Source organism: Somniosus microcephalus, chromosome 13 (assembly GCF_052327205.1).
Source record: "Somniosus microcephalus isolate GS21.2 chromosome 13, FLI_Smic_1.0, whole genome shotgun sequence".
Classification (NCBI taxonomy): Eukaryota; Metazoa; Chordata; class Chondrichthyes; order Squaliformes; family Somniosidae; genus Somniosus; species Somniosus microcephalus.
In genome coordinates, this window is record NC_140999.1 from 36,491,375 (window position 1) to 36,635,553 (window position 144,179).

Genomic DNA, 144,179 nt, shown 5'->3' on the forward strand with positions numbered 1-144,179 from the left:
CCCAAAGCGCTTTACAGCCAACAATACTATTGAAGTGTAGTCACTGTTATAATTTAGGGAAACACGGCATTCAATTTGTGCACAGCAAGGTCCCACAAACAACAAGTAAATAAATGACCAGATCATCTGTTTCAGATGTTGGTTAAGGGATAAATGTTGGCCAGGACACTGGGAGAACTTCCTGCTCGTCATTGAATAGTTGCGTAGTGATTTTTTACATCCATCTGAGAGGGCAGATGAGGCTTTGGTTTATTGTCTCATCTGAAAGGTAGCACCTCCAACAATGCAGCACTCCTTCAGTACTGCACCGAAGTGTGAATAAAAGGTAAAGTAATAGAATTGATTATCGGGTACAAACTTATGGGGAAATTGGATAACTATTTGAAGCAGAGGAAGATACGGGGCTATGGGGAAAGAAGGATTAGTTGTGGATTGCTCCAGCATAGAGCTGGCACAGGTCTGATGGGCCAAATGGCCTTCTTCTGTGCTGTAAATGTCTATGGTTCATGTACAATAATAAGAGTATATGGTGCCCAACTTTGCTTTTGAATGGGAATCCTGTCTGAACAACATCCTTAACTTTTTTTGAGAAAGTAAGTTCCCAAATGAACATGGTTTACCTGACTTCCTTTGAAAAGTTCCATATGAAAGGCTGCGACATAAGTTTCAGGTGACGTGAATCCAAATTAAAACCTAGAAATTGTTTTTAAAAATTGCATGAAGTAACGGAAGCAATGGGTACTGAATGGAATGGACATACTGTTTTGAATTTACATCAATGGCAAGCATTTGGGAACTCAGTTTCAAATTTGTAGATTATAATGAACCACGGGCCGGGCTGAAGGCAAAACCTGATGAGGCATTCAAGAACTTACAAAAAGATTTGGATATATTGTAAGTAGGTGGTTGAATTTCAGTATAGGTGAGTATAAGATATTGCATATTGGAAGAAGAAAATGGATGACGCGCACATACTGTGAATGGTGTTGAACCGGCTAAGAGTGAAGTTGAAAGAGATCTGGGGCGTTGGCAGACTTGGCATTTAACATATCCAGTTAGTGTGCAACAGCAGTCAACACAGCAAATAGAATACTGAATATACTGCTAAATTAGTAGATTGCAAGTCATAGGATATCATACTGAAACTGTACAGTGGTCGAGTCAGATTGCACCATACATATTGTTCTCGGAGTTGGTCTTCAAGACATTCAAATCCTGGAGGTGATGCAAAGATCCACAAGGCTGAGCCCTAGTGTCAGATGATAAAAGACTAGAGATATGTTGTGTTACATTTTTAGTTTTTTTAAACATTCTCTACCTGGGTTAGTATGAGAGCAAAATACTGCAGATGCTGGAAATCCGAAATAACAACAGAAAATGCTGGAAAAACTCAGCAGGCCAGGCAACATCCGTGGAGAGAAAATAGAGTCGATGTTTCGGGACTAACCCTTTTTCAAAACTGGAAAGGAAATGAAATAGATCGAAAGGCAGGGCTGGGAGAGAACAAAAGAAGTGAGGAGACATTAAGAGGTATTCAAAACGAGATGAGATGGTGATAGGACTAGTAAAGAGACAAAAGACGGCTCTAGATTAGGTGTGAACTGTTCTGGCAGAATGAGAGACAGCTGCCATGTGGGAGAGAGGAAAAAAAAGGGGGGGGGAAAGGGCCAAAACAAAGATGTGGATAAAATATAAGCAAAAATGTAATGGGGGCCGAGGTTATGATCTGAAATTGTTGAACTCGATGTTGAGTCCGGAAGGCTGTAAAGTGCCTAATCGAAAGATGAGGTGCTGTTCCTCGAGTTTACGTTGAGCTTCCGTGGAACAATGCAAGAGGCCGAGGACGGTGAGGTCTGAGTGGGAGTGGAGCGGAGAATTAAAGTGACAGGCCACCGGAAGCTCGGGGTCCCCCTTACAGACTGAACGGAGGTGTTCTGCAAAGCGGTCACCCAATCTACCTGGATTACTTCACCTCTCGGGGTGAATGTCAATCTCCCAAGAGTTGAGATCTAGGTAAACTTTCTGAAATGTGCCCAGGATAAACGCTCGCTTGGTAATTGCTTTTAGCTCACGAATGTATCTAATTCCTCCATCGTTTCGCACTTCAGTCTTCGAAAACAGTAGACCATTACATAAACTTAATTGATTTTTGAAAATTAAAATGAGATTTGATTTTTACAAAAGATAAACAAGCGTGTAACTAACAATTATATAATATCGTTATATAGTTACAGTAGGCCTAACTCCTCGAGTGGACAAAATAATAAAACAACGATGGTCCTCAGTTTCCATCGGGTTCTTCACATCGCCCATCGCAACTTTAGGAGATCACCAGAAACCCCAGGCAAGTGGTGTAAATCGCGAATTGTAACCATTTTCACCAATTCCTTGGGGACTCCACGTTAGAAATGCCCGATGCACAACTCTTAAGAACTAAGCTAACTCTTTGTAAACGCTTCTTTGCAGTGGACTTCTTACTACTGTGGGAGTCTAATTAATCTACACTTTTTTTTTAAAGAAGTTCAAACTCTCAGGGTGCCAACCTGATTGTTTCTTTTCCAGCGGACTCCACAAACAGGCACGTTTGAGTTAAACCGAGCAGTTCCTTTTTTATACCCTGGAAAAATAGTTGTTGGAATTTCCTAGATTTTGAATATTCCGCCACTCAGATTTAAAAACCGAGCAGTTCCTTTTTTATACCCTGGAAAAATAGTTGTTGGAATTTCCTAGATTTTGAATATTCCGCCACTCAGATTTAAAAACCGAGCAGTTCCTTTTTTATACCCTGGAAAAATAGTTGTTGGAATTTCCTAGATTTTGAATATTCCGCCACTCAGATTAAAAAAATTTAAGAGTCTTGTTAAAAGGTTCTTCAACCAAAGAGTGGCCAACACACAGAATGAACTTCCAGGTAAGGGAGTGGAGTCAAACTTTTGGAAGCCTTTCAGGGATAATTTGATTGTGGGTGGCGGGCAGGTAGAACTGTGTCTTACCAGTGGGAATTGTAGGTTTTTCTCGATGAATGAACTAAAGGGAGCGAATGACCTTCTTCATCCGCATTGATCTTATGATCACCCAACAATGATGTGAAGCCCATTGGCAGAAACAGCTCAAAAACGAACTCAGTGGAATACATAAAACTGAAGCCAGACTGATAAAAAACCACGGACTGTCTCCAAGGCAGTAATCCAATCTGGATTCAGGCGGCAGTGCCCTCGCAGCTCAGTTTCGCTCTGGTGGTTTCGAACTTTATCTAAAGCCCCTCGGTGAGATCGCTGCTTTCCAATCACTCACAGGTACGGGCAGTCACAGAACTATCAGATGACACTGCCGTTGTCCATGTATTATTAAAGAAGGGCAGGAACAATGGGACCACCGGGGGATCACTGTGTTTTTGCAACTCAGTTACTATACAGCCAGGTGACCGAGTTGTGCCACCTTTAGCCTGCTCTCTGTTTTAATTTCCCGTTTTGTAATTTCCCCGGCTGTTCCTCTCCATTCAGTATTTGGAAGGCGGAAGGCAGTGCTTGCTGCTCGTCTGACAGCTGTCGTGAATGTATTAAACGGTTATTAGTAACCTGACACTTATTTCCGCAGGGAGGAGCCTGCTTCAAACTCAGCCCCTAAAAGCCTGTCCACAGCCCGAGCTTGTACGGAGGAGCCAGGGGAGGTTCAACCCAGTTTTTCTTGTTGGGGGGGTGGGTGGGGGGATTCAAGGAGAGGGCAGAGCAACAGCAGCCAGGCACACACACACCTCGGAGCAGGAGTGGAGACCCAGCACCAAGGGCAAGACAGCTCAATCCACATCACCCCGGCAAAGTGCCCGGGGAGGCAAGAGTGCAGAGAACCGGGAAGCAGAGGAAACTTGTAGGGTTTGGCTCCCCGCTGATAGCCAGGTGGATCTGGCCAGGGTCAGCCAGCCAGCCAGCGGTGGGCTCTCCCGCTTGTAGCCGGGGGGTGTTGGCAGGACACTGATACTCTGGGACAGAGCTGCAACCCCGCTGTCCAACACTTCGTGAGCAACACACACACACACACACACACACATATATATATATAGTGTGGCGGAGAGGAGCCAGAACTGGGAAGAAGAAGCGGACACGGAGCCGAGCAGGGCTGAGCTGGAAGGCTGGGCAGCTCACTGTCCTCCCCACCGAGTGCCCCGATACACTGAAGGGTCGGCGATGGCAGCTCGCTGGCAGCCCGGCTTTAAGTTTGATGCCCGTGGTCTCTGCGAGATGGACGGGCTGCACAGGAGGCCGGCCTGGGAGTGAAGGGTCCCAGGGTGTTTCTTAATGTCTTGGGGAAGAATTTCAGCATCCGGAGCCTGAGACATTCCGAGCCGGACTACAACATCGGTGCAAGAGCAGGGCTGGCTAAACCGGGCTAAAGGTAAGTGCCCAGAACAGGAGACAACTTTTGAGGCATTCGCAATTCTACCCTGAATGTATTTAAAAAAAAAAAATCCGCTGTAAAATGAATTGGGCAGAAGATCCGCACTCTCAGAGAAATGTCACCAACAGTTGCTGGGATTCTGTGGGATCATTGAATCATGACGGGTTAGCTGGAGGTTAGAGTAGGAACCAGAGGCGGACGGAGGTAGCGAGAGCTTCCCCTCCAGATCCCAGCTCACCAGCTCCCCTCTCCCATTCCCGAGATCCCCGGCTCTCCCCCCTGATCCCCGCTTCTCCCAGCTGGGTCTGAACTCCAAAAGAGAAATGTCAGAATCTCCAATGCCAAGATGCACTTATCCCCAAGGTTGGACAGCTGATGTACATTAATAATTGATACGTTTTAATACATGGTCGAGGTTAATTCATTCTGATTAGGTTCCCGGGTTACTGGCTGGCCCGCTGTGAGGTTCCACTTTCTGAATTGTAGCAGAGAATTGTAAGAGGTGAGCAGTTTCAGCAAGTCTCCAAGTTGCTTCCTCTCCACACCTCTCTCTGCCCCTCTCTGTCTGTCTTTCTCCTCCTATACCCAGCCTTTCTCTCTGACCCAGTCCCTCTATCTGTGACTCTTTCTCTCTCTGACCAAGTCTCTCTCTTCTTCCTGGCCCAATCTCTCTGTCAGACCCAGTCTCTCTCTCTCCCTGACTATCCCTGTCTCTCTTCCCTTGACCGTGTCTCTCCCTCCCTGTCACACATTCTCTCCCTTTCCCTCTCTAACAGTCTTCCTTTCTCTTCCCCCCGCGCCCCCAGCACTTGGCACTGTGAAGGAGCTGTACGCGGAACAGTAATACAAAACAGATACCACTACATTAGGTACGTAATAATTATTCTCCATATCTGGGAGCTGTTTGCAGGCACTGACAGCGGGGCGGGTCAGAGATCCTGCTCATTCTCAATCGGAGCCCGTTTATCGCTGTTGTCGGTGAGAATCAGCGGACACTTTGCCGTGTTAGATATACCCTGCACTCAATGGAAATATTTCACCTTTTATCTGTCACTGGGAGCTGTATTAAGGAGCTGGGACCGAGCAGAGCGAGTAGCAGACGGGCGCTGGGCTATTAATGAGGGTAAGTTACCCCCACATCCATCCAATGTTGGAATGTTCTGACAGCTCCAGGATTGGGGGCCCGATTGCATGCTTAGGGGAAAGCCCCCACTCATTACCCCTTAGGGGAAAGCCCCCACTCTCATTACCCCTTAGGGGAAAGCCCCCACTCTCATTACCCCTTAGGTGAAAGCCCCCACTCTCCTGACCCCTTAGGGGAAAGCCCCCACTCTCATTATCCCTTAGGGGAAAGCCTCCACTCTCCTTACCCCTTAGGGGAAAGCCTCCACTCTCATTACCCCTTCGGGGAAAGCCCCCACTCTCATTACCCCTTAGGGGAAAGCCTCCACTCTCATTACCCCTTCGGGGAAAGCCCCCACTCTCATTACCCCTTAGGGGAAAGCCCCCACTCTCATTACCCCTTAGGGGAAAGACCCCACTCTCATTACCCCTTAGGGGAAAACCCCCACTCTCCTTACCCCTTAGGGGAAAGCCCCCATTCTTCTTATCTCTTAGGGGAAAGCCCCCACTCTCATTACCCCTTAGGGGAAAGCCCCCACTCTCCTTCCCCCTTAGGGGAAAGCTCCCACTCTCCTTACCTCATAGGGGAAAGCCCCCACTCTCATTACCCCTTAGGGGAAAGCCCCCACTCATTACCCCTTAGGGAAATCCCCCTCTCATTTCCCTCAGGGGAATCCCCCCACTTCCATTACCCCGTTGGGAAAATCCCCCACTTCCATTACCCCGTTGGGGAAATCCCCCACTTCTATTACCCGTTGGGGAAATCCCCCACTTCTATTACCCCGTTGGGGAAATCCCCCACTTCCATTACCCCATTGGGGAAATCCACCACTTCTATTACCCCATTGGGGAAATCCCCCACTACTATTACCCGTTGGGGAAATTACCCTCTTCCATTACCCTTTGGGGGAATGTCCCCACTTTCATTATCACTTGGGGAATCCCCCACTCTCTACACTCTTTGGGGGAATCCCCCACTTTCCATACCCTTTGATGCCCGACTCTGCACCCTTTGGGACAATCATCCCCCACCCCCACACATACACTTTCTGCACCCTCTGAGGCCCCCACTCTTCTCTTCCATGTGCTCCCTAATCCATTGGTGCTGGGTTTCTCTGGTACCTCAGTTGAAGGAGGCTTTTGTTGGGCTTATCCCAAGTGCTCGGGGCTTTCTCATTTTTCTGCACTGTAAACGTAACCTCATAGCTCTGAACAGCTGGATTGGAATCTGAGGAATTGGTTTTACCTGAATTTGGGTTAGTTATATTTGGCATTTAGTTCCCAGGCTGTTTTGTAGTTCGAGTGTCAGAGCCGTGGACATCAGAATACTGTAGAGGATGGCACTGTGACCAGCGATTCTGGTACAAATTGCAAACTCCTTGATTTTTATTTTAAAAATAACAAAAAGTTACTTTTTTGAACCAAAGTGAGTAGCTGTCAATCCCGACGAGGCTTTCTGATCCAGACTCACCAAATCTTCCCCATGCTACCAGGCAGAGAACAAACTGTTTATAATGGGTGGACCAGCGGGATGCTTCATTCCCAAATCCATCCCCAAGAACTGGTTCATTCTTAATAGCTGCTCTCAATTGGCTCTGGCAAGTTTAATGATTGGTTTCAGCTGCCTAGGCCCTAAGCTCTGGAATACCCTCCCGAAACCTCATACTCTCTCTCCTTTTAAGACGCCCCTTAAAATCTACCTCTTTGACCAATCATTTGGTCACCTGTTGTAATATCTCCTTATGTGGCTCAGTGTCAAATTGTGTCTGATAATGCTCCTGTGAAGCGCCTTGGGACGTTTTATGATGTTAATGGTGCTTTATAAATGCAAGTAGTTGTTGCTGACTTTGAGGTAGCATCCGGCCTCTGAGTCAATAGCTCATGGGTTCAAGGCCCATGGCAAGACCTGAATACATAATTAGTGCAGTACTGAGGGGGTGCTGCATTATTGGAGGTGCCGTCTTTCAGATGTGACGTTAAACTGAGGCTGTACCTGTCGGTTTAGGTGAGTGTAAAAACTCACATGGCACCACCAGCAGAACGAATTAACTTGTATTTTATCTCCTTACTGCTTTTTGGGACCTTGCTGTGTGCAAATTGGTTGCCACATTTGCTTACATAACAAGAGTGACTGCGCTTTAAAAAGTCACTTAGTGGTTGTGTGGCATTTTGGGACATTCTGAAACCATCTCAATGCAAATACTTTTATTGAATTACCTTTCCACCCGTTGGGGGATTATAGTGACACTGATTGAACTAAAACTTAGGTGGAACAGCAGGCGCACAACAAATGGCACCGGCATTTAGCAATCACAGTACAAACTTACAGAAGGTCACTTATGTATCATGCTGCTATGTATGACGAGGGTTTGGGCAACAAATTGACAGGAAATATATTTAGTAATCCACTTGGATAGTCAGCAAATAATATGGACAACACATTGGTGAACTGCAACTGTAGCAGTGGGTGTCTGGATGGGGGGAGCTCCTGTGGGTTGCATTTAGAAATTTCCCTTTACAGTGAAACAGTTGTGCTACAATGACTCCCCCTGCCACCTTCAAGCATTTGACTCCTGCTCTCTCTGTAAAGTCCTTGTCAGGATTTGGGAACTGTTTCCCCTTATTTTTCCTTTTACCTCTACCTGAGTTTATTCAGTGAGAGGGTTTTTAACTATATTCACATTTAAAGATAGCTTTGCTGGTAGTGGGATGAGACAGGAGATGCCTGGTCCCCTTTTCACATGCTCTGCTGTCAGGGGATGTGACATTAAGTGGGCCAGATGAAAAATAATGAAGCTTAGCTACACTATGACAGACTGCCTTGAGAGTCTTGCCCATAACCCTCTGGTTAAGACAAACAATTAAGCCTTGGCAATTTTCTTTATTTTTCTTTCTTGATTGAACCAGTTTTATTCTAATTTTGTCCAGCAGTTTAACAAAACAAGCTATATTTTTCCCAATGATTGCAATTTACAAAGATGCATAGGAGTGCAGGTCTAGTGAAGCTTGTCATATTCATTCTATCCAAAAGAACAAGATATGCTACTGATCCAGTAGTTATTCAAGAAGAAAGGTGACATTATATTAGATCTGGTTAAATATACCAAGGAAGGGCATCTAGCATCCTGAAATACTCCCATTCTACCCCTTACTATGTAATAACCCTTTATTTGTACCAACCTTTCGCCTCTCGTCCTATGCTTGGCCTCCCAATATTAGATCGACCATCAGAGTTTTTCATCCTGTATTGTGAGTAAGCTTGGAGACTTCCATCATTGAGAAAACAGGATAATGGAATCTTCACATTCTTTGCCGAGAACTGCTGAATCCCCCAGAATTTCCGAATATGGGTGTCAGACTAAGTTTGATCAATAATTTCAGTTGAAGACATTTGTAGATTGTTGTAGGATGAAATACTCCCAGAGAGAAATAACACAAGTGCACATTGGTAAAATGTGTTGTGCAGAAACAGGCTTCCTGCTCTGGTGCTCCCACCACAAGGTAGGAACGCCCAACGCAGGCACAGCCTGTGATGCCTAATTACTGGATGGCAAATCGCAGCTGGGGCTGTGCAATTTCCCGGTCGGCGCTACTGGAGTCGCAGTGGAAAATCCCCCGTACAAATCCACAGGACAAATGGCCAGGGGAAATAGGCTGGCGGAGCATGGCGGCCTACAGCCGGAAACAGGCGGGCGTTCTAGAAGGCCACTGTTAAAATGGTGGGGGCCAGAGCATCGGGTTAACGGGTGGTAAGCCTACCGACCGCATTTTGAGGCCGTTAAAATCAGCCAGTCCTTCCGTAACTTTGGTGGAAGATTAGAAAAAACATGGGAGAAATGGCGGAAATGGCTGTTTACGGCATTTCGCTGAGGTTCCCGCTTATCTTCCCGCCAAGCTACGGCAAGAGATTGGGAGAATACCCATGGAAATTCCAGGCGCCAGTGTATTGTTTTATCATTAAGTTTTGTCTGTTTGCTCGGGAACCCATCCACAAACATCCTAAAGCAATCTCCTCTCTTAGTTGGATAATCGTGAGTCACTATTTTGTCTGGGAAAGATAGCAATTGCAAATTCCCAGGACAGATGGCGCTGGTGCTGAACAAATTAAAATCAGGATGTTGAGAAAGAGCAGGGACCTTCCCAACGTTAAGGGTCAGATGGAGTAGTTCTCAATAACAAACATGCACCAGAGAGTGGAGGAGATTGCTGTTGCAGTTTATTAGAAGGACTTTAGTTTAAAAATGGAAAAAACCATTATTAATTCTTAGGAGTTGTCACAAAGCTTACATGAACTTCTGTGAATCAATTGAGAGAACCTGAAATTAATTCAGATATTTGGAAAAGGAGCAAAACATGAAACAAAGATCAATTAACCTACTATCTGTAATAGGAAACACTTGTAAGCATTATATGGGAGGCTTTCAGTGCTCATCAATCATTACAGAGGTAACAATGCTCATGTCTCATTAATCTGTTTGAGTTCTTTGAAGAGCCAACTAAACTATGGGTTCAATTTATTTGAATTTCCAGAAGACATTTGAGAAAAATCCACGTGTGAAGTTTTTCAAAGAGCTCACAGAATAAATGTTGAAACTAATCAGCTGGATTGAAAAGCTTGCTTGTCAAATAGGAAGGGAAGGTAGTGACAAATGGAAAAAAAAACTGTATCTGGGGATAGCGACGAGTTCAGTTTTGCAGGGATCTGGTTTGAGACCTCTGCTGTTACCAGTACTTGTTACAATATAATATAAAGAAAGAACTTTCATTTATGTAGCTCCACTAACATCCTCAGGATGTCCCAAAGTACTTTACAGCCAATGAATTATGCTTGACCTTTAGACTCTGTTCTTTTGTAGGCAAACATGGCAATCAATTTGCACACAAGGTAGTATTGATTGAGGGATAAGTGGATATTTGATGATACTATAGAAAGAAAGAACTTACATTTTTAATGCAACTTTCACATCCTCAGAACATCCCAAAGTTGTTAACAGCAAATGTTTACTTTGAAGTGTAATCACAGTTGTAGGCAAATATGGTAGGCATGTACACATGGAAAGGTCCCACAAACAGCAAATGAGATAGATGGGAGGAACATGATCTAGATTTTTTAAATGCCAAAAGGCAAGGATAAAATAAATAAGGCTATTTTAGATAGATTGTGAGCACAGAACTAGAGAGCATATGTGTAAATTTAACAAACCTCAGGCAAGGCTCGAGATTAGAGAAAATACAGTCATGGATCTGTGGAGTGGGTACGCAACAAATGTAAAGGCTGAGTCAGTGAGCTTATTCAAAAAAAAACTGGACCAGCTTCTCGCTGCCTGTGTCACACCACCAGCACATTGCATTGCCAGTCACGTTTTTATGGAACCAGAATGGGATCTGCGCATCCAGTATATTATTTCCCATCTGCAAGTGTCTGGCCCCACCAAGCTGCATCTTCTCATCCATGGTAGATGCTCTAAGCAGGGGACAAACTACTTCCAGTTTTGAACTCAGGTTAGCAGGCTCGTATAGATCTTTTGTGGGGTTTTTTTGCTTTTTCCTACTATCTCCCATTTTGCCTAAGTCAGGAACATATGAAAATACAGGATTGGAAAGGACAGAAAGAAAGCTAGTCCCAGAAATGATCATCCCTCAATCACCTGTTCTCTCAAATATCTATCCCTTCAATTTTTCAACACTGTCCATCTCCACTGCCTTCCTGGACAGTCCATTCACACAACCATCACCCTCTGCATGAAGTGGTTAAATCTAAACTATCTGCCCACCTTCCCTTTCCTATACTTGAGCCCATGAGCCCAGTGCTCCAGTTTGTGGCAATCTCAAACTTATTATTGAAGTTCATTTTATCTATTCCCTTAATAATCTTGAACATCTCCCCCAAGGGTTCTCTTCTCCAGAGTAAACAATCCCAGGCTCTTCAACCTCTTCTCATTGCTAAGCTTACACTTGGTATCAGTTTGACTGTCCTTTTCCGCACTGCCTCCAATGCCTGGATATCCCTTGCCCTATTATGGTTACCAGGATTGTACACAGTACTCCAGGGGATAATGATTATCTTCAACACCGAGGTGGTAATCTGGCAAAATGAATCGCCTGAATGTTGTAGACCATCCCAATTTTCATCCCAGTCAAGACAAATAAAAAGGGAAGAGAGCAAAACTGAAGTGTATTTCAAAATTCAAAATGAATGTGATACGTTGCAGTTAGTGATGACCATTCTAGATTTGCTGTACAAAGTGATTTATCCATTTGGTACAGGTAGGATCACTGCAGAATGGAGATTCTACACCAGGTAGGCCCACTCTGTTCTATCAAATTCCTTCTCTATCTGGAGGTAGTCACTGATGCTTCACAAAGAGGCAGGTCTAAAAATAAATTAAACCAACCTGCTCTGATCAGTAACCGAGCCCAATCCTATTTGGCCCCACAGCAAGCATTCATTACAATCTTGGTGTCTGCAGTAAAGAGGGAGGTCAACTGTAGTGAAAATAAAGTTTCACGTTGGTTTCAGAAGCATTTAACATAAAGTCATAATATCATCGAATATGTTGTGAAAGGCCCATGGTATGTACTCTACAGCATCTAAGTATCTTTTCCTGACTGATTAACCCCTATAGGAAATGCGATTCTATAATTTTGGACAGTTTTATGCCAGTTTGAAAGTACTTACTTTAATATTTGGTGAATGGTGTTCTGGAGAAGGAAAATTCAAATGCCGTGAGTTTGCTCTTTAGTGAGTCAATGTGTTATAATATCTTCAGATCATATATCCCTCAGTTAGTGTACATTTCAGTTAACAAGTATTTGCTTCAGTGGTTATGATGCTCACCTGCATACATTTCTTTTGCATTACTCTTCATTCACTGTACCTTTCAGTTATTCCACCCTTTATTTATGTACGTCTCAGGGAGGGTAACTGTTCCAAATTTGGGTTTGCCACAGATACCTTCTTGGGTTCAGTGGCATCATTGTTCTGTAAGCGCTCCGAGTGTCTTTCTTTTACGGGAGTTGACTCACATACTATATCTACTTCTGGGATGTAGCAATAGTACCTCATGTGACTTGAACTGGATAATCTTTTTCACACATACACTGCTTCAATCTCTCTGCAGGCTCATTCAGCAATCACTTGGTGTGACGAGGCCTGATACAAATTGATAAGTTGCTTTATTTCACAATCAGGTCAACATACAGATTGGCAGTTATGACTAGGCTCACTCAATTCAAAAAGTATGACTTATATTTGCATAATAATAACAAAACATGCGATGCTTCCCATCTTACCTGACTGAACAAGTTCATTTCTGACCATTCCCTCCATGCATTCCACCCTTCTTAAGGTCTTTTGCTGCCTGGCTGCAACACAGCATTTTTATTTCAAAACCCCTTTGCTTACTGCCTGTGGGTTCTGTCTCTCGTTCTTTCACAGCTAAAAAAGCGGTCTGCCAGAACTTCTGTCAAGCGCCCAACACAATGGGAGTGTGGTGTTTATCAATTACTGAGACAAGCTAACAAATTGCTTATTATTTACAATCTACGAGGAAACAACTTAAAGCTAGCTAATTTGCATCTTAAATGCATATCATCTCGGACCCCTTTTTTAACTTACATGAATACACGAATACATTAAATTGTAAAACATCTTACTCAATTCTTGCACCTATCAATAATTGCAGCCATCAGACACTAAAACCTTCATTACTGTCAGTACTGAGACAGTCAGCACAGGAGAGACATTACTGTTATTATTGAGACAGCCAGCATGAAGACAGTCATTACTATCGGCATCAGGACAGACAGTACTTGGAGAGGCAGTACTGTCAGCACCCAGAGAGGCAGCAGGAGAGACACAACTATCAGTTCTGAGCCTGCCAGTATCTGGAGAGGTACTACGCACTGTCAGCACTGGTGTGAAAACCATTAAGACTCAGTAGTTTTATATCACACAATGATTAGAAACACACAGAGGAAATGGGGCAAATGCCAGCTGTATAATTACAGCAACCGGAAAATATTGAATCCAACCTTTGTTTGAGTGAATGGGAAAGAGTTTGCGGAACAGCAGTTATTGCATTATCACTTCCCTTACACACCACATTGCTTTATTGTAAACAGAAGTAAATTATTATGTTAACTGTGATCTCTGCAATGACTGTGCTGGTGATGGAATCAAATTGGATTCAGTTTTTTGAGGCTAAGTGTGACAAATCCTGCATGCAAAACTCTGAGTGGCCGGAGGGAGGGGAGTGGAGGGGTGGTGGTGGTGGTTGGGGTGCGTGGGGCAGTGTTGGTGGGGCAGTAGTTGGAGGGATTTATGATCATAAGAAATTTGTAAGGGTTCATGAAACAGCAGGCTGGGTATATGGCACATATGCAGTTCCAGACCATCAGAGAAAAAGACTTGTATTTCCTCCTACTTTCTTTCTTTAGCTATCATTGATATACTTGGCAATCCTTTTCCTGCCCCCCCCCCCCCCCCCCCACCGGCAGCCGTTAGACCACTACTAATTCACTGGTGACTGTCAGCCCATACCCACCACTGAGCCACCTTGAAACGTGACACCCACTCACCACAAATAAAAGACAGCAAAGAGACACCAGCTAGATATTCAAGAGTCATTCCCAACTGCCTAGAACCAACTTGGCACAGTATTTGAGATAGCCAGAGGGACACATAGCAGAACGTGAGTTTCTGCACATGTGTGCTGGCAGTTTCTTTTCAAAGGGACAAGGCTGTTCAGAATCAGGCTTCAAGCCATCCTGTTCAAAATTGCTGCCCATGATTGTGGTTGTGAAACTGTTTTGAAAAATATGAGCTGTTAATACGAGGCCTGGGGGACACAGTGCTCCTCTATCCAGCCACAGCGCAGTGTTTCTCCAAAGAATAGACTCCCAACTGTAGATTTGCTTCTATTACGCTCCAAGTATTTTGCGTCTCTGGTTCTTTGCCTGTATAAACTGTTCTCTCTGGGAATGGCAAAAGAGAGAAGTAAACATGCACTTAGTGAAGCTGTAGCATTTCAATCCTCTGTTACTAAATCCAAGTTTTGTTTAAAAGAGTTTATGCTGGGTTATTAAACATGGGCCTTGAAGTAAATATAAAAGCAATGTAGTACAGCTTGTTTACATATATGCACAAGGGTCTGAGTTCAATCTCTTGAGTTAGCAAAGCTGCAACTTACTGAGAATCAACAAAGTATTTTTTCACATTCTGGGAGCCAGATGGACAATTATAACTTTGTAATTGTATCCCTGCTGAAATAAATATTGTCCTTTTGACTGGATATCTGCTGGTCTGTGGGCACTGATTGAACCTCTGCTGGTATAAACACTGCCTTTTTGACTGGCTATCTACTGGTCTGTGGATACTGATGGAATTGCTCTGGTTTGAATTAATGTCTGATTGGATGCCTGTTGGTGTAACTGCACTGAGGGGGCCTGATTGATTATTTGTAAGGTTCGATACTGCTCTGGTGCACAGGTGTGGTCCAAGATCTGAAGGTTTCCCAGTTTTCTCAGCATCACAAAACAAATCTTAACTCTCTATAAAGGCTAAGCCATTCCAAGCCTGCAGTATTGCATATATATCTATAGAGGCTCTTCTAACTTGAAATCCTGAATGGGATAAAATAAAAATCTTGTCATTTGCTGGGCAATTCCTCTCCCAGCTCCAACTTCCAAACTCACCTTGCTACACACTCTTCCTCTCCCCTGCATCCTCACTGTATTGAAATTGAGCCCCATCGCAATAAATGCCAACTTTCAGTGTTTCATGTTGGCAGTCAATGCTGGCAGTCAGCGTTTCTTAAGGCTTGTCAGCAGCAGGCCTCACAAATAAGGCCGTGTCTATAATGGGCAGACAATCTGCAAAGCAAGTCTTGTGTCCGGGCAGCAAGTTGAAAATTTACCCCATTGACTTCCTTGGCCTCATCATCTTAATTGGAGCTCCATTCCTGAGGCTGTCTTCAAAAAGCTTACAATCTTTTGTACCGAGCTTTTAACCCTCATCAGCTCTTAACTCTGTGAAATAATGCTCTCAGGTCTGGGAAGCTCACTTACACTCTTGCATATAATAAAACGCTGGTCATTTGATATATGATTGACCTCCAACCTCTCTTTGTTTACATCGCAATCTTATTTGTGTCTCTGTCTTATCATATTGCTATGGTTAGAGTTGCTCTGAAATTTCTTCGGTTGTTCCTCCAATGCGCCAAACACACTTCCCTACATGTTGTTCCTCTGCCCTGAATTCTTACTGCATTGAAATTAAGATTCAGTGTGTTGACACCCACTCTAACACATTCTTTACCAAAACCTCAAACCCCTGCAACTCTTTACCTCGCTGTCCTCTTTTCCCCCAAGAATATGTAGGCTTTTAAAATCCAAGCTTGACTTCATCTCATAACCATTTCTTCAATAACCTTGTCTTCTATTCTACTTTTCCCAACCTTGTTGGTGTCTTGTACTCTGGGCCTTGGCCCTTCACTTAGTTTCTCTACAAAAACTACACGTGGTATAACACACACCTTAAATAACACACAGCTTTCCTTCTGCTTGCTGTCTATACCTGCACCTTGTATTTGATCGTGCTTCCTTTCCCCTCTCTCCAGCTCAATCAAGCTGCACTATGCATTTCCATCTTCAGTTTGCTGGTTTTAGGAGCACTTTTTTTGTCAACATTGAACAGATCCTAGTTGTGAGTCTTTCAGCTGCCAGTAGGTCACTTTCCTCAGGTCTTGCCTGCTACCTGAAAGATAAAGGTGGTTAGGAGCAGTGAGATGCCTCATTACTGGACCATGGTTTAATTTGAGTCCATTGTGTTGTTAATGCTTTTGCAGCTACTTCACGTTGCTGACTTTTTTCAGTTATCATTAAAGCTGCCGAGTCATGTCTCATGGTAACTATGGGAACAAAATCCTTTGGTTTCAGCTTGTCACTGATCAGAAATCACTTGGAAAAGGTGTTCTCACACCGGTTGTAGTGTAAAAGCAGCTGGTGCAAATCCCTGCCATAAAAGGTAAGCTTTTAGAAGTGTAACGAGTGTATGTTCACATCTTACTGATGGAAAAGAGCTGACTCTTTCTTTAAGTATCTCGCCGGGAGCCAGTGAGCAGGTGCTTTGTGCACGTGTTTAAGTACCACTCGTGAATCTCCACCTTCCACAATTTCACAAGCATGTGCGCAGACAGTGAAAATGCCTCATTGTGAAAATAGAGCGTACTGCATTCTTCAGTGCAATATAAAAGTGATATTAAAATATTTCTCCCTTTCATCCTTATTTCTCTCTCCTCCCTTTCTTCCTCTTTTCTCTTGTTAATTTTCTCTCCTCCTATCCTCATCCAAGCAGTAATTCTTTAGTGTGAGCCTTGACGGTGAGTGTCAGCATGCAGTACCTTCGTGGGAGGCATCATAGCCTGATCCTGATTGTGTCTCGAACTGATGTCCACACATGTGCGTTTCTAGCGGGGGTTGCTGCATAGGAGCAGGAACCCAGGGTGATTTTTCTGTCCTTAACTCAGGAGCGTTGGGGCTCATTGTGGCATCTCCGTTTGTTGCTCTGGCTGAGAGCAGTTAGCTGAACACTGACTGTCGATCAAACTTGGGGCTTTTTCCTGGTCTGTATGCCTCAACTACTTACCAGATGAACTCGCTGTACGATCGGGCAGCTCTTTTCTTTCCTCCGAGAGTAATGTATCCAAATCCAACGATACAAAGCTAGGTGGGAAAGTAAGCTGTGAGGAGAATGCAAAGAGGTTGCAAAGGGATATAGGCACGTTGAGTGATTGGACAAGAAGGTGGCAGATGGAGCATAATGTGGGGAATATGAAATTAGCCACTTTGGAAGGAAGAATAGAAAATCAGAATATTTTTTAATATGTGAGACTAGTAAATGTTAGTATTCAGAGGGATTTGGGGGTCCTCGTACACGAATCACAGAACATTAACATGCAGGTACAACAAGCAATTAGGAAGGGGGTTGCAGTATAAGAGTAAGGACGTCTTGCTGCAATTATATAGGGCTTTGGTGAGACCACACCTGGAGTACAGTGTACAGTTTTGGTCGTCTTACCAAAGAAAGGATATAATTGCCTCAGAGGGAGTGCAACGGTGGTTCACTAAATTGATTCCTGGGATGAGAGGGATGTCTTATGAGGAGAGATTGAGTAGAATGGGCCTTTATTCTCTGGAGTTCAGAAGAATGAGAGATGATCTCATTGATACATATAAAATTCTTAGAGGGCTTGATAGGTAGATGCTGAGAGGCTGTTTCCCTTGGCTGGAGAGTCTAGAACTAGGGGTCATAGTCTCAGGATAAGGGGTCAACCATTTAGGACTGAGATGAGGAGAAATTTCTTCACTCCAAGGATTGTGAATCTTTGGAATTCTCTACCCCAGAGGGCTGTGGATGCTCAGTCGTTGAGTATATTCAAGACTGAGTTAGATATATTTTTGGACACTCAGGGAATCAACGGATATGGGGATAGGGCGGGAAAGTAGCGTTGAGGTAGAAGATCAGCTATGATCTTATTGAATGGCTGAGCAAGCTTTAGGGACTGTATTGCCTACTCCTGCTCCTATTTCTTATGTTCTTATATTTTACTCTTCATGACCCACCTGGCGGTGGGATATCCAGGTACAGCTGTCATGTTTTCTTTGGCTATGGTTTTAATATTGCACATTCGATATTGGGATAGTCCCTGATCTGTAGTGTTCCTTTTCTCACTTTCATAGAGACATAGAAGATAGGAGCAGGAGTAGGCCATTCGGCCCCTCGAGCCTGCTCCGCCATTCAATGCGATCATGGCTGATCATCCAAATTCAGTACCCTGTCCCTGCTTTCTCCCCATATCCCTTGATCCCTTTAGCCTTAAGAAATATATCCAACTCCTTCTTGAATATATTTAATGAATTGGCCTCTACTGCCTTCTGTGGTAGAGAATTCCACAGGTTCACCACTCTCTGGGTGAAGAAATTCCTCCTCATCTCTGTCCTAAATGGCTTACCCCTTATCCTTAGACTGTGACCACTGGTTCTGGACTCCCCGACCATCGGGAACATCCTTCCTGCATCTAGTCTGTCAAGTCCTGTTAGAATTTTATAAGTTTCAATGAGATCCCCTCTCATTCTTCTAAACTCCAGCGAGTACAAGCCCAATCGACCCAATTTCTCCTCATACGTCATTCCTGCCATCCCAGGTATCAGCCTGGTGAATCTTCGCTGCACTCCCTCCATGGCAAGAACATCCTTCCTCAGATAAGGCGACCAAAACTGCACACAATACTCAAGATGTGGTCTCAACAAGGCCCTGTACAACTGCAGCAAGACATCCTTGTTCCTGTACTCAAACCCTCTCGCTACGAAGGCCAACATACCATTTGCCTTCTTAACCGCCTGCTGCACCTGCACGCTTACCTTCAGCGACTGGTGCACAAGGACGCACTTCCCCTTCTCCCAATCTATTGCCATTCAGATAATAATCTGCCTTCTTGTTTTTGACACCAAAGTGGATAACCTCGCATTTATCCACATTATATTGCATCTGCCATGCTTCTGCCCAATCACCCAACCTGTCCAAATCATACTGGAGTTTCTCAGCATCCTCCTCACAGCACACACGCCCACCCAGCTTTGTGTCGTCTGCAAACTTGGAGATATTACATCTAGTTCCCTCGTCCAGATCATTAATATATATTGTGAATAGCTGGGGTCCAAGGACCGATCCCTGCGGTACCCCACTAGTCACTGCCTGCCACTCGGAAATAGAACCGTTTATTCCAACTCTTTGCTTTCTGTCTGCCAACCAGTTCTCTATCCAAGTCAATACCTTGCCCCCAATCCCATGTGCCTTAACTTTACATGCTAATCTCTTATGTGGGACCTTATCGAAAGCCTTTTGAAAGTCCAAATACACCACATCTACTGGTTCTCCCTTATCTATTTTACCAGTTACATCCTCAAAAAATTCCAGTAGATTAGTCAAGCACAATTTACCTTTTGTAAATCCATGTTGTCTTTGTCCGATCCAGTCACTGTTTTCTAAGTGCTCTGCTATTACATCTTTTATGGACTGTAGCATTTTCCCCACTACCGATGTCAGGCTTACCGGTCTGTAATTCCCCGTTTTCTCTCTACCACCTTTTTTGAACAGTGGGGTAACAATGGCTACCTGCCAATCCATGGGTACTGTTCCAGAGTCTATAGAATTTTGGAAGATGACCAGCAATGCATCTACTATTTCTAGGGCCACTTCCTTAAGTACCCTAGGATGTAGATTATCAGGCCCTGGGGATTTATCGGCCTTCAATCCTGTCAATTTCTCTAACACCATTTCCTTACAAATACTGATTTCTATCAGTTCCCCCCTTTCATTAGACCCTATGTTCCCTGACATCTCTGGGAGGTTATTTGTGTCCTCCTTTGTGAAGACAGAACCAAAGTATGTATTTAATTGGTCTGCCATTTCTTTGTTCCCCATTATAAATTCCCCTGATTCTGACTGCAAGGGACCTACGCTTGACTTCACCAATCTTTTTCTCTTCACATATCTATAAAAGCTTTTACAGTCAGTTTTTATGTTCCCTGCAAGCTTACTCTCATACTCTATTTTCCCCCTCTTAATTAATCCCTTTGTCCTCCTTTGTTGGATCCTAAACTGCTCCCAATCCTCAGGTTTACTGCTTTTTCTGGCCAATTTATATGTCCTCTCCTTGGATCTTATGCTTTCTCTAATTTCCCTTGTTAGCCACTGTTGAGTCACTTTTTTTGTTTTATTTTTATGCCAAACTGGGATGAGCAAATCCTATAGTTCATCCATGCGATCTTTGAATGTTTGCCATTGCCTATCCACCGTCAACCCTTTGAGTGACATTCCCCAATCAATCCTACCCAACTTGCGCCTCATACACTCATAGTTTCCTTTATTTAAATTCAGGACCCTAGTCTCTGAGTCAATTACTTCACTCTCCATCTTAATGAAGAATTCGATCATATTATGATCGCTCCGACCCAAGGGGCCTCGCACAAGATTGCTAATTAATCCTTTCTCATTACATAATACCCATTCTAAGATGGCCTGATCTCTAGTTGGTTCCTCGACATATTGGTCCAGGAAACCATCCCGTATACACTCCAGGAATTCCTCCTCCACAGTATTGGAGAGCAAGAGAAACTTTGGACGCAAAGCCAAGGATTACCAACACAGTCTACACAGACCCCTAATTTGCATCAGATTACATCACTGAGGCGGGAGGTGGGAGATTGTGACCACACAGGGTGAAGTTTCTGAATAGCTCTTCATTACCTCTGAGGGGGATTTGAGCGAGAAAGGATTGGAAACTTTGGTGGCTTTCACTTCTCCCTAATTACTGGTTAATTTGCAGTGCGATGCTTCTGGAAGATTTATGCCCTTTGAAAATTCAGCCATGCTCCTTTTGAGTTGAAGCCTAATTATGCATACATGCAGCTAATGAAGCCATAAAATTAATTATAATTGAGTGGAAGCACCACCGAGGGGTCCTGCCATCCATTACAATCTGGTGTTTGAGGGAAATAGCTAGTTAAAGTCCTGATTTAAGGAAAAAAATTTGTGTACTATTTTTTTCAGGTTTTGTGTTCTCAGCTGACGTTTGGAGTATTGCTGCTGTTTGTTGTGTGTTTCCAATGTTTTCTGGATCAGATCATGGAAAGAAAATGTATGTAATGAGAGAAGCAGCAGAATCATTGTTACCAATATCACCGCGAGACTCACTGGAGAGAAATTCTTTCCAAGAGTTCAGCAGAACAGAAAGGTCCTTGGAGATTTGTAAAGTGTCTCCCACAATATTAATGTTAATACCATCTCTGTATGGTGTTAATACCGCAACTCACTAGAAGCTACACCAAGTGCTCTTTGACACGTCATTGTTACCTTACTGCTCGGTGGAGAGGTGGGAGTGTGGGGTGCGTGGTGAGGGGGGGGGCGGGGGGAAGGGGTGGCTTGAAAATCTCCCCAGTCGTAGTATTTCAAGTTTTAAGTTACACAAGATGATAAAAGAAACTTGACAGGGATTTAGAAAACATCACGGTGGGATTGGCGTTTTAGCCATGATTTCCCCAACCATATCTGCAGTTCCCTGGCACACCTACCTGGCAATGATTGTGCAGCTGCGGGTCAGCAGGCTTCCAGTTGTTGAGTTGTGCCATCTACAGCAAAGATATTTGGAGTCAACCTGCACTATAGAATTGTCACTGTCAGTGGCTGGCAAAGTTACATGCACACTCACCTGTCTGGCTCTGCCGCCTTCCAATCTAGCACACATGTCATTTGCACTATCAGCCAATGTGCTGCCCAGAAATGTGTGAAACAACTGGCTGATACAGTTGGTTAGCATTGCTACCTATTTCATCATCTTTCCTACAGGTTAGCAACATGCACATGACACGACTGCAGCGTAAAGAATTTCCATGTCACATATGGCATAAGATAGAAGCTGAATAAAATGTAATTTATTCTATCATGTACCTAACCCCTCCCCCCAACCCAACCAGCATGATATTCTAAAGCAAAAGCAAAATACTGCAGATGCTGGCAATCTGAAATAAAAACAGAAAATGCTGGAATTACTCAGCAGGTCAGGCAGCATCTGTGGAGAGAGAAACAGAATTAACCTTTCAGGTTGATGACCTTTCATTGGAACTCTTCTGAAAGGTCATCGACCTGAAACGTTAACTCTGTTTCACTCTCCACAGATGCTGCCTGACCTGCTGAGTTTCTAGCATTTTCTATTTTTATTTCAGTGTGTCATTCTATTTATCCAATCAGGCTAGTTGGTGCGTCTCTGTGTGAAACTGCTGAGCTGGTACAAATTGCTGAGCTGTTCTACATAGGATGACATAGGATATACAGCACAGAAACAGGCCATTCGGCCCAACCAGTCCATGCCGGCGTTTATGCTCCACACGAGCCTCCTCCCGTCTTTCCTCATCTAACTCTATCAGCATAACCCACTATTCCCTTCTGCCTCGTATGCTTATCTGGCCTCCCCTTAAATGCATCCATACTATTCACTTCAACCACTCCCTGTGGTAGTGAGTTCCACATTCTCACCACTCTTTGGGTAAAAAAGTTTCTTCTGAATTCCCTATTGGATTTCTTGCTGACTATCTTATATTGATGGCCTCTAGTTATGCTCTTCCCCACAAGTGGAAACATTCTCTCTGTATCCGCTCTACCAAACCTTTCATAATTTTAAAGACCTCCATTAGGTCACCCCTCAGCCTTCTCTTTTCAAGAGAAAAGAGACCCAGCCTATTCATCTTTTCCTGATAGGTATAACCTGTGTTCTGAGCACCTTTTTTGCTGCGGACTCGTGTCCACAAGGAATGGATTTGAAACTCTTTTGATCCTTAGCATCCTCACAACAGTGGGAAACAGGAAACTTTTCATCCCATCAGTCTGGCTGGATTTGAAACCAGGCTCCAGAGGTGAAGGGGCAGGTTCTCTCACTCACTGTCACACAAATCCCCTCAGGCAATCGAAGATGGAAGTTTTCTGGGGTCAGCAGCAATCCCATCTGGCCGCTTTTTATCATTGTAGACAATTTGTCACAATCACTTTGACATCAAAGTCCAGAGACTGCAAGGTGCTCACATTACTTAGACTGAAAATCTGTGTATGAATAAAAGGGTTTACAAGGAGGGTGCATGATACTCCAAACTCTTCTGAACATTGTTTGAAGGGCTAATGGAATGAAAGAAGTACAATGTTATTTTCTGTCTGTCAAGAAAGAAAGGACTTGTATTTATACCAAGATACCATTTTGTCTCTGGACTCCTTACCCCCACCCCCCCAATCAGGCTAGTTGGTGCGTCTCTGTGTGAAACTGCTGAGCTGGTACAAATTGCTGAGCTGTTCTACATAGGATGACATAGGATATACAGCACAGAAACAGGCCATTCGGCCCAACCAGTCCATGCCGGCGTTTATGCTCCACACGAGCCTCCTCCCGTCTTTCCTCATCTAACTCTATCTGCAGATAGTTACGAGATTTGGAATAAATGGTGTAATTGCTAATGGTTTCCATAATTTGAGTTTAGAATGATGATAATTGCTGATTTGTTGATCTGCACAAGCTCTTTTATTGGCTGCAGTGGGCAGGAAGCTGCCTGGGGACTTATCAAGACCAGCACAGTTTTGTTTTATATCTCTTCCTCTTACCCCTGCTGTCCTGACACACCTGGGGTATGATTTCATAGCTAGCTATTCCTCAGTGTGTGACCCTAGGCAGCCTGTTACAGCCATCACAGCTTTGCCAAATCCTATCCCAGTCTCAGGATGCTGACACACACTTCAGTTGGGACACCTTGGGCTCGAATTTCCAAGCCCCGTGGAGGCAGGTTTGGAGGCAGGAGTGGTGGGAAAATTGCAGAATCGGGGGACAGGAACCCAATGGCACCTCCAACCCGCCTCCATGCCAATGTCCCAGGAGGCGGGTATCCGACCTGTGCTGGGAGCCGCCTCCCCGAGGCGGGAAGGGGATTAGTGCCAATTAACTGCCTGTTAACAGTTTTTTTGCCTAATCCCTAATTTTAGCCCTGAAGTGTGGGCTTTCCGACGGCTCCGAACCACGCCAAGTTAGTGAGGTGGACCATCGGTCTGAAGGGGTTGGAGGGGTCGAGTTGTCCGTTGTGCAGGTGAGTGATGGGTGCATGTGTGCAGAGGTAAGTGTGTGAGGTAAGTGTAAATCGTTTTAATAAGTTTTACTTACCTTTACTTTCTCCCTGCAGATTTCCTTCCTTCAGTTCTCGGGAGTCCCTCAGTTCACCGGCACAGAAAGCAGAATGGCCGCTGAACTGTCAAAAGCTGCAGCATTCTGCTTTCTGGTCTGGAGCGATCTCTAACTGAGTCTGATTAGAAGGACTCAAGTTAGAAGACAGATTGTCAGTGTTTGACAGCTTCACAGAGCTGTCAAACACCGATTTTTCATCTGTCAAAAGCTCCTGACAGATGAAATGTTAATCACTGACGTCACCAGTAACCAGGTGTCCCTTAATTGGCCTGCTGAGCCCGCTGGGCGGGCTTAACAAGGTCAATCAAGGGAAAATAGTGTGGGTTGACCACAAGTCGATGGAGGCGGGACTACAACCCAAAAAGTGGGAGTCTCGCCTCCATCACGTTCCCATTGACAAAATCCAGCCCCTTATCTCAACCCTCCTTGGATATGGGGGTGGTGCCAGAGGAATGCAAATGTTACAACCCCATTTACAAAAGGGGAGAGGGATAAACCAGAAACTACAGCCTGGTCAGCCTAACGTCGGTGGTGGGGAAACTTTTAGAGACAACCCAGAACAAAATTAATTGGCATTTGGAAAAGTATGGGCTAATAAATGAAAGCCAGCACGAATTTGTTAAAGGCAAATCGTGCTTGACTAACTTGATTCAGTTCTTTGATGAAGTAACAGCGAGGGTTGATGAGGGTAGTGTGGTTGATGTTGTGATTTCCCTCTTCCCCCCCCCCAGTCCAAGGGCACTGAGGCCAATTGTAGTACCTAAACTGCTGCTTCAGCTAAGATCAAGACCAAGGAGTAAACCTATATGACGTAGTACCACACCACCCATTGCATTTACCCACTCCTCTAAACTATGTTGTTGCTTGCAAAAAGTAAAGCAAGAAACCGGCTGTTTCCTTTACTTGATGCTGAAGAAGGCTTGTGCTATGTTGAGTCTCACAATAAGAACTGCCATGCCGACACTAATTTATTGGACATTAACCATTGCGGTTTTACCTTTAACAATCACCGCAGTCATCCATCATAGTCGTGGCCACTGGTTTACAGTGAGTGAATAAATGAAATTCTATGGAATTCCATAATTTTAACAGGAATTAATTGTATCTGGAGGTTTTGAATGTGATTGAAGTCTTGGGTTTAAAATCTGTGAGATGATCTACATGCTTCAGATTAGGTTTGAAGGCTTTTAGATGGGATTAGCTTCAAATGAATTTACTAAAACTAAGGGCATCAGACCCATCAGTGCTCATTCTATCCATTATAGTGCAACTTCATGGACTGCCCTTCTGAAAATCTTCGGTTGAGTCGGAAGTGGAACCTGAGGAAATACCTAACTTTGATCCGAAGGCTTTGAGTTGAATCTTCAGTCCTGGGTTGATACTGGAGAACTTTGATTGGCTTTGTAGCATTTTCTCAAGTCTAGATGCTTTGGGTTGGTACTAAAACCTTTTTGTAGAAATCTGTATCGGTTTAAAAGTGCCCAGGATGCTGTGGAAAGTTTAACCGTAATAAAGACAATGCAAGAGATTTGAAAATTAATTTACTTTGCTGGAAGATTATTTTTGAAAAAGGTGATGATTTTACATTTCCACAGCACTTACACAGTACTCCAAACAAATCCAGGTTTGAAATACTTGAAGAATGTGACAATTTGTTCAAATCATTCAAAGAAATTACCTTTCAGTTCATGTCTCATTATATTTGAAATAGGGACACAGGTATAAAATGAATAATTGTCATTCTGCCGATGGTTCACCACGTTTATTCAGTGGGTTTCTGAGTCATACAGACCACAATAGGGCTGGATTGGATCCTGGATCTATACTGAGTTAGCCACTGTCAGCTAGGTACGGGTGCAATAATTGGTATCTGTACCCATGGGTTAGTGAAGTGAAAACCATCCAGGTTCCTTGCTCATGATTGCTCTCCAGTGACTCTTGCTGGAACTCACTACCACAGGGAGTGGTTGAAGTGAATAGTATAGATGCATTTAAGGGGAGGCTAGACAAGCATATGAGGGAGAAGGGAATAGAGGGTTATGCTGATAGAGTTAGATGAGGAAAGACGGGAGGAGGCTCGAGTGGAGGATAAACGCCATCTTGGACTGGTTGAGCCGAATGGCCTGTTTCTGTGCCATATATCCTATGAAGTGTGTAAGTGGGGACATCGGGTAAGCACTGGATCTGACTCAGCTGTAATGCTCCCCTGCTGTCGAATAGCTTGCTATCAGGGCTCACACATGAATAAGTGTTACTTCGGTGAAGTACCAAAGGGCACCCAACAGCCAACACGGCGAATATGGAGTGAAAGTGCACTGGCGGGGAAGAGAGGAGAGAGAATTGATGAGGAAAAAAAAAGATTATCTTGATGAGAAATACGGAGCAGGCCAATATTCAGAATGCTGGGAATTTTTGCAGTGGTTTATCACCATGTAGTAAATGACTATTAAAGCTAGTTTAGGTAGTTCACGCACAGGTTATTAAACAAGGCAGTAAATATTTTACACCAGTGAATGTAAAAACTCGAATCGACCCAATTCCTGGGGGAGGTGCATCTCCTCTGCGGAAGTTAGGCACAGTATTTTAACTGGTATAGTGGCATACTTTCCATTGTTGTGTCACACTTGGACCCAAGCTTTACTACCACTGGCAGACTAAAACCAAACAATATAAAATTGCGTCTGCAAACATATTAAAGTCCAGTGTTTATGTGGAGGAGATAATTTGTTGCAACTGGCACACATCAGTCCTCCTTCTGCAGGGATATATTAATACCAGCAATTCTTACAGAATAAAAGAGCATTATATGTGGCAGAACATTCCAGAGACTGGAACTTCCAGGATGATGAACAGCATTATGACAGCTTCCAACATATGTCTGAAATGGGGAATGGAGATCTAGCACAGAGGGAGATAGAAGAGTCTGGATGCAGAAGTGCTTCTTTATTTCAAGAAGCAACAACATATTCTTAATAAAAAACAATTTCCTTTGCACTTTAAAATCCAAACGTACAGCAGTAATATTTGTGAGTACATTTCTGTGCACGGTTTGCAAATCCATTCACTAGAAAGTTTGGGCCAACATGAAGCTGCTGTTAAAAAAGCTGACCAAGTGCCAGGATCCATCTCAAGAGCATTTAGCCGTAAGTCAAAAGATGCTAAACTAACTGTTTTATATGAGGCCAGATATTCTGATTTTCCTCCTGGCTCCCATGTCAATGTAACTTTGGCAGGGTGTGACATTGGCCTGCTTCAAGCCTGTGCTGTTGACCCCGACTGAGTTTTCAGGGGTTGGGAACTTTGAATATTGTGTCCAGGCTCCTGCCTTCATTGGGGACTTTGTCTGGGGAAGGAAGGACAAAGGCTGCAGTTGGCCTTGGCCGTCTGCTGTAGCACAGCATGGAGGGTGGCCTCTGGGCACTAAAGATAGATTGTACTCCCATCGGGCCTATAGATTTGAACCGCCCCCGTCCCCCACAGAAAGAAAGACTTGCATTTATATAACGCCTTTCATGACCAACGGACATCTCAAAGCGCTTTACAGCCAATTAAGTACTTTTTTTGGAGTGTAGTCACTGTTGTAATGTGGGAAACGCAGCAACCAATTTGCGCTCAGCAAGCTCCCACAAACAGCAATGTGATAATGGCCAGATAATCTGTTTTTGTTATGTTGATTGAGGGATAAATATTGGCCAGGACACTGGGTATGACTCCCCTGATCTTCAAAATAGTGCAATGAGATCTTTTACATCCACCTGAGGGAGCAGACGGGACCTCGGTTTAACGTCTCATCCGAAAGACGGCACCTCCGACAGTGCAGCACTCCCTCAGTACTGCACTGGAGTGTCAGCCTAGATTTGTGCGCTCACACCATAATAATGGTGTACACCATGAATTCACCAGTGTTTCTAGCATCCAATGTTCCTATGGTGTAAGTAGCAGGAAATATATAATTATTCCTGTCACTTAATCCATATTTTGGCATAAATATTAGATGCCTGCCCTCACTTCATGTGGGATAACCCCTCGTTACTGGGTTCCTCACTCTCGTGCCTCGACGTTATCCTCCAAAATGGTTATGTACTGTATAATGAATGGATGCAAAAGTTAATGAAGATTAGTTCTTTGAGGAGATCAGAGTCATTCTGCAATTTATGGTATGAAAAATCACATCAACATAGACATGCACTGGATATGATGACTACTGCGAATGCCACGCAGGCAGGGTGCGTATCAAGATAAGTGTTGCTGTGGAACATTTACAAAAGATTTTCTGTGTGTGCATTGGAGATTTTACAAACTGTTCTGGGTACCCGTACACAATGCTTCCCAGCTACTTTAACTGTACAGAGGAAAATGCCTAGAAGAGCTTAATGGAACTCTGGGGTGAGATTAATCCCTCTAGAGCTAACTAGAAATACCTTGGCAATGGTTTCCTCTGGCTGCCTCAGTGCACTTTTGATGTTTCTGCACTGAATATGATTTCCTTCTCTCCAATTCCTTTGAGTGTGTTAATGCATCTTCTGCAGTACTCTGGGATTAAGCCAAATTTTAGTTACATGACTGCTTTTTCCGCAATCATGCGCCATGGATATGTTTCCTTATCTAACATAGATTGTGTTCCAAAAAAAACCCTCGAGATTTTATCATCTGTTTGACTAAAAATATGAACATTGTGAAACACTTCCGTCTCCTTCTTGACTTCGTTTTCAGCCTTCATCACTTCTACTATCAACGCCTTATGATGCCACGCTTATCAGATTTTGCTAGTGTGTTTTAGCATTCATATCCATTGGACTGGTAGATTTGCATAATGTTATAACTGGTTGAACGTCTTAATTTGCCAACCAGTGGTAAATGAAATTGCTGCATTTTGCAATGTTTCCTTATTACAATTTGGGCAGTATGTGAGGATATTATTGTCTTTGAAGGGGTTCAGGATGAGCAACAAAGATGATTCGCAGCAGCAGGAAATGATGCTTAAGCTCAACAAAGTTGGTTTTGTATACTTTGGAAAAGATTTCAAGTTTTTAAGAGGATGCAGGAAATTGATAAAACTGATCCAAGCAAAATGTTCATTATGGTGAAGGGTTCAAATACTGAGGGACACATGTTAAAAATTGGGACCTTAGGAGTAAGAAGGAATGTCATATGGAATTTTTACACCCAAAGAGTAATAAATTGTGGAATTAGCTATTGGGGAATATAATTGAAGTGGACAGTATAAATGAGTGTGAGAGATCAGTGTGTATTCTCTTTTTGTGAATAAATATTTAATATCCCATATTTCAGCAATTTTAACTAATTCCCAAATCAAACAGTTTTGTTGTGAACAAATTCCACAATTTCATATGTACAGCAGTAAATGCCAGCAGTTCACTAGTAAATGATTTAATGGCGTCGAGCTGATAGAAAACAGGTGTTACCAGGAAATAGATTACAGCAGTAAATTAAATATGGCAAAGTGATCGTTCCAATTCAAAATTAAATCAGATTATGGTAAGAAAATGTTTTCAATGTAAGTTAGAATGTCAGAGATAAATGCTAATAAACAAATAACCTATTTATGAAACTATCTGAATGTATCTATCTTACAATAATAATAATGGTATGATAGCATGCACATCCTATCTGTCAAGTCACATTTAGCATCGCAGTCTTTGATTGGCTGACATTTTGTATTCCTAATACAGAATTTAGTAAGTAAGAAATGTATCAATCAAATGTTAGCAAAGTAGTTAGAAACCTACTAATTTAGGAAGTACTAATGTATGAAACTAATGAATCGAGTAAGAACAGTCTGCACAATGTATCAATAAGAGAAAGGGGAAGAGGAGCCAATTAAATTGCTCTGAATTTTTTTTGAAAATCCTTTTGGCCACCATCTTTGTTTTCCCTGAAACAAATATTTAATCTTGAAAATAAGGTTTGTGACATGAAGACAAAACAATTGCACACTTCACAATGACATGATTAAACTTGCCTGTTAAATTATCTCTTGCATCTGAATACCTTTGTTAACATTTTACTTAAAGGCTACAGCCTCTCTGAAAAGCTTAAGTTTTGAGCTGATATTCTACCCACAGCTAACACTGTCAGCTGAAGAGACTTAAGGGGGAATTTTAACTCCCTCCACTCAATGGAAACCGGGTGAAGCGGGAGTTAAAATCCAAGCAATAACTTACCGCTCTTTCAACGCCCCCCACGGCCATTTTAACACCGCTGTTTGCTTGAGCCGTTGAGCTGCCGTGGACATTCCGACCAGTAGAAGCTGCCGGACACCCACCAGAGGCTCTATTGGCTAAGCTTAAAACTTCTTATTGTGGGGCTAAGAGGAGCAGGAGAGTTTCTCCCGTCCCAACAAAAAGAGTTTGGGCCACTGCTCTCCCGGGCTCCACCATTTTCGCCCCATGAAACTCTCCCAACCCCCCATGCCCTGGTCCACGTTTCGGGTGGGCAGCTGGTCGGCGGAATTCAAGTTAAAATGGACCGGGCCTCCCTCTGAAACTCCTGGGCGGTAGCCCTATCCATCCTACCAGTTCTCCACCTAGAGTTAAAATTCCCTCTTTAACAACTGTACTTCCCAGCATTCGGCAATATAAGCATGTGCAGTCTCTCAGCATCATCAGTATGATTCTCTCCGGTAACTGTGCACAGCAAATCAAAGTGTATCTTTCCTGAGACACTGAAGCTGTGATATCAGTCATATGTGCCTATGCTCAGACAGTGGATTCCTTACTGAATGTCAGGAGTGGCTACACATTGCGGTTATTAATATTCTGTTGAAATATTTGAATTGAGAACCACTTGGTTTGTAAAATATACCTAATGTTAATGATGGATCTTATTACAGAACACCTTAAATTCTGTTTTGGGGAAATACTACAAAGTTTAATATAGTATTACATAGTATATGATGTAATAAAACTCACTACGCACTTGTTTGAGTATAAAGCAAGGCTTTAATCAACTTGTTTCAGAACATGGAGGTCTAGTTGTACTTCACTAGTTCCTGTCTTACAAAATGTCCCTGGGCAAGCTGGGCCCACGCCCGAGTATTTATACTCCTTGGACGGCGCCACCAGCTGGCCGTCCAGCGTTATTTCATGAGTAGTTTCTTTATGATGATGAGATTTATAACATTCTTCCTGCCTAAAAGATTTGGAAGTCCGACGACTTCCTCTTAATGGATTAGGTGGACCACGAATAGCCGCAGTCTTTTAGATCTTTGTTTATGGCTAGAAGGCACGTCTCCCCGAACTGTGTCTTGGTCCCTGGGCCGCTTGATCCGTACCGGTGGATCGACAGGGCCCGTGTTGCCCTGATCGACCCGAGGGAGGCTGGGGAGATCGTGACTCCGGGTGTGGGTCCCCACAGGCAAAGAGCTAGCTTCATCCTGTTTGATAACCGGGGATTGACCGGCGTCCTGGCCTCGGGTGGCCATCCCATGGGGAGCGCTCGGCTCCCCGAGTGGATCCGGTGGGGCAGCCGGCAGATCTCTCGATGTCCCAGGTAGGGCGTCATCTTCGGGGGAGTGCAGAGTGTTGGCATCATCACCGTGGGTCCCTCTATCAGTTAGGTCCGTGGAACCGGCTGGACAGTGTGCCAGGTCTCGGAGTGAAACGGTGGACTCCCGGCCATCAGGGTACCGCACGTGCGCGTATGTGGGATGGACATCTGTGAGTTCTACCTCGTCGACGAGAGGATTGTTTTTAGACGATCGGACGAATCTTCAGAGCAGCACGGGGGCGGGAGCTGCCAACCATGACAGTAGGAACGTCCCATGGGCGGAGTGACGCTGGAAGCTGATGAATCGCTCGTGAGGTGTGACATTGGTGGACGTAGAAAGAAGAGACCTGATGGAATGCAACATGTCAGGGAGCATAGTTTCCCACTGCTGGTCTGGTAGGTTGCGTGACCTCAGCGCAAGACGAACAGCGTTCCAAATGATAGCGTTGTATCTCTCAACCTGTCCGTTACCGATGGGATGGTACGGTGTTGTTTTACTTGTGGCGATTCCCCGTTGGGAGAGAGAACTTTTGAGTTCGCTTGACATGAAGGAGGGACCCCGATCAGAGTGGATGAAATTGGCCGTACTGCAAAGGGAAAAGATTTGATCAAGGCATTTGATCACTGTGGAAGTAAGCATTTTGGGACACGGGAAAGCAAAGGGAAAGCGTGAACATTCGTCCACCATAGTAAGTAAGTAGGTATTTTGTGTTGAGGAAGGCAATGGCCCTTTAAAGTCAATGCCGAGTCGCTGCATAGGCTGCATAGCATGTATGAGCGAGCCATTGGATGGACGGAAGAATTGCGGTTTTAATTCTACACAAATTCTACACAAATTCTACAGGAGGAGCATGTTCTTTTCACATCTTCCGTAGAAAATGGGAGATTTTTAGATCGCACAAAGTGCAACATACGGGTAATGCCAGGATGGCATAAGTCAGTATGAAGATCCGCAAGAGTCGAAGTTGACATAGAAGAGCAGAATGCCCACGTAAGGGTATCCGGGGCCACATTCTCTTTGCCGGGTCGATAATGTATGGTGTATCCAAAGGCAGCCAATTCCATCCTCCAGAGTTGTATTTTGTTATTCTTGATCTTAGTGCGTTTCCGGTTATCCAGCATAAAGGCCACGGAGCGCTGATCGGTTATAAGCGTGAAATGGCGACGAGCGAGAAAATGATTCCATTTATGTACAGCTTCGATGACGGCCGTAGCCTCCTTCTCGACAGGAGGTTAATGGAACTCGCTACCCTGCAAAGTTCTGGACAGAAATGCAACAGGTCGACCACCTTGATTCAAGGTAGCAGAGATCGCCACATCCGATGCATCGCACTCGACCACGAAGTGAAGATTTTCATCAATGGAACAAAGCGTGGCTTTTTCCAGTTGTCACTTGAGGAGGTTGAAAGCTGAAATAGCCGTTGCCTCCAATGGAAATGACTTTGCGTGAAGCAGGGGCTGGATCTTGTCGGAGAAGTGGGGTATCCACTTCGCATAATAGGCGAACATGCCGAGTGCCCGATGAAGAGAGCCGAGATTCGTAGGGGGAGGGAGCTCCTGAAGCGGACGAAGTCACTCCGGATCCGGTTTGATGACACCGTTGCCCACCCAGTAGCCGAGGATGTTGACTGATGGTACTGATTTCACAGATTTGGACTCATTTAAGGTTAAGTTGCGATGACGGAGAACGTCAAAAAATTTCTGGAGATTGGCATCATGCTCCTTCTGGTCATGACTAGCAATGGTGATATTATCCAGATATGGAAAAGTGTCCGTTAAGTTCTCCTGTTTGACTAGGCTATCCATTGCCCGTTGAAAGATGGCCACCCCATTGGTGACCCCAAATGGAAGGCGACAAAACTGATAAAGCCGACCATTGGCCTCAAAGGCCGTATACTTTTTGTCAGAGTCCTTTAATGGTACTTGATGATATGCGCTCTTTAAATCAAAAGTTGAAAATACCTTGTAGTTGGCAAGGTTATTGACCATGTCATCAATGCGTGGTAATGGGTAGGCATCCAGGTCGGTATACTGGTTAATAGTTTGCGAGTAATCGATGCAAAGACGTTTCTTGTGTTGCTTCAGAGGATTTTTAACAACGACGACTTGAGCCCACCAGGAAGATGAACATGGCTCAATGATACCGTCAGCTAGAAGGCAAGAAATTTCTGCCTCGATAAAGGATCGATCATCTTGGCTGAAACATCGTGATTTAGTGACTATGGGCTTACATCGGGGGGAAAGATTGGCAAACAAGGAGGGCTCGTCGAGCGAAGCTGCCGAAAGTGCACAAAACGGTACTTTGGAAATAGTAAGCTCCGGCTTTGACCCTCCCAACTCGAAAGTGAGTCTTTTGTGTTGTTTCTGGAAATCCTGTCCCAGGAGCACATCACTGCATAGGTTTTTGAGCACCCCGAGCCGGGTGGAGAAATAAGTGCGGCCATTGAGAATAAGGTCAACAAGACAAAAGCCGGAAGAGTTGGTGGTCAGCGTCGTCAGAGCCATTACAATTTCCCTGTCTGAGGGGTAAATACGCAGTTTTAACTTACTGACCGCCCGCTCACTAATGAAGCTGTCAGAGCTGCATGAGTTGATTAGTGCACTCAAAATGTGTCCATTTACCAAAACCTTCGTGGCTGCACGAGACAGACTTTGGTGAAAAACAGCTGTGATGGGAGGAAGGGCAGTTTTACCCTTGACAGCTGTAACCTTAGTAGTGGTTCTTGGGCGAGGAGCAGTTTCATAGATAGCAGCTGTAACCTTAGTAGTGGCTCTTGGGGGAGGAGCAGTTTTATAGATAGTAGCTGCAAAACTAACAGGCGCTCTCGACTGGTATACCTTAGAAAGGGGGCCTTTCTTACTAACAGCAGCTCTTGACTGGCATACCTTAGAAAAGTGACCTTTCTTGCTGCAATGATTGCAGGTTGCATTACGAGCAGGACAAAATTTCCTATAATGGAACACACCTCCACAGAAGAAACACTTCCTTCCAGATTGCCAAGATGCCGCTAGGGCGCGGTCGTCATCAGTGAAGGTTTCTAGGGTAGGGTTGTCATCAGCCAGGTTGGAGTCGTCATCCGTGAGGGCTTCCGCCCGAGGTCTATCGAAGGAGTCACTAAAAGTGATAGCAGCAGCCCGTGCACGTGGTGAAAGATAGGTATCTGCATTCCTCTTTGCTAAGTCCAGAGAACATGCCTGGTCATAGGCAGCCTGTAACTTGAGGGTTTTATTCTCCAACAGGCGCTGACGTATGAAGGGAGACGCAATCCCATTAATAAAGGAATCACAAATTAACTCCTCCTGGTACTGCTCAGCTGTAACAGCTTTAAGATTACAATCCTTGCTGAGCCTGCGAAGTTTCTGAAGGAATTCGTCAAGTGATTCCCTGGGTTGTTGTCGAGTTGTGGCCAGTAGATGCCGAGCAAAAATATCGTTTGGGGACTTGACATATAGCTGCTGTAGTATTTGGATAGCGGCATCATAGTCTACACAGTCTTTGATATAATCAAACACATGAGGGGATACGTAATTAGCAAGCATTCGTAACTTATTAGGAACATTCTCACCACACTCCTCAAGGAAGTTGCTAAAGGTATGATACCAGTGTTTCCATACCTTAGCAGCTGTAAGTGAATTCGGGTCCAGGTCGAGACGGGCGGGTCTGAGTAGTTTCTCCATGATGGATCGATTACTTGTCTGAGTTCCCTTCTACGGTTCGAATCATAGCTGGCTGTTTCCCGAAATCACCCAAAGCGTGGAGTCGATATCAAGTTGATTAAATTGACGTAATAAAACTCACTACGCACTTGATTTGAGTATAAAGCAAGGCTTTAATCAACTTGTTTCAGAACATGGAGGTCTAGTTGTACTTCACTAGTTCCTGTCTTACAAAATGTCCCTGGGCAAGCTGGGCCCACGCCCGAGTATTTATACTCCTTGGACAGCGCCACCAGCTGGCCATCCAGCGTTATTTCATGAGTAGTTTCTTTATGAGGATGAGATTTATAACAGTATATACGGCACAGAAACAGGCCATTCGGCCCAACAGGTCTATGTCATGTGTTTATGCTCCACACGAGCCTCCTCCCACCTTACTTCATCTCATCCTATCCACATATCCTTCTATTCCATTCTCCCTCATGTACTTATCTAGCTTCTTCTTAAAATGTTTTATTCAAATATTTAATTTATTTTCAAAAAGTAGGTCACGGAAGGTAGGTACTGCAGGGAATTCAGGGCCAGAGTAATCTCCTGGACAAGTTTCGATTGCTTAGATGGGTCAGAGAGGAATTTCCCAGATTTTCTTTCCCAAATTGGCCTGGGTTTTTATCTTTTTTTTGCCTCTCCCAGGAGAGCACATGGTTTTGGGTGGGTGGAGTGTATACGTTGTGATACACAAGGTATCGCAATTGTGTGGGACAGGCTCGATGGACCAGATGGTATTTACCTGTCCGCCATTGTTCGTATGCTCGTATTTATTTCAGCGTTTCTTTTTTAATTGTAATCAGATTCTTTCTTCATATAACAGACTCATAGATCCACTGGGAAATAGTAACTCATTCTAACCCACCCGCACGTAATTCAGCTAGAGTTTCTCATGCTTGGCTTTAACTGTCCTTAACAAGCAATTTGTGGTTTAAAGCTAATTTTTGTAAAGACGTTTTAGCACGAGAGCAGTAACGTCCACCACGCACACCACTGGTTTTGCTCTGCCATATATTCATGTCTACATTTTTGTAAAACTTTACACAGTGGAAAATGTGACCCTTAGGGATAGAGGAATGTGCACAAAAATGGAACGGAACCACTTTTATAGTATAATAGTAAGGTGTGTCTGTTCAATGTGAGAGACATTTAAGTTCTTCTGAATCAATTCTCCAACATTGCAGCACAGAGCGGATTCAGATTGAATGGGGCAGGCCAGAGCAGACAGAGAGTAAGGTAAAAATGCATTTATAGAGCAGAAACACATGAAAGTATTTTACGTGAGGTTACTTATTTTGAAGTGCACAGACTGTTCCCGTGTAGCAGCCATTTTACGTGCAGATCTCACAAATAGCAATGAGGCGATTCACCAGTCAAATTGTTTTTGGTGATTTTGGGCAGGAAATGGGCGGAACTCTGCTTATTTTAAATAGTCTCAGAGTGTCTGTAATGTTCACTAGAACTGACAGATCGAGCCTTGCTATTAAATCTTCTCCAAATGACAGCGCAGTACTCCCTCAGTACTAACCAGCAGTGTCAACTTAGATTAGGTGCTCCAATCCTAAAGTGGGGCTTAAAGCCATAACCTTCTGATTTAGAGGCAAGAGTGGTACCAACTGAACCATGCTGGCACAGTGTAACTGATATAAAGTCACATGGAAATGGTAAGAGCACTGAGTCTATTTAAAATTGATTTGTAACATTATCTTATTAAATCAACTTTATACTTGTGTTGCCAACATGAATTTGGCAATATGAAGAGATGCGAAGTCTGCTATGCTATTCACTTCTGTCAGTGCTGCAAAGAAACGTTGAAATTCTGCCCTTCCTTCCAACAATTAGCTCACAGTCTGATTTTGAATTGTCACCCCATTTATTTTTTCTGAGCGTGTCCTGCACAAATCTGCATGAGCTTTTCTTGATTGGCCTGTAACAAAGCCTTGACAGTCCCCAACATGCGCATTTTGTTGGGCTAATAACAGGGTAGCAAGACTTAGCGATATGACTATAGAAGATTAAGGGGTGATCTAATTGAAGTGTTTAAGATGATTAAAAGGAGTTGATAGGGTAGCCAGAGAAAAACGAATTCTTCTGGTGGGGGAGTCCAGAACAAGGGGGCATAACCTTAAAATTAGAGCAAGGCCGTTCAGGGCTTTGTCAGGAAGCACTTCTTCACACAAAAGGCAGTGGAAATCTGGAACTCTCTCCCTTAAAAAGCTGTTAAATCTAGGTCAATTGAAAATTTCAAAACGGAGATTGATAGATTTTTGTTAGGCAAGGATAATACTGGTTACAGAACCAAGGCGGGTAGATGGAGTTAAGATCTAATCAGCCATGATCTAATTGAATCAGAACAGGCTTGAGGGGCTGAATGGCCTACTCCTGTTCCTATTTTCCTATGCTTCTATGAATAACAGATGAAAAGTACTTACTTGCTTTCTACCAGAATTCTTCACCTGTTTATTCATGTCTACTTTTTCTTAAAAGTAATCAGTTAACAAAAATATGGTCCAAGATGTGCTGAGAAATAACTAACATGGATTTAGAAGGAACAGTCCATGACTCACAAAACTACCAGAATTATTTTATGAAGTAATTCAATTAATAGACAAGGGATGTCCAGTGAAGAAGGCTTTTGCTAAAGATCAACATGTAATATTTTTAAGGAATTTATGAATTATGGAAGTGATGGCAAATTAACCAATTAATTAAAAACTCAAATGACAATAGAAAGTAGAAGGTGATGAAAAATGGGATGACTCTGGGTGGGGTCAGTTACCAGTGGAGTTTCACAGGGATCAGGTTTAGCTTCTCTGATGTTTATAGTATTTATAATAAATGATCTGGGGGGACAGTTTTCCAAGTTATATTACAACATTTGCTGGTCTCTGTGATGGATAGGGACTTTTAGGCCACACTTGGTTATGGGTATCGGTGGCAGTAAACCTGCCAAATATCACTCATGCCGCCTTCGAGTGAAAGGCTGTGGTGGTACTCAAGGGCATCGTGACAAGACAAGGTGGCATAACTCACTGGTGAGACCACATTTAGAATATTTTGTGTTATTTTCTGCACTGTACCTTCAAAAGGACATTGAGGTTTTAGAATAGAACAACTAGGATGGCATCAGGAATTTGAGTACTCTGTTAGGAAGAGAGACCCTTACACTACGGACCAAATGCTGGAAAATGGGATTAGATTAGACAGGGCTTGATGGCCGGTGCGGACGCGATGGGCCGAAGGGCCTCTTTCTGTGCTGTATGACTCTATGACTCTCTATGACTCTACAACTAATAGAACTTTGTATTGGCAAAATAATTCAGGCAGATGTTGCTCAGGTCTTTAAACTGACAAAAGGCTTGGATAATGTGGATGTAAGCCATGTATTGAGCTTAATTGCAGTTGGAATTACTGAGCTAAAGGATATGATTGCAACGGTAACAAACCTTAAGCAAGACTAAAATTGACAATGATTTTCCATCTCTCAGAGCAGTGGATATTTGGAACAGCCCTCACCAAAACACTTAATGCTGTTTCAATTAACTTTTTAACATGGGCTGCGGAAATCTCTATTGGGTTGAAGATGTAAAGGTACAGACAGACTCCGATGGCCAAATCATGAGTGGAACATGATGGCTCATGGCATAGATTATACTGATTGGCGCTACTTAAATGCTGGTGGTAACCCATTTATGTAAAATATATTAACACTTAATGATGGAAAATGATCAGAGATGAGTCAACTGCTGAACACAATACACTTGAATACAGGATGCTGAAAGATTGGATTAGCTCATTTAATTACTCTTAGTTAGCAATTACAGTTAGCAATTTCCCAGCACTTGCACATTTTGCCTTTTGTTCCCTCTGGATGGGGTAAATTGGGTTCTTCCACAATAGGGCAGATTACACATGGGCTGTAGAGGAAACTGGCTTGAGAGGCCAAATCAGTTTATCGTGCTTTATTCTTGTTTTTCTTTGTTCTGTGTATCCAGTTATATGCTTATTGCTGATCTCAGCCTCCCGTAGAGTGTTTAATCTGTTCATAGCAGGAAATACGAGGTGCAGGCCAACACGGACCACAGCGGTTCAAGAAGGCAGCTCACCACCACCTTCTCAAGGGCAATTAGGGATGGGCAATAAATGCTGGCCTTGCCAGCGATGCCAGTGTCCCAGGAACGATTAAAATAAAGAAAAAAAAGCATTTGGTACAAGTGATGGACTCATAGATCTGTCAACATTGGAGATTCTCAGTCCTCTTATTTCTAATTTATGTAAATAACCTGAATACCGAAACCAACTTGTAAAATTTGCTGATAGCACTAAAATAGGGAGAAAACAGAGACAGTGGATGTATCAAAAGATTTGGGGAAGGATTTGGATTGGTTATGGAATTGGACAGATACACCACATGGAATCTAATACTGATAAATGTAAAATATTGGATACTGGTTGAAAAATGGTGCAGTTTAAAATGAATGGGTTTGAATTAGTGGAGAGTGAGGGACCAGGGAATAATGGAAGACATGCCACTTTCAGTTTTTTTAATTAGTTCTCTGGATGTGGGCAGTGCTGGCAAAGCCAAATTTATTGCCCATCCCTAGTTGCCCTGAGAAATGGTGCTGGGCCTTCTCCTTGAACTGCGGCAGGCGGCATTGTGTTCTGTAGCAATTGCTTTACAACGGAGGGTGGTAATGGATTGAAAATGGTGTTGGGTCACTCACCGCCACATTTATACCCGCACTTTGCCCTCAACAATCTTGGGTAGGGTCCTGGGATTGGCAGCCAGACGAATACCGCTTTCAGGAAGGAGGCCACTTGTAATATGCAAATTGGGGTTCTAAAGCATGCACCGGACCACTACTGCTATTTTGAGATACAAACGGGCAGTGTGTGTGCTGTGTACACTCTGCCCAATTGTCCTTAAAAGGACCGGTGAAGGCCGTCCAGGAAGCAGCTGAAGTTTCTTTTTAACTTTAATTTTTGCGGGGCCCAGAGGAGCAGGTGTTCTCCTACTTGGCCCACAAAAGGAAAGGCTACTTTCCTTTATTAGCTGAGGCATAGAATATAAGAGCACGTAGGTTATGCTTGAACTGTATAAAACACTAGTTAGGCCACAGCTAGAGTATTGCATACAGTTCTCGTCACTACATTACAGGAAAGATGTGATTGCACTGGAGAGCGTACAGAGGAGATTTACGAGGAATGGAGAATTTTAGCTACGAGGAAAGTTTGTATAGGCTGGGTTTGTTTTCTTTGGAATAGAGGGGAGACTTAATTGAGGTGTATAAAATTATGAGGAGCCTAGATAGAATGGATAGGATGGACCTATTTCCCTTAGCAGAGAGGTCAATAACCAGGGGGCATAGATTTAAAGTAATTGGTAGAAGGATTAGAGAGGAGTTGCGGAGAACATTTTTCACTCAGAGGGTGGTGAGGGTCTGGAACTCACTGCCTGAAAGGGTGGTAGAGGCAGAAACCCTCATCACATTTAAAAAGTACCTGGATATGCACCTGAAGTGCTGTAACCTGCAAGGCTACGGATCAAGAGCTGGAAAGTGGGATTAGGCTGGATAGCTCTTTGTCGGCTGGCACAGACACAATGGGCCGAATGGCCTCCTTCTGTGCTGTAAATTTCTATGATTCTATGAAAAAAACTCTGGCTGGCTGCTGCCCCATGCAATGACCCCCCTCCAGGTATACTTCCCCCCCCACCGCCCCCCCCCGCCCCCCACCAAACCTCCAGGCTCTGACTGTTGGCTGGTTCAGTGTGGGAGGTGGCTGATTTCCTGCACTTGGCGAGTTGCCTTATCGTACCAATCTGCCACTCACATAGTGTTGCCAGCCCTCCTGGATTGTGCTGGATTCTCCAGGAATTAAAGAGGTAATCTCCCAGACATTGGCGTGAGCAACCTGGGAGAAAAATCATACGGAAATAATGTGTAAAGTTCTGTCTTTGATGGGCATCTCCTCTTCACCATCTCTTGCACGAAGTGCTCGGTCAGATTTGAGGACCCTACAGAATGTACCCAGACAGAGCATTCCATGCCCCTCGTACAAGGCCCAAACGGAGGAGTTATGATTTTCCTGGCATCCCTCACACAGGGAAAACATACTGCACAAGTGCAGCACCGCGTGTAGGCTGGAGATGTGGGGAAGTGGGAACACAAGGTGACGTCACGAGCAGTGGAGGACACATCATGTGATGAAACCCACCCAACCAATCCCATCGGTGTCTGTTTTCCTCTACTGCACTTCTTTCCAAATGGTATATAGTTACTTTGTATTAACAATACTGCATTCCTGAAAGTGTTCCACTTTTCCTCTGTACTGCTCCCTTCTAGAAGTCTAATTCAGTCTACACCCCTCAGCTCACTCCTCATTCTCTCAAAATCCATTTTCCAAAAATTGACATTTTCTGTGGCACACCTCTCCTTCTCTGGTGTAAGCCTGACACTAAACACCACTGTTCTCTCTCTTATTGCTCCCAGTAAAACCCTAGATGATCAGCCATGATCATATTGAATGGCGGAGCAGGCATGAGGGGCCGAATGGCCTACTCCTGCTCCTAGTTTTCTATGTTTCCAGTTAACCCTGATAACTTGCAGGCTCCCATAAAAATTGGGTTCAATGCCCCACATACTTCCCTTAATTGATCATAACATTTTAGATCTAAATTCTGTGAAATTTATTTAGGGTCAGATAGGGATAGGAGTGAGTGATGAGATACTCTCTAATCACTGGGCTGGATACAACAGCCACACTTTTTTAATAAAGTTTCCGAACCGGCATTACTGCAAAAGTACCGCCGTGAGTTTTTGTTCAATTATACAATGCTGGTTCTGGTTTTACATGGTTTGCTGACTTGGTTAATGATAAATAGATTTTACATCAAATATATCAATTCTGTAAAACAAACTTGCTTATTAAATAAGAGCAGTTTATAAATGAAGTATTGCAGCCATGTTAAACACTCAGCATTGGCTGGCAGCAGACAGCTGAAATGAAGTGTTACCTACATTCGGAATAAACATTTACATTCCCCACATGGGCTGCTCAGCACCTGGAGATTTTACAAACCAGTGTCCGGCCCGATCAGCAGAAGCCACTTATCATGTTTAGTGGAAATCCAAGAATCCATTTGGAAGCCATTGAAGTAACAAGTTAACGTTCACAGACAAAACTCTTTAATCTCCGGCCCTTGTGTACCACAGCTTGAAGAAATTAAACATGGCAGTGTTGGAATGTAAAGCGAGACGCAGGCAGAAGTGAGTCAAGGTCTGTGAATTCTGTGAGTCCATGAGGTTGAGTGAAGGGTAAAATGCCCAAGGTATCTGCAACCAAGAGTCAAGGCACAACTGATGCCAGAGAAAGATTTTAGGCAGTGAGTAATGAGCTTTCAGTCTCTGTACTTAATCAGTACAAAGGCATAGCGTTTGGGCGCCTCAGCATTACTCAGCAATGAACCCTCCAAAGGACCGTGAGCACTCTGCTGTGTTCGTACACAAAAGCCGCAGCTTCCTTGGTTGTTCGGATGCCTGACCCTGGTTTGCAAACGGTCCCACATGCTTCTGGTTGAATTCCATTTCCTACCATGTCTTGCTGCTCACCTTTGTGGCTTGATAGCACCTAGTGAGAAAGAACTTGCAGTTATATGACCTCAGGGCATCACAAAGCACTTCACAGACAGTGAATTACCTTTTGAAAAATAGTCACTGTCGCAATATAGGGAAATGCGGCAGCCAATTTGTGCACCACAAGGTCCCATAAACAACAATGAGATAAGTGACCAGATAATCTGTTTTTGGTGGTGCTGGTTGGAGATAAATGTTACCTAAGACACACCTAGTATAAACAGGAGCAGCCAGATCATAGAGAGGTCTGGTTGTGTGCAGAAACCAAAGTCGATGAGGCTTCAACAACGACTTGACTGAGTCATACCCAAAAATTGCGTTTACAGTGATACTGTGGCAAAGCCACCAACGGACTCCTGTATAAATGTATAACTGCCTTTAACAGAGTGCTACAGCACCTATGTTTGTTTACTGTATGTAAATAGCCGTTCTGGATAAGCCCCAGAATCAGTGCGATGACGTCATCACGTTGGTCACGTGACGCCCCGAACGGCGGGAAACGTGATGACGTCAGAGAGTGGGAGGTTCCCAACTCAGACCTCGTGAAACCAGCACCAGAAAAGACCTGTTGATTATTTCTCCTGCATGCAATTGTTTGTTCTCTAGTTTCTATTAAACTTCGTTTTATTATCGGACTGACTCGACCTCAGTGCTTCAGTTAGGGATCTGACGATTCCTACATTGGTGACCCCGAGACTTCGCGGACGATTTTCGCAGAGGACGCGCAGAACAAAACGATGGATGTTAATGCAGCGACTTTGAAGCTCCCTCAATTTTGGGAACAACAGGCAGCCTCCTGGTTCGTCCAAGCGGAGGCTCAGTTCCAGCTTCGGAACATCGTGCTGGATCAGACCCGTTATCTTTACGTGGTCTCCGCACTGGACAGCTCGACGGCTGCACGGATCATCAGTCTGTTGGAGACCCCGCCCATGGATAACAAGTATGATACGCTTAAGGCGCGACTTATGCAGGTTTTCGGCCTCACAAAAGCGGAGCGCGCGCGACGTTTACTCACACTGCCCGGGTTAGGCGACGCTAAGCCGTCTGAGTTGATGAGCCAGATGCTCACGCTCCTTGGGTCTGAGCCGCAGTGTTTTCTGTTTCGGGAACTGTTCCTGAGCCAGCTCCCCGAGCAGGTGCAAGCAGCCCTCGCCAGGTCGGAGGCTACGGACGGAGTAGCGCTTGCGGCCGAAGCCGACACCATTTATGTGGTGATGCAGCAATACTGTGCCACCTCGAAGCGTCCCGCCCCGAAGAATCCCACCTCGGCGCCTCCACCGACCGGCCTCTGCTACTACCACGCCCGTTTCGGTCCAAAAGCCATATGCTGCAGACACCCATGCAGTTTCGCGCCAACTGCACCGAGGAAGCAGCAGCACCGATTGCGTGAACGGAAGAACGACCCCGAGGTCGGTTTCGCGTCTACGATGGCAGTTGGCGATTCCGGGAATATCGGAGTCGTTCGGACAGGCTTGTCCGACCTCCTCTGCGATTGACTTTCGAGGTTAAAGACACTTCTGGGGGGAGGCGCATGTGGCAAAGCCACCAATGGACTCCTGTATAAATGTATAACTGCCTTTAACAGAGTGCTACAGCACCTATGTTTGTTTACTGTATGTAAATAGCCGTTCTGGATAAGCCCCAGAATCAGCGCGATGACGTCATCACGTTGGTCACGTGACACCCCGAACGGCGGGAAACGTGATGACGTCATGACATCAGGGAGTGGCAGGTTCCCAACTCAGACCTCGTGAATCCAGCACCAGAAAAGACCTGTTGATTATTTCTCCTGCATGCAATTGTTTGTTCTCTAGTTTCTATTAAACTTCGTTTTATTATCGGACTGACTCGACCTCAGTGCTTCAGTTAGGGATCTGACGATTCCTACAATACTGTAATAGACTGGGGTACAGACAGTCTAGCAATACTCTAGGAATACAAATACTGTTATACAATTATAGACTGCCTGTCAGTACTCCCTTCACACAGACACTATAATACAGTCTGGTATTGCCTGTCAGTACTCCATTCACATGGACGCTATAATACAGTCTGGTATTGCCTGTCAGTACTCCATTCACATGGACGCTATAATACAGTCTGGTATTGCCTGTCAGCACTCCCTTCACACTGACACTATAATACAGTCTGGTATTGCCTGTCAGCACTCCCTTCACACTGACACTATAATACAGTCTTGTATTGCCTGTCAGCACTCCCTTCACAATGACACTATAATACAGTCTGGTATTGCCTGTCAGCACTCCCTTCACAATGACACTATAATACAGTCTAGTATTGCCTGTCAGTACTCCCTTCTCACTGACACTATAATACAGTCTAGTATTGCCTGTCAGTACTCCCATCTCATTGACACTATAATACAGTCTGGTGTTGCCTGTCAGCACTCCCTTCTCACTGACACTATAATACAGTCTGGTATTGCCTGTCAGCACTCCCTTCTCACTGACACTATAATACAGTCTAGTATTGCCTGTCAGCACTCCCTTCTCACTGACACTATAATACAGTCTGGTGTTGCCTGTCAGCACTCCCTTCTCACTGACACTATAATACAGTCTGGTATTGCCTGTCAGCACTCCCTTCTCACTGACACTATAATACAGTCTGGTGTTGCCTGTCAGCACTCCCTTCTCACTGACACTATAATACAGTCTGGTGTTGCCTGTCAGCACTCCCTTCTCACTGACACTATAATACAGTCTGGTATTGCCTGTCAGTTCTCCCTTCACACTGACACTATAATACAGTCTGGTGTTGCCTGTCAGCACTCCCTTCACACTGACACTATAATACAGTCTGGTATTGCCTGTCAGCACTCCCTTCTCACTGACACTATAATACAGTCTGGTGTTGCCTGTCAGCACTCCCTTCTCACTGACACTATAATACAGTCTTGTATTGCCTGTCAGTTCTCCCTTCACACTGACACTATAATACAGTCTGGTATTGGTGTCAGTACTCCCTTCACACTGACACTATAATACAATGTGGTACAGACATTATGTAATAACCAAAACAGAATCATGTTGCTTCCCTGGAAGCTCTCACATGTCTTCATCTGTGAAAGGTTGGGACCAGGAAGACCAAGGCTCTCCTTTGCAGCCAGAATTATGAAACATACTCCCGGTATCTTGGAGCAGCTCCTCACATGTCTGCACAGTTTGGGCCGTCAATCAGTGCAACCCACTCCCCACAGGGTCTCCAGGGTAATTGTTGCCTGCTGGTTGGTCCATAGCTTCCCCCTGAAAAGAGGCATCAGCGTGCTGTAATGACCTATCATTAGCTTTGCCTTCCTGGGTAAGAGGGTGAAAATGCCAATGAAGAATATCAGAAGTTCCAGCAATTCAGGAAGTCTGATACTCATTTGAGCTACCACCCAAGGACTGCCACAATGACACTATTTCTTAAAGGGGCAAAACATATCTGCCAAGCAGCTATGTCCAAACCATGCTGTCCGACACTTCATGCTATTCCTCTATTCTAATATCATCTATTGGCAACATATGGTGGGCTGCTGCTATAGCGTAACATAGAAGATAGGAGCAGGAGTAGGCCATTCAGCCCCTCGAGCCTGCTCCGCCATTCAATGAGATCATGGCTGATCATCCAAATTCAGTACCCTGTCCCTGCTTTCTCCCCATATCCCTTGATCCCTTGATCCCTTTAGCCTTAAGAACTATATCTAACTCCTTCTTGAATATATTTAATGAATTGGCCTCAACTGCCTTTTGTGGTAGAGAATTCCACAGGTTCACCACTCTCTGGGTGAAGAAATTCCTCCTCATATCTGTCCTAAATGGCTTACCCCTTATCTTTAGACTGTGACCCCTGGTTCTGGACTCCCCCGCCATCGGGAACATCCTTCCTGCATCTAATCTGTCTAGTCCTGTTAGAATGTTATAAGTTTCAATGAGATCCCCTCTCATTTTTCTAAACTCCAGCGAATATAAGCCCAATCGACCCAATCTCTCCTCAAACCTCATTCCTGCCATCCCAGGTATCAGTCTGGTGAATCTTCGCTGCACTCCCTCCATGGCAAGAACATCCTTCCTCAGATAAGGTGACTAAAACTGCACATAATACTCAAAGTGTGGTCTCACCACAGCCCTGTATAACTGCAGCAAGACATCCTTGCTCTTGTACTCGAATCCTCTCGCTATGAAGGCCAACATACCATTTGCCTTCTTAACCGCCTGCTGCACCTGCATGCTTACCTTCAGCGACTGGTGCACAAGGACACCCAGGTCTCGTTGCACTTCCCCTTTTCCCAATCTGTTGCCGTTCAGGTAATAATCTGCCTTCCTGTTTTTGCCACCAAAGTGGATAACCTCGCATTTATCCACATTATACAGCATCTGCCATGCATCTGCCCAATCACCCAACCTGTCCAAATCATACTGGAGTTTCTCAGCATCCTCCTCACAGCACACACGCCCACCCAGCTTTGTGTCATCTGCAAACTTGGAGATATTACATCTAGTTCCCTCGTCTAGATCATTAATATATATTGTGAATAGCTGGGGTCCAAGCACCGATCCCTGCAGTACCCCACTAGTCACTGCCTGCTACTCGAAAAAGACCCGTTTATTCCAACTCTTTGCTTCCTGTCTGCCAACCAGTTCTCTATCCAAGTCAGTACCTTACCCCCAATCCCATGTGCTTTAACTTTACATGCTAATCTCTTATGTGGGACCTTATCGAAAGCCTTCTGAAAGTCCAAATACACCACATACACTGGTTCTCCCTTATCTATTTTACCAGTTACATCCTCAAAACCAAATGGCAAATAAATATTAAGGGGGAGAAATTCAGTAGGGCTCAGGAAGGGGCGCTAACTTTGAAAAGTTGGAAATTTATCGCCAGGCGCTAATCACTCTCGGTGCCCACTAAATTCAGTCTCAGCACTTAAAGAATGCAGGGGAGTGCTAAATCCGGCGCTAACGGCGTAGGTGAGTGGTGTTAGGCTCCAAGCCATAACGAATATGAGGTGTTGTGTAATCGGGAGTGAGCATTGGCGAAGGCACCTTCCAGCCATTAAAGGGGAGGGTGACTGGAGTCTGCACACCAGCCCCCAGTGATTCGGGGAGTGCAGAACGGCGATAGGCTGTGAGATGAAATGCAAAGTGCTTTGACGAGCCACAACACTCCGGGGACTAAGCAGCCTTTATTTGGCTGCAGATGCATCCTGCGTTCTCTGCCACTCATAACTGACCTTTGGAACGGAAGTTCCTTGACAGCTAGGGCATATCCCTTTAACATAAGAAATAGGAAATAGGAGCAGGAGTAGGCCATTTGACCCCTCGAGCCTGCTCCGCCATTCGATAAGATCATGACTGAGCTGATCTTGGCCTCAACTCCACTTTCCCGCCTGCTCCCCATAACCCTTAACTCCCTCATCGTTCAAAAATCTGTCAATCTCCACCTTAAATATATTCAATGACTCCGCCTCCACAGCTCTCTGGGGTAGAGAATTCCAAAGATTCACGACCCTCTGAGAGAAGAAATTCCTCCTCATCTCCGTTTTAAATGGACGAGCCCTTATTCTGAAACTTTGCCCCCTAGTTCTAGATTCCCCCAAGATGGGAAACATCCTGTCAAGCTCCCTCAGAATTTTATACGTTTCAATAAGATCCCCTCTCATTCTTCTAAAATCCAATGAGTATAGGCCCAACCTGCTCAACCTTTCTTCATAAGACAACCCCTTCATATCAGGAATTAACCTCGTGAACCTTCTCTGAACTGCCTCCAATGCAAGTATATCCCTCCTTAATAAGGAAACCACTGCACGCAATACTCGAGGTGTGGTCTCACCAATGCCCTGTACAGTTGTAGTAAGATTTCCCTACTTTTATACTCCATCCCCCTTGCAATTACTTGCTGTACCTGCATGCTAACTTTTTCTGTACAAGGACCCCCAGATCCCTTTGTACCGCAGCATTTTGTAATCTCTCTCCATTTAAATAATAATTTGCTTTTTTATTTTTCCTACCAAAGTGGATAACCTCACATTTTCCCACATTATACTCCAGCTGCCAAATTTTTGCCCACTCACTTAACCTATCTATATCCCTTTGCAGATTGTTTGTGTCCTCTTCACAACTTGCTTTCCCACCTATCTTTGTATCTTTAGCAAATTTGGCACATTACACTCGGTCCCTTCATCCAAGTCATTAATATAGATTATAAACAGATTTAAGTAGCATCCCCACCAGCAGATTGGTTCACGCCTCTGCATCCTGGCACTGTTGGCGCGAGGTGGTAAGGCAGGGGCTGCTACTGAAGTTTGCAGATCGGGCGGCCAGCATTGCAGACTCGCTGACGTCACGATCTGCATGGCGAAAGTGACCGAGGCACTACCTGTTATCGCCGGTGCTACGAGGCTGGCAAGTTTGCCATGCGGCGCTGGATTTGCCCTGCTGCGGCGCTAATGCCTGAGCGCCCCTGCCAGGCGCTAACTGGGGGCGCTAACCTACTGAATTTCTATAATCTTCAAATCAAGTGCACCACATTTATTTCCTCTAAACGTAACGTATGAATGTTGGCAGCTTGAGTTGGCACAGTGCTTCCCCTCGGTCTTGTGCATTGTTTCAGGTCTGTGATGCGTAATCTACCGATCCTTCTAAGTGATTCCTTTTTGGAAAGGATAAGTGTGCGAACTGACTACAAGGTTTCACTGACAGCCTACTGGGATCCTGGTGGCCCTTTGCCTCCCTGACCCTGATGTGGTTCAACCAAATTTGGATGGTGATGGATGAGTCACCTTTCAGCCAACACTTACCATACCTGGGGCAACAGGTGCTACTTATGGGGTGGGTGGGGTGGAGGATGAAGTAAAACAACAGTCCAGAAGTTATAGCCCTGATACTACAATCTAGCTAAAATGGCATGTGCAGGCCTAAAGCATGGGTGCACCTGCACCCCTAGCTCATTGGGAAGGCTGCGCCAAATCTTGTGATCTGAGCTCCCTCACCGCCTACCCCGACCCCATTTGAATAGGTCACAGACAAAGGAAAAGCTCGCCCAAGGAGCTTGGGCTGCAGCACGGGAGCAGCTCTTAAAGGGTTGCAGCTCACCATAAAAGGACAAGTTGTGGCGGTGACTGAAAAGTGGACCAATTGTTGACAATGGCAGAGTGGAGAGCTGTGGACAACACTGGTTCCTTTGATGTTGGAGAGTTGGAGATCCCTCTACTGGACGTGCACTAGGGCTGCCAGCTCTGGTTGATCAAAATCTTGGAGGTTTCACATGACCTCCCCTCATACTCTTGCCATTGGTCACCTGATACGACCATCCTCACTGTGCCCCGCCTTCCTACGCCAATCATTGCCTGATTGGATGATTCTTGACTGTCAGTCAAACAGCAATTTTTCCCATGCCCAATATTTTTATAACCAGTAAATAGAAGTGTTCAAAGAACATTATTTTTAAAACACAATTTTTGAACGCCCCAGTGATTTTTCTCCCGGGTTGCTGGCAGCAATGTCCTGGAGATCAGTCTTTAATTCCTGGAGACTCCAGGGCAATCCTGGAGGGTTGGTGACCTTAACGTGTACCTGAAGGAAGGTAGTGCGACATGGGGCTGAAGGCCACTCTCCAGTAAAAGCACAGCTACCAGCAAAATGGAAGCAAGTGACCAATCGAGTCACCCAGGCTCCTCATACTTGGCTACAAATGAGGAAGAAGTTTGCGAGTATCAGGATGAAAGTGAAGTGGACCACTTTCCATACCTCGGGAGCCTACTGTCAACAAGGGCAGATGTCGACGACAAAGTCCAACACCGCCTTCAGTGTGCCAGTGCAGCCTTCGGTTGTCTGAGGAAGAGAGTGTTTGAAGACCAGGACCTCAAACCCGGCACTAAGCTCATGGTCTACAGAGCAGCAGTGATCTCCGCCCTGCTGTATGCCTCAGAGACATGGACCATGTACAGCAGGCACCTCAAAGCACTGGAGAGGTATCACCAACGCTGCCTCCACAAGATCCTGCAAATCCATTGGCAGGATAGGCGCACCAATGTCAGTGTTCTTGCTCAGGCCAACATCCCCAGCATCGAAGCTTTGACCATGCTCAATCAGCTCCGATGGACGGGTCACATTGTCTGCATGCCCAATACGAGACTCCCAAAACAAGCTCTCTACTCGGAGCTCCGGCACGGCAAGAGAGCCCCAGGTGGGCAGAGGAAACGCTTCAAGGACACCCTCAAAGCCTCCTTGAAAAAGTGTAACATCCCCACCGACACCTGGGAATCCCTGGCCCAAGACCGCACAATGTGGAGGAGAAGCATCCGGGAAGGCGCCGAACACCTCGAGTCTCTTCGCCGGGAGCCAAGCGGAAGCCAAGCGCAGGCAGCGCAAGGAGCGCACGTCAACCCAAGCACCCCGCCCACCCGTCCCTTCAAACACCGTCTGCCCCACCTGTGACAGAGACTGTAGGTCCCGCATTGGACTCATCAGTCACCTGAGAACTCATTTTTAATGTGGAAGCAAGTCATCCTCGGTTCTGAGGGATTGCCTAAGAAGAAGGAAGAAAGTGAAGGTTTCTCTGATATTTCTTTTAGTGGGCCCCATCAGTCATGGCACAAATCTACGTTGGCAACTCCCACCATCTCTACACACTTTTTTAATCAGCCTAATCTGCATGGCAGGCAATCCGCTGGGAATAGACCTGTTAAGTTTAAATTTCTGCACCTGTGGCAAAATAGTTGCTGGGTTGGTGGAAGTAAACAAGTTAAGCTGTTAATTGGAGATTGTGAAACAGATTGAGTCAACCAGCCGAGGGGTATGGGCTTGTAGGGACAAATTACACTAAAGTCACATAAAAAGAGTATATAAGGGAAGGCAAGTTCCTAGTGAGATATTTCTTGAATGTTCGGATGAGACAACACTGGAGTGAGGCAGCTACAGAGTGAGTAAGTAAGTAAAGTTTAGCTCTTGCGGAATTCCAGTGGTAAGTAGCAGTTAAGTTTTAGACTTGGCTTTTTTTTAATTAACTTTAAATTTCTGCCCTGGCAACAAAGTTAAAATGATAGAAGGCAGTTCCCAGTAACAATGGCCCCGGTATTAACGGGGAGGCGGGAAGGGAGCCCGTTAGCGAGCGAAGACCCAGGCAAGGCCAGGGACATAGAGGCCCTGCCGACCTGGAAGGTAGGGCCTCATTTAAATAATTCTGTGCGGATTCCCGCCGACAGCCGGCCAGATTGAGCAGAAATTTAGCGGCAGGAGGCTGCAGCCGGCGGGGGGGCGGGGGGGAGTGAAGTGGGAGTGGTCCTCGGCAGCCAGCGGGGTGTGTAAGCCTCAGGAGGGGGGAGGAGGAAGGATCTGGGTCGTGATTGGGAGGGGGTGGGGGAGGTTGGGGCTGCGGAGCCTGAAAGCTTCCTTGTGAGGCCTGGGGGAAGCAATCCTGCTCCTCCTGGCCCACAAGGAGGTTAAAATGAGGCAAAGTTCTAAAATTTACCCGGGCCTCTTCTGACCAGTCGGCTCCTCCCGCCGTGTTGCTGTTGCTGGGCAGCCGACAGTCCGGGACTCCCCCTGTGTTGAGGTTAAAAATAAGTCACGGTGCTGACATCATTGGGCCGCGACTTTAGCATGTTAAGTGGACCCCCGTCTACTTTTAGCGGAATCCTTGCCCAGGGATGAATCGCCGCCGTAAATATTAAAATTGAGGCCTCTGTGTTTGGTGGGTTAGTGCAGATAAACAAATTAAGATGATGATTGGAGATTGTTGGAGTGAAGCAGCTGGAGGGATGGGCTTGTAGGACTCAGCAGTGACTCGGTCAGTTAAAATGATAGAAGGCAGGGCCTAGTAAGAGATAAAGTAACAACAGAGTGAGGAAGCTACAGAGTAATTGGAGTTTGGGGGCAGGGGAGGGGGGCTGGTGAGAGTTCAGGCAAACAGTATCAACATTTTTAAATTAGTCTTTCGACAGAATAACGGTGGTGTTAGGAACCCTTATGATGCACAAGGGGCCACTGTGGATCATCCATGTATCTGGGGCAGTATATTTTTCCTTAATGACGATGTCATTTTTCCCACGGCCCCCTTTGTAAGGGGGTTGATATGAGCACCAATTAAAGCAATGTAGTTACCTTTTCATCGGGGAACCAGACCAGAAGCCAGGCCTGGACCCCCAAGGCCGCGCATCATTGCTGCTGATCCTGAGGCTGGTATGCCTCTTCCCTCTCGGCATACTGGCCTCTGAAGACGCGCCGGGCTGCTGAGAGGCCAAGCACATGAGATCTCCTAGCAGAGGGAGTGCCTACCCTTAGCCCCACCCCTTCCACACTGATGGCCTTCTTTGGGCCAAGCATTGTGGTCAGAGTCTAACGGAATGGCTGAGCTATTTCAGGGCCATAGTGTTGGACAACGGTCAGGTGAACAATAACACTGCAGCCACGGTATGCCGGTGGTGGAGGGAGTGAATGTTTAAAGTGGTGGATGGGGTGCCAATCAAGCGGTCTGTTTTGTCCTGGATGGTGTCGAGCTTCTTGAGTGTTGTTGGAGCTGCAGAGGAAGGTGGGTCTAAGCAATGCTGTATCATTGTGGACCACGGGTTTAACCAAGAGGTGAAAGGCAGGTGGACTACAAGAATCGGAAAATAGTAGTGCTGGCGTTTATATAGATTGAAAAAAATTTGTTCCTGGGATGTGGGCGACGCTGGCAAGGCCAGCATTTATCGCCCATCCCTAATTGCCCTTGAGAAGGTGCTGGTGAGCCACCTTCTTGAACTGCTGCAGTCCATGTGGTTAAAGTACTCCCATATTACTGTTAGGGAGGGAGTTCCAGGATTTTGACCCAGCGACGATGAAGAATCGGCGATATATTTCCAAGTCAAGATGGTGTGTAACTTGGAGGGGAACTTGGAGGTGGTGGTGTTCCCATGCGTCTGCTGCTCTTGTCCTTCTAGGTGGAAGAGGTCGCGGATTTGGGAGGTGCTGCCGAAGAAGTCTTGGCGAGTTGCTGCAGTGCATCTTGTAGATGGTACACACTGCAGCTACAGTACGCCGGTGGTGGAGGGAGTGAATGTTTAAGGTGGTAGATAGGGCGCCAATCAAGCGGGCTGCTTTGTCCTGGATGGTGTCGAGCTTCTTGAGTGTTGTTGGAGCTGCACTCATCCAGGCAAGTGGAGAGTATTCCATCACACTCCTGACTTGTGCCTTGTAGATGGTGGAAAGGATTTTTGCAGTTGTGGCTAGGAGATGCAAATTATATATCCTGCGTGTTATGGTGAAGGGCACCATGGAACTGGTGGAAAAAACTTCTTAAAGGGGAGGGAGAGCAGCCAAAGGTTGTACACCACATTGGAACTAATGAAATAAGTAGAAACACATCTGAAATCTTGCAGAGAGAGTCTAAGGAGTTAAGCACTAGATTGAAAAACATGCCATGGGGAAAAATCGAGTCGCGCCCCCTTTGGGGCGCTAACTTTGCTACTTTTAGCGCCCCGAAAAAATTATTGCCCCGTGGCCGAAATTCGTGCTACTGGAAGCCGGGGCGCGAGCAGGGCTCTGCACACAGGAATGACGTCATCGCCGGCAGTGCAGCGCTGCGGGATGCTAACGGTTACCGCCGCCGCTAACCTCCGCTGAATTTCGCAGGAGGCGTTGGCGGTGCCGCACCTAGGCGCTAGTTGCTTTGCGCCCCGTTTGCGCCCTAAGGGCGCTAACGGGAGTGGCAAAGCAACTGAATTTTTAGGCCATGGCCTGTAGGGTTGTAATCTCTGGATTGCTTTCTGTGCTGTGCTTGAACAGGTTAAGGAGAGGAAGATTACGCAGATCAATATGCGGCTGCTGATGAATGAGTGTAGGATTCACATTCTTGGAACATTGAAGAGCGTTCTGGAAAAAGGGAAGGCTATACTAAGCATAGCGCATCCCCAATTTCCTTCGCTCCAACATTGGCGGCCGTGCCTTCAGCCATCTGGGTCCTCAGCTCTTGAAATCACTCCTTCAACCTTTCCACCACTCTACCTCTCCTCCTTTAAGTCACTCCTTAAAACCTAAATTTTTGTCACTTATTCTAATATCTCTATGTGGTTCGGTGTCAAATTTTGTCTGATTGCACTCCTGTGAAGTGCAATGTTTTACTGTTGTTGGTGTTCAGCTGAACTAAAATGGCACGAATGTCCTTGTGGAAAGTGTAAATAGGAACATAGAAATAGGAGTAGCCCATTCAGCTGCTCAAGCCTGTTCTCCCAATCAATCAGATCACGGCTGATCTGTACCTCAACTCCATTTACCCACCTTTGATTCATATCCTTCGATAACCTTACCTAATAAAAATATGCTGATCTCAGTCCTGAAAATTTCAGTTGACCCAGCATCCATTGCCCTTTGTGTGAAAAAGTGAAAAAGTGCTTCTTGATTTCACTCCTGAACGGCCTGGCTCTAATTTTAAGATTGTGCTCCTTTGTTCTGGATTCCCCCTTCAGAGGAAATAGTTTCTCTGTATCTACCCTGTTAAATCCCTTTATCATTTTAAACACCTCAATAGAGCAGTGGAGAGGATTTAAGCTAGTACGGTACGGGGATGGGAATATCTAGGCTTAATTGTAGAGCTGCAGAGCAGGATTAGTAACGTTTGTTTAAACATGTTCCTGTGCTGTGTGTGATGTGGGGAAGGCCATATTTATTGCTCATCCATAGTTGTCTTGAGGAGGTGGGCCTTGACCTTGCACCGCTGCAGTACATGTGCTGATGATGATCCCACAATGATGGAAATTCCAGGGTTTTCACGCAGAGGCAATAAAGGAACGGCGATCTATTTCCAAGTCAGGATGGTGGGTGACTTGGAGGGGAATTTGAGGGTGATTGGCGTTCCCGTGACGCTGCTGCTCTTGACCTCACTGGTTGAAGTCATGGGGCTGGGAGGGGCTGTTTGAAGTCGGCTTGGTGAGTTGCTGCAGTACCTCCTGTAAATGGTACGTACTACAGCCACAGTGAGCTGGAATAGCTGAAATAAATAGGAGAAAGGCAAAGAATGAAGCACCGAAGCAGTGAGCAATTCTATTTTTAAAAAATGACTGTTGGGGAAGGGGCAAGAGATATCGATGGTAAATGAGAAAACTAGGAAAAAGAAAATACAACGGCCTAGAAATTGGGTTGGGGCGCCAAAGTGGCGCAAAAGTCGCCTGAGTGCAGGATTTAGCGCAGCGTTCGTGGCTTCAGCGATCGTCCGATATTCAGTTTCATTGCCCCTCGAGGGAGATGGGGCGCGGCTTGAGGCGCTCCATGACCCTCTTAGGGCGCTGAAACTGAATATCGCAGCGCAACGTGCCGCAGCGCCACACGCTGCGGTACTGCAGGCCTTCCTCCCACTGTTAAGGGGGAGGTGCCTGCAACAGCGCGATACCCGATCGCGAGTGCCGGCAAACGAGCCCGGCACCAAGGAGAAGTGTCGGGCTCTCGGGAAACAGCCAGCAATGCCGCGGGGGGGGGTGGGGGTTAGGAGGTCGGGGACGGAGGTGCTGGCAGGCGGCCGCCAAAAAAGGCAGCCGCCCCACACCTCCACCTTAACTTGCGCCGCTGCCGGCACAGTAAGGCCCCGTGAACCGGGCGGGGGTAGCGAATGGCGCAACTGCGCCGTTCACTACCAAATATCGCGAACGGGGTGCGAATGGGGCGCTGCGCACACCGATGATGTCATCGGTGGCGGCGCAGCGCAAAAGACTAACGCCACCATTATCGCCCCAACTCAATATTGCAGGAGGCGCAGCCAGTGGCGCTACAGCCACTGCCTGCCTCTTGAGGCGCTAACAAGTGGCGCTACTTACCCAATTTCTCCCCCCACGTCTCAAAAATCTGGCGTCGGGATTCAGCGGTTTGCATGTGAATGCACAAAGGATTCAAAACAAAATAGAGTGAGAAGCGTTAATAACTATGGGGGGCGGAGGTATGATACAGCAGCTATAATGGACACATGACTTAAATTTGGATAGCGCTGGGAATTTCACATTCCTGGATGTGATATTTTTAGGAGAGAGAGACAGGGGAAATGGGGGCAAGGTGGCAATCTTAAAAAAAGGATCCTTTAAGAGGACTGGAGCATAAAGACGTTCCAGGGGGTTGTGATAAAACAGAATGCATATGGATAGAGTTAAGGAATAGGATTGGAAAGCTAAGAGATTTATTACAGGATTTCAAAATTATGAAGGGTTGGAATAAGGAAAGATGATTTCCTCTGGTTTGGGAGGCAAGTCACGAGAGGTCATTGATTCAAAATCTTCATTGAAAGCGAGGAGAGATGTTAGGAGAATTCTTTGTACTGTACACAGTGGATTATTAGAGCATGGAATACTTTCCCACAAGCAGGGGCCCTGAAATATAGAAGGTTAAGGGGTGATTTTATTGAGGTTTTTAGGATTTTGAAAGGAATTGATAGGGAGAGGATGGATCGTTTTATCCATTATAGAGGGTGGGGGGTTGAAATTTCAGCTGGATCCCAGATGCCGTGGAATTCCGCAACATGCCAAAGAAATTCTGGTCAGAAGCCGAGCAAGCACCTCTTTTGCCCATGTGCCTCACTCCTGGGGTTGCCAACTCTGGTTTGGACATATTCCTGGAGGATCACATGATCTCCCACTTCCAACCGCCCTGCCCAGTCAAACAGCCTTCTTTCCCCACCTCCAATCTATTTACCACTATTAAACAAAAGTGCTCAAAGAAAATAAAAAAACACACCATTTTTTTAATGCCCTTGGTGGTGTAGTGTAGACGGCCGCATAAAATTACAGAGACATTGATAGATTAAGCAAGTGGGCAAAACTGTGGCAGATGGATTTCAACGCAGGTAAGTATGAGGTCATTCATTTTGGCCTAAAGAAGGATAAATCTGAATATTACTTAAATGGTGAAAAGCTAGGAACATTGGATGTCCAAAGACATTTAGGGGTCCATGATCACTAAAATGTAATAGTCAGGTACCAAATATAATCAAAAAGGCTAATGGAGTGTTAGCCGTTATATCTAGATGGCCAAAATATAAAGGGGAGGAGGTTTTGCTATAGCTATACAAAGCCCTGGTTGGACCACATCTGGAGTATTGTGTACAGTTCTGGGCACTGCACCATAGAAAGGATATATTGGCCTTGGAAATAGTGCAGTGCAGATTCACCAGAATGTTACCAGGGCTCCAAGGGTTAGATTATGAGAGGAGATTACAAAAAGAAATCTGCACTCCTTGAAATATAGAAGGTTAAGGGGTGATTTGATTGAGGTTTTTAGGATTTTGAAAGGAATTGATAAGGTAGATAGAGAGAAACTTTATCTGCTGGTGGAAGCATCTAGGACAAGGGACCCAACCTTAAAATCAAAGCCAGGCCATTCAGGAGAGAAGTTAGGAAACACTTCTTCACACAAAGGGTGGTAGAAGTGTGGGACGCTCTCCCACAGAAAGCAGTAGATGCTAGCTCAATTAATAATTTAATATCTGGGATCGATAGATTTTTGCTAGGCAAAGGTATAAAAGGATATGGAGCCATGCCGGGTGGATGGAGTTAAGATACAGATCAGCCATGATCTCGTGGAATAGGCTCGAAGGGCTGAATGGCTTACTCCTGTTCCTATGTATCTCCCCAGGGTGTTTGCAGCAGTGCCCAGGAGGTTAATCTTTAATTCCCGGAGACTCCAGGACAATCCAGGAAGGTTGGCAACACTACTCCCTCGCTCTCCACATCAAGGAGGGCATTAATTACTTTTTAAAAAAGGCCCACGTGCACCTTTAGAAGCATTTTTAAAAGTTCTCTTTTGCCCCTCCCGGGCCTCCATTCCTTCCCCAGAGTGGCATGGCACCGCACTGAGCTTCCTGGCCTCCTTCAGTGTGGGTATCTCTGACGCACCGACCTTATCCCCACAGCTTGGGATAGGGTCTACCATAGGCTCCATGGGCATACAGGAGTTCCATTGGCCTCGATATTAACCACCACCCCCCATGACAGTTGGGAGGAGGTCGAAGAGGGTGGGTTACATTCTTAAAAAATGCAAAATGCGACCCCAATCTAATGCATACACACCTGCTGCCATTTTTATGGCGATGGGTAGCGAGGCGTGCAAGTGTCCCTTTATCATTAACATATTTAAATCAGGCTCCCACCGTGGAATTGGGAGCCTGATTTCAATTTAACTGCTGCCGCGCGGGTTTCCCAAGGCTCAGGAAATACGGCAGCAAAATGGAGGCGGGAGCTGCCAGCTCCAGAAGGTAACTGCCTTTTATAGCACTCCTGGTTAGCCAGGAGGAGCAGGAGTGCTCCCCCCACCCGGCTCCTCAAGGAAGCCTTCGGCCTCCCCTCTGCTGATCATGGCCTCTCTCTAACACCTGCCGCAATCGGCAATCACCTCCTCCACAACCGCTGGTAGCCTCTCTCTCTCCACCCCCACCTGCAATCATGGCTGACCACCCCCCACCCCCCCCCAAGCTACGATTTGCAGCCTGCACCACCCTCCTGATTGTTGGGGACCGTCCCCAAAGGTCCCCGGCTGCAGTCTCCTGCCGCTGGTTTTCTCACCTGGTAGGAAATGGGTAGGAAATGGAATTAAAAAATGATAATGAGGTCCAGCGATTAATACCGGAAGGACCTCAGCGTTCCCGGCCTTGCCAGGTTCTTCGTCCACTTTCGGCATCCCCTGCACCCTCCCCGCCATTTTAAGCAGAGGAAGGTAGCAGGCAGAGCTTCTGCTGGCCATGGGCCGGTGGGCACCAGAGATGCGCCTGAAGTGGCAATTGAACCCGCCTGCCCCATGGTAACAAGGTGCCCTCGCACTGGTGCAATCTGCCATCACCATGGGGATTGTGATTTTCAGCCCCAGGATGTCCTAAGCTGCAAGGCACTGTGTTAGAGTGACAAGGCTTATAAAAGGGGCCAGTAGAAATTGGCATCTGTGTTTACAAATTTTTGTTTTCTGACTTCCGTAGAATTTCTCTTCTTGTAAAGGTTATTGCAGCCGTGAACTTTTTTTAAATCTCTGGTTTATTCCAGTTTACCACAGGGACATCAGCAATATCAGCCAATCTGCAGTCCACGGAGGTATAAAGCAGGGGACTGACACCTTGTTTGACAGAGCAGGCAACTTTCTCTCTCTTTTCCCATGGACTACAGGCAACAGCAGGAGAGGGTCCTGGGTTTCTTTCCAAATTGCAGGATATCCCACAAACCTGAGTGCCATTGATTGCACACTCAGCCATGGGTGCTCCTGCACACAGTAATGGAGCCTTCATGAAATACAAGGGTTTCTAATCTATCAAAGTACATTTAGTCCGTGACTATGAGTTATGTGGCTGTTTTCCTGACAGCAGTCAAGCTGCTTTTACTTTGTAACAGTCCACTCTGCCCCAATTATTTATCCATGGAGAAAACAAATGGTTGGCTGCTTGGAGACCAAGGCTGTCCTCTGCAGTCCTGGCTTATAACACCTGTGCACCATCTGTGTACACCTGCTGAACATAGATATACTGAAGTGCCTACGTCAAAGAAGGTTGTCGGCAAGCACAGCATAGGCATGGTAAAGCAAAGATTCAGATGCCTTGACAGATCTAGGGGGCTTCTACAATACAGCCCAGCCAAGGTGTCTTGTATCAACCTGGTTTGCTGAATGCTGTGCAACAAGAAAGAATCAGGGAGGAGGGAGACAAAAGATGGGGGAATCCTTGTTTGCCAGATGTTGGCGCTGTTTGTCAAGTCCTCACCAAAGAGTCTTTCCCTTGCTTGAACAGTCCTCCCCACATCTTCATCAAGTATTCGCCAAATGTACCCTCACCTACAGATTTGACCACTACTACCAACATTCCAAGCATATATCTTTTTCTAAGGCTCCCTCTACCAATTCTATCCCACACACATTGCTCAATGCCAGTGATCATCATTACTTTACGTTTATCTGTGTTGAATTCCATTTGCCATTTATTGGCCCAGTTGCCTCTGTTTCCAATCTGTTCTCAAAGATTTTTTGGAATAATCTACTAGGCAACGACTGGCGGCAAAATCAGGATAATAGGAGGCAAAAACATTGGGGGTTGTACAAACACAGGTAGATTGGAAGACCGGAGAATTGGGATGAACTTCAATGGGCCACTTTTCCTGTGTTTTATAGTTTTGGATTGCAAGTGAAGAGATTTAAGTATAGTTATTAACTTTTAAGCTAGTTTTCAATTTTTTTGTACCGGTTATAGATTTTTATGTCACAGTTGTTGAGTTGTGCAGTTTTAATTGTACAATCATATTTTTATGAGACAGCTGTATAGTTTTATATTACAATAAGTTGTTTATGGCTATATGATGGAGTTTATAGCACCAATGTGTTTCATACTAGAAATGATTACCGTGACAGACTTGTATAACTGCGTGCCTAAAGTCTCAATGGTGCCAAACACAACATTCATGAGAGATCGTTGTTCTTGTAAGACTGTAATGATATCTAAGGTGGAGTGCCACAAATTCTGTAGCTAGCTGCCATAGGCTGACCGTGGCAGCCTCAAAGGATAAGCCATTTGCTATTGCATAGCCTCATGTCTGAAGGCAGGACAAGTAGGATACCAAAGCATTGCCCATACAGTTGGCAGCTTGGCCAAATCTTTTCCTCTACTGCCACTCTTCCTCACTTGAGTTGTGATAGAGTTCACAGGATGTTGTAGGATGTTGCATCAGTTATAGAAAGGGAGATTTTCTGCGCCGATGTGGTGCATGTTCGCGGGAGAGGGCATGGAAAATTGAGGGTGGAAGTGAAGAGCGGAAACTGTGCTGGGACAACATTGCCTGGTATTTTCTGATTGGACAGAATGCTCATACCTCTGGAGTCAACCAGGCTCATTAAAGGCCACAATAATATGCAAACTAAGGCAGAGCTTTCCTGCCTCGATGGATGCACATGAAATTCTACATGATTGCTGTGCACCTGTCTAAAATGGTGCATTTCCAAGCTCAGTTGCTGCTCTCCTGAACTTAAGTTCTTAAAGGCGCATGTCTCTTTCTTTTGCAAGTAGCACTGAAAGAGTAAAATAAAAATTTAAAAATCGCTACAAAACACCAGAAATAGTGACTTTGGGTCCTTCTGCGCTTAAAATTTGGGGCGTAAATTTACGCCCATTCAGAACTAGCTTAAACTCAAGTTTTCTGGTCTTTTGCGTGGGGGCAGGGCTATATTAATGAGCTAAGTGGGGTTTCAGTGGACACAACACAGTAGTGGCGCAAATGATCGGGGAAATTCGCACGTAGCAAGGTTTTGGTGTAAAATGAGCGCAAGTCACTTAAGCGCAAACTTCCTCGGAAAATCCCGACACAACACAGCTTTTGTGTTGTTGCACCAAAAATGATGAGGAAATTCCAGACCCTTGTGATATTCGAGAAAGCCAGTTGTACCTGTTGTACACATTGCTCACAAAAGCAAAATGTTGCCTATTCCTTTCTAATTGCTTGTGCAGGTCTGGGGCTGATACTCATTGAGGGAAACCCAATGAACCACTTGACAGCGGTTGATAGCGATGAAACTCAGAGCATGCACACGCAAGCAAATTTCGGGGCATTTTTGGCAGTCTTTGCAAGAAGCCCCAAAGTCAGTAAAAGCACTGAATTCCACCAATGAACCATGAGCACGTGGACAGGACTTGGGGTGGGTGGGGGGTCGGGGTGGGTGGTGGTGTCGGTGGTGGTGGGAGCGAGCATTGAACTCTGATGTTCGGCACGTATGAATAATGCCTACTTGGTACTTGGGTGAGGTCCTGGAGAATGCAAAGACCCTGTAGAGCTATATGGCAGAAAAGCAAAATCAAGGCACATTTCTGAACTAAACTGAATACTATCCTGGATGTACACTAAGGGCAAAGCCCTCTGTTTTGAACTGAAGAGGCAGTCGGTGTGACGAGAATGAGGAACTTAAAGAAATTATCATTAGTAAAAAAACAGTACTAGCAAAATTAATGGGACTAAAAGTCGACAAATCCCAAGGACCGGATTACCTACATCCTAGGGTTTTGAAAGAGGTGGCCATTGGAATAGTGGACACATTGGTTGTCATCTTCCAAAATTCTATAGATTCTGGAATGGTTCCTGCAGATTGGAGGATAGCAAATGTAACCCCGCTATTTAAGAAAGGAGGGCGAGAGAAAACGGGGAACTACAGACCTGTTAGCCTCACATCAGTAGTTGGGAAAATGCTGGAATCTATTATAAAGGATGCAATAGCTGGACACTTAGAAACTAATAGTAAGATTGGGCAGAGTCAACATGGATTTATGAAAGGAAAATCCTGTTTGACAAACCTATTGGAGTTCTTTGAGGATGTAACTAGTGGAGTAGACAAAGGGGAACCGGTAGATGTAGTGTATCTGGATTTTCAAAAGGCCTTTGATAAGGCCCCACACAAGAGGTTGGTGAACAAAATTAGGGCACATGGAATTGGGGATAATATACTAGCATGGATTGAGAATTGGTTAACAGACAGAAACCAAAGAGCAGGGATAAACGGGTCTTTTTCAGGATGGCAGGCTGTGACTAGTGGGGTACCGCAAGGATCGGTGCTTGGGCCCCAGCTATTCACAATCTATCAATGATTTGGATGAGGGGACTAAATGTAACATTTCCAAATTTGCTGATGATACAAAGCTAGATGGCAGTGTCAGTTGTGAAGAAGATGTGAAGAGGCTTCAAGGGGATCTCAACAGGCTCAGTGAGTGGGTGAGAACATGGCAGATGGAATATAATGTGGATAAATGTGAAGTTATCCACTTTGGTAGAAAAAACAGAAAGTCAGAGTATTTCCTAAATGGTGAAAGATTAGGGAATGCAGATGCTCAAAGGGACTTGGGTGTCCTTGTACATGAGTCACTGAAAGTGAATGTGCAGGTGCAGCAAGCCATTAGGAAGGCAAATTGTATGCTGGCCTTCATTACAAGAGGATTTGAGTACAGGAGTAAAGAAGTCTTACTCCAATTATATAGGGCCTTGGTGAGACCACACCTGGAGTACTGTGTACAATTTTGGTCTCCTTACCTAAGGAAGGATATACTTGCCATAGAGGGGGTGCAACGAAGGTTCACGAAATTGATTCCTGGGATGGCAGGACTGTCGTATGAGAAGAGATTGAATAAACTAGGCTTGTATTCTTTTGAATTCAGAAGAATGAGAGGGGATCTCATTGAAGCATACAAAATTATTACAGGGCTTGATAGGATGGATACAGGGAGAATGTTTCCTTAGCTGGGGAGTCTAGAACCAGGGGCCACAGCCTCAAGATAAAGGGCTCGGCCATTCAGGACTGAGATGAGAAGAAATTTCTTCACACAGAGGGTGGTGAATCTTTGGAATTCTCTACCCCAGAGGGCTGTGGAGGCTCAGTCATTGGGTATATTCAAAACAGAAGTCGATAGATTTCTGACTAGTAAGGGCATCAAGGAATATGGCGATAGGCCCGGTGAATGGAGTTGAGGCAGAAGATCAGCCATGATCTCATTGAATGGCGGAGCAGGCTCGAAGGGCCGAATGGCCTACTCCTGCTCCTATTTCTTATGTTCTTATGTGCTGCCTGTTGATGTGTAAGAGTGACAAAGAGGCACAAGTTGATTGATCTCACCAAGAGGGTGGCTGGCGCATTAAAAAAAAAATCAATGAGATGCAGAAACCTGAGGGTCCTGCCCTGTTTTGTTTGGGTGGCTGCTGATTTCTGGGCTCTACACTGCTTCTCCATCTCCTCTGGTCCCTCAAAAGTGGATTTCAACACAGAAGCAAAATTGCAACTAAATCCCACTTGCGGCCAACTGCAGGGCTCAGCCAGTTTACGACCCATCGGCTTCCTGCACACGTGCTTGGGACTCTATGCACGCACACAAAAACCTTTCTGAGGGCGACTCTCCCACGACCTTCACGCACAAGCGATTGAAACTCCATGCACAGGCGGAACTCCATGGATACACACACAAAAAACTTCCTGGGTCTTTCTGGGGCAACTGAAAGAGGCAGGTTTACATCAGCAAGTGGTGCGGGGTGGAAATCAGAACAGAAACAGGCACTGTCTGCGTTTCAAGCCGACAGTTGGCAACTGTTCAATTACAGTCTAGTCTGACAGAAGTGTTGTTGGGTTTTACACTACAGTTTGTGGCATTGCTGTTGGATTTAACTGTTGGGGTTTATAGAAGTTTTACGCCCTTGCTGTTGGGCTTTAATGTCCCCTTTTATGGTATTGATGGGTTTTATAATGTAGTCTGATGACATTGCTGCTGGGGCTTTATTGTGCATTTTTGTTGTGATGGTGGTTTGTTTTATATTACAATTTTGTGGCATTCTGTTTGGGTTTTGCTGTAGTTTTGTGGCAGTAATGGGTTTTACAGTGATGTTTGATGGCGCTGATGGTTTGTGTTATATTCTGGTTTGTGGTATTATTGCTGGATTTTGTAGCACACTTTTATGGCACTGCTTGATTTCCAGTACTAGTTATTGGACGGAAAGATTTTACTGTACAGTTTGATGGTATTGCTCTCGAGTTTAATTGTCAGGCTTTACGGCATTACTGTTGGGTTTTATAGTCTATTTATGGCATTACTGTTTGGTTTATAATCCGGTTTTATAATCCAGTTTTATGGCATTGCTGCTGGGTTTTATAATCCAGTTTTACGTCATTACTGTTGGCTTTTATAGTCTAGAATTATGGCATTACTGTTCGGTTTATAATCCGGTTTTATAATCCGGTTTTACGGCATTACTGTTGGGTTTTATAGTTTTGTTTTATGGCATTGCTGTTGAGTGTTGCAGTACAAGTTTTACAGTACAGTTTTATGGCATAGTTGGATGTGACAGTAGATTTTGTCTGTCAATGTTGTTGGATTTTATAGTGGTTTCATGTTGTTGGATTTTATAGTACAGTTTTATGACATTCCTGCTGGGTTTTATAATCCATTTTTTGTCATTGCTGGAGACCACACTCTGTCCAACGTGATGCCATTGTTCCAGGAATGTAAAGTTGTGATTGATCTAAATGAGATATTTTTCCTTGGCCCCCCTCCTATTTCTCATCTACATGCTGCCCCTCCCTAACCTCCTCCAGCCCTAAAACCCTCCGAGAATGCTGCAATCCTTCAATTCTTGCCTCTTGTGCATCCCCGACTTCCTTCGCCCCACCATTGGTGGTCATGCCCTCAGCTGTCTAGGCCCCAAGTTATGGAATTCCCCACACCTCTTTGGCTCTCCACCTGTCTCTCCATATTTAAGACGTTCCTTATAATCTACCTCTTTGGCCAAGCTTCTGGTCACCTGTCCTAATGTCTCCGTCTTTGGCTCAGTGCCAATTTTTGTTTAAGTACACTCCTGTGAAATGCCTTGGGATGTTTTACTACGTTAAATGCGCTACATAAATGCAAGTTGTTGAGATAAATATTGGGTATTCCAAAGTTCAAATTCTCCTTTTGCATTTGTTGCATATTCTACTGTGGTGAATCCAAGGCGCAAGTCCATGTCCTGCCACTCCGTGGTGCTGTGTCACCAGGCCACTGCTGGTTTATTACTTTGAATACTGAAAGAGGGCTGCAGTCGCAAAATAAACAGAATCATTCACCCTAGCTCCAGGGGACACCACAGTTCTGGAGCCCACAAAGATCTATGCCTAAATAGTGCTTGTAATGGTAGGCAAGAAGGTTACCAGAGCAGGACTTCCCAACTTCCCTGTTATATACACTCATAGATAGATCATGTACTCCATGGTTTTTGATCTCCATTGCACAAGCAGAGATTGAATTAGTTGCTCTGCTCTAGAACACAGAAGAACAATTCTACTCACTACTGTTCTGCCTCTCAGAAGGTCGTGGGTTGAAGCCCACTTGATTACACAATCTAAGGCAGTGCAGGAATGAGTGCTGGCTTTCAGATAAGCCATTAAACTGAGGCCCTGTCTGCCTGCTCAGGTGCACATCAGTTTGAATTAGTGCAGGGAGTTCTCCCCATGTACTGGCAAACAATCCTTCCTCAATCCAGAACAGATTAACTGATCATTTATTCACTTGCTGTTTGTGGAGGTTTGCTGTGCAGAAATTGGTTGCTGCATTTGCCGACATAGCAACAGTGACTTGGGGGGCAATTTTAACCTAATCTGCCTGGCTAGAAACTGACAGGATCGGATTGGTCCCTGCCCAATTTCACTCTCCATTGACCTCGGTGTATGCCTGCATGAAGCAGGTGCACTTATGTCTCAGGATCTGATCTTGGTGGAACTGGGGCCACGTGCAATCTTAAAGGCCAGTTTACCTATGGTAATCAATAGAGATAACAACCTCTTCCCTTCCCCCTGTTGAGGTGGGTGCCACAGTTCTGTCAAAAACAGCAGGCGCACTCACCCAGATTATGTTAATGCCCCGACTACTTTTTTCTTAGATGGCCAACTACGCACACGTAAAAATGCTAAAAGTCAGACTTGCACACAGAATAAAGACATTAAAAATGACATCGTTCAGAATAACATGTTTAAACTTCGCTTTAAAAATCTTTTTTTGGTCTTTAAGTACCTTCAATAATGTTTTTACTTGGCGATCGCAGCCTCTCTGGAAAGCCATGGTTTTGATTTACTGTCCTACCCAGACCCATCACTCCGTTAACTATACCTGTGCCTGTAATTCCCAGGAAGCCACAGTCTAAGGGTATTAAAAACAATCTTAAAATGCTGGTTGCTTCTGACTTGCCCTTCGGCCTCCAGCTAAAACTGATGAGCACTTCCCAATTCCAAAGTTTCCTGAGCAAACAGCAATTAAACTCTGAATGACCTCAGCCTTTATTTTCTGAACAATAATTAAGCATTGTGGTCATAAAAGAACATGGCTTCGCCTTAGCAGAATAATACATTGTGCATTACATGGTTTAAAGCTCCTATCCTTATGAAACAGTGTAACATCTAGCTTACCATGAGCAGTGTCACGGGAGATATGTGTGTGTTTGTGTGTGTGTCACACTTACTTCCTGTAATACTTTCCTATCGTGCTTTCTCCACAGTGTCATCCACCTGAGGGCCGGGAAAATCGGACTTCTTGCCTGACGCTGCCTTTAGCCATCTCCCCTCCCCGCTGTCACCTGTCATCACTCTCACACCCCCCTCCCCAGCACCAGTTTCTTTCCCCTGACTGTCCTTGGGCAAACTCCCAACTGTTGCCTTCTCCCTTCTCCTCCTGCATTCTTTGCTGTTCCCTGAACCTGTCCCTGCCCCCTTTGGCCAGGATGTCCAGAATGCTGTGTCCAGCAGCAGCCAGTTCTTCTATCTTGGTTAGTTTAAAGTGTGAAATGCGCTGTAACAGTACTTGCTGATGGTCCAAGGCAATTCAATACATATCACTTGGGAAACGGCAACTGAGGGCCCCATAGGGACCAGGGGGAGATAAAGCCATGAACCTCTCGTGCCCTCTCCTCCTTAATCCTGCTGGACCCTGACCCCCCCGCATTGCTAGCAGATGCTAGGCCCTCATACTCCAGCACCATATTCCTTAACCACAGGACTCTGTCGCCAATACTTCCTTACCCAGGCCCACTCCTTAAAAATTCCTAGGTACCGTGACACTCCTCCAACCCTGGGACCAATTCAACTGCTCAAATTTCTCAGGACCATACACACCCGAAACCTGCCCCAGTGTTCCGAGATCCCACAACTCCCTCTCAGCATTCCTAGGCCACCGGACAGGCCTCCATCTCATTTTGGCACATCAATGCTGGTTTGCCTCCCAATGATCCTGCAGCCTGAAACCAACCCTTCAATTCCTACCAGACTTTGGTACCTGCTTCCAAATTCTTCCAAAGATCAGGACCCCTTTTCCATGGCTCCATGACCCTGCAATCCACTTCCCGTTGTCCCAGACCCTCGTATGCCCACACCCGGATCCCCAACTCCAGTACTCCCAAATCCTGACATCACATCCCAGCAGCATCCTACCAGCACTGCCACACCATGACACACCACTCTCACTAACTATCAATCTAGCAAGCCCTCTCCCACTACTCCTATGCCTAAGAACCTCCGTCCACTCCTGCCAGACCCTGTCACCCCGTTGTAGAGCTTCCATTCCCCACAACCACCTGCCGAACACTACTGAACCGCACTTACTCTATCCCCCACTATCTGCTGCTACCACCTACCTGAAACCTGAAACATCTTCCTATGTATCCTGAGCTTTTTTTTTAAAGGTAAGAGATCAAGTTAACTACATAGTTAAATGAACATATAATAATAATAATAATAATCAAGGCCACTGATTGTTTCCAAACAGATATGGACATAATCATGGTTTTCAATCCCAAAACACTCCCACAATACTGTGTAATAAGAACACAGCCTGCCTGACTTATTCAATCAATAAATCAGTGGTCCTGATAACGCTGTACATTACGTAACACATAACAACGTATCCTCTACACACCACGTGCAATTACAAGTGAGCTGCACTTTTGTGTCTGAGAGCGCGTGTGTCAGTGTGTGTGCATTTAAGTTCCTAGTGGATCTCCTGTGCCACTGCTCATTGTAAGTTGGAGGATACACTGGTTTCTATGAATAGTGGTCTGATGCCATATAACACACGATGTATTGTCAGGGCCACTTATAGTGAATAAGCCAAATTCTGTTTTCTTATGATTATGGGATATTTACTGGTGTTTCTGGGGATCGAATTCCATGACTTCTGTTAAAACCATAAATGAGTGGCCTTGATGATGATTATTATATGTTCCTTTACTGTGTATTCAATTATACCTCTTACATGTTTTTAAAGCCCAGGACACACAGCAAGAGGATGTGCAGGTTGGAAGTAGGTACTGGTGTTTATCAGTGCTGGGAAGTAGGGTCAAGCGATTTCGCAGTGCTGGGGATGGTTCTGGTCCTTAGCTTTGGTAGTACTGGGGGATGAGGCAGAACGGGACTGTGAGCCCTGACGTTTGACAGTGTCATAGTGGGGGTGCTGCGGAAGGGGAGCCTGCTATTGGGCAGAACAGGGCGGTGCGATTTGGCTCACTGCTGGACACCTGTGGTCTGTCAGCAATGCAGGAAAGGACATAAACATCACAGTATTGGAATCTGGCGCTGTTGGTTTGTAAGAGATCTGTGCAGAAATGTTGAATGAAGTTTTTATGCCTTGTTCCAAGAAAATAAATACTCCTTTTGTTGTATAAATAAATAAGATTCCACTCTCTGTGTCTCTGCTTCTCTAGATGGTGACTTTAATAAAATCTACTTTTAATATCAACTAGCAAAATTCAGTCAGCAAGTTTTTTGTATTTCTTGGAGAATGGTTGGGGTGATGGGGCTTGTAACCAGCATTTCTTTGTGATTGGCCATGCTTGTGACCAATCATAAACACTTCCAGGAATTACTTCAGGAAACATTATTCACTTAGGAACAAGACTAAGCAATTCAGCCCCTCAAGCCTGTTCCACCATTTAGGTGGATATGACTGATGAGGCCCTTAATTCCATTTACCTGCCTTTGCTCCATATCTCTTGATACCCTTACCTAACAAAAATCTATCGCTCTCAGTTTTGGAAATGTCAATTGATCCAGCAGACAAAGCCTTTTGGGGGTGCAAGTTTCAGATTTCCACTGCCCTTTGTGTGAAAAAGTGCTTTTTTGATTTCACTCATAACTGGCCTAACTCTAATTTTAAGATTATGCCATCTTGTTCTGGATTCCCCCACCAGAGGAAATTGTTTCTCTGTACTTATCCAATCGAATCCCTTTATCACTTTAAATACTTTGATTAGATTTACCCTCAACTTTCTAAACTCAAGCCAAGTTTGTGCAACTGATCCTCATAATTTAACCCTTTAAGCCCTGGTATCATTCTGGTGAATCTGCGCTGTAACCCCTTCTTTGCTGAGGTTTGCTGACCAAAAATGAACGCTGTGCTCTAGATGGGGTCTAACCAAGGCTTGGTACAACTGAAGCATCACTTCCTCACTTTTGAATTCCAGCTCCCTTGGGATAAAGGCTGACATTCCATTAGCTTTTTGATTAATTTTGTACCTGTACACCAACTTTTAGTGATTTTGTACCTGGACACTTAAATCCCTTTACTTCTCCACAGCTTCTAGTCTCTCACCATAAAGAAAATATTCTGATTTGTCTTTCTCTGATCCAAAGTGGATGGCCTCACACTTCCCCACATTGAACTCCATAAATTAAACAAACTGGATATTTTCCCCCAGTACATGTTGAACTTGTGTAGTTTGCAGAATTCCCCAGCATGGATCAGTCGGTTTCTCAGTTGATGTTGAAGGGTATGACACCTCCTCCTGTGAAGATTTGTGAGTTTCTTTGCTTTTTCCAAAGGACTTTGACACAAACTGGAAATTGAATTTTCAAAGCATTATTTCAGGCATGTAAACAATAAAATATCAAAAACTGTCACCTTTATAAACAAAGCAAAACAGCAACAAATCAGAACATATAAAGCAAAAGCAAGAAAACTGCCAATGACTATCCACTACTAAGGACTTCTGAAAATAACCAATCCCGCATGATCAACAGGAGAAGCGACCAATAAAAGGACAAGGTTACTTAACTGACTCACTCAAAAGGCCATTGAACAAAATGTTATCTACATTTTTTTAGTAACTAAAACTTTTAATGTCAAAATAAAATTTGTAACAGATATTTATAATTGCAGATTAAACGTCGCTATAAAATTTTCTTTTGACTATCTTCATTAAGATCGCAAAGTTTGAGCACAATTTCAACAAAAACAACAACTTGTATTTACAGTATATAGCGCCTTTAACGTAGTAAAACGTCCAAAAGCGCTTCACAGGAGCGTTATCAAACAAAATTTGACACCGAGTCACATATGGAAATATTAGGGCAGATGGTCAAAGAGATAGGTTTTAAGGAGTATCTTAAAGGAGGAAGGAGAGGTAGAAATGTGGAGAAGGAATTCTGGAGCTTCGGGCCTTTGGCAACTGAAGACGTGGTTGCCAATGCTGGAGCGATTGAAATCGTTCAATGGAAAAGTCATTTGTGGCTTTGGCGGTGAATTTCCTGGGATACATCAGTAGCATTTTGTCAACCCAACTGGAAAATGTTTCTCTTCAGTCTCTCACAGAATCAATTTTGTTGTTTTTGTAAAATAATTTTGAAGAAAAGCCACATTTCAAAAGCTTCACTTGGATAATTTATATTTTTTTTTAAAAGAAACTGGTTGTCTGTATATGTTTGTGTGTGCGTGAGAGTGAGCGAGGGGTGGAGACGGTCAAAAAAAAGGCAGAGACCCATGTCAAACTCGACAGACGGCACTGATTACACATCTTTAAATTCCAAATGAAATATTATTTATTTTTCTCAGTGGAAAAGTCATTTGTGTTTATGGTGGTGAAAGTCTGCAAGGATTCTCCCGCTCATCCACCATTACCTTGGTGGGAAAACCCTGGAAAAATGGCATAAGCCCCACTTACGCCCTTTTTCTGCGGTTCTTCCACCCAAGTCACGGTGGACGAGCGGGAGAACTCCCGCTGAAATTCAACCCGAAGCGTTTAACAATATTTTAATTTGTGTGTTTTTGAAAATGGTTCGAGTCCAAACCAGATGATAAATTTGAGTAGATTTTTAAATACAAACGATTAACTTCATTTTTAGATAGAAAGAAAGAACTTGTATTTACTTCAAAAAATGTCACTCTGCAAGAGTCAGGGGACACTGTCTGGTTGTTCACATTCTAATTCAGTTTCCTTAAGATTTATTTATCCAGCTGCAGTGAGTGAGTGAGTGAAGCACCAATTATTTGCTGTGGAATGGAAAATCCCAGGATTATGAGGTGATTTTTAATTTTGTGTATTCACCTGATAACAATGTAAACTCTTGTTGTCATTAGATTTTTATCCAAATAAATTATTAGGATGCACATATTAAGTAAATATTGTTGTCTGAGGTAATTTTGAGAAGTGTTTATGGTTGACTGGAAGACTGGTCAATCAGAGAATATACCTATTGCAAGGTCCTAACTTCCTACTCACATTCCAAGAGATGGAAAGAATTGCTGACTGAATTTTGTTGTTTGAAAGTAAAGATAAATTTTATTAAATCAGCTATATATTTACAGTTCTGAAGAACCCAATGGATCAAAGGGAATCTGCACATTAATTTAGACAGTTGTGCTATTTATTTATCTAAGGCAGTGTTGTTCAATATGTTAACCATTGGCCACATGTGGCTAATTGAGAATCCAGATGGGACTAATTGCATTTCTGATTAGTAAATAAAAATGAGTAATAGTCACCATCATTAAGCATGTGATCTCAATACTTATAGTTGCACAACATTTGCATGTATACTTTAACCTGTTTGTGTGATTGTGGATAAAATGCTAAGATGAAAAGTACAGTGTGTATGCTTTTTGATCGTTGAGTGGTTTACTTCCTGGGCTACTGATTACTTTAAAAATTCATTCTCCAGATGTGGCCATCGCCGGCCATCCCTAGTTGCCCCTTGAGAAGTTGGTGGTGAGCCGCCTTCTTGAACCGCTGCAGTCCGTGTGGTGAAGGTGCTCCCACAGTGCTGTTAGGGAGGGAGTTCCAGGATTTTTGACCCAGCGACGATGACGGAATGGTGGTATATGTCCAAGTCAGGATGGTGTGTGACGTGGAGGGGAACTTGTGCACCTGCTGCCCTTGTCCTTCTAGGTGGTGGAGGTCACAGGTTTGGGAGGTTGGGAGGAATGGTGGTAGATGTTTGTTAAGTAAATATACACATGTGAAGTACATTTACCTGTATTATGCATGTGTGTAAGGCATTTTCTAGTAAAATTAGCGCATGTGGGGAAATTCACCATAGCCTCATCTGCGGGTAAATTCACCGTAGCCTCACCTGCGGCTAGTCATCAATTTCTATTGAACACTGATTTAAGGGAAATAGTAATTACATATTTCACAGGAATAACTCACAAAACAATTAGTTCAATGTTTTCAGAGATATGTTAGATACTTAAAACCCAGTGTTGCTAGACCTCTGTGATCCCACCCCACCACTGGTCAATCCCGTTCCCAACCCCCCTTTCATTGTTGACCACCAATGAGCCAACTCCCACATTCCACACCCCCTCCAGTTCTGCAAACCCCAAGTTCTCCTCACAGTGCTACCAAACCAGAAAATCCCACGCTACCAAATCCTAGCAGCCCCACCCGAACGCTGCCAAACTCCGGGGCCCTCCACTCCATTTCTGCCAAACCCCAGGACAATTGCCCTGATGCTACCAAAGCTTAACATTGCCTCAGTGTCGCTAAACAACAGTAAGGCCGGTTTTAAGAATATGAGCCGCCACTGTGGAGCTCACCTGCTGACCGCACAGATCAGGGCACCGTGTCTGTCATTTCCCAACATGTTTGCCCAGCAGGCCAAGCTCCTCATCAGCATTGCATAATGGATAATCTGTGGTGTATGTGCCTTTAAGAGCAATTATGGTGTATGTGCCTTTAAGAGCCCCAGGTGTGCGTAATGCCGGTAATTGCCACTTGGGCTATATAAGCCTGTGTATTGTGTATATCCTTTAGAACCCCCCCCCCCCAGACTTGCTTAGTAAATACCTATGAACCAACTCCTGTCTTCAGTGTCTTTATCTACACACGGACACTACAGTGGCGACGAAGTGGAAACGGACTTACCTGCAATTCGGCAGCACCTCAAGGACATCGATTCCTCCAGCGTCCAGAAGACTCAAGGAAGTAAGAGAAACTGTGGTTTCACCAGCTGGCCGAGCTGGTGACAGGTACTGCGCTAATCCTTCCTGGGCGTCAGGCTGGAGCTCCAGCGACGGGCTCTACAGCTGAGACAGGCAGCGAAATCGGAGGCAAGCAATAACGGACTGGGAGGGTGCACTCGAGAGACGGCCGGCGCGGCAAGCAGGTCAGCGTTTAGACCTCCGTCGGGAACGAGTCTCCAACAGTGAATAAACTGAAACCACAGTAAAACAGCGTTGTTATCGGTAGCAGCGGCGGGAAAGCGCGGGAAGCACCATATCGTTGCTACAGAGAGAAAAAAAAAGCGCGGGAAGCGCCATATCTTTTCTGAAATGCCTAAATCTGGTAATATTGAGGCTTTTGATGGCGAAATAGAAGATTGGACCACATACGTGGAAAGAGTAGAGGTTTATTGCACTGCAAATGGAATAACAGATGAAAAAAAAGCTTCAGTACTTCTGAACTTAATGGGCGCGAAGACATACGGGCTGTTACGAAATTTAATCACTCTAGCCAAACCAAAGGACAAGACTTTTAAAGAAATTGTTGATACCCTGCAGGAGCATTTAAACCCAACACCGCTGCTGATAGCGGAACGATTCAAGTTCTTCAAGAGAAATCAACACAAGAATGAAAGTAACGCTGATTACCTAACCGAATTAAGAAAGCTATCAAAGTACTGCCAATTCGGAGCAGGACTATCGGATTATCTTCGAGACAAATTTATTTGTGGTCTCTTAAGTGAAGGAACACAAAAAAGACTGCTTTCTGAAAAAGATTTGACATTGGACAAAGCTTTCAGTATGGCTGTATCATACGAAGCAGCAGCAAAAGGAGCTGCAGAGATACAACAAGAGACACAGGACTTCGGCACCCATAAAATGACACAGGAGTTCAGAAGATGTTATCGCTGCGGCAGATCCACCCATAACCAGAGGGACTGCTGGTTCAAGGGCAAAGCATGCAGGCAATGTGGTAAGATTGGACACATTGCACGGGTATGCCAATCTGGACAAAATAAATCCACTGACAGAAAACAAAAAATCAATAAAGAAAAGTACAGGAAGGTACAAATGATGACGGACAATAGCTCCGAAGACCAGAATAGCGATAGCGACTCTGGAAACAAGAGACTAAGCTGTCTCAAATTACATAATGTACTTGCCAAAGAGGATTACCAAACCATTTGGGTTACCCTCACAATAGCAGGGTCCCCAGTTAAAATGGAGCTAGATACAGGATCAGCTCTAACCGTAATAAATCGACGAGATTACGAGAGGCTATTTTCGCATATACCTCTAAAAGACACATCCATTATCTTAAAAACATATACGGGGCAGAAAGTCTACCCCAAAGGAAAAATAAGGGTGCCTGTGGTATACAACGGCGAAGAAATACAAAAGTTGTATTTATACATTCTACAAGATGGTGGTCCACCGTTGTTGGGACGTGAATGGATAAGGAAGATACGTTTAGACTGGCACTCCATTCAGGCACTGACGGTGACCAGTAAGGAAAAAAACAATGATGACATCATACCTGAACGATTAAAAGACATCTTGGCCAACGCCAAAGAAGTGTTTCAAGAGAAACTAGGAACCTTGAAAGGCATCACCGCCTCAATAAAAGTGGAAGATACAGCAATTCCAAAATTTTTTAAGGCAAGACCAGTGCCATACGCAATACGTCCGGCAGTCGAGGCAGAGCTGAAGAATTTGGAAAAGGCAGGCGTATTATCCAAAATAGATTGGAGCGAATGGGCAACACCCATCGTTCCAGTCATGAAAAAAACATTGAAAAATAACTCTGAGGAACAGAAAAAAATTCGCATCTGTGGAGACTTTAAGGTGACTGTAAACCCGGTCCTTCACACGGTACAGTATCCTCTTCCGAGGATAGAAGATATTTTCGCCTCACTATCCGGAGGGAAACGTTTCACCAAAATTGACTTGGCACAGGCATATCTACAGATGGAGGTTGAGGAGACCTCTAAAAAGTATCTCACAATAAACACACACAAAGGCCTGTACCAGTACAATCGACTGGTTTTTGGAATAGCATCAGCTCCAGCTATCTGGCAAAGAGCTATGGAGCAAGTCCTGCAAGGGATTCCGGGGACTCAATGCTACCTAGACGACATCCTTATAACAGGAGAAAACGACAACGAGCACCTTGCCAATTTGGAGCAGGTGCTCACTAGGCTGAAAGAACGGGGCCTACGAGCAAATCGCCCCAAGTGCGAATTTTTCCAAAATCAGATATCATATTGTGGCCACATAATTAATAAGGAAGGGTTGCATAAGTCACCTGAAAAAATTGAAGCCGTTATAAAAGCCCCAGCACCTGAAAATGTTTCACAATTATGGTCATTCCTGGGATTAATAAATTACTATCATAAATTTTTACCGAACTTATCAACTATTCTACACCCTCTTAATGATCTTCTACAGACAGGGAGTGATTTGGAAATGGAACGAAGACTGTAAACGTGCCTTCCATAAATGTAAAGACTTAATCACATCCGAGAAAACTTTGGCTCATTACAACCCATCACTACCAATCAGACTGGCGTGCGATGCATCCCCTTACGGTATAGGAGCGGTATTGTCCCATAGATTCCCTGATGGCTCGGAACGGCCGATAGCTTTTGCGTCACGCTCATTGAACTCAGCTGAGCGTAACTATGCCCAGATAGACAGGGAAGCACTCAGCCTGGTATGGGGAGTGAAGAAATTCAACCATTACCTACACGGACAAAAATTTACCTTGCTGACTGACCATCAACCCCTCATCTCCATATTCAACCCTAAAAAAGGTGTCCCCATTATGACGGCACAAAGACTACAGAGGTGGTCCCTTTTTCTAGGGGCACACCAATAAAACATTGAATACAAAGGGTCAAAACAGCATGGGAATGCTGACGGTTTATCACGCCTACCGTTGCCAACGATAGAAGAGGCACCTACAGTAGACCCAGTAGAGATATTCCACTCTACCATAGTGGAATGTCTACCGGTGACAAATTCTGCCATTGAAAGGGAGACAAGAAATGACCCTACTCTCTCACGGGTCTACGATTTAACAGTGAAGGGATGGCCAGCACATGGCGAACCACTGTTGCCAGCATTCTCACAAAGAAGAGAACAGCTGTCAGTGTGCTGAGGAACCTTGATGTGTGGATCCAGAGTGGTGATTCCACCCAAACTCCAGGATAAAGTGCTAAAGGAGCTTCACGAGGGGCATCTGGGTGGAGTGAAAATGAAGAACCTAGCTAGGGCGTTTGTATGGTGGCCAGGTATCGATGGAGACATCGAAGACATGACCAAGAGCTGCCTAGGATGCCAGAAGGTCCAAAATGCTCCGCCACAGGCCCCTCTACATCCATGGGAGTGGCCCTCATCTCCCTGGCAAAGGGTGCACATCGACTTTGCTGGTCCATTTATGGACTCAATGTTCTTAATCGCAGTTGATGCACACTCCAAGTGGCCGGAGGTAATAAAGATGTCCTCCACCACCACGGAAAAAACCATCACAGTATTAAGGACCATATTTGCCAGGAATGGGCTGCCGGAGCAGATATGTTCTGATAATGGACCGCAATTTGTGTCCGAAGAATTCAGAAAGTTCTTAAAGAACAATGGGGTAAAGCACTACACGTCCGCCCCATACCATCCCGCCACCAATGGATTGGCTGAAAGGTTTGTCCAGACCTTCAAGAAGGCCATGGGTAATGAAGACATAAAACTTCAGCACAAGGTGGATAACTTCTTATTTGCATATAGGAATGCAACGCATATGGTTACTAACCAAACTCCCGCCATGATGTTCTACAATAGAAACCTAAGATGCCGGCTGGATTTGGTCAAGCCCAACATCCGAAGGGACGTGGAGAACCGGCAGTTTCAGGGCATGAATGAAAGGCCAACTAGGGCCTTCCAGATAGGCCAACCGGTTTAGGCCCGGGACTACCGTACCGAGAAATGGCAGCCTGGAACTATCTGCACACGATTAGGACCACTGATGTATACCGTGGACATCGGAGACAGCATAATAAGGTGCCATGCTGACCAAATCATCAAGTCATCCGAAAAGGGACAACCTACACCACCACTCTACACATCTAACGATGAAGTAGAGATACCCATATCTACCTCCGATCCGGTGATACTGGAGCCCGATGAACCCAACACTGGCCTTCAAGCCGAATCAGCCTTGCCAGAAGAACCTACTACACCACCAGAAACTACTACACCCCCGAGGCGTTAGCCGGACCGAGTCAGGAAGCCTCCTGAGAGACTAACTTATAATTAATTAATACAGCAATGTATATTATTTTGCATATAACATGTAATTAATAATTACTTAAAATATGATGTACTAGTTAGCTAGAAGGGGAGGAATTGTGGTGTATGTGCCTTTAAGAGCAATTATGGTGTATGTGCCTTTAAGAGCCCCAGGTGTGCGTAATGCCGGTAATTGCCACTTGGGCTATATAAGCCTGTGTATTGTGTATATCCTTTAGCAACCCCCCCCCCCAGACTTGCTTAGTAAATACCTATGAACCAACTCCTGTCTTCAGTGTCTTTATCTACACACGGACACTACATAATCCATCTCGGGTCCTGCCTCTAACCTGGTACAATTTGCATACCATCTTACAGTGAAACAAAAGCAAAGAATAAAAATTAAACACATAGCTAAGGATGTGTCTACGTATTGTCTTAAGTTATATAAAAAAAACAACAATATAATAGCAAAATACTGCAGATGCTGGAAATCTGAAATAACAACAGAAAATGCTGGAAATACTCAGCAGGCCAGGCAGCATCCGTGGAGAGAGAAACAGAGTTAACGTTTCAGGTCTGGGACCCTTCATCAGAACTGGAAAAAGCTGGAGATGTAACAGATATTAAGCAGGTGCAGAGACAGGGGGGGGGGGTTTAGGAGGGGAGGAAGGAATTGAAAGAACACCCTGTACTTTTGTAAGAGGCAGGAAAGATAAAATGTTGCAAATGGGAATGGCAAAAATCATATTGCATGAACAATGGGGGCAGGGATAATTATCTGAAATTGTTGAACTCAATGTTGAGTCCAGCAGACTGCAAAGTGCCCAATCGAAAGATGAGATGCTGTTCCTCGAGCTTACGTTGAGCTTCATTGGAACAATGTAATAGGCCGAGGACAGAGAGATCAGAGTGGGAGTTAAGCGGTGAATTAAAGTGACAGGCGACCGCTTTGCGGAACACCTCCGTTCAGTCCGTAAGGGTGACCCTGAGCTTCCGGTCGCCTGTCACTTTAATTCACCGCTTAACTCCCACTCTGATCTCTCTGTCCTCGGCCTATTACATTGTTCCAGTGAAGCTCAACATAAGCTCGAGGAACAGTAACTCATCTTTTGATTGGGCACTTTGCAACCTGCCGGACTCAACATTGAGTTCAACAATTTCAGATAATTATCCCTGTCCCCATTTTTCATGCAGTATGATTTTTGCCATTCCCATTTGCAACATTTTATCTTTCCTGCCTCTTACAAAAGTACAGGGTGTTCTTTCAATTCCTTCCTCCCCTCCTAAACCCCCCCCCCCATCTCTGCACCTGCTTAATATCTATTACATCTCCAGCTTTTTCCAATTCTGATGAAGGGTCCCAGACCTGAAACGTTAACTCTGTTTCTCTCTCCACGGATACTGCCTGGCCTGCTGAGTGCTTCCAGCATTTTCTGTTGTTATTTTAAAAAAAACAGTTAATTTCAGTTACAGTTTTTGCAGAATTATGGACAGACTTACAGAATTTATTCTGCAAAGCACTGGCAACAACTCTGGGAATACTAGGTAATAAAAATACAATTTGACTAATGCAGTGCTGTAAATCAGTGGCCCTGATCGTACATTATGTGCGACAGAACATAACATCTCTTCTCCAATTCATCACAGACAACATCGTGAAGGATCTTCTAGCATAACATTAGTCAAAGCCTTGCATGTAGCATGTCTCTGTGGTGCATCACACTTCAAAAGTCGGAGTGGGAGTCATATTTTAGGCAACAAAAAAAAATCATGATTTATCAATATGATATTTGGAGCCAAAGGCTAAGCAGTCAGAAATCACTGTTAGGTGTACGATGCTGACTGGGTGGAATCCACCATTTCACTAAACTGCTGGGGGACAGTTACTCAATCAACTTCAGCAAAGCAGCTAATCATATAATGCACATCAAAAATGTGTCAAAGTGGTTGGAACCGCTGCGTTATTTATGAGCAAGCCTGCTTCATTAATAATGCTTCTAAAATAACAAACATACCAACACAAAATGACACCCAAATGATACAGTTGTCTCCACTGTGTTCCAAAGTCTGTAATAATGTTTTCTTCGAAGGGCTTATTCCTGTGTCAGGAGCTTGGGAATTGATTTTCACTTCTTCGCTGACCTTCCGTTGTCTACGACACTAATTTACATTTCTACAGTGCTTACTATGTACAGTTCTGAAGGTGTCTCAGAGCACTTTATAGGGCAGAGGGTAGCAAGTGGGCATCAAGTGGAGGAGTGGAGTGGGAGGGAAAGGAGGAGAAATGGGAGGATGCAACCATATGGTCAAAGAAGACCTTTTTGAAGGCAGGGAATTAGATAGCAAGGCTAAGATGCTGAAGGAGGGCGTCCCAGAGGGCGAAGGTCAGGTGGCTGCCAGTGGTGGAGTGGAGAGACTGGAGAACGAGAAGTTGTCTGGTGTTGGATGACCACGGGGTGCAAGCAGGAACCTAGAGTGGGAAAAGATCACAGAAGCTTCTGGATAACATCATCAAGGGGTAGCATGTGAATGATGAAGAGGAAGAGCAGAGGAGTCAGAGACAGCAAAGCATATCTCCTCATGGTTAGTATCTGAGGTGAAGCCGTAAGGGCTTTGAAGGTCAGAGTGGGAATCCGAATACTGATTCTCTGGGACACAGGAAGACAGTGGAGCATGGCTTGGACATGGGTGTTGGGGATGTGGGCCTTAGTGCAGCTGAGGACGTGGATCATGACATTCTGGTGATTTGTGTTTTATGAATGGTAAAAGTGGGGGAGGGTAGGAATCAGAGCACTGGAGAAGTCCAGCCATGAGGTGATAAAAGCTTTGATTAGGGGTTTCAGCAATGTTGTAGAGGTGTTTGAAAGATGCCTTAGTGATAGATCAGATGTGGAAAGGCGGTGGAGCTTGTAGTCAAGGGATGGGACAGACTTCTGCACCTTTGTGCTAAAGCCTGGGTTGACATCTGGGGAAAGGGATGATGTTGAGTAATGGACAATTAGATGTTTGTGAGAGCCGAAGAGGATGGCTTGGTTTTGCCAACATTAAACTAGAGTTTGGATAAGCAGTTATAGACGGTGACAATCAATGGAAGAGATAGTGAGATAGAGTTGGATGTCATCAACATACATGAAAACTGACCTCATGCTTCTGGATAATATCACCAAGGGGTAGCACATGAATAATGAAGAAGAAGAAGAAGAGCAGAGGAGTTAGAGACAGCAGATCAGATCTCCTTACAGTTGATATCTCCTCTGAGGTGAAGATAGAGGGTACAGCGGAAGGTGGTCGGAGGAGATGATTTATTGTGGAGAAGAGGAACCTATATTTGTTTCTGTTCTCCAGAATTATTTTAATAATAGTAAGAGGATTTTGGCCATGGAAAGGGAGTGATGGTAGACCTTGTGGTGAATAAGTGGAATTTGGAGATGGATAGCCAGGTATGCTGAAGCTTATAACGAGAAGATTTGAGGCTATGGAGGTAGTTGTTCCAGGAAGCTAGGCTTTGCTGCCTGTTTTCCCCCTATATTGCCTCTGATATTTTTATTGGTATATTTTTTGCTGGCTTTTAATTATTTGCCAATTAACTTTGGTCTCAGTCACTGGTAGGCCTGTTTTTTGTTTCTGTACACTTTAGAGGTTTTTTCCTTACTGCTAATGCATGTGACAGGTGACCTTTGACCCGACCTTGCTTCGTCTTTCCATGGTATTTATATGTGTTTCAAACAAGGAAAGTTCTTTTCCTGTAAGTTTTTTTTGGCAAGTGTGATATAGTCATTTTAAGGTTTTCAGCAATACAAGTTTTGGGAATTTCACAATGGATTTAACCATTTGGGTACTGGATTTTTTAATATGAAATATTATCTATGTTTTTAACATAGTTTTATTATTTACTGATTGATGAGTTTTTAGATTGGTTTGCTTTTACGTTTTTGTTAAACTTTCAGCTGGCTGTAACAGGTTTCACCATTAGTGCTCTGGATATTTCTATATTATATTGGTCCAGAAATTGCTGGAAGGGCAAATCTTGCAGCGGGCGATGTGAATTGGATGTTATCTTCACCCTTCAGATCGCACTATATCTGTGCCGCTAATTGCCGGAAATGCGAATTGATAATGGCGCAGCGATGTCGACGTCACATCTGGGGCCTCGTGAACGTCATGCCCAATGGTCTATTTCCTTCACCAATGAAAGAACAGGATAAAGAAACTGAACAACTGAGAAGAAATATGGTGAATTGGAGTCAAATTAGATAGAGAAAGAGAAAAAGAGAAGGAAAGAGTGTGTATTAAGAGAGAGGGAGAAAAGAGACAGGGAGGAAAAGTAAGAATTTTTTTTAAAAGAACGAGCAGAAGAACAGGACATTGTAACCCAGTTGTGTTTAGGAATTGTTGCATTGGTCCTTGAGAAGTTAACAATGAGTCAATGGCAGGGTAAGTGTGCAAAATATACAAATGTTCTCACTCATATTCCAAAATTAATATCTGAAAGAAATCTATCTAATTTGCATTTCTGAGTGTTCTGAAAATGATTGCCTTCTGATACGAACACTAGTTTTTATTTTATTCATTGGATGTGGACCTCACCAGCAAGACCAGCACTCAATTGCCCATCCCTAATTGCCCTCTTGAATACAACTGAGTGGCTTGCTAGGCCATTTCAGAGGGCAGTTTAGAGTCAACCACATTGCTGTGGGTCTGGAGTCACATATAGGCCAGACCGGGTAAGGATGGCAGATTTCCTTTCCAGGTAGGTTTTTATGACAATCTGGTAGTTTCATGGGATGAGGATCTAGGGTGGAGGTGCACCACCTTTTTATTCCAGATTTATTTAATTAATTGAATTTAAATTCCCCAGCTGCCGTAGTGGGATTTGAATTCACGTCTCTGGAACCAGGTCTCTGGATACTAGTCCAGTAACATAACCACTATGCTACCATATGCTACTGTGGCTAGCAAGGCTGGCAAAAAAATATTGCCAAGACTGATGTAAAAAGCTTAAAAACCACTATCTGCTGGAATGAGACTCCACGGCTTAATTTGTTCCCTTTCTGGGCCTCAAAGGTTGAATTTCATGTCAGGACCATAAATTGCGTCATTAACAGGGTCATTAACAGGGTCCTTATGACATGAATCATCTGTCCTAACTGGCAGTAGTGAGATTAATTCTCTTTCACAGCGCAAATCCAGTAATTTCATGATATGCAGCGAATTTCAATGGGTTGGCTGACGGCAAGGTTGCAATTTTTTTGATTTTTTCGAGGCTGTGGGCAAATCATCCAGCATTTTGTGGAGAATTGGAAATCATGGAGTGTCGCTCCTTCACCACAAATTGCTGGATTTTTTGCGAACTAATAATGGCGGGCGCTGTTAATTCACCATTATTTTTCCAGTAATTTCTGGGCTATTATATCTGGCTTTTCAAGTGCAGCATTTTTTTTGTCTACTAGATTTCTAGATACTCCACTTATTGTTAACAGTCAATGTTTTTTTTTAGCTTAGATATACCTTTGAACGTTTTGAATAAAGAAAAAAGTTTTAGATGATTTCTAGAATGGATGTTAAGAAAATAGCTGCTGTGATTGCATAAGGTGTTTCCGATACTATATGCTGTGTGTTCCATAGTTATAAAACAGTGTTTCCTCCATTGTACTGTGAAAAACACCACAGGTCATGCACTAATATTTACATATACTAAATGCACTTAGTATATCTCCATAAGGCATCATATCCAGGCTGTCACACTTTAATCTGCCATACTTTAAATGCTTCTCCAATATCTCCTCCTTTCTCTCATCTCTGCTTTGTGACATATTTTGACAGCTATCAGTTAGGGCAGATCTTGCCTGTGTCACAGTCATGGGTATAAATGTTGCCCTGGACTTGCTGTCTGTTTGTTACAGTCTGATAGCTGGAGTAAGCCATTTCAAGAACTCAAAGGAGGTCATTTTAATTGTGAGGCGATGGTGTAAAACAGCTGATATTGAATTGGCTGCCCATTATACGCCCTGCCCAATTTTTCTGATCATGGACGTCAGTGGAAAATCGGACGTGGTGTATAATGGGCGGCCAGTTCGATATTGCCTGGTTTACATCATGCAAAGTTAAAATGACCTCCTAAGAACCTATATTCAAACTAATGGTGGTAATTGTGTCCTGTTACATTAGCGTATTAATGCAGAATATTCAGACTCAGTGATTCATGGCTTACCACCAGCAATAAGCTTAGCCATGCCACAATTTACTGAAACAACTTTTAGAAATCTATTTCCTCTGTAAGAACTCAATCTGAGCAGCTTGACATGTGGGAACAAATGTGGCTTCAAAAGTCTTTACTAATGCACAAAGTGACAAGAACAAGCACCCTGGCCTGTAGTTCTGCCCTCTTCCCCTCTCATCAGCTCCTTCATGTTTCCAGACCTCCTCTTGTCTACTTCGGATAGGTTGTTGGCTTAAATCTGTGATACAGTTGACAAATACAGCATGTTTATGGCGCTGGAAATCAGCTTCAAGTCTGCAGATGGCCCATCGGCACTGGGGATGTGGGAAAACAGTGGGTGCAGATTTGGGGGAAGAGGTATAGTTTGGGGACCAGGCTTGACGAGGGAAGAACACATTGATATCTGGATGGGAGGGAAACAGGTCAGTATGTACTGGGAGCAGGGTGCAGCGGACTGGGAATGGTGTACAGCAGTTTAGATGCAAATGCAGGCCAATTATTGCAATCTTTATATTTTTTATCTTTCACCTCCCCTCCCGCACCACGGTGGAGCCAGGCTTCATCCTCAGTGCTGCCAGCATCAGGGAACCTCCAGTGAGCCAAACACCACATTCCACCCTCTGATTTTTGCCAAACCTCAGATTCTCCCTCCTCAGCGCTGCCAAATCTAAGGGTAACCCCTTCAGTACATTCAGACTGCAAGAGACCCCTCCATGCTGCTAAACCCCAGGCCTCCCTGTGCCGAAAGGTCCCACAAGCATTGTCCCCCTGTACTACTGGATGGCCTCCAGCACCAGTGCAGCCTTGCTTCCCCCTAAAAGATGGAATAAAAACCTTTCCTGAGGTCATTGGTGCTCCCTCTGCAGATCCTTTGAATCCAGTTACCTCTCCCACGCAGTTTCCTCAGGGAAGACGTCTGATGATCTTCCTCACGGTGGCCCCGGGAAGCAGGGGTAGTGGGGAAGATGGGAGAGAAATCGTTTGGGGACCCAGGCCCCACACTCCTGTTGCTAATTACATGCCTGGGGCAGTCCCAGTGGGGATGGCCGATGGCAAGGTGAGGCAGGGGAGGGCCTCACCACCCGAATTCTCCCTCATTCTCCACTGCGGTTTGGGTGGGATCGTGGAGGAGAATCCAAGAATGTCTGTAACCGATGACTAACCTGACCAATCCAATTTTTTTCAAAACAAAAAGAAAGCCAGCGATCTGATTTGCATCTTGAAGAGCAATTAAACCCACTTAGGCGCAGATTCAACTTTAGCAGCAGAATAATATGTTATATCATCCAACTTAGCATAATATCTGTTGGTAATACTATAAAAATGGTACATTGGTAGTTAAATGAAAAATTAAAGACTTGCATTTATGTAACGGCTTTCACGACCTCAGGATGTCCCAAAGCGCTTTACAACCAAATAAGTACTTTTGAAGTGTAGTCACTGTTGTAATGTAGGAAATGCAGCAGCCAATTTGTGCACAGCACGTGCCCATCAACAGCAATGAAATAAGTGTTTCTGTTTTATAAGATAATCTGTTTTTGGTGGTGTTGGTTGAGGGATAAATATTGACCAGGACTCCGGGAGAACTCCCCTCCTCTTTTTCAATAAGCGCCGTGAGATCTTTTACCTGAGAGGGCAGACTCAGCTTAACGTCTCATCCGACAGCCCTTCATCCCCATCAGACCTCAGTATCAGTCACGCTTTGAGCATCGCACTGTTCATATGCAAATTTCTGTTATCACACTTTCAGATGATTGGCTCAGATTCCTAAAGGAGTGAAAAATCTGAATTCTGCAACTAGGCAAATGAGGCAAATATGCCAATAAAAAAAAAGCAGAACTTGAGCCAATTGAATGGGTCACAAAAGTTCGAAACCCTTTCAGTTGATATTTGAGTCTAAGCAAGTGAACACTCCAATGTTGAAAATAAGGTTTATAAAGATATCAAAAATTACATATTTCACAATAAGGAGGTAAATTTAATATAAAACCATATTTTGTGTTTTTTTAATGTTTATTCTCATGATGTAGGTGGTGTTGGTGAGGCTGCATTTATTGCCCATCTCTAGATGCCCTGACTGGTGGTGATGGGCCATCCCTTAAACCACCGCAACCCTTGTGCTCCCAATGATGGTGCTAGGTAGCGAATTCCACTGACTCTTTCCCTGACTCTATGTGAGAAACACCACAGGGGATCCACTATTATACTTTACTGTTGTTAAGTGAAAAAGGGTAACGTAGTAAAGAAAATTACCCGTTCCTTTTAAACAATTGCTGAAATACGAGATTTATTTATTTCTGACATTTTGTGTGGTTATTGCAGTAAGTAGTATTGTTTATCACAGCTGAGCCTGATCTCTTTCCCCCTTTCCATGCTTGTTTTCATTCCCATTTCACATGCAGATTGTAACCCGTAGTGCCCCTTCAACCTCTTGTGTGCAATTCTTGGATTTTCTGGAATGCTTTCTCACACATTGCGCTCTTTTATCTTCTGAATTCTGATTTAATTAGGATATTTGTGTTGAAAGTGACTTGGCAATTTGTTATGTGGAGAACATTATTTATTCTCTCCACAAAAATGTTGCAATTGCAACCTTTTGCTGGAGTTATACAATTCATACTGTGGCATTGATTGGCTACTTACATATATTGAATCACACAGCTGTGTCAGAAAACATCATTGACCCATAATTTGCAGTTGTAATGACGGTGAAACTGTCAGCGCTCGTTGTCATCACTGTGTAAAACTGACAGCAACTTCTGGCATCCGCACATGTGCAGTTAAGCATGGAAATCAGAAGTTGCTGTCAGTGATACTCTGCTCCTCCACAGGGTGCGCTGTTGCAGTCTTCGCAGATGGAATCAGCAAAGAATCAGTGATTTGACGGGAACTTCAACTTTTTACGCACTATTCTCGCTGTAAAAACCAATGAAAATGTTAAGCTTTGTTCAATCAGGAGTAACTGGGTAACTGGGTCATAATTACCACTGAACAACCTCTCTGGCCCTGAAAAACTAATTTTATAAGTGTGGAGTGTCATCCCCTCAGAAGAACATTAAAAAATGCATGATTTTTAAAATAATAAAAATTATTTTTTATTTTATTTTTTAAAAGTTTGTTTCTTATATTTCAGCTTCTCTCTTAATCCTATGTGTATGTCTAAATCTTTATTTCGTTTTCTATAACATGATTAAAATGTGAATTTATATTCCATGCTTTTTACTTCTTGCTTTGCTGTCTGTGAGAATTCTTCAATCTGATTGGCTGATAGGTCTGCCTGCTGCCTGCCCTGTTGCTGGACACCACAGATCCCCTATAAATAACGTCAAATTCAAAGTGACATCGGAATAGAGGAAATCTATGCTCTAGAGCCTGCTAAATCTTTGTGGGCAGCTTTTTTCGAGGTTAGCAGTGAGCGCTGTCCCTTTGCCACTGACTGCAAAATCCGGGTCATTTTGTTCTTTCAGTGGCCCAGCAGATAACGGGACCTATATGGTGCAGTACAAACCAGATGTCCTCAGATTTGCTTTCCAGCTTGTGCTGACTTAGCTGATCTCAGCTGGGGTAGAAAGTGGGATGCTATATTCAGCTTCAAAGTCCCTGGGCTATGGAAGAAGAAAACCAGCCAAGACTTCCATACCTGATGACTAAATAGTAATCGCTGCCAGAATATCAACATGTGTAGATGCCAGTTGAGTACAGGCTCTGTTGTGATGCGCTGTATGGTTGAATAGGCTGCCAATAGGGTTGCCAACTCTAGTTGGCGGTATTCCTGGAGGTTTGATCAGTTGACATCTGATCATGTGTTGTCTGAAAATGCCTTATAAAGGTTGGATCCTCTGTACTTGAGTATTTTTGTTCATGATTTTTTACAAGTCTTTGTTATGCGAGAAGTTGCGAGAACCAGGAGGCCACCTGTGAGCAGGTGAAGAAGGGAAACTGATGGCGGGGAAAAGGGGAAACTGAAGGTGGGGAAGGGATCCATGGGGAAGAAACCAGAGATGGGAGAAACTTTGGTTCCACGAGTAAGAATAGTAACTTACTGAAATTGTACCAATAACTAACAGTAATACTGGTAAAACTCAGATTAGGTACCACCAACACTGCCTACGCAAGATCCTGCAAATTCATTGGCAGGATAGGCGCACCAATGTCAGTGTTCTCGCTCAGGCCAATATCCTCAGCATCGAAGCTTTGACCACGCTCAATCAGCTCCGATGGACGGGTCACATTGTCCGCATGCCCGATACGAGACTCCCAAAACAAGCGCTCTACTCGGAGCTCCGGCACGGCAAGAGAGCCCCAGGTGGGCAGAGGAAACGCTTCAAGGACACCCTCAAAGCCTCCTTGAAAAAATGTAACATCCCCACCAACACTTGGGAATCCCTGGCCCAAGACCGCACAATGTGGAGGAGAAGCACCCGGGAAGGCGCCGAACACCTCGAGTCTCTTTGCCAGGAGCAAGTGGAAGCCAAGCGCAGGCAGCGCAAGGAGCGCACGTCAACCCAAGCATCCCACCCACCCGCCCCTTCAACCACCGTCTGCCCCACCTGTGACAGAGACTGTAGGTCTCGCATTGGACTCATCAGTCACCTGAGAACTCATTTTTAATGTGGAAGCAAGTTATCCTCGGTCCCGAAGGACTGCCTAAGAAGAAGAAAACTCAGATTGCCCTCATAACCAACAGTGATATAATAACTCACATAGTCTATATTTAAATGGTAGTAAGAAGTGTATCACCCCAATAGCTTACCTGTAACTAGTAATAAACCTATAACCCACTGATATTCACCCTGTAACTGCAGCCAGAATCACCCTGCACTGCACAAGGTGTGGTCAGGCTCTCTAGTTGATCCTCATCTCTCTCCCTCTCTCCTTGGACTCTGGTTTGGACTCGGGTTCCATGTGAAACATAGAAACATAGAAGATAGGAGCAGGAGTAGGCCATTCGGCCCCTTGAGCCTGCTTCGCCATTCAATGCGATCATGGCTGATAATCCAAATTCAGTACTCTGTCCCTGCTTTCTCCCCATATCCCTTGATCCCCTTAGCCTTAAGAAATATATCTAATTCCTTCTTGAATATATTTAATGAATTGGCCTCAACTGCCTTCTGTGGTAGAGAATTCCACAGGTTCACCACACTCTGGGTGAAGAAATTCCTCCTCATCTCAGTCCTAAATGGCTTACCCCTTATCCTTAGACTGAGGCCCCGGTTCTGGACTCCCCCGCCATCGGGGACAGCCTTCCTGCATCTAGTCTGTCTAGTCCTGTTAGAATTTTATAAGTTTCAATGAGATCCCCTCTCATTCTTCTAAACTCTAGCGAATATAGCCTAATCGACCCAATGTCTCTTCATACGTCATTCCTGCCATCCCAGGTATCAGTCTGGTGAATCTTCACTGCACTCTCTCCATGGCAAGAACATCCTTCCTCAGATAAGGCGACCAAAACTGCACACAATATTCAAGGTGTGGTCTCACCACGGCCCTGTACAACTGCAGCAAGACGTCCTTGCTCCTGTACTCGAATCCTCTCGCTATGAAGGCCAGCATACCATTTGCCTTCTTAACCGCCTGCTGTACCTGCATGCTTACCTTCAGCGACTGGTGCACAAGGACACCCAGGTCTCGTTGCACTTCCCCTTCTCCCAATCTATTGCTGTTCAGATAATAATCTGCCTTCCTGTTTTTGCCACCAAAGTGGATAACCTCGCATTTATCCACATTATACTGCATCTGCCCAATTGCCCAACCTGTCCAAATCATACTGGAGTTTCTCTGCATCCTCCTCACAGCACACACGCCCACCCAGCTTTGTGTCGTCTGCAAACTTGGAGATATTACATCTAGTTCCTTCATCTAGATCATTAATATATCTTGTGAATAACTGGGGTCCTGAAGGTGGCAACTTTCCACTGGGGGCCTCAATCAGAGCCTGTCTGTACGTGGACTTCACAGGTCAAAACCGGCCAGTGCAGACCCACCTGAACCAAACCGAGATCTCACACAAAGAGCAGCGGGCTCAATGTTTGGGGCGCTTCTCACCGTGCACATCATCCTGAACTCAGCTCAGTACCAACATTTCTAAACAACTTCCTGGGTTCGGACTCAGCAGCTGGTGACGTCATGGTGCAGGCGAGGTGGGGAGGGGGTGAAGTTTAAAGGGCAAAGTTCTCCCAGGCTGCCACCAGCAGTGCCCGGGAGATTCTTGCCCCATTCCAGGAGACTCCTGGACAATCTGGGAGGGTTGGTAACTCTAGCTGCCAACACTCATTGCAAGTCTCGGGTATGAAGGAAGGCCGCTTGAGTGAGGTACCAGAGGGCTGTTGCAATGTGTAGAGATACATCGCAGCACAAGTCTGCACTTCTAGGAGAGATGGGGAGATAATTAGAGGGGAAAAACACATTTACGATGTATGGTGCTGCAGCACTGGAGTTTAGCATTCTGCTTCTGTGCACATCAAGGTGAAGGATGTCAGTGAATAGAACACTTTTCATTTCAGGTACACAGTGTCAGTATCAAGCACTCTCAGGCCATGTAAAGCAGTGCCAGTTGGAGAGTGAAGCTCGCTCTACTCTGTTACATTAATGTGCATTAACCCCGTGTGACATTTCCCTTTCCCTTAATAGCCATGCTCATAGCCTCTTTGACTGAGATTGTCACTTCAGTATCAATTAGTGTGTAACTAGGGACACTGGGAAGAGTGGAATTTCATCCTATTGGATTCGAATCCAGCCTAAACTGATAGTATGAAAGGACAGCATGTTAAGCCACTGCATCAAGCATTCATCTTATACTGTAAACTGAGATTTCTTAATCCAAGTCTGTTGATCGTAAAGAAACCTTGTTTGAATTTGATTTATGATACTGGTAGCACAAATGGTTAACATTTCAGAAAGAGGCAGACCAATACAAATTAATAGAATCTGCTTCCAATAATTGGCTAAATTGGTATTATTAGTTCGTCAGTGGTAAGTATTTACCACTCAAACCTAATGTGTGAAGCAGCAGTAAAACCACTAAAACTTTAATGCTAAAAATATGGTTGAAGTGTTTGGACAAATATCTATACCTGAAAACCATGCTCACAAACAACTGCAAGCAAGTTTGCTAAGGAGAGGAGATAAGTGATCCAGTTTTCTCAAATATAATTAGCTCAACTTCAAAATGGACCAAACCAGATATGTGCACTTAGACGGTGATGCGTGCGCATCATTAGGGTTGGGCAGAAGGGTATGAACAGGTGCCAATGATATAAATGGTGCAGGGTTATGAATGGACACAATAGTGAATGGGCAGATCCACATAGACAACTTCAGGGGCATAGACAGATAGCAAATTATGGGGATGAATAGAGATATGGATGGGCAAAGGATGATGGACAGATGGGAGGTTATGGACAGGTGCAAGGTTATAGTTAGGTTATGGACAGGTGCAAGGTTATAGTTAGGTTATGGACAGGTGCAAGGTTATAGTTAGGTTATGGACAGGTGCAAGGTTATAGTTAGGTTATGGACAGGTGCAAGGTTATAGTTAGGTTATGGACAGGTGCAAATTTATGAACACATAGAAGGTTATGGGCAGATACAGAGGGTTATGGTTAGTACAAGCCTATGGACAAGAAGAAGGTCATGGACAGTTAAAGTTGTTGCCAGAGGGTTATGATGGTTTTGTTCAGATGGAGAATTATGCACAGATGCACGGTTATGGACAGGCATAGGGTTCTGTATATGTGTTAGGGTTATGGACAGGCGCATGGTTATAGATAGACAGAGGATTATAAATGGACAGAGGATTATAGATAAGCACAAGGTTATGAATGAACACAAGATTATGGGTAGTTATTGGGTTTAAGATGGGAGCAGGGATCTGGACTTCAATGTCAATTTAGCACCATCCTACTTTAACACGATTCCAATATGATACAATACTACTTTAGTACAACAGCACTTTAAGATGATGCCACTTTAGTACAATGCGATTTTACCAGATGCCCCTTAAAATGATTCTAATTTAACATGGCCACTTTAGCACATTTCCACCTTAGCATGATTCATTATCATGGTACCATTTTAGCCTCCACCTTCATTGCCAGCTATTTTCTTCCTTTGCTTTCCTTTTCCCTCAGTGCTGCTCCTATTGTTGCTACTCGAACGGATTCTGACTCATATAGCTGGGAACTCCTGTTCTCATGAAAATTCCCATTTATTGTATGCAGCAGCCAAAACCCTTCCATTTGCAGGAGGACTCGATAAGTAATGCCGAGGGGAGTATTCCCTGGTCATCACTGATAACAAATGCTAACATGCTGACCAGCCCCTTAAAACACTGACGTTTGGCATATATGTTGGGTCTGTCGGGGAAGTACCTCCAGATGTTTAAGGTTAGCATTTGGTTGCACATGAAGAACTGACTTGTCTAATTCCAGAGTATCTCGCTTTGTGCCTGAGTGGAATAAATATATGGATTGTGTAAGAACAGTTTTCATTTGTTGGTCTTAGAATGAAATGCAACTAGTCTCATTTTTCCAGAAGAATACAAGAGCATCATTCAATAAAATGCTCGGTTTAACATCAATAAGTATTTGTTTTGTTTCTCATATCAATCCGAGAGTGGGAAATAGAAATATGTTGGGGATTGACACTCTTGAGGGTAGGGTTTAGAGCATGTTCTTGGCACAGTAGAGGTAAGAGTTACTTGTTTCATCAGCCCAATACCTCACCAAGCTTGAATGCACTTGGAGGCCAGTCACTGCAGGCCAAGTGAAAAGATGTTTCATACACCATTCCACTTCATGACGACCACAAAAAGAGAGAAAATGATACAAAACAGTTGTAGATGTACTGCCCAAAGCTAACACTGCTTCTTGTTGTGTTTTGCAGGGCCTTGCTGCTGTGACATGCTCTAAGATGAAGGTATGGAAGGTACTGGTGGTCGCCTCAATGCTCTTCAGTACCATATTTTCAGCTCTTATTTACAGAAACATGTCCATTAGAGGGAGAACAATGACTCCATCCTCATCAGAAGAGCATCAGCCCCAGGACCCAAGACTGCCACCCAGCCCCCAGTCTTACAAAGTGAAATGTAAGGGACCAGTACCTTTCCCTGACACATGTGGAAAGGTACATATAGGTCAGCTCATAGTATCAGCAATGAGATCTATTACACACTAAAAATGCATTTCTATTACAGACTTAGTCTTAGGTTGACACAGATGAAGTCTCTGGTTTCATCCTTGACAAACGATTTATTTTTCACTGAAATGGGTATTGAAGCTACAGTGCCTGTGGATTTAGGATTGGTTTTACTTAAGAATTAAATTTTGTACCACAACAGCAGCAAAGTATCCCACCTGTCCCAAGTTGTGATTGTGTATTTATGTGAACATTATGAGATACGCATGCAACATGGGCTACCCAGTTTATAGACTTCCTTGTGTCTTTGTTCAAGATAAATGGTCAGATTCCCAACTGAGCTCCCAGCAGAGTAGATCAATGGAGAGTTGTGAAAACCCTGGAAAAACCGGCGTTGACAGTGTTTTTTCCAAGGTTTCCGCAGCTGTTCCGCCGAAGTTATGGCAGCTGATCAGAAGAACCTTCGTGAAAATTCACCTCCATTATCTTCACCAAAAACCGAGGTAACAATCCAGAAAACATAACTTTGCATCCCCTTTTACTTCAGTTTCTAAGCAAGGTGTCTAAGTCTATTTTTTGAACACCTCTGACTGTTTCTGTCTCCTCACTAATTCCCATATGTACGATCACCACCAGTGCTGATGTTATTCAGATTGTTGCACAAGTCAGACTTAGAATGTTTTGTACTTTACCTTCTCTAAAGGAGGGCGAATCTCTTCAATGACTGAGACAGTGGTAATTGTAATAACTTTAGCATGACACTGGAGTGGTTGAAAAAATATTCTGAGGGTCTTGTCCCCATACCACTCATTTAAATGCCATCAAAGTTATGACTATCATCTAACAATTGTAATACTACTGTACTTGTTACATGTATACTAATGCCCCAGTATATTATACATGGGTATCTATTCCATGTGTACCAGTGTGTCAGTGTACCTTTCACATCGGTACCTATTCTATGGGTATTATTATATAAATGTCTGTTTATCCAGTATGCTACTGTACCTGTGTACCAATTACATATACCTTTTGTATGTGTCGGTGTACCTGTTACAGGGCTACCTATTATACTGATGCACTTATATGAGGGCCTGTGTACCTGTTTTGTGTATAGTAATATACCTATGTACCTCTTATATGGACACATGTGTACATGTACAGCAGTGCACCCCAACATTGGGCTTATAAATTTCTATAGAATGTGAGCTAGCAGATTCACAGCATGTCCTATATAGATTCATATCCCTGGTCACAGGTTACAAAAGGAACTACTGATAGGGCAACTTAACAACATAGGTAGCTGGATTGAATACTTCTTAGCAATAGAGAGCAGGCAGTGATAATAAGTGGACAAGCACTGTGTGGGAGACTATCACTAAAAAGGCACAGGAGATGTCCATATGAATAAAAACGTGGGCCCAACATTTGCAGTTGGAGGCCTCTGACCTGCAAAAAATCTACGAATTTACCGTGGTCCGGGAAGTACGGAGACTTGCGATCTTGGACCTCGCCAGGTACGCGCGGGCAGAGGCCCACGTATCCCAGGGGCGCATGTGGTTCGCAAACGCCCCTGGGATCATGTGGGCCAGTCCAACCAATGAAACTCCCATAAGTATGAATGGGGATCACTTAAAAAATGCACAAACACATGAAATAAATAAAAAAAATACATATTTAGAACTGATTAAAATGCCATTTAATTAAATATTTTAAACAAAAATTTTATTTTTTGGAGAAAAAAAATGATGGGGAGAAATTTGGTATCGCCCCATTTGGGGCGCAATTATCGGCCGGGCGCAAAGTTTTACGCCAGGCGTAAATTATCGCCACCTATTGCGAAATTGGTCTGTTTTGCCCCTGGAGCTGATTGCAGCGCTAAATCAGGCGCTGCACGACTCTTTTAAGGCGCTAAGCCGGAGGAGCGAGGCGCTAACTCAGAGGGTGGGCGCAGCACAGGTGCTGTCAGTTAGCGATTGCACACAGACACGCTGGCGCCGGTCAGCTCTTAAAGGGGAGGGTCGATCTTGATTTGCAGCCACACCCTGCGCATCGGAGCCCTGAATCTCGGCCTGGACAGACCTGTTGCCAAATCCTGCAGCCAAGGACCATGGAGAGGGCCAGGGAGCGAGTGCAGCGTTTCAGCGAGGGGGCCTTGGAGGCTCTGTTTGGTGCGGTGGAGCGCAGGCGATCTCTCCTGTACCCGGAGAGTGGCAGGAGGCCTCTGCCTAGCAAGTAGCGAAAAGCTTGGAGGGAGGTGGCTCAGAGTGACCTCCAGCAGCATGGTGTCTAGGACCCCTGTGCAATGCAGGAAGAAGTTCAACGACCTCACTTGGGTCGTCAGGGTGAGTGCCTTTTTCAGAAACCTCTTCATCCCTCCATCTCGACCTCGCTTTATGGCCAAAGGGTTTTGAAAGTCCCAATGCCCAGCACTCCTCCAACACCTATGGCCCTTTCAGGAAACTCACACGCACATTCAGCACTTTGCATACAGTAAGGGCTATTCGACCATGGGAGGCATTTCAGCCAAGATCATGGCTGCACACAGTAAGGGCTATTCGACCATGAGAGGCATTTCAGCCAAGATCATGGCTGCACACAGTAAGGGCTATTCGACCATGGGAGGCATTTCAGCCAAGATCATGGCTGCACACTGTAAAGGCTATTCGACCATGGGAGGCATTTCAGCCAAGATCATGGCTGCATCTTTACTCAGACCCCATCCTTTTTCTTGCAGGGCAAGCTGGCGCATAATAGGAGACAGCAGCAATGGACCGGGGGAGGCCGGCCTCACCTTCAAGTCCTGACCGATCTGGAGCTGCGAGTCCACCGGATTGTGGCAAGCCGGATGCTTGGCCCCGTCGCCACTGGAGACGCCGACCCCGTTCTGGCTAGCAATGGTAAGGTCATCACCTTTTTGACCTCTCTCCTTCCACTTGTTCCTCACAACAGCATCCTTTGACACTCTCGATCCAAATCAGTACATTGCTGCACTCATGCCTCCCTTGCTGCCACCCTGTCCTCATGCTAAAGCCACTCTTGTACCTCCCTGCTTTCAGATGCTGATTCACCAGGTGAGGAGGCGGGCCCTCAAGCTGCCACTGGGAGTGAATCTGAAGGCGAGGAGGAAGAGGAAGCCGGACCATCAGCGCAACCCTCTGCCGAGGCAGCCCATGGCCATACTGGGGACACGCCTTCCCTGGAGGGGAGCGGGGGGGAATGGTCTGATGAGGGTGAAGCTCCAGGACCCAGCGGGCTGCAGCAATGCGAGGGGGGTAGGGAAGCTCAGGGGCCTTCTCCCTGGAGGGAGAGTATGGCCTCGAGTCCTGCTGCAGTGAGCGCAGAAGAGGTGCGGCTCCTCGCTGAAATGAGCGCCCAGGTGGAGCAAAGGCACACTGAGCTCATGGCTGCAGTGGCAAGGATGTCCGAATCCACTGAGTCACTGACAAGGAGTGTCCAGGACTTCGGTGCAGCACAGGCGTCTGCCACGCAAATGCTAAGTGCTGCAATGCAGTCAGTGGCTGGTCTCATGCAGACGCATATTGAGGCCATGCGAGCACTAACTGATGTCACCCTCGCTGGATCGGGCAAGTTTCCCCGGGGCCCTCCCCGCGCCGCAGCAGGCCAGCAATTTGTGCTCCCGCAGATTGCTCCGCATGCTGAAGTGCTGCCCCGTGGGAGTGCCAGTGTGTCGGTCGAGCGGGGAGTTGCTGTCCTCTCTCAGGATGACAGCATTCCTGCTGCCAGCGCCGCCACTTTTCCACTGCAGTTGCCACCACCTGTAGGACAGACCGCTGCCGCCCATGCAGAGTTGGAGCAGTCAGCAGCCGGGCCCTCCAGGCCCAGAGCTGGTCCAGGCCGTCCCTCAAGGGCATCTGCAGTCTCAGTTTCTGACACTCAGCAGCCTTCCCCCAGCCTTGCTGCAGCCACTGGGGTCCCAGTGCGGCGGAGCTGCAGGGTGGGATGGGGGCAATTTCGCAAGGGAAGCAGATCACCCTCGAAGGGCAAAAAGTAGGAGCTGTGGCAAAATGTTGTTCATTGTTTTATTGAAGGCCGAGGATCGTGGTCATATTTTTGTTACTGTTTTGGACATTGTCTCCAGGTTGTGAGAGCCAGTTATGTGATTGACTGTTTCTTTGTGTGTTTCTTTCTATTACTTTGTCATGCGGGAAGGATACACAGTTTTGTAAATAAAGAAGTGTCTTTATTCAAAATGTGCATGTTTGTTCTTTGCACTCATTGTTGCCTTGACCGGCTTAGGGGTTGTGGCATGGGCCATTCAGGTTCTTTGAATGGCAGAAGCCATTCCCTCAGAGGGGGCCTAGAAGCGACTTGCTATAAGCCTTTGACGGACGGCCCTTGCACTTTGTACCTCCCTCCCATCTTGGTGCTGCTGCTCCTCCTCCTCCTCCTTCTCCTCCTCTGCTGGTGCTGCAAGGCCCGGTGGCATTGGCTGGGTCCTGAGGATTGCCAGGTTATGCAGCATGCAGCACACAACAACGAAGTGGGAGACTCGCTCAGGCGAGTACTGCAGGGCTCCTCCAGAGTGGTCCAGACAGCGGAACCGTTGCTTGAGCACGCCGATTGTGTGCTCAACAATGTTCCTGGTAGCTTGATGGCTCTCGTTGTATCATTCTTCTGCAGGGGTACTGGGCGAACGGAGCGGGGTCATCAGCCAGGTGCACAGAGGATAGCCCTTGTCCCCGAGAAGCCAGCCTCCTGGGTGAAGCGGGGCCTCAAAGGTCTGTCACAGAAGTCTGGCGCAGGATGAAGGCATAGTGGCTGCTGCCTGGAAAGTGGGCATTGACAGCGAGTATCAGCTGTCTGTGGCCACAGACCAACTGGATGTTCAAGGAATGGAAGCCCTTTCGGTTGCGGAAATCCTCGGCATTCTCTTGCGGCACCCGCAAAGCCACATGGGTGCAGTCAATGGCGCCCTGCACCATGGGGAAGCCCGCTATTCTTGCAAAGCCCGCTGCGCGCTCTTGCTGCTTGTCCAGGGTCATGGGGAAAGAGATGTACTCTCGTCTCCTTTTAAAGAGGGCATTTGTGACTTGACGGATGCAGCAATGCACCGCGAACTGGGAGATATTGGCAATGTTCCCAGTAGCAGATTGAAAGGAGCCGGTGGCATAAAAGTTGAGAGCCACTGTTACCTTCACTGCCACCGACAGAGACGTCCTGCTCCTCAGTTGAGGTTGCAGATCTGGCTGGAGGAGGTGGCAGAGCTCAGTGACCACCTCCTTGCTGAATCGCAGCCTTTGCAAACACTGCTCCACAGACATATTGATGTATGAGAACTGTTGTCGAAAAACCCTGGGACGGTAAGGTCTCCTGTACCGACGCCTGTTGGCCCTCCTCCGTCTGGCCATGATTGCCACTCTCTCTCTGCGTCTCTGTGCCCTCTCAATGTGATGGAGAAGCACGACGTTCCCATCCATTGCAGCCCCCATAATATGTGGGCAATCAAAGTTATGCCGGTGAAAAAGCAAAGCAACTACAAAGTTATGGGCAGAAGCCAAAACTACCTCAGACAGCGTTGACTCAATGCAGAAGTCTCTCTTTCTCCCTTTGTCTCTCTGCAAATCTCTCTCTCTCTCTCAGAATGAGTGGTCCAAAAATGGCTACCACACAGAAGACAGGAAGAGCCCCCTTTAAATAGCACCCCCCCAGTCCCACAGCGACTGGGAAGCGTTCCAGTCAACCTGTCGTTGGTAGCGACAGGCGGAAAGGAGGGGGGCGCCACTGAATTTCCGGTCCGGGGCGCCCCAAGGGCGTTGCACTCTGGAATGACGTCAAGATCTGTGTGCGCAGGAGAGCGGGCGGTATGGTTTAGCGCCGCCGCTAAATGTCCGCTCAATTTCGCGAGAGGCGCAGGTATCGCCGCGCCCGGGCGCTAGTTGGTTAGCGCCCCACTTATCGCCCTCTTAAGGCGCTAACAACTGAATTTCTCCCCCTATATGTTTTAACGAGACTAAAAATAAACTTACCTTATTGGACAGGGTTTTTAATGTATAAATGAGTGATAAAATTTTATTTTTCTATATCTTTTAAAACTGTTACGCTGGTAAAAGCCGGCCTTACGTCTGCAATTTCATGGGCATTCGATGGGCAGAAGTTGGGCAAATAGTGCAACTCTCCGCCCGCGGAGGCCCTTTTCCCGGGCAGGCAGATTATCTGTCAACAGAATTCGTGACAGATCGCAAGTTCTGGGTTTTCGCGCATGCGCTTGCAGGCCTAAACCCGGATCTTGCGCAGCCCCTATGTGGTCATCGCCGGCGCAGTGGAGCGGTGCGCTACCGGTTACCGCCGCTGCTAAACTCCCGCTGAATTTAGTGGGAGTTGTTAGCGGTGCCGCGCCCGGGAGAAAAGTCGTTTGCGCCCCGCTAGCGCTCCCTGGGGGGTGCTAACAAGAGGCGCAAATGCACCGAATATCTAGCCCTATGTCTCTATAACTCATCGGTAAGACCACAGTTAGACTATTATGCTCAAATTTGGGCACTCTAACTTCAAAAGGACATTGATGCATTGAATCATAGAATCCTAGAAATTTACGGCACAGGAGGCCATTTGACCCATCGTGTCTGTGCCAGCCGAAAAAGAGCTATCCAGCCTAATCCCACTTTCCAGCTCTTGGCCCGTAGCCTTATAGGTTACGGCACTTCAAGTGCATATCCAAGTACTTTTTAAATGTGAAGGTTCATTGGTGAGGGTTCAGAAGAGAGCAGCAAGAATGATTCTGGGAAGTTATGAAGCGGGTTCATAGAATTGAATTTTATTTTGTTGGAGAAATGACTCAGGACTTTAAATTGATGATGAGCTTGGACAATGTGGTTGTATGAAAGTTATTTCACTTGGTCTGCGATTGCACAGGAGGATGTGAATACAAGCAGTATGGAAATGAACAAGTTGGCAAGAAATGCTGATAAATTTACTGTGAAATGCATTATTCACACCTAAAAATGATTCCATCCCATGGGTAAAGGACTAACAAAAATACAGAGGGAACAAAAATGTGTTATGTGCTTGTTAATGACTTGTTAATGTTTAGAATGTGCCTGTTAAAGTCAGTTGGAGAGAGCAACAGTTGGAACTTGCCTTTTGGGAGAATAATCTGATCTGGTCTCATGGTCATTGGAGCCAACCGTCAATACGGTCTCACTTGCCGTAGTCATTTGCTGTTCCTATAGATGTCAATTACAAAGGCTAACTGCTTATACTGATTTTAAAAGCTCCGGTTATTTCGGTCACTGTCAGATCTTCAAGCAGCTTCAATCAGCTCTTTGCACCTGTTAAAGTGTGATTACCTTAATTGCATAATCCCCTGTATTTATCAATTTAAAAATTCTGCTTATTTCAGGCAAACTCAGGTCTTCCAGCAACTGTTCGATCAGCTCTTCACATCTTCATAATTCAAATTTACAGATTGATTTAATCCTAATTTCAAGCACTCCGTTACAAGGTTTCCTGGTGGCGGAAACTGAGATAACAGTAATTTCTTACCATATTGTCCTGGGCCAGGAAATTTCTGGGAGCTCACTTTGCCAACGCAAGTGCAGCGGAGCAGAATCCCTGCCCGCCCGAAACCCGAGCCAAAGACCCCGTCCCGAACACCAAGGACGAGATCATTTGCGTGACTGGCGTGAGTGCCTACAAGGGTAGGTTAGCAGCACCCACCACAAACCATCTTGTGGAAGGCAGAACGGTTCAGTGCTGCTCTGCTAAAGGAACCTTGGGACTTAGCTCAAGGTCAAAGAAGAAAAGGTAAAAAGAAAGAACTTGCATCTATTTAGCATCTTTCATGGCCAATTACGTATGTTTGAAGTACATTGTTGTAATGTAGGGAAAGGTGGCAGACAATTTGCACACAGCACGATCCCACAAACAGCAATGTGATAATGACCAGATAATCTATTTTAGTGAATTTTGTTGCTGGATAAATACTGGCCAGGACACAAAGAGAACTCCCCAGCTCTTTTTTGAGGATTGCGATGGAATCTTTTACGTCCACTTGAGAGGGCAGACTTGGTTTTATGCCTCATCACTAAGATAGCACCTCCGACAGTGCAGCACTCCCTCAGCACTGCACTGAAGTACCAGCCTAGTTTATGTTCTCAAGTCCTAGAGTGGGGCTTGAATTCACATCGGTCCTTTACCAGTTACGCCCTGGGCAACGATGGCCAATCCTTTGAGGAGTTCCACGGCATTTGGTTTTCTAAAGGAAACATGAAGAAAAGGAGCAGAAAGAAAGCAGGATGCTGTACAGGAGATACATTAGAACCACCCTGAATGTTACACAATTTTGAATTGCAAAGAGAGCTGCCATTGCCTGACACAGAAGAGAGAACCAACAGGGGGAAGAAGTTCGAGACTTGCGATTCCTGGAAATGTGATTTTGTTTGCAGAACCAAAAAAAAAGCAGCCAATCACAATACACCTGCAGTAATGACACTTTAACACAGTGGCCTAGAAATTCAGTGGGCCTTGCGCCCACTTAGCGCCTAAAGAGGTCTTTTGCGCCGGCGGGGTGGTAGCGCGGAAATTGAGTGCAGCGGTATTGGCGGCGGTAGCCGTTAGCGCTGCGCCGGGACCGATGACGTCATCGGTGTGCGTGGTGGCCCATAACGCCCCGAAACCGCGCCGATCCCCATATTTATTTGCACCCGCCTCCTCCGAAGCGGGCGCAAACAGCGAACAGAAAACGGGGCCGTCCTGCTGCCATAGTGGGGCGCTTTAAAGCAGAAGGTGCGGCCGGCCGCTTTTTCGGCGGCCGCCTGCCCGCACCTCCTTCCCCGGCCTCCTCCACCCCCCCCCGCGGCATTGCCGGCTGGTTTCCGTGGAGCCCGGCACTTCTCCGTTGTGCCGGGCTCTTTTGCCGGCACTCGCGATCGGGGCTCCGGCCGTTGCAGGCACCTCCCCCTTAAGAGAAGGAGGAGGCCTGCAGTACCGCAGCCTGCTGCACCGCATCGGGTGGCGCTGCGGCAACTAGCGCGCCGATATTCAGTTGCAGTGCCCCAAACGGAGGCGGGCTCACCCTGGTATAGCGCCCGCTTCCGAATTGGGGCGCAGAAGACGAATATACGGCGTGCGCTAATGCCTCCCCGCCCAGCGCTAACTTTTGGGCGTGAGCGAGCTGCCCGCGCCCAAGTGAATTTCTAGGCCCTAGTAAGCAGATCCAGTATAAATGGTGAGGGGTATGTGCAGTGTGTGAAAATGGCTTAACACCAAGGTGGAATTTTTTAAAAATCGGACCATGAGCACATTGGTAATGAGAGCAATGGAAAAACGGGATGAGAGTGGTGAGGCAAGGTGACCCCAATTATAAAAACTGTTGAACTCAATTTTTGTCAGCCAGTGGCTCAGTGGGTAGCACTCTCGCCTCTGAGTCAGAAGGTTGTGGTTTTAAGCCCCAATCCAGAGACTTGCGCACAAAAATCCAGGCTGGCACTCCAGGGCAGTGCTGAGGGAGTGCTGCACTGTCGGAGATGCCATCTTTCAGATGCGACGTTACATCTGCTCTATCAGATGGATGTAAAAGATCCCGTGGCACTATTTCGAAGAAGAGCAGGGGTGTTATCCCCGGAGTCCTGGCCAATATTTATCCCTCAATCAACATCACTAAAACAGATTATCTGGTCATTATCACATTGCTGTTTGTGGGAGCTCGCTGTGTGCAAATTGGCTGCCTTACAACAGTGACTACACTTCAAAAGTACTTCATTGGCTGTAAAGTGCTTTGGGACGTCCGGTGGTCGTGAAAGGCGCTATATAAATGCAAGTCTTTCTTTTCAATTTTTGCACTGATCCAATTTGGAATGGTTGGAATCTACAGACAAACACCTTTACTCACTTCCAGTTAGTGAATCATTGAATTTTATAGCACAGAAGGAGACCATTAAGCCCACCGTGCCTGTGCCAGCTCTCTGAAAGAGTTATCCCTTGCCATTTCTTCAAACACTTTACATTTTTTATTTTTCAAATATTTATCCACTTCTCTATTAAAAGTTAGAATGGATTCAGTTTCCACCAGTGTTTCTGGAATGTCCAACAACCCTCGTGTTAAAATAATTATGCCTAATCTCTCCCTGCCTTCTTTTGGTGATGATCTTTAAATTTTGCTGTTGAATTCCTGATTCACTGACCAGTGGAAAGTTTATCTCAATTTATCTTATCAACACCTCTCATAATTTTGAAAATCTCTATCAGATCTCTATTTCACTTCTCAGTTCCAATAAAAACAGCCCCAGTTTCTTATAACTAAAGCTTTTCATCCCAATATCAGTTTAATTCATCTCTTCTGTACCCTTACCATGGCCTTGTTGACGTCCTAAACTAGGATGCCCAAAACTGGGGACGATATTTTAACTGCAGCCCAACCAATGATTTGTATAGGTTTAGAATTGCCTCTTTGCTTTTGTATTTGCCCCTATTTATTAAATCTAGGATCCCATACATATTTTTACAGCTTCGTCAAATTTTCCTCCCACTTTTTAAAGATTCGTACTTCTGAACACACAAGTCTCCCTGCTCTTTTACTCCTTAACAACAGTGACTACACTTCAAAAGTACGTCATTGGCTGTGAAGTGCTTTGGGATGTCATGGTAAGGTGCTGTATAAATGCAAGTTCTTTATTTTATTTTAAAGTTTTACCATTTAGCGTACAAGTTGCTGAGAGCCCTCTTCACACTCAGCCACCTTTTCAATAAAATGGTCAGAAAAAAGGTAGCCCTATTTTGTAATTAATTTGGCTTTTAATGGAATACTTGGATTTAGCACAAAGCCATGCAGCCACACACAGCAAAGACCACTCCCCAATTCTAGGCACAAGGGAAACCAAGTGACCGCTTGCCCTCACAGTCGATCGTCTAAGCCGCAACAGAAGCAGCTTTCTGTGCTTCCAGCCCCTGTGCCCTGTGGCTATTATCTCAGCTCTTGCTCAGTGCTCTGTGCGCTTGCATTGTCCGAGTACTAGGGAAGAAAGTAGCTGAAGATATCAGCCAGTGTTTTAACAATCTTTACTGTGTGCACTGTACAACATGACATTTATGACCAGCTCTCAGCATATAATGGAAAGCATTTGAGTCTGTTTCTGAGTTCTTGTAGGAGTTGTGTGTCAGTCTGGCTGATCAGTGCGCACTCTTGCCCTCTCCTTTATGAGGTGAGCTGTATACCAGTGCTGTATTGTAGAGAAAACAGTGTTATACTGAGCGCTCGATGGCTTCAAAAGAGCGGTTCATTCCCATGAGTCTTTGCTGGAGTCACATACCAATGCCACTATATAAAATATGGGTTTAATACTCTTAATGTTCAATTAGATGCAGAAATCTTCTGACGGTTTACATTTTTGATACTGATCTCTGTATAAGAATGTAAAAAGCGTGGAGCAGGGAAAGGTGAGAGACCAGGTGCAATCTGTCTTATCATGAACTCCAGTTTGCTTATTTCACCTCTTAAGGGAAAGTTGTGCAGAATTTCCCTCAATCCCCAAACACAGTCATACTTGCCAACCTACAAAACTCGGAAAAGCTACCAAACATCTTCAAAAAAGCTGACAACTCAAAAGACATGCAACTGAAAACCCAGCCCTGAGTAAAGGCCTATGACCAAGGCCACCGCTTCAAGGCAACGGAATGAGATAAATTCGTTTTTATTACATTGGATTTCTGGATGTTTATTAAGTGTTTTGGGATTATACTCCACATTTCACTTTGCTTTCCTGTGATTAGTGAAACCCAATGGCCTCACATATAACACACTAGAAGAACTAGTTGCAATAGGAGTGCAGTGAATTTGTCATTAATTATAGTTATACAGCAATTCTCAAGTGCAGGAAGATGTCTCATTGTACTTTAACTTAAGGAGGGAAAAACATTAAAAATAGTCACTAAATGATGACACAGGTGTCTCCAGTGCACTTTTAAAGATTTTCAACAGTCTCTCTCCCACATCCACCCCCTTACTGCCCCAGCTCAATACCCAGTTCACAGAGACACTGCACACCATTCAACTCCCCACGTTTTAGAGACAAAGGGGGTAATTGTGACTTTGGGCGATAACGGATCAGCCACGTTATACATCTCTCCTTATTTCCATTTGCAAAACCCTCCCAGTTCATATTGGCACTCTTCTTCCTCGCCAATCCAATCTTCTCATGCCCTCCTCTCCCCATTCCTCCTCCCCTCGTAGCCATTACGTGCATAAGAATGAAGCAGATTGACGTGTGTGCTGATTTTTTCCCCCCTCCCTCTATTTATACACCCATCTCTCTGAGGAAATGTCTTGCCTGGGCATAGTGATTCCTGGATGCTGCGACCAGAAACTCATTTTCGGTGAAATCGCCACAGCTGCCAGCTCCTACCTGGTGCTGCTACAGCTCCAGGGGACGCAATGTGAAACTATCCTGAGAACGCCTGCCCACAGCAGTGTGCCATCCTCCTGGAGTAGCAGCATTGGTTAGGAGCTGAAAGCAGCACTGGATTTTCATCAGCAAACACAGAAAAGTGATCACTGATCTCAAAACACTGAAAAGGCAGAGGGTTGGCATGTATGCATGTTTGTGCTGTTTATATTGTGTGGAAAAGTCTCCCTTTGGCGCTGGTGAAAAATGGAAAAGGCACAGGAACTTTGCACAGAAGGTGGAGAAGTTCCTGTTATTTGACGATTAGAAATATGGATCCCAAAAATCTGCAGGGATGACACGGAGAACCTCCACTATTGACCCCGGGAAAACCGAGGGTAAAGGCCACGTTTAAACTGCTAGAGAAGGCCTGGACCAGGCATATCTGGGTCCAGGCCTAATTTCTGGTACTTCTGCCACACTACTGTTGGACTTACGATAGGAGTGTAGCAGGAAGAGATGCCCCCGGTGTTAGTAGCAATGTTGCAATGTTGAGTTCATACCCTTACTATAAACACTGCAGGTATGATATTAAATGACAGTCAAAATATTATGCTGTCTCTGCTCAGTTCATTTGTTCACCCCCCAATAAGAATTGTTTAATAAAAAATGTATACATTAACTCTGTAGATGTGTTTCAACAGGTGAAAAGCAATGACAGTGTTATACAATGAAACATTATCATGTAATGTCTGGGCAGGAACAGCATGCTTAACTATGAGCATGTACTCACCATGTGCCATTTTCTTTTACAGATATGCCTGAACCCCAAAGCACCAATTGGTCCCTCTGACCAGCAAGTTTCACCACAGCATCATCATCACAATTTTAAGCAGGCACCAGCCCAGATATATGTACACTGGAGGGTTTTAGTGATTTAGAAGAGGAAACACAGAATGGGCCACTTCTCACGGTCTGGTAGGTGCAGAAGTGGCAGCTGAAGAAGACTTGATCACCACTGACTGGAGGCTGTCATGTGATCACAGCACTGTTGAGTCATTATGTCATTCCGGCCTGATAGGGATCTGGTATAATATGGAGAAAACAGCACAGGGCTGATTTTAACTGGGGGTTGGAGTCATGTGGGCGGAAGCCAAGGGCAAACTGTCCGGAACTCCGCAACGTGAGGTTCGAGAGATTTTAACTCCTGGGCCTCATCTTCATAGACTCCATCAGTCTTGAACCCGGCAGGAAGCGGCAGCTGGTAGGAGCGGGGTGTTGGGTGGGAGGAGGTCGGTATCAGGGTGCTGAAGGAACGATCACCAGCACTCAGGTAAATGGGGGTGGGGGGGGGGGTTCGTGCTCCTCCGGCCTACAAAGAAAAAAATTCATTTGCCTTTCTGGGCCTCTTCTAGGCCCAGCTCCTCCTGCCACCAGGTTAATGGCGGAGAAACCACAACAGTTACCCATGCAGCCCTCCGGTTAAAATAGCAGTCGGGCCCCGATGATGTCATCGGAGCACGATCTGCATATTTAAAGAAGGACCCCGCTGGCTTCCTGTGGGTGTCCCTCTCGCCTGCTCAGAAGAGCTGATTAAGATTAAGAAGGCAGCGGGATCAGTGCGGGTAAGTCCCACGGGCTATTTTAACTGCTCGTCTGGTTTCCGCCGGATGGGCAGGGTTAAAATCAGCCCTCATGAGTTAAACGAAGGGCACCAGGCACTTACCTCCTCGTAGACCACACTGCAAACTGATTGGGGGGTAATGTTGACTTTGGGCAAAAGAGTAAAACGGGCGATATTGATTCAGTCGCCTGTTATACATCTCTCCCGATTTTATTTTCCATTGACTTGATGAATGGAAGTACTGGTGCTGTTGGTTCTCCTTGCCTGTAGACCTGGTTGCAGGAGATGACACAATTCATCAATGGCTTCCTTGGTGTAGAACGGCTCCTCAAATGATACCCCTCAGTAAAGTTGAGTTGGCTCATCCCATGTAGTGGACATGCTGCCTGGGGTAGTGAGGAGTCCTCCTATTGTCTCTGATCTGCTTGACCCTCCTCCTCTAACATTTCCAGCAACGTCCGACCTCCTGCTGCTCCCATTCTGCTTTGTGGGCTGAAACAGCAGAGCCGCTTTGTTCACCCTATCCTGCTGTGCTCTGTGCTGGAGCTCGGTTAGCCCCACTACTGCTTTAATAACAGTGTTTACCTGGGTAGCATTAATGCGACGTGTTGTTGAAACCAAGCTTGAGTAAGTTTGCACATCCCCATTAATTGCTGCTTAATGTGAACACCATGGCTCCGAATTTCCTCCGGGGTGAAGTCCTGTCGAAAAAGGGGTGGAAGAGGACCGACGGGGACAGGAAATCAGATGCTACCCGGAAACACTGGGTCTCTGTCCCAAAGATGTCACTCATGGATTCTATGCTCGGGGTGGTGCTGGCTGGAAGATCCATCTGCCCCGTTAATGGGCTGAGGAGGTGGGGCTGGTGGAACGGCGTCACTTGCCGGAATTCACACTCCTCCAGCTTCCTTTGAGCTGAGCAACTTGGACTCAGGCAACGTACCAGCATCCAGCTCCATGGAGCAATGGATGCAGGGCCCACAGTGGACTTCAGCGCCGAGAAAACCCCAGAATTACTCTGCATAACTTCTTTTAAATGTCCCTTTTATAAAGGGAGCCGATTAGTTGCAATCGTTTACCTTTTAAGCCAGGCCTGCCAATGGCAATGCCATGCACCAATGCAGCATCACATCTTCCTCTCCCTCTCCCTCCCCCCCCCCCACGCCCCTTTCCTTCCCAGTGCCCACGCTGGCATAGGCGCCCATCTGATTTATTTAAATTATGTGATGTTACATTGACCCCAGATACGCTGTTGGGGTCAGGAGTGTGGGTCAGCGGCAGAATGGGCTCGAGAAAATTTTGGCCCCCAGTTCTACTAAATGCATCTACTTCTAGGAGCAAATTTAGTAGTGTGGGCAAAAATGGCCAAATGCTAACCCACAAAATTATTACCCCTTAACATGTACTCAGTGCATGCGCAAGCTCTAATTTGCAGAAGAATTTCAAACTCATGATGTCTCTTCGCATCTGTCTTTTCAAAGGAAGAGGAGGAAACATTGCCTAAGTCAACTACAGTATCAGGTTTCCAGGAACTGCAGAGAAGGTGCTAGACAGTATGAGGCTGATTCTCCCCTCTAACATCCCAACATAGCTTGGTGCCTTTGACAGCAGCCCTACTCTAATGTACCAGAACCTGGCTTCATTTCCAGATTCATGGTCATTTGTAAGGGCTGGTCTTGGCTGTCCCAGATCGGCTGAGTGAAGTCGTGCACTGCTCTAGGCCCGAAAGGCCATTACACACTGCTGTTGGCTTTCTCTCTGTTTTTTCTCAATTTCAAATGCTCTTGGTTCTTTAAGAGGCACAATGTACGGAACACTTCTAAAAGGAATGAAAGATTTTCTTTCAAAGGATTGGACTGGTGCCAGGGGAGCACCAAATAAGGATTGATTCACAAGTGACACCAGTAATACAGCCCTGCAGAAAAGAACCAGAGGTACTGCAAGAAAAATAAAAATGGAGCTTGATAGGATGGAGAACTTAGGTCATAAAGAAAATAGATGAACCCAACAGAATAGGTGAACTCATTATTAATTGTTGAAAAAAATGGTTAATTGCAAATTTGCTCAGATGCCAGAAAGTTAACCAGGAGGATTAAAAGGGAACATTTCAAGCTTCCAACTCACAAAGAGATTGTTCCACTGTTTGCTAGTGACGTACACTCTCAGGTTTCTGGCACCACACCTTGACTACTGTTGCCAGTTCTGGTCACCGAAACATAAAGGAGACATTCAAGTATTGGACAGAGCAGAGTGGAGCTACGTGGCTAATTCCTAGTCTTAGAAGTCTGAGTTTTAAGAAAACTTGGGCTTTTCAGCCTTGAAAGGCAGTATTTGAGAGATAATATTATAGAGGTATACAAGATTGTAAAGGGTATGGAAAAAGTGAATCTGGAAAATTACTTTAAATTAAATTGTAAGTGTAGAACAAGGGCCACAGGTTCAAACTAGTTAAAAGCAAATTTAGGACTTGTATCAGCATGTTCTACCTTACACAAAGAGAATAGACTTCTAGATGGAGTAGTGAATCCTGGATCATTTAAAAACCAATTGGATGCTGCAAGGGGATGATTTTAGGATCACTCTGAATGGTTGAGCTAAGGTGGGCCAAATGGCCTCCCACATCCATAATTCTCTTGCAATTTTACAACCTGAAATTAGTTCCAAGTTCTGCACGTTCAAGATTCCTTATGGGTGATGGGGAGGGGGAGGGGGGTGGGGGTGGGGGTGGGGGCGGTGGTGGCAGTTCTTCTAGTTTCTCTTGTATTGCTTAGTTCTGAAAGAATATCATAAAGCCTTCTATTGTGGGAACGGAGCCACACTATAATGATAATATGAGCACTTTGAAGATGTTGATACATCAGTACATGGCATAGAGCAGGGTTAGTTCATACAGGAATATCATGACAAATTTCAGAAAGTAATTTAAGTTACTAGAAGAGTTAACCTGAAACTTGCTAAGGGAAAATGTGTGTTTGGAATCACAGAGCTGATGTTTGTTGGTTACAATCATCACTAGTAAAGGACATACTTGCATTGGAGGCAGTTCAGAGAAGGTTCATGAGGTTGATTCCGGAGATGAAGGGGTTATTTTATGAAGAAAGGTTGAGCAGGTTGGGCCTATACTCATTGGAGTTTAGAAGAATGAGAGGGGATCTTACTGAAACATATAAGGTTCTGAAGGGGCTTGACAGGGTAGATGCAGAGAGGATGTTTCCCCTCGTGGGGGAATCTAGAACTAGGGGGCATAATTTCAGAATAAGGGGGCACCCTTTTAAATCAGAAATGAGGAGGAATTTCTTCTCTCAGAGGGTCGTGAATCTTTGGAATTCTCTTCCCCAGAGAGCTGTGGAAGCTGGGTCATTGAATATATTTAAGGTGGAGATAGACAGATTTTTGAACGATAAGGGAGCCAAGGGTTATGGGGAGTGGGCAGGGAAGTGGAGTTGAGGCTAAGATCAGATCAGCCATGATCTTATTGAATGGTGGAGCAGGCTCGAGGGGCCAAATGACCTACTCCTGCTCCTACGACTTATGTTCTTATGTCTTATGTAAACTGCTAGACAAGATCGCTGAATGAGCTGAGATTACAACAGGAACAATCATGAGGCACATATGGAGACTTTTCATGTAAAGTAATTTCTAAAGTTCTCTGAGCACGAAAGACCAATAAAAATGTCAGTAACGCATCACGACAAGACGGGGGGCTATGCTGCTGATAAAGTATAATGATCATTGACAGCCCATTGCTTATGCATCATATTCATTGACTGCTGTGGATAGATTGAGAAGAAACTGTTAAGTATTAAGAGTTCAATCAGCTTGTGTATGCCCTTTTTCTATTCCTTAAAGTTCTTGTTCTTATGATTTAGGGTTGTTAAATTGCTGTAGATGAAAGCAGGTTATTTAGTTGTGTTAAGAACTGAAGTACACAAGTACAGAAATGAATACTTTCGCTTGATTTACCTCTGTAGAACAATGAAAAACTCTAGCGAGCCCTTCTCCGGATGATTAAATGAGTTGGGTAGAGTCCATGGTAGCACATGTTTTATATGGTCTGTGGAAGGAACATAATGAAAGGGTCAAATGGGCTTCACTCATTCCTTATGTCCTCATTGTTGTGATGACAGAAGTACAGTGGAGCCTCAATCATCCAGAGAGCTCAGGCTGGAGGGGTGGCTGTAGCTCTGACATGGCTGTAACTCTTGAAGGATGAGTATATATAGCACAAAAACAGTGAAACAAAACTCAAGCACCAATTCTGCAAAACAACATGCTTCCAGATGCTGCAAGTGTCTAATCTTATGAAAGAAACAAAATACAGTCTAGTGTAGCAAGCAGTAAATTAAAGCCCAGCACTGGGCTACTCTAAGAGCTTGTCGTCACTTGAAAATCCCAATGGTCCTGATAGAAACTGTTGGCCGATGTTGAAATCCAGAGTTGTATTGTAAGCGCTGAGAAAGAAAGACTTGCATTTATATAGCACCTTTCACAACCTCAGGACGTCCCAAAGCACTTTACAGTCAATGAAGTACTTTTGAAGTGTAGTCACTGTTGTAATGTAGGAAATGCAGCAACGAATTTGCTCACAAACAGCAATGTGATAATGACTGGATAATCTGTTTTTTAAGTGGTGTTGATTGAGGGATAAATATTGGCCAGGACACGAGGGATAACTCCCCTGTTGTTTTTCAAAATAGTACTATGGGATCTTTTAAGTCCACCTGAAAGAGCAGACAGGGCCTCAGTTTTTCGTCTCATCCAAAAGACAGCTCCTCAGTATGTTCGTACTGTACTGGAGTGTCAGCCTAGATTATTGTATTCAAGTCTCTGACGTGGGACTTGAACCCACCACCTTCTGAGTCAGAAGGCGAGAGGGCTACCCACTAAGCCACAGCTGACGCTGTCTTTTGAGTGGGTCACTGGGTTACACATTGTAGTGAAATACAGGAACAGCTGATCCCTTGTATATGCTAATAAATTGTAATTCAGCTTGGGTGGCAGTGCAAAACTGGCGGTATCGCATGAGCTAATGGAACTGACTATCGGGTGGGGCGTATAACTGGCAGCTGATGTGATACTGCCCGTTTTTGCGCTACCACCTGACTCAAATTTCTATCCCCTCTATTCTAGAATACACAGCATCGACAGAATGAACCGCTTAGTAATGGAGGTTAATCTTACTATTCTGTAATAATCTAACTGCTTTGTTCCAGATAAGAACATATTTAAAACCCACACAGATGAAGAAGCCAGGGAGCTGGTTAGAGCCTTGATTCAAAGGTACAGAAGATCACCCGACTGGAGGCGTAAGGCTTGGACTCATTCACGGCCAGCTTTAAGAAGTAAAAGAGCAAAATCACGAGCGACCAAAGGGTGTACCTTGAAAGAGATCAATGTGACTGTCAGTGATCTGGGGATCAGCCGCGTCTCAGAGGAGGTTGTGCGCTTCAGATACTGCACCGGATCCTGTGACGCCAAAGAGAAAAACTATGACATGACTCTGAGACACTTGAAAAATTCGAAGCGAATTAAAAAAGAGGTCAGAGCACGGCCATGCTGTCGGCCCACGCTTTATGACGATGACGTTTCTTTCCTGGATGTTAACTTTCGTTATTACACACTTCGACAGCTCTCGGCAAAGGAATGTGGCTGTGTTTGAGGGACCAACCACACAATGCGAATACTTAAATCTCTTCTTTGCAACGAGCAGGAGCCTTCAGACCTTGCTAGGCCCTGAGCCCTGATCATAGTATGGTGTCTTGGGGAGATATCAACAGGAGGAGACAGGTATCTTGAAAACAGGGAGGGACCATCAATCTCCTTTTTAGGTTAAGAGTTACAGTGCATCAAGACGTATCAGGCTCATCAGAGAATTCTTCAGCAAATTTATGGTTGCCATACCATGTGGCCTTTATGGTTCCAAATGTGCTATAAAGTACAGCTCTGTGGCCAGACTTGTGCCAAGTGGGAATGTGGGATTCTGTTTTGCAGTTGACTTTCTTGTACTTTATACCAGACTCAGTGGATTCTATGATGCAGGATGGTAATCCCAGGATCACGATCTGTGCATAAGGAGGATGCTTTGAATAACTTCAGCCCCCATCCCCCCTCGGAGACATCCTGCTTCCCTGAACTTGCTTGGAAGAATTTTAATGCTCTCGGTTAGTCTGTGCCAGAGCGAGCGGACTGACTGATGCTGATAAGCAGGCACCTGTAAATCATAATGACCTGAATTCCATCAAGTTTTGAGGATTAAATCAAACGAATTATTAAAGGATTGTACAGGGTCGCAGTGGCACTGTTTCATTGCTAGTCAGCTAAATCCCTTTTAAAATGATCAAACCAAAGTCTATTAACTTTCAGTGAATGTAGGGTGTGAAATTGCACCAAGTTATCATTCTCGACAGGCATGAAATTGTGGTTGAAATTCCGAATTCTGCAATGTTACCTGACCAGATAATGAGTCAGATTATTTGTATACTCACAATATGAGACAAAAGCAGTAGATACACAGCAGTAACCTTCATTCTCCTTGTCTTTCATTCATTACGTTACCCCTCTCAGTCCCACCACCTATGTTGGTTCCATTACCCATCCCCACTGTCCCCCCCCCCCTAATTCCTGTCATCCCATTACCTCGGTTGTCTCAATCACCACAATGCTTTGTATGGGTTGAAATTATCCAGTGTGATTTTATTAATGAAGATGTTAACGTGCTCTTATGAAATCCCTTTGTCCTCTGTTTTAATGAAGGTATTAAAGGGTTAATGCTACATTAGAGCACCAGGCAAAGGAATTTGATACCAACATTGATATTCATTATTAATACCACACAGGATGATTTCAACCCAGTCAGTTTATGCAGAAGTAATGAACTGCTTATTGGACTGTTGGTAAAGAGGGCATTTGGCAGCTATCTGTTCCCCACATGGCAGGGATAAGGTACAGAGCCAGCAGATACAATGAGGAAGGAAACGTTTTCAGAATCTTTGCAAGAATTTCTGAGATTCACAGTCTGCATCCAAACAGTCTGCATTTTGGGTTAAAGCTGCACATTACTTCAGACTGGTAACATAGGTTCCTCCTCACATTAATATCAATACAGAATATTTGTGCTATTGTTCATGTGTAGTACTGTTACCCTTGATTTACTGTGTGTGCTACAGCCTGTGGTACCAGCACCCAGTCCCCATCTATATCAGTGCTGGTACCAATACTCCCCACATGTTGCTTACAACTGTCACTGGTGCCACCATTGATGTGGTACTGGGACTATCCATACCACTGCTGCTACAAGTGTGTTACCGACACTTCCGGTTGCAATACTAGTTCCTAATACAAACTGCTACAAATGAAAGGGGCAGATGGTCCATGGCAAAATAATCGGACATGGACTCAGGATAGAGTAGGCTTGCTCTAGGTGTTCTTAGATACTCCATTATTGTTGTATCATACACTACCAGGATGGTAGAAGGCAAACTAGATGGACCGTGGTCTTTTTTCATCTAGCAATTCCTATGTTACACCAGATCCATGGGTGGACTTGTTCTGCCACTAGGACAAGGGTCACAGGATTGGTATGAAACCCCAGAAGCTTGACCTACAAGTCCTAACTCCTAAATGATTTCCAGGTTTACCAGGGATATTATTTGACTGGGACTGAACCTGTGCCAATAGCCCCTTTATAAAGTCAGATTCCATCTTAACTGTCCAAAAGGCCATTGAAGGAGTCCTAAGGTTCTTAACATATATTAACACATAATAAAAAATTAACAAATTTAGCGTAGCACCCCACTGATTATTTAATACTCTTAATTTATCTTCAGTATCTGCCCTGACTAACTGGAAGTGTGCAGGGCTCTTCATCTGATCCTAGCCTATGATGTTGTTATTTGCAAACAGGCCTTGATGCATGTGGTGATGTCACCAGAGTACACCCCCACCCACTCCTACCCTCCCAACACAGTTACCCTCAAAATAGCAGAGCAGATAAATATGGGAAGGGATGGAACTGTATAATTTGTGTTAAATGAATGTTTCAATGTAAATAGGCAGGACTGTCCAGTCATGGACCTAACCTGCTGACATTGTTACTTTGGTGAGGTTCATCACACATTAATCTCTTTCATTGGGAGTACCCACAACACATCCACTTCAGCTGAAACATCACATTTACAATTGTTGTCAGATGACAAATCATTGCCTCCCAGCAAATCAGTTTAATGCAAAATACAATTAAATATTGGTGTCCAATATTTTTGGGGGTGCGCGGTCCCTTTAAGGGGGTGCATGGCCCCTTTAAAGGGCTGCGCGGCCCATTCAAAATACTGCGCATGCGCGGTTTTTTGCATTGAAAAGCCGGCAAGCTGGCTGCGCGGGCCATGGTAGCTTAAAGGGAACATTATGTCCAACCCCCATGCAGCCATGCCTTGAATTCTGTTACAGTATTGCAGTGTTCCCTATCCCAATGTCTTCTAGGCTCTATCCTAGCTTAGATTGGTTGCAATTCCATTTTAATAATGGTGCAGTATTTGGAAATACCCATATCTGTACCTTATGTTGGCATGGTTGGATATTGTCCCTTCCTAAACAATACCTTTAACCTCCAGCTATTGGGAAATGCAAGCAAGCATGCTAATTGCTTCTAACTATTAGAGACACCCCCCCCCCCGCCAGGAAGCTAGGTCAAGTCAACCATGAGAGGAGGGGACAACGTAACATTAACCATAGAAGTGCAGTTCCTGAGTTAATCCTGCCTTATGGTCACAAAGTGCAGCGAGAGAGAGAGAGGGCACTAGTAAATTCTGATAGATTTTTGAGGTTAGAATAGGTTTGAAGTGAGGTTGTCATTAGGTAGAGTGTTGGATCTGGACACAGAGTAACAGTCAACCCTTAACCGATATGGATGCTTAAATTTGGCAGGAGATTCTCATAAGTAGAAAAAGGTGGAAAAGGGAATAACAAATTACAAAGAGTTGATGTAAGTCATTAAAAAGGAGGCGGGGCCAATAAATGTTGTTCGACAGCCTTGTACTGGTAATGGAACATCGTGTGAGGAGTGCTGTGTTCTCTTGCTTTATATTCTCATTTTTAAACCAAAAGCACTTAAACATTTACCTCTGTAAGACATACTTTGTACAAATTCATCTTCTTTCCTGCCTTTGGTGTTGGACAACCATGACCGACTGAAACAATTTGATGCAATGCATCGGTGTCAGCGAAACAGTCTATTTATTGGAGAGTAAATTATGTTATTTATTTAGTATTATTACAAACAAACAATCTGTTTATTTATTTGAAACAGTATAATGTGCCAAAGCAGAGTTCCTTTCATTACAGTCTCTTCCTATATTATCTGTGGGATACACTTGTTGAATTGAAAATAAAAGGTGAAAACATTTAATAAAGTGTACTTGATTTATTCTCGCGTTAGCTGTTAAAACAGAGATGGAAATGAAGTCTGCAATTACTCATCGCCTTTCCTTCAGCTCATTATTGATTGATTCATGTGGATAAATAAAAGACAGCCAACTTCAATTGTTATTGACATTCAATGCAGGCCATGGGTTTGAAGCAACTTCTTTCATCTTGATTTCTAGGGATTGGTTAGGCCTGGGGATAGAGCAAGGCCCTGCTTACTAGTGGTCTTGGCAGCTGTGGACGTTGCCCTTCAGTGGGTGGGTTGGGATAGTGAGGGTTTGTGCTCAGTCTGCCTCCAATTCTGAATACAATTCTGACCATTGTATGCAATCGCAAGGGACCGAACTGCTTCCCATTCATTCCATTATCTTTTTTTTTGGAAAGGGATAAATATAGTTACAATTTTTTTAATTGAATTCTCAAAAGTGTACATTCATGTGTATATTTTATGAAAATATCAATTGTGCATTTTGATTGCACAAGGCGGAATGCATCGATACATCAAGACTTCTCGGCGTGACTGCTGCACTGGGAGCAATGTGGTTCATCGGTTGAGGCATCTTCTTTGTTCTTAATTTCTGGGGATGGGATAGAAAGCCCTGCTTAGCAGATGTTCTGTTGGTTTTGGTCATAGCTCTTCATGGGCCGTGGGCGAGTTGCTGTGCTGGGCGACAGACGGATTTTGTTGAGTGGGCTTCCAAGAACAGGCCCTAGACTGCTTAGTATTTCTTCATTTCCAGGCGTAGGCCAAACATCACTTGTTTTGATTGACATATGTCCCACACGTGCTTCAGCCACGATTCTTGTGGGGAGAGCTGCACTTTGCCACAAGGGGATACACCTTCTTGTAGGCAATAGCAAAAGTATTAGCCTGCTCATCGCAGGAGTCCCTTGATCTCCAATGGGCAGGCCCAATATGCACTGATATGGGTCCTCTGGAAGTGCAAGCAGTTATGGTCCTTGAGGGTTTCTGGGCTACATCCATAAGTCCACAAGGCTGAATGTGAAGACAAGACCAGAATATATGTGGGAGGGTGTCCTTCTGGTCACAGCCCCTCCTGCAGTCATATGGTAAGGACAGTGGAAAAATTATGGCGCTGAGGGCCCAGGAAACGCTCCACAGGTAATGAATTATTTTCACTCCCTAAGGAGCTGAAGACTCTTACGCCTCCTTTTACATTTCCTACATTTACAACAGTGACTACACTTCAAAAGAACTTACTTGGCTGTAAAATGCTTTGGGACCTCCTGAGGTCGTGAAAGCCACGATATAAATGCAAGTTTCTTTTCTTTTGTTGGACCCTTCTTGGGCTGCCTCTCCTCTGTTGGAGTGGCATGGCACCACTCCAAGCATTCAGCTAGCTCACTGGGGCAAGCATTGCTCCAGCACTCTTACTGGCATGAGGCGCCCACCTGATGTACGCATTCCCTCAAGCCTCAATCTTGCTGCAGCAGGTGCGGTGTAGAAAGGGCCTCCTGTTTCCCTCCGATAGTCATTGGGTCAGCCGAAGGGTGGGCCAAAGGGCTTGACAGGAGGTGGAAGGTGGAGTCAATGCCAATAGTACTGTGCAGAGAACCTGGATTCAATGCCAGAAAAAGTTTGGTTGACAAGTGTATTGATTTCTTTGTGGGTTCAATGATGAGACATTTATGAAAGAGAATGAGTTTTAATCTAAAGTCTGTTCAACTCTTTATACAGCATTCAGGAGACACCATTATGCTAGTGATGCATCTAGAACGAAACTGAAACTAAAACTAAACTGCCTTGCTTGTCTCGGTCACATGACCTCTGCTGGTCAGGCACAAGCAATCAATACATACAAACATGCTATTAAGGCATCATAATCGAACAGGCAAATACCATCTCTATTTGCTGATATCATTACAACAAGTAGGTGGCTGCACTGTGGTTTCATCATTATTAAATGCTGGCATGGTGTTCCCTCGAACACAGTTTATTTCACTATCATTCTAGCTTCCTGTGGTTGCCGATTAAGATGCATTATGCACTTCCTAGCATCTCCCTTTCCAATGCCACCTCCTACAGAAGCAGCCTGAATGGTACACCCCCTGCCAACTCCTTCCATGTACAGCACCTGCATGGTGCATGTTTCTGTCAACTACTCAATGCATGTCCCTGCTATTATAGAAGAGACCACAAAGTAAGAGGGAGTGAATGAGAATCGCAGGAGGACCAGCTCAGTTGCATCCTCACTCCCTTTTGGAGAAGCTAGTCCTCCAAATACAAAGATGAGACTTTGAATGGGAAACAGGAGATGGGGAAGTAAGAGGCCTGGCCCTAGCTCAGGGTTCCTGCCACATGTAATCTGTAACGAGGATCTGTTGGTAAGAATTTTTCTGTTTCTGTTTCTGTAGGTATAGTAGATGAAGTGGGGGTGGGCAGGAGTGGCCATGAATAACGGTGTACCGCACAGCACATTGCATCATTCAAACTCACCCTATTAGATCAGCTATAAGGATAATGGAAAAGAGGATCGTAAACAATTGTGGATGTAATGAGAAACGTTTTTTCAGTTATGTGGAGAGTTAACAACAACTTATATTTATATAGTGCCTTTAATGTAATAAAAGGTCCCAAGGAGGTTCACAGGAGTGTTATAAAAAAAAACTGAAGGAGATGTTGAGGCAGGTGACCAAAAGCTTGTTCAAAGAGGTAGGTTTTAAGGAGCGTCTTAAAGTAGGAAAGAGAAGTGGAGAGGCAGAGCGATTTTGGAAGGGAATTCCAGAGCTTAGGACCTAGGCAGCTGAAGGCACGACCGCCAATGGTGGAGCAATTAAAATCAGGGATGTCCAAAAGGCCAGAATAGGCAGAGCGCAAAGGTCTAGGGGGATTATAGGGCTGGAGGAGATTACAGAGATAAGAAGGGTGAGGCCATGGAGGGATTTGAAAACAAGGATGAGAATTTAAAAATCGAGGTGTTGCTTAATTGGGAGCCAATGCAGGCCAATGAGCACAGGGGAGCGGGACTTGGAGCGAGTTAGCACACGGGTGGCAGAGTTTTGGATGAACTCAAGTTTATGGAGGGTAGAACTAGGGAAGCCAGCCAGGAGTGCATTGGAATAGTCAAGCTTAGAGTTGATTAAGGCATGGATGAGGGTTTCAGCAGCAGATAAGTTGAGGTAACAGTGGAGATGGGCAATATTACGAAGGTGGAAATGGGCAGTGTAATGTCCGTGTGTAATTGAGACACGGACTGCAGAAGTTGGTTATAACAGGTGTTTACTGATTGGAGACAAAACTGGAACTACTATACAAAGTTACTACACAGGCTTATATACAGGGGTGGTCACTACTGGTACTGCAGTATACAGGGGCTGCAGAATATAGTTCCTTCTTCAAGGTACATACACTACAATTCCTCCCCTTTTAGCTAAACAGTACATAACATTCGATTAATAATTAAATAACATATTTACAATTACAGTTGCTATATACATTAGCTGAAGTTAATCAATTATAAATTCAGTCTTTGAGGAGGCTTCCTGATTCTGTCTGGATAACACCTCTTTGGGGTATCAGGCTCTTCTGGCAAAGTTGATTCGGGATCAACGTCGTTGTTTGGTTCGTCTGCTTCCAATATCACCGATTCTGAGGTAGATGCAATTGGTACTTTGCTTTCATCACCAGGTGTATAGGATCGTGGTGTAGATTTGACGTTTTCCAGTGACTCTAGAAGCTGGTCAGCATGGCGTCCTACAATGCTCTCTCCAACGTCCACGGTATACATTAGAGGTCCTTGCTGTGTGCAGATCGTTCCTGGCTGCCATTTCTCTGTGCGGTAGTCCCGGGCCAAAACTGGTTGACCTATCTTGAAACTCCTGGTTGGCCTTTCATTCATATTCTGAAACAGCCTGTTCTCCACATCTCTTCTGATGCTTGGCTTAACCAAATCCAAGCGGCATCTTAGTCTTCGATTGAAGAACATCATGGCTGGAGTTTGGTTGGTAACCGCATGTGTCGCATTCCGGTAGGCAAACAAGAAGTTATCCACCTTGTGTTGTAGGGGTATGTCTTCATTACACATTGCCTTGATAGCCTTCTTGAATGTTTGAACGAACCTCTCAGCCAATCCATTGGTGGCTAGATGATATGGGGCGGATGTGTAATGCTTAACACCATTGTTCTTTAAGAACCTCCGGAACTCTTCAGACACAAACTGTGGTCCATTGTCGGAGCAAATCTGTTCAGGCAGCCCATTTCTGGCGAATATGGTTCGTAAGACTGTGATAGTTTTTTCTGTGGTGGTTGAGGACATTTTTATTACCTCTGGCAACTTTGAATGTGCATCCACCGCAATTAAAAACATCGAGTCCATAAATGGACCAGCAAAATCAATGTGTACCCTTTGCCATGGAGATGAGGGCCACTCCCATGGATGTAGAGGGGCTTGTGGCGGGGCGTTTTGGACCTTCTGGCATCCTGTACAGCTCTTGGTCATCTCTTCGATTTCTCTATCAATTCCCGGCCACCACACAAACGCTCTGGCTAAGTTCTTCATTTTTACCCCTCCCAGATGACCCTCATGAAGCTCATTGAGCACACTATCCTTCAATTTGGGTGGAATTACTACTCTGGATCCACACATCAAGGTTCCTCGGCACACTGACAGCTGTTCTCTTCTCGGCGAGAATGCTGGCAACAGTGGTTCGCCATGTGCTGGCCATCCCTTCACCGTTAAATCATAGACCCTGGAGAGTGTCGGGTCATTTCGTGTTTCCTTTTCTATGTTTGCATTCGTCACAGGTAGACATTCGACTATGGTCAAGTGGAATATCTCCACAGGATCCACTGCAGGTGCTTCTTCCACCGTCGGCAACGGTAGGCGCGACAATCCATCAGCATTCCCATGCTGTTTAGTTCCTTTGTACTCGATGTCATATTGGTGTGCCCCTAGGAAAAGGGACCACCTCTGTAGCCGTTGTGCTGTCATTATCGGGACGCCCTTCTTAGGGTTGAAAATGGAGACAAGAGGTTGATGATCAGTTAGTAGAGTAAATTTCTGTCCGTGCAGGTAGTGATTGAACTTCTTCACCCCCCACACCAGGCTGAGGGCCTCTCTGTCAATCTGGGCATAGTTACGCTCGGCTGCAGTAAACGAGCGTGACGCAAAAGCTATCGGCCTCTCTGAACCATCAAGGGATTTATGTGACAGTGCCGCTCCAACGCCGTAGGGAGACGCATCACACGCCAGTCTTATCGGTAGTGATGGGTTGTAGTGAGCCAATACTTCTCTTGAAGTGATCAGGCCTTTACAATTCTGAAAGGCCCGCTTACATTCATCGCTCCATTTCCATGCTACTCCAGTTTGTAGCAGGGCGCTCAGTGGGTGCAGAATTGTGGACAAATTCGGCAAAAACTTATGGTAGTAATTCACCAATCCGAGGAATTACCTCAGTTGCGACACATTTTCAGGCGCTGGAGCCTTAACTACCGCTTCAATTTTGTCAGGGGACTTATGTAACCCCTCTTCATCAATCACGTGGCCACAATACGATATTTGTTTCTGAAAAAACTCGCACTTGGGGCGATTGGCTCATAGCCCATGTTCTCTTAGTCTAATGAGCGCCTGCTCTAGGTTGGCAAGGTGTTCACTGTCATTTTCACCTGTCACTAGGATGTCGTCCAAGTAACACTGAGTCCCCGGAATCCCTTGCAGGACTTGTTCCATCGCTCTTTGCCATATGGCCGGAGCTGATGCTACTCCGAATACCAGTCGATTATACTGGTAAAGACCTTTGTGAGTGTTTATCGTGAGATATTTCCTAGAGGATTCTTCAACCTCCATCTGCAAATATGCTTGCGCTAGGTCAATTTTTGTAAAACGTTTCCCTCCAGATAGTGAGGCGAAAATATCTTCTATCCTCGGAAGAGGATACTGTACTGTGTGAAGGACTGGGTTCACAGTCACCTTGAAGTCCCCACAGATGCGAACCTTCCTTGGCTCCTCAGACTTATTGTTTAATGTTTTCTTCATGACAGGAACGATGGGTGTCACCCACTCGCTCCAGTCTACCTTACATAACACGCCTGCATTCTCCAGATTCTCCAGCTCTGCCTCGACGGCTGGGCGAATTGCATACGGTACCGGTCTTGCTTTAAAAAACTTGGGAATTGCATTCTCTTCTATTTTTATCGAGGCGGTTACGCCTTTAAGAGTTCCCAGTCCTTGTTGAAATACCTCTTTAGCGTTAGCTAAGATTTTTTGACAATCGTCCAGGTGTGACGTCGTCATCCTTTTTACCAGCCACAGTCAGTGCCTGAATGGAGTGCCAGTCTAAACTTATCTTTCTGATCCATTCACATCCCAATAACGGTGGTCCACCATCTTGCAGTATGTACAGATACAATTTCTGTATTTCCTTGCCGTTGTATTCGACAGGCACCCTTATTTTCCCTCTGGGGTATACTTTCTGCCCCGTATATGTCTTCAAGACAATGGATGTGTCTTTCAAGGGTATGTGTGAGAATAGCCGCTCATAGTCTCGTCGATTCATGATGGTCAGGGCTGATCCTGTATCCAATTCCATTTTGACTTGGGACCCTGCTATCGTGAGGGTGACCCAAATGGTTCGGTGATCCTCTTTTTGATTACGTTGTGTAGTTTGAGACAGCTTAGTCTCTTGTTCCCGGATTCACTATTGCTCTTCTGGTCTTCGGAACTACTGTCCGTCATCTTTTGTACTTTCCTGTACTTTTTCTTAGTAGTCTTTTTGTTGTCGTTAGTCTTCTTCCCGGACCTGCAAACTCGTGCAATGTGTCCCATCTTTCCGTATTGCCTGCATGTTTTGTCCTTGGACCAGCAATCCTTCTGGTCATGGGTTGTTCTGCCGCAGCAATAACATTTTTCAAATCCCTGTGTCATTTCATGGGTGCCGTCTTCCTGTGGCTTTTGCTGTATTTCCGCAGCTCCCCTTGCTGCTGCTTCATACAATACTGCCATGCTGAAAGCCTTATCTAGCGTCAGCTCTTTCTCCGAGAGTAACCTCTTCTGGGTTCCTTCACTCAGGAGTCCACAGACAAATTTGTCCCGTAGGGTATCTGCCAGTCCTGCTCCGAACTGGCAGTGCTTTGATAGCTTGCGTAGTTCCGTAAGGTAATCAGCATTGCTCTCATCTTTATGCTGATTTCTCTTGTGGAATTTAAATCTTTCTGCTATCAGCAGCGGTGTAGGATTTAGGTGTTCCTGTAGGATATCAACAATTTCGTTAAAACTCTTCCCCATCGGTTTGATTGGAGTGATCAGGTTCCGCAATAGGCCATACGTTCTAGCGCCCATTAAGTTTAGCAGTACCGATGCCTTTTTCTCATCGGCCACTTCATTTGCCTTGCAATATACTTCGACTCTTTCCACATATGTGGTCCAGTCTTCTACTTCATTATCAAAGGCAGTGATATTGCCAGTCTTCGGCATCTTGGAGGTCTAAGATGGCGCCTCCCGCGCTTTGCCTTCTTCCCTGATTGAACAAAATGGCGCCTCCCGCGCTTTGCCTTCTTCCCCGCTGGATTAAGATGGCGCCTCCCGCGCTTTCCGTCTTTTCCGCTGCTGCCAGCGCTGTTGCTGATATTTTTATGCCTTGATGGCGACGCCCTATGGTCTTCGCGCGCTTCCCCCCGCGCTGCTGCCAACGCCGCTCTCCGCGGTCCCCGTGGCAAACTGCAGCTCCTCGCGGCTTTCTGCGCGTCTAACTTCTTTTTCCTTTATTTTAATTACTGTTCCCATCGTCAGAGCAGACCCTATGGGACACTTTCCTCCCTCTTCTCGGGTCTGTACGCTGCCCGGCTTCATAGCACCAGCCGCGCCCTGTGTGCTCCACCCTCTCTCTCTCTCTCCTCTTTCCCGACAACGCTGCTCGGCCCCGTTGAAAAGCCACCCGATCGAGCTCTAGCCCGCCGCAGCCCAGGAAGGATCAGTGTACTACCTGCCACCAGCCCGATTAGCTGGAACACCATAGACTGGAGAACCAAGCCCAGCTCTTGACAGCCTCTCCTGCAAATCTTCGAATTCGATGAATCAGAGGGCGGTTGCCCACGGTCGACGCCCGTTTCCTCTGTCTGTTTTTTTTTTCTTTTTCCTTTCTTTTTGGATTTCTTCCTTCTGGCTTCGACCTTCAATAACTTCGCTTCAGGGATGGATCCACATGAAGTGGTGCAGAACTGTAGGTAAGTTCGGATCTGTTCGTCGCCAGTGTTACGTCCGTGTGTAATTGAGACACGGACTGCAGAAGTTGGTTATAACAGGTGTTTACTGAATGGAGACAAAACTGGAACTACTATACAAAGTTACTACACAGGCTTATATACAGGGGTGGTCACTACTGGTACTGCAGTATACAGGGGCTGCAGAATATAGTTCCTTCTTCAAGGTACATACACTACAGGCAGTCTTAGTGATAGAATGGATATGAGGTAGGAAGCTCAATTCGTGATCAAATATGACACCAAGATTGCAAACAGACTTGGTCAGCCGTAGGTAGTTGCCAGGGAGAGAGGTCGAATCAGTGGAAAGGGAATGGAGTTTGTGGCATAAACCAAAGACAATAGCTTCAGCCTTCCTGATATTTAATTGGAGGAAATTTCTACTCATCCAGTGCTGGATGTTGGACAAGAATTCTGATAGTATAGAGATGGTGGAGGGGTTGAGAGAGGTGGAAGAGAGGTAGAGCTCTGTATCATCAGCATACATGTGAAAACTCACGTTGTGTTGCCAGATGATGTCACTGAAGGGCAGCATGTAGATGAGAAATAGGAGAGGGCCAAGGATAGATCCTTGGGGGACACCAGAGGGGACAGTGCAAGATCAGGAAGAGAAGCCATTGGAAAGATAGGAATGAATCCAGGCAAGTGCAGTCCCATCCAGCTGGATGACAGTGGAGAGACATTGGAGCAGAATTTTGTGGTCGACCATGTCAAAAGCTGCAGACAGGTCCAGAAGGACGAGAAGGGATAGATGACCTTTGTCACAGTTAATTAGGATTTGTGACCTTGGTAAAAGCAGTTTCAGTGCTGTGGCAGGGGCGGAAGCCTGATTGGAGGGAGTCAAACAAGGAGTTCTGGGAAAGATGGGCATGGATTTGAGAGGTGACAACACGTTCAAGAACTTTGGAGAGGAAAGGGAGGTTAGAGATGCGGTGATAGTTTGCAAGGATGGTGGGGTCAAGGGTAGTTTTTTGAGAAGAGGGGTGATGATGACAGATTTGAAGGAAAGGGGGACAATACCGGAGGAGAGAGAACCATTCAAAATTTTCCGCTAACATGGGAGCCAGGAAGGAAAGTTGGGTTGTCAGCAATTTAGTAGGAATAGGGTTGAGAGAGCAGGAGCTTTGAAAGGGCAAGAGGGGAAATGGGAGAGAAATGAGAGAAATCTGCAAATTTAGGGTTAGGGCAAGGGGAAAATGGAGAGGAAGTAAGGGAAGGGAGGGAATTGAAAGCAGAAGCAGTTGAACAGATGTTGTTGATTTTTTTTAACAAAGAAGTCCAGTAGCTCCTCACATTTATTGTTAGAGGTGAGGGAGGAGGAGGCAGGGGAGGGTGGTTTGAGAAGGCGGTTAGTGGTGGAGAAGAGAAGCCTGGTGTTGTTGAGGCTGCCGCGGAACACGAATGGAGGCCGAACCGATCTGAGGAACACATGGCTTTTTATTACATTCTCTTGAGAGATGGCTGCCCCAGCTCTTCTCTCTGCTAAACCCGAAAACAGAATGAGGGCGACGCCCGCGCTTTTGTGTACACACTGAGGGCGACGCCCGCTCCTTAGTCATGCCTTAAAGGCAGCATGCTTCTTAAAGGCAAGGTGCCCGATTTATTGTCCACGGACGGAAAAGTGGATTGCGCCCGTTTAGGTGGCGATCCGCCACACAGCTCCCCCCAGAATCCGCTTAGGAGGTGTGGACAAGACGGTGCGGCGGTCTGATGGGCCGGCCGGAGCGGCTCTTGTAGGACGCCGGTGGATGTGGAACGGCCGGGCGTGGAGCAGCCGGGTGTACTGGCTTGAGGGCAGGTCGGCCGCGTGGCGGTGGACGAGCTACTGGGACCTGCTCACCGGGCTCCGAGTGTGCTGGCTTGAGTCGGTCAACCGACACTTTTTCAGTCCTGTCGCCCACTTGTTAGGTGAAAAATTTGTCCCCAGCCTGTAGCACTTTGTAGGGCCCGTCGTACGGGGGTTGAAGGGGTCCACGGTGGGCGTCGTGCCAGACGAAAATGAACCGTGCCTGGTGCAGGCTTAGCAGGACGTGTGAGGTGGATTCGCCGTGCCGGGCAATGGGCACCGGGGCGAACTGTAGCGCTGGTGAGGCGAAGTCGTGGCGTTGCTGGTCGGCTGACCAGGGTGTCATGGCGGTGGGCAGGAACTCGCCGGGTACGCGCAGCGGCTGGCCATACACGAGCTCTGCTACCGATGCGTGGAGGTCTTCTTTAACTGCGGAGCGCAGGCCGAGGAGGACCCACGGGAGTCGGTCGGTCCAGGCGCCGTCCTGGAGGCTGGCTCGAAGAGATGCCTTCAAGGATCTGTGGAACCACTCACACAGCCCGTTGGCTTGGGGGTGGTACGCTGTGGTGCAGTGAATGGTCACCCCGAGATTGCGTGCGATGGCGGTCCAGAGTTCAGAGGTAAATTGCGGACCTCTGTCCGACGTCATGTCAGAGGGGACACCGAACCGTGCGACCCAGGTGCTGACGAAGGCTCTGGCGATGTCGGCGGTGGTGGTAGAGGTCAGTGGAATTGCCCCGTGCCAGCGCGTGGTGCGGTCGACGATCGTCAGCAAGTGCGTGTGGCCTTGCGACGGCGGCAGGGGCCCGACGATGTCCACGTGGATGTAGTCGAATCTACGTGAAGGGAGGTGAACTCCTTGAGGGGTGCTTTTGTGTGTTGCTGCACCTTGGCCCGTTGGCAGGCTAGGCAGGAGTTGGCCCAAGTACGCACATCCTTGCGAAGGCCGCGCCAGACAAAGCGGTTGGCTACCAATTTGATGGATGCGCGGGCGCCGGGGTGGGAGAGGTTGTGGAGAATCTCGAATACCCGGCGGCGCCAGGACGCTGGGACGACGGGCCGAGGTGGAGATAGGGATATGTCGCACTTGACCGTGACTGCGGTTGGGCCGCAGGCGACGTCGGCCAGGCGTAGCCCTGGTAGGTTGGTAGGTGCGGAGAGCAGATCAGGGTCCGTGAGCTGGTCTGCTGCGAGTTGAGCGTAGTCGACTGCCAGGTGTGCGGCGTGGATGGCGGGGCGGGAGAGGCAGTCGGCTACCACGTTGTCTCGGCCGGAGGCGTGTTGGATGTCCGTGGTGAACTAGGACACTGCCGCGAGCTGGGGCTGCTGCCTGGCAGACCAGGGGTCGGTTGTCTTTGCCATTGCGAATGTCAGGGGTTTGTGGTCGACAAACGCAGTGAAGGGGTGGCCCTCCAGCAAAAACCGAAAATGGCGGACCGCCAGGTACAGCGCGAGGAGCTCGCGGTCGAAGGTGCTGTACTTGACCTCCGGGGGGCGTAGTTGACGGCTGAAGAAGGCAAGTGTTTGCCAGGCGCCGTCGACCCACTGCTCGTACACGGCGCCGACCGCGTGGTCGGAGGCGTCCGTGGTGAGCGCTACTCTGGCATTGGGCCGTGGGTGCGCGAGCAGGGTGGCGTCGGCGAGCGCGGTCTTGGTGGAGTTGAAGGCGGCTGAGACGTCTGCCATCCATTCGACCACCATCTTGCCGCTCCTGCCCCGGAGGGCTTCATACAGGGGCCTCATGAGGGACGCCGCTTTGGGGATGAAGCGGTTGTAGAAATTCACCATCCCGAGGAACTCCTGGAGTCCTTTGATGGTGGTGGGGCGGGGAAATTGCTGGACGGCCTGCACCTTGGTGGGCAGGGGAATGGCCCCAGCATGGGTGATGTGGTGGCCGAGGAAGTCGATCTTGTCCAGGCCGAACTGGCACTTGGCTGGGCTGAGGATGAGCCCGTGGTCGCTGAGGCGCCCGAACAGGGTGCGAAGGTGTTCGAGGTGTTCCTGCTTGGAGGAACTGGCTACCAGGATGTCGTCCAGGTAGACGAACAGGAACTTCAGGTCCCGAAGGACTGAGTCCATGAGCCGTTGGAATGCCTGGGCCGCGTCTTTGAGACCGAAGGGCATCCGCAGGAACTCGAAAAGCCCGAAGGGGGTGATTACGGCCGTCTTGGGGACGTCCGCGGGGTGGACGGGGACTTGGTGGTAGCCGCGCACCAGGTCGACTTTGGAAAAGACTGAGCGGCCGGCCAGTCTAGCAGATAAGTCCTGAATGTGCGGCACGGGGTACCGATCAGGGGTGGTGGCATCGTTGAGGCGGCGGTAATCCCCGCAGGGGCGCCAACCCCCGCCTGGTTTGGGGGCGATGTGGAGTGGGGAGGCCCAGGGACTGTTGGAGCGGCGGAAGATGCCGAGCTGTTCCATAGTGGCAAACTCGGTCCGTGCGATCTCCAGTTTGGCCGGGTCCAGCCTGCGGGCGTGGGCGTACACTGGGGGGCCTGTGGTGGGGATGAAGTGTTCCACCCCGTGTTTGGCGACCTCCGCGGAGAAGGTCGGGTTGGTGAGGGCCGGGAATTCGGCCAGGAGTGCCGAGTAGTCATCCGTGGCCCGGGCGTGGCACTGTGACACCATGTCGGCGGGTTGACGGGGGGCCATGGCGCCCAGGATGGGGGACATGGTGTTCATGTCCACGAGGCGGTGTCGAGGGATGTCTACCAGTAGGCCGTGGGCGCACAGGAAATCTGTGCCGATGAGAGGGGAGAGTACCTTGGCAGTGATGAACTCCCATCGGTAGCGGCGGCCAGCGAGGTCGAGGGTGACTGTGCAGGTGCTGTACGTCCGGATGTCCGAGCCGTTAGCAGCAGCCAGCACCTGTCCTCGTTCGCCCTTTTGGATGTCGAGGGCAGAGGCCGGGATGATGCTGTGCTGAGCTCCAGTGTCGCACAGGAACCGGCGGCCGGTTTTGTCATCCGTGACGTACAGCAGGGAGCCCGCGTGGCCCACGGCCATCGCGGGGGCTGGTACGGGGGCGGACTTGAAGGAGCAGGGAGGTGTGCACCGTTGTGCCCTGGCGCCGAACCGTGCGTGGTAGTAACAGTAGCCCGGGTTTGTGGGGCGCGAAGGGCCCGTGGGCCCCGTGGCTGGGCCTTGTGGCCGCGTGGTGACTGGTGAGGGGCGCGCCCAGGCTGTGGCTGCCAGGTCCGGAGCGACGTCGTGGCTGGAGTGAGCGGACAGCAGCTTGTCGGCCTCGTCGGCCAGGGCTTCTAGGTCCGTGAGGCCGGATGCCACGATCGCTGGGCGGATGCTGGGAGGTAGCTGGCGGATGAACAGCGTGCGGAAGAGGGACCCGGGTGGGCTCTCGTCGGTGAGTGAGAGCATGTGGGAGAGGAGGTCTGACGGTGAGGCGTCACCGAGGCTTGGAAGGTCGAGGAGGCGACAGTTTCGCTGGTATGTCGAGGTCGTAAATTTTTTAAGGAGCGCGGCCTTAAGATGTGCATACTTGCCCTCCTCTGGTGAGTTCTGCAGCGCTATCCAGACCTTCGTGACTGTGGAGCTACCGAGTGATGCGACGAGGTAGTCATACTTCGTCCCATCTGTGGTGATGTGTCGCAGCCGGAATCGGGACTCAGCTTGGAGGAACCAGGCTTCGGGCTGGTTTTCCCAAAACTCCGGCAGTTTCACGGAAACTGCGTTCATGTCCGCCATTGCAGTGCTCGGAATACATTCTGAGCGTCGGGGTGTCGAAGTCTCGACTCCCTAGTAAGACTCTTAAACACAAAGTATCGTTAAAGACAGGCTTTATTTGCTTGCAAGGGAAGAGTTGTGTAGACAAGGGCTACATCAGACCTCTTCAAAGTAATACAGAAATTGTAACATATTTATACAGTAAAAAGCAAAACAGGCTTTCTATGCCACATGACATAGTATTGAATCATAACTGATTACAAAGGCACAGACCTTGCGAATTATTGAAACAACGTATTCCGGGCTGCGTTAGAATAACGAACGGAAATACCTTGGGATAAGATTAACTAATCCTTTATTATGGGATCTCTCTGTTCCCTCTGTTCTCTCACTGTACCAACTGGACCCGTGGGCCAATATTTACCTTATCATGTCCTTGGCTGTTTGTTTGGTAACTGAGGCTCCTTGTTAAGCTTGTCACAGATAAAGAGTATGTATGTCTCATCCCCTTGCCTTTAGTGAATCATGCTGTCGGCCATTTGAGTTTTTATTCTATGCCTAGGAAGCCATTTTGTGTCTAAGTGAGAAACTGTACTTCCACATTCTTCCCTTTTGTCCTTACTAGGACAACATAACTGAAATTAACCTCTTCTTATCGGTCCTCATACTAAATTTAGATTTTAGCCAAGGATACCGACTTCTTTTCCGTTTGGAACCATCCCTGGGATTTACCTGTATTGATGGTTGACCTTGTTTAAGATCGTCTTTCTTCTCTGTCTATTCTTAGTGCTTGGGCGTGTGTTTTTGTAGGGTTTAATTATGTTTGATTTGATTTCAGGTTTATGTCTTTGTATTTCTGCAGCTTATATTAGCCTGCAGTGTTCTAATTTCCCTGCAGCTTATATTAGCCTGCAGTGCGGGTGCCACTATGCACTTTCTAAAAGACAGGGAACAGCAGCTTATAGAGGAGGACTAATTCATGGCCCACACAGTTTATAACTAACCTGTGGGGTTCTCCTAAGCACAAGTGCTTCTATGTAAGCCCCCAAAGTGCGGACCAAGTGATATACAAAGTCGACGACACTGGCTTGTTGTTGAAGGGAGTCCTCTCTCTTTTTCCTAGCCTGCAGTTCCCATTTGAAATGGAAAATGTGTTTTGCAGAAAGAGGACAGCATGTGGAATATATATATATATGTATATATTTGTCTAAGTTTTCTAATCCCTATAATTGTATTTTATTCAATCGTTTCAGTTCCTCATCCAGGGGACCATTCTTTTCCTCTACTGACCTTACTTCTCTCTGTATCATCATATTCATCGTAGGCAAGACTGCCTTGCCCAACCTATTGCAGCAACACTTAATCGTTGTGACAAACAGAGCAATGCATACAATCAGGGCTATTACTACTACCAGTCCATGCAATAATATTTGTCCTACTGATCCCAGCCATCCTCCCAATATCCAGTCAGCCCAGCCTTGGTTCTTTGGGTTTTCATACTGACTTACTGCGTCTAGCACATTCGTAAGACATGTACAAAAAAGTATTCACGTGTAATTCTCGTTTCTTTCGGGATCTTTCCCCATCTCCTTAGCATATTAGACTCAGTAGTCCGATTAGTATACAAAATATAAGTAACGTCTTCATTGTTAGAGTCTTTCAAAATTCAATTGTCTCTATTCGTTGCCTTCTTGCAGTGGGATGCGTGAATCCAGGAAGATCTTTCCTTGACTTTTATGGCTGTGTTCATTGTTAGGAGCACTTGATATGGTCCTTCGAAGCGTGGTTGCAGACCGTTCTTTCTTTTAAAAACCTTCACGTAGACGTCATCTCCAGGTTCCAAGTCGTGGCACTTTCCCTCTGCTGGACTCGTTTGAGCTTCGTTTACCTGTTGGTGAAAGCTGGAAATACATTTAGTTAATGCAATGCAATAGTTTAGCATAGTCTCGTCCATTTTATGAATGTCCATTTGTTTCACCGTAAATGGTGCTGAGAATGGCAGTCTTAGGGGTCGTCCCATAACAATCTCATGTGGAGACAGTCCATTGGTCCTGTTAGTTGCTGCTCGCATTATCATCAATGCTAAGGGTAATAGTTCGACCCATTTAAGTCCGGTTTCATTGCAAAGTTTAGAAAGTTTATTCTTCAGCACCCCATTATGTCTTTCCACCAGTCCTGCGGATTGTGGATGATAACTGCAGTGAAGATGCTGGTTAATCTGCAAAGCTTTACATAGTTCTTTTATAATTGCTCCAGTGAAATGCGATCCTCTGTCGCTTGAAAGCTGCATAGGTATTCCAAACCTTGGTATGATTTCTTTTAACAAGCACTTTGCTATTGTTACAGCATCGTTCTTTTTACATGGGAAAGCTTCAACCCATCTTGAAAACATATCTATAATTACTAACACATACTTAAATCCTAAACATGGAGGTAATTCAATAAAATCCATTTGTAAATGTACAAAAGGGCCTGATGGATTTGGGCGGGAGGCAGCCTGTACTTTCTCTGTCTTGCCTGGATTCATTTCCTGGCAAATGGTGCACCTTTCACTAATTTGTTTTGCAATTGCCGAAATACCTGGTGCATACCATGTTTGATTAATATAGTCTGCCATCCCCCCTTTGCCCGCATGCGTGAACACATGAACGCATCGGGCAATCCATGGGAGTAAAGATTTAGGCGCCACCATGCGGCCGTCATGGTGAACCCATACCCCTTCAGGCGTTTTAAAGCAAGAATCCCTTGCCCAAGCTAACACTTCGTCTGGGTTAGCCTGTGACTGAAAGGCTAAAACATCATTAATAGAAGGTGGGTCATTATCTGATTTTTGTTGACGCAAAACAAAGGCTGAGACCATTGGCCCTGTATCTGACAGAGCGGCTGATTTAGCAGCTCTATCTGATCGCTCGTTACCCAAGGATATCTGATCCTGACTACCTATATGAGCCTGACATTTAATAACTGAAATCTTAGTGGGACACACTAGAGCCTTTAAAAGATTATTGATTTGCTCAGCATTCTCAATAGTTGATCCTGAGGAAGTTAGAAACCCCCTTAATTTCCAGATCTGTCCATAATCGTGAGCAACTCCAAAAGCATACCTGGAGTCAGTATAAATGTTAACAGTTTGATCAGTAGCCAATATACAAGCTCTGGTAAGAGCGAAGAGTTCTGCTTGTTGCGCTGAAAAGGATTGAGGTAGTGAGAGTGCCTCCACAATCGAGTGATCATCTGATATGGCATATCCAGCCCTAGGTGATCCCTTGTCATCCCTAAAGGCTGACCCGTCTACGTAGTACGCTAAGTCACTATTGGAGATAGGAGTTTCTGATAAATTTGTTCGGGGCTTAGTCACCAATTGGGTGATCATTTCGCAGCAATGTGGAGTTCCGTCTTCTTCTGTGGGTAGCAGCATGGCTGGATTCAAGGCCGAGCATCTTTGAATTAGGAGATTAGAGTTGGATAATAACTCAACCTCATATTTACTGCTACGGGCTGACGTTAGATGCTGAGTGGCGTATTTTGATAACAGAACTTCCACTGAATGTGGTACAAACAAAACAGTTCGGTGATTAAGCGTGATGCCTTGAGCCTGTTGTACAGCGTAATAGGCAGCAGTTAGAATTGGCAGGCATCCAGGCAGGCCGCATGCAACGGGATCCAATTGAGTAACTGTCTTTTATAGTCGTGTCTTTTCCCGTGCCTTCATAAAAAAGCAGTGCAATGCAGATTCATGTGCCAGCTGTTCTTGTAAAAGGCACATAGTACATCTATCGGTCGGAACGTGTATCTGCAGTCCCTTTTCTGAACAAATTATTGTTGCCTGCATTTTGCACAACAAGTCTCTCCCTAAAAGGTTCATGGGGGCGTCGTCTGATAACAAAAAAGCATGTTGGCCAGAAAAATTATCTGCTCGTATTTGTAACGGTTGTGACCATGTCAGAGTCTGTGAGACACCAGAAAGTCCTATGCAGGTCACACCCTTGTCAGTGCATGGAATTCCTGTAGCGTATTGTTTTGTCAATAGTGAGGTTGTGGCTCCTGTGTCGACGAGAAAAGGGACTTTCTTGCCTTGCATATTTATGGATAGATATGGCTCATCTCTAGAATTTAGTGATACTAAGGGTAACTGCAGGAGGTGGGTAACGTCTGAGACTGCGTCTCTGTGTCATGCTGAATAATTTTGCACTGGCATTCCGGATTGTCCTTCCGTAATCTGACCTCCCCAAGGATCCCCTGTTGTAAAGCCTGCTTGTGGACGAGTGTGAACCTGGGCTTGGGTATTTGTATTTACTGGGGCACCTCCCCAGCCTTGATTTTGCTGTTTGGGGAACGGGCAATTGGACTTCCAGTGTCCGATCTGACCACAGTTAAAACACGGAGAGTTTGTGCCTCTTCCGTTCCACTGGCCTCTGCCAGTCCCTCCTCTACTATTTCCTCTAAATCCGCCTCTGTTATATCCTCTACCTCGTCCCCTGTTCTGACCCTGGTAGTAAATAGTAGTCTGGGCGGTCGGGGCTGGAGAAGCTGCCTGCTCCATTAACAAAGAAATTTTACTCTGATCTTTATTCCTTTCCTGTATTCCTTTCAAGATTTGTGTCAATTCAGGAATGGTTTTATGTCTCCAGTCAAGGCAAACTAAAGTCAACGGTTCCTTAAGTTCTGTTCTGAGGCTGTTTACAAGGGCGTTAATTAAAGGGATTTGGTAATTTTAATAATTTTGTCATACCCGAATGCTGTCCCATAACTGCTTCTATTCTTTCTATATAATCCTCAACGTCTTCATCCCTTTTCTGAGTTGTCTCAATTATCTTATCTAGTGTTGATTATATTCTCCTGACTTACAGCACTGGGGTCGGGTGATTCACCAGCTGCTGCGGCTGGTTGTTGTGCTTCGTAGTCAGGAGGCGTGGCTGGTCTTCTGAACCATCCCTCATCCTCGTCATTACTGGAATGAGTCGTGGGAATGGGAGGATATTCACAAGGAGAGGCGGTAGGCTTCGGGTTTTGTCTTAAAGGCATTAGCGTAACCTTTTCTTGTTTAATCAATTTATTCATTAGATCTTTTTTTCTTATTTTTGTTCTCAATTTTGCTAGTTAATATGCTGCATTCCTTACGTTTTTCTGCTTCCCTTTTCCAGTCTGAGAAGGCAGACCAATTTACTGATTTTGCACCCCTTCTATGTGGGTCTCTGCCTGCTAGGCAGTTTTCTAGACACGTGATTCTATCTAGATTGAATGTACCATCCAAGGGGAAAGGGTGTCTTTCTTTCTTTGTCCATTTAGCCCACTTAGGTAAATCATTTGTAGATATCTGACCATAGTAGGTAAAGACATAAGAAGTGGGAGTTCCCTTTTCTGGGATCTTGCTCTGTGCAGCTCCCATCTTAGTCTGTTTGGTGTTGTTTTTTTTTAAAACTAGGCTCTCTTCTTCTAGATCGCAAGTTTCACCCCTTACCCCCTTACGATTATTACTGACTGTCCAAAGGACCACAAGTGATGAAAAATAACAAGTAATAACAACAGTCAAAGAAATGATAAGCAATGCAGCTGCCCAAACAGGCAAACAGACCAAATATACAGACATTTATCTTATACTTTAAACTAAACAAATAGTCAATTCTCAGTTTGCGTTATACGCCACTACAAACTGAGTCCTTAACGTTTAACTTATACTTTATGTGAGAGTTTTCTGTCTTAATGCTGTCAATAGTCAACAAAAAAAATGGAAAACAATAGAATCCTTATGCTTTAATGCGAGGGGCTTGAACCCTCGTAGAAGGTATCTCAACGGAGAAAAATCCTGAACCTGATAATACAGATCTTAAAAAATTACAGTGACAATTCTCAAACGATACTTTCTGCCGCAGGACTCAGCCCCGGCTCAAGGGACCCACCCTTGATCAAGGGACCCACCCTTGATACTGCAGTTTTAACTTGGTACCTTATGGGACTCAGCCCTGTCGACTTTCCTCTTGCCTTCTTTGCCCGATACTTTTTTCTTTAAAGACTTGAGTTGTCAGTATTCTCCTGCTTTCAGTGGTCAACAATAAAAGAAGCAAAAGTTACAGGATTCAACTCAAGTCTAAAACATGAGTCTTAACTAGATCGCAGTACTCCCGTCGGAAGAAACAGACCACACCAACTTAATATCTAATGAGAAATCCTTTTATGTGATAAAGCATCACTGTGGCCATTCAGGATCTGTCATTAGAGATTCACGATGCCCTTGTCCGTGACTTACCAAAAGGCAGCAAGCGATCTCGGTGGAACCTCCAAGTAACTGTCGAAGTCTCGACTCCCTAGTAAGACTCTTAAACACAAAGTATCGTTAAAGACAGGCTTTATTTGCTTGCAAGGGAAGAGTTGTGTAGACAAGGGCTACATCAGACCTCTTCAAAGTAATACAGAAATTGTAACATATTTATACAGTAAAAAGCAAAACAGGCTTTCTATGCCACATGACATAGTATTGAATCATAACTGATTACAAAGGCACAGACCTTGCGAATTATTGAAACAACGTATTCCGGGCTGCGTTAGAATAACGAACGGAAATACCTTGGGATAAGATTAACTAATCCTTTATTATGGGATCTCTCTGTTCCCTCTGTTCTCTCACTGTACCAACTGGACCCGTGGGCCAATATTTACCTTATCATGTCCTTGGCTGTTTGTTTGGTAACTGAGGCTCCTTGTTAAGCTTGTCACAGATAAGGAGTATGTATGTCTCATCCCCTTGCCTTTAGTGAATCATGCTGTCGGCCATTTGAGTTTTTATTCTATGCCTAGGAAGCCATTTTGTGTCTAAGTGAGAAACTGTACTTCCACATTCTTCCCTTTTGTCCTTACTAGGACAACATAACTGAAATTAACCTCTTCTTATCGGTCCTCATACTAAATTTAGATTTTAGCCAAGGATACCGACTTCTTTTCCGTTTGGAACCATCCCTGGGATTTACCTGTATTGATGGTTGACCTTGTTTAAGATCGTCTTTCTTCTCTGTCTATTCTTAGTGCTTGGGCGTGTGTTTTTGTAGGGTTTAATTATGTTTGATTTGATTTCAGGTTTATGTCTTTGTATTTCTGCAGCTTATATTAGCCTGCAGTGTTCTAATTTCCCTGCAGCTTATATTAGCCTGCAGTGCGGGTGCCACTATGCACTTTCTAAAAGACAGGGAACAGCAGCTTATAGAGGAGGACTAATTCATGGCCCACACAGTTTATAACTAACCTGTGGGGTTCTCCTAAGCACAAGTGCTTCTATGTAAGCCCCCAAAGTGCGGACCAAGTGATATACAAAGTCGACGACACTGGCTTGTTGTTGAAGGGAGTCCTCTCTCTTTTTCCTAGCCTGCAGTTCCCATTTGAAATGGAAAATGTGTTTTGCAGAAAGAGGACAGCATGTGGAATATATATATATATGTATATATTTGTCTAAGTTTTCTAATCCCTATAATTGTATTTTATTCAATCGTTTCAGTTCCTCATCCAGGGGACCATTCTTTTCCTCTACTGACCTTACTTCTCTCTGTATCATCATATTCATCGTAGGCAAGACTGCCTTGCCCAACCTATTGCAGCAACACTTAATCGTTGTGACAAACAGAGCAATGCATACAATCAGGGCTATTACTACTACCAGTCCATGCAATAATATTTGTCCTACTGATCCCAGCCATCCTCCCAATATCCAGTCAGCCCAGCCTTGGTTCTTTGGGTTTTCATACTGACTTACTGCGTCTAGCACATTCGTAAGACATGTACAAAAAAGTATTCACGTGTAATTCTCGTTTCTTTCGGGATCTTTCCCCATCTCCTTAGCATATTAGACTCAGTAGTCCGATTAGTATACAAAATATAAGTAACGTCTTCATTGTTAGAGTCTTTCAAAATTCAATTGTCTCTATTCGTTGCCTTCTTGCAGTGGGATGCGTGAATCCAGGAAGATCTTTCCTTGACTTTTATGGCTGTGTTCATTGTTAGGAGCACTTGATATGGTCCTTCGAAGCGTGGTTGCAGACCGTTCTTTCTTTTAAAAACCTTCACGTAGACATCATCTCCAGGTTCCAAGTCGTGGCACTTTCCCTCTGCTGGACTCGTTTGAGCTTCGTTTACCTGTTGGTGAAAGCTGGAAATACATTTAGTTAATGCAATGCAATAGTTTAGCATAGTCTCGTCCATTTTATGAATGTCCATTTGTTTCACCGTAAATGGTGCTGAGAATGGCAGTCTTAGGGGTCGTCCCATAACAATCTCATGTGGAGACAGTCCATTGGTCCTGTTAGTTGCTGCTCGCATTATCATCAATGCTAAGGGTAATAGTTCGACCCATTTAAGTCCGGTTTCATTGCAAAGTTTAGAAAGTTTATTCTTCAGCACTCCATTATGTCTTTCCACCAGTCCTGCGGATTGTGGATGATAACTGCAGTGAAGATGCTGGTTAATCTGCAAAGCTTTACATAGTTCTTTTATAATTGCTCCAGTGAAATGCGATCCTCTGTCGCTTGAAAGCTGCATAGGTATTCCAAACCTTGGTATGATTTCTTTTAACAAGCACTTTGCTATTGTTACAGCATCGTTCTTTTTACATGGGAAAGCTTCAACCCATCTTGAAAACATATCTATAATTACTAACACATACTTAAATCCTAAACATGGAGGTAATTCAATAAAATCCATTTGTAAATGTACAAAAGGGCCTGATGGATTTGGGCGGGAGGCAGCCTGTACTTTCTCTGTCTTGCCTGGATTCATTTCCTGGCAAATGGTGCACCTTTCACTAATTTGTTTTGCAATTGCCGAAATACCTGGTGCATACCATGTTTGATTAATATAGTCTGCCATCCCCCCTTTGCCCGCATGCGTGAACACATGAACGCATCGGGCAATCCATGGGAGTAAAGATTTAGGCGCCACCATGCGGCCGTCATGGTGAACCCATATCCCTTCAGGCGTTTTAAAGCAAGAATCCCTTGCCCAAGCTAACACTTCGTCCGGGTTAGCCTGTGACTGAAAGGCTAAAACATCATTAATAGAAGGTGGGTCATTATCTGATTTTTGTTGACGCAAAACAAAGGCTGAGACCATTGGCCCTGTATCTGACAGAGCGGCTGATTTAGCAGCTCTATCTGATCGCTCGTTACCCAAGGATATCTGATCCTGACTACCTATATGAGCCTGACATTTAATAACTGAAATCTTAGTGGGACACACTAGAGCCTTTAAAAGATTATTGATTTGCTCAGCATTCTCAATAGTTGATCCTGAGGAAGTTAGAAACCCCCTTAATTTCCAGATCTGTCCATAATCGTGAGCAACTCCAAAAGCATACCTGGAGTCAGTATAAATGTTAACAGTTTGATCAGTAGCCAATATACAAGCTCTGGTAAGAGCGAAGAGTTCTGCTTGTTGCGCTGAAAAGGATTGAGGTAGTGAGAGTGCCTCCACAATCGAGTGATCATCTGATATGGCATATCCAGCCCTAGGTGATCCCTTGTCATCCCTAAAGGCTGACCCGTCTACGTAGTACGCTAAGTCACTATTGGAGATAGGAGTTTCTGATAAATTTGTTCGGGGCTTAGTCACCAATTGGGTGATCATTTCGCAGCAATGTGGAGCTCCGTCTTCTTCTGTGGGTAGCAGCGTGGCTGGATTCAAGGCCGAGCATCTTTGAATTAGGAGATTAGAGTTGGATAATAACTCAACCTCATATTTACTGCTACGGGCTGACGTTAGATGCTGAGTGGCGTATTTTGATAACAGAACTTCCACTGAATGTGGTACAAACAAAACAGTTCGGTGATTAAGCGTGATGCCTTGAGCCTGTTGTACAGCGTAATAGGCAGCAGTTAGAATTGGCAGGCATCCAGGCAGGCCGCATGCAATGGGATCCAATTGAGTAACTGTCTTTTATAGTCGTGTCTTTTCCCGTGCCTTCATAAAAAAGCAGTGCAATGCAGATTCATGTGCCAGCTGTTCTTGTAAAAGGCACATAGTACATCTATCGGTCGGAACGTGTATCTGCAGTCCCTTTTCTGAACAAATTATTGTTGCCTGCATTTTGCACAACAAGTCTCTCCCTAAAAGGTTCATGGGGGCGTCGTCTGATAACAAAAAAGCATGTTGGCCAGAAAAATTATCTGCTCGTATTTGTAACGGTTGTGACCATGTCAGAGTCTGTGAGACACCAGAAAGTCCTATGCAGGTAACATCCTTGTCAGTGCATGGAATTCCTGTAGCGTATTGTTTTGTCAATAGTGAGGTTGTGGCTCCTGTGTCGACGAGAAAAGGGACTTTCTTGCCTTGCATATTTATGGATAGATATGGCTCATCTCTAGAATTTAGTGATACTAAGGGTAACTGCAGGAGGTGGGTAACGTCTGAGACTGCGTCTCTGTGTCATGCTGAATAATTTTGCACTGGCATTCCGGATTGTCCTTCCGTAATCTGACCTCCCCAAGGATCCCCTGTTGTAAAGCCTGCTTGTGGACGAGTGTGAACCTGGGCTTGGGTATTTATATTTACTGGGGCACCTCCCCAGCCTTGATTTTGCTGTTTGGGGAACGGGCAATTGGTCTTCCAGTGTCCGATCTGACCACAGTTAAAACACGGAGAGTTTGTGCCTCTTCCGTTCCACTGGCCTCTGCCAGTCCCTCCTCTACTATTTCCTCTAAATCCACCTCTGTTATATCCTCTACCTCGTCCCCTGTTCTGACCCTGGTAGTAAATAGTAGTCTGGGCGGTCGGGGCTGGAGAAGCTGCCTGCTCCATTAACAAAGAAATTTTACTCTGATCTTTATTCCTTTCCTGTATTCCTTTCAAGATTTGTGTCAATTCAGGAATGGTTTTATGTCTCCAGTCAAGGCAAACTAAAGTCAACGGTTCCTTAAGTTCTGTTCTGAGGCTGTTTACAAGGGCGTTAATTAAAGGGATTTGGTAATTTTAATAATTTTGTCATACCCGAATGCTGTCCCATAACTGCTTCTATTCTTTCTATATAATCCTCAACGTCTTCATCCCTTTTCTGAGTTGTCTCAATTATCTTATCTAGTGTTGATTATATTCTCCTGACTTACAGCACTGGGGTCGGGTGATTCACCAGCTGCTGCGGCTGGTTGTTGTGCTTCGTAGTCAGGAGGCGTGGCTGGTCTTCTGAACCATCCCTCATCCTCGTCATTACTAGAATGAGTCGTGGGAATGGGAGGATATTCACAAGGAGAGGCGGTAGGCTTCGGGTTTTGTCTTAAAGGCATTAGCGTAACCTTTTCTTGTTTAATCAATTTATTCATTAGATCTTTTTTTCTTATTTTTGTTCTCAATTTTGCTAGTTAATATGCTGCATTCCTTACGTTTTTCTGCTTCCCTTTTCCAGTCTGAGAAGGCAGACCAATTTACTGATTTTGCACCCCTTCTATGTGGGTCTCTGCCTGCTAGGCAGTTTTCTAGACACGTGATTCTATCTAGATTGAATGTACCATCCAAGGGGAAAGGGTGTCTGTCTTTCTTTGTCCATTTAGCCCACTTAGGTAAATCATTTGTAGATATCTGACCATAGTAGGTAAAGACATAAGAAGCGGGAGTTCCCTTTTCTGGGATCTTGCTCTGTGCAGCTCCCATCTTAGTCTGTTTGGTGTTGTTTTTTTTTAAACTAGGCTCTCTTCTTCTAGATCGCAAGTTTCACCCCTTACCCCCTTACGATTATTACTGACTGTCCAAAGGACCACAAGTGATGAAAAATAACAAGTAATAACAACAGTCAAAGAAATGATAAGCAATGCAGCTGCCCAAACAGGCAAACAGACCAAATATACAGACATTTATCTTATACTTTAAACTAAACAAATAGTCAATTCTCAGTTTGCGTTATACGCCACTACAAACTGAGTCCTTAACGTTTAACTTATGCTTTATGTGAGAGTTTTCTGTCTTAATGCTGTCAATAGTCAACAAAAAAAATGGAAAACAATAGAATCCTTATGCTTTAATGCGAGGGGCTTGAACCCTCGTAGAAGGTATCTCAACGGAGAAAAATCCTGAACCTGATAATACAGATCTTAAAAAATTACAGTGACAATTCTCAAACGATACTTTCTGCCGCGGGACTCAGCCCCGGCTCAAGGGACCCACCCTTGATCAAGGGACCCACCCTTGATACTGCAGTTTTAACTTGGTACCTTATGGGACTCAGCCCTGTCGACTTTCCTCTTGCCTTCTTTGCCCGATACTTATTTCTTTAAAGACTTGAGTTGTCAGTATTCTCCTGCTTTCAGTGGTCAACAATAAAAGAAGCAAAAGTTACAGGATTCAACTCAAGTCTAAAACATGAGTCTTAACTAGATCGCAGTACTCCCGTCGGAAGAAACAGACCACACCAACTTAATATCTAATGAGAAATCCTTTTATGTGATAAAGCATCACTGTGGCCATTCAGGATCTGTCATTAGAGATTCACGATGCCCTTGTCCGTGACTTACCGAAAGGCAGCAAGCGATCTCGGTGGAACCTCCAAGTAACTGTCGAAGTCTCGACTCCCTAGTAAGACTCTTAAACACAAAGTATCGTTAAAGACAGGCTTTATTTGCTTGCAAGGGAAGAGTTGTGTAGACAAGGGCTACATCAGACCTCTTCAAAGTAATACAGAAAT

General features: G+C 45.3%; 1 protein-coding gene across 1 annotated transcript; it reads left to right on the forward strand.

The window, feature by feature from the left end:
* The first annotated feature begins 3,722 nt into the window (after positions 1 to 3,722).
* LOC147108222 (neurturin-like) lies at positions 3,723 to 117,822 on the forward strand. Its single transcript, XM_086004757.1, has 3 exons — positions 3,723 to 4,392; positions 94,212 to 94,413; positions 113,639 to 117,822. The coding sequence occupies exons 2-3, from the start codon at positions 94,239 to 94,241 to the stop codon at positions 114,082 to 114,084; spliced, it is 621 nt and encodes a 206-aa protein (XP_085860883.1). The 5' UTR covers positions 3,723 to 4,392; positions 94,212 to 94,238; the 3' UTR covers positions 114,085 to 117,822.
* The last annotated feature ends 26,357 nt before the right edge of the window (positions 117,823 to 144,179 follow it).

Coding starts and splice junctions, on each gene's coding strand:
- LOC147108222 (XM_086004757.1), top strand. CDS start 94,239: ATGAAGGTATGGAAGGTACTGGTGGTCGCCTCAATGCTCTTCAGTACC. Junction 94,414..113,638: donor CCAGTCTTACAAAGTGAAAT/GTAAGGGACCAG, acceptor GCTTTGTTCCAG/ATAAGAACATATTTAAAACC.